Below are 136,247 nucleotides of genomic sequence, written 5' to 3' on the forward strand. Positions count from 1 at the left end.
GCAATGAAACTGAGTCAGTGATAAAAAAAACTCCCAACAAACCAACCAGGATCAGATGGCTTCATTGGTGAATTCTACCAAATCTTTTTTTTTTTAAAGGTTTATTTTAGAGAGAGAGGGAGAGAATATGCGCAGGTGAGGTGGGGCAGAGGGAGAGAGAGAGAGAAAGAATCTCAAGCAGATTCTGGGCTGAGCTCAGGATCCTGCCTTGGGGCTCCATCCCAGGACCCTCAGATCATGACCTGAGCTGAAATCAAGAGTCAGACACTTAACCCACTGAGCTACCCAGGCTCCCCTACCAAACATTTAGAGAAAATTTAACACCTATTCTTCTCAAACGCCCCACCCCCCCAAAAAAAAGAAGAGGAAGGAAGGCTTCCAAAATCATTCTATGGAGTCAGCATTACCCTGAGACCAAAACCAGATAAAGACCCCACAAAAAAAAAGAAGTACCGGCCAATATCCCTAATGAACATAGATGCAAAAATCCTTAACAAAGTATTAGCAAACTGAATCCAAGAATATATATTAAAAAGCAGGCATCATAATCAAGTGGGATTTATCCCTCAGATGCAAGTGTGGTTTGATATTTGCAAATCAGTCAAGGTGATACCTCACATCAACAAGACAAAGGGAAACAACTGTATCATTTCAATACAAGCAGAAAAAGTACTTGACAAAGTACAACATCCATTCATGATACAAACCCTGGACAAAGAAGGTTTAGAGGGAAATACTTCAACATAATGAAGGCCATATATGAAAAAGCCAAAGCAAACATCACACTCAATGGTGAAAAAAATGAGAGCTTTTCTCCTCTGGTCAGGAACAAGACAAGGATGTCCATTTTCACCACCTTTACTCAACGTAGGAAATCCTAGCCCCAGCAATCAGAACAGAAAAAGAAATAAAGGCATCTAAATTGGTAAGGAAGAAGGAAACTCACTATTTGCAGGTATGACACTACATAGAGAAAACTCTATAAAGACACCACCAGAAAACCATGAGAACTGATAAATGAATTCAGTAAAGTCACAGAAAACAATCAATACACAGAAACCATTCCATTTCTATACACTTATAATGAAGTAGCAAGGAGAAATTAAGAAAACAGTCCCATTTACACTTGCACCAAAAATAATGAAATACCTGGGAACAAACTTAATCAAGGAGGTGAAAGACCTGTACTGTGAAAACTATAAAATGCTGCCAAAAGAAACTGATGACACAAACACATTCCATGCTCATGGAGTAGGAGAATTATTCTTTTTTTTTTTTTTTAGATTTTATTTATTCATTCGAGACACAGAGATAGAGCATGAGCAGGGGGAGAGGCAGAGGGAGAGGGAGAAACAGACTCCCCGCTGAGCCAGGAGCCAGACGTGGGGCTCGATCCCAGGACCCTGGAATCATGACCTGAGCTGAAGACAGACGCTTAACCATTTGAGCCACCCAGGCGCCCTTGGGAGAATTATTCTTAAAATGTCCACACTACCCAACGCAACCTATCCATCTCATGCAACCCCTATGGGGCGCTTGGGTGGCTCAGTCGGTTAAGTGGTTAAGCCTCTGCCTTAGGCTCAGGTCATGATCTCAGGGTCCTGGGATAGGGCCCCCTGTCCGGCTCAGCGGGGAGTCTGCTTTTCTCTTTCCCTCTGCTGCTCCCACCCCACCCTGCTGTGCATGCATGTGTGTGCGCACTCTCTCTCTCAAAATCATTTTTAAAGATTTTATTTATTTGAGAGAGATTGAGAGGACGAGTGGGAGGAGGGGCAGAGGGAGAAGCAGACTCCTCCCTGAGCAGGGAGCCCGACGTGGAACTCGATCCCAGGATCCTGGGATCATGACCTGAGCCAAGGGCAGACACTCAACCGACTGAACCACCCAGGCGCCCTAACAAAATCTTAAAAAAAAAAAAATCTAAAATTTGTATGGAAGCACGTAAGTTTGTGAATAGCCAAAGCAACCCTGAAAAAGAACAAACTTGGAGGTGTTGAGATTTCAAGCTATACTCCATAACTGTAGTAATTAAAACAATATGGTAGTAGCAGAAAAATACACACGTGAGTCACCAGAACAGATTCCAGAAATAAACCCGTCATGTTATAGTCAATTAATCTTCTTTCAACAAAGGAAGCAAGACTATCCAGTGGGGAAAAGTCTCTTCACAAATGTTGGGAAAACCGGACCACTTTGTTCACCGTAGATGAAAATAAACCCAAAATAAATTAAGGACTTAAGTGTGAGACAGGAATCCATCAAAATCCTACAGAACACAGGCGGCAACCTTTGTGACCTGGGCTGCAGCAACCTCTTGCCAGACACGTCCTTCAAAGGCAAGGAAACCAAAGCAAGAATCTACGTGGAGATAACAGGCTTCTGCACAGCGCAGGACACAATGTGAGACAAACGGCAGAGGCCGCCTGCACGATGAGCGCACGCTCCGGGCGGCGCGGGACCGCTCCGCACAGCACGGCTCTGCCGGGCTTTGCTGCGGAGCATGGAGCGGGGAGAGCGCGCCTGCGCCTGCGCCTGCGCCTGCGCCTGCGCCTGCGCCTGCGCCTGCGCCTGCGCCTGCGCCTGCGCCTGCGCCTGCGCCTGCGCCTGCGCGCTGACGAATACGCGCTGGCGGCCGCACGCGCGCTGCGCTAACCCAGGCCGGTGCCAGTCCCGCCGGCGAGCACACCCCCCCTCACGGAGGCCGACCTCGGGGCACGTGGGCTTACACTGTGCATCAGCGGCCCGCAGGGCGCCAGACCCCGGCGGCAGCCCCGTCGTGGCCATGGCCGAGATGCGGGCGCTCTCCTTCCCGGGGTCCCCCGCGCTCCGCGCCGTCGCCCCAGAACCGAGACCCGCATTCACCCCGGCCGGAGGGGGCTCCCGCTGAGCGCACCGTGGGAGCGGTAGGCAGCCGGCCGGCGAGGCGGCACAGACCTTCTGCCCGCGCACGCCCGTCCGCTTCCGCTGCCTCTCTGGGGGCTCGGAGGCTGCTTCGGCGCCCTGGCCTCCTCGCTAGCGGCCCCCCGCCCCCGAGGGCTAGAGAGTACCCCCTTTCCCTGCTTCCGCTCCCCCAGAGTGGGACTTCCTGTTAGAGACAAGCCTGGCCCTTGCCCCACCCCACTCCTCACCTGCCACGAGAATGGGTGTCGTTTGGAGAGTCAGGAGCCCCACACCGTTGTCCTCCGACGGTGGCACAGAGACGGCAAGGAGCGCGTCCGCGCTCGCTCCGCTGGCGGGGACACACGTCACCCGCGCCGTCCTCAGCCTGCCCCCAGGCCGCTGCGTGGTCGCCGCGGGACCTTCCCCGACGCTGCACGTCCTCCTGTGCGCCCCGCGCCGCAGGCCGCCTGCCCCGGACATCTCCGGGGCGGGAGGAAGACCCGAGCTTTCCGGGCACTGGACAGGAAACAGGCGATGGGGCCTCCGTGAGCGCCAGACACCAACCGCATCAAAGCGAGGCCGAGCTGTTCACGGTTACGAAGGCCAGCGGGAAATACGCACGCCTTCCTCTTGTAGGGCTACCCCAGCACTTTGTACAGCCGCTTCCTTAAAGAAAGTAATAAAAAGGAGCATTCTGAACACAAAGGCATCAACTCCCCTGGTTGCCATGAGTCGTGCAGCCCTGCAGATACTAGAAGAGTAACAAAAGCTCTGCAGCTTCCTGAAATGTCCTTTGTCTAATGATTTGTACTTTTTCTGTAAAAAACGAACATAGCCTTGCACCAAATACTCCCTCACCAGAGCACTGCCTTCCTTGTGCAGACTGTGTATTCTGGGCAGCAGTCCTAACTTGGGCTTGAGTAAAAAAACTCTTCCTTTTTAAAAGAAATTCTAAAAGGTTCATTTTTGCGTCAACATTTCTTGGCGCAGCTGTAGGATCTCAGAGCCACTTGCCTGCAAACACCTGGGGGGGCCTCGGGACCAGCATGGGCCCCTTACGCCCCTCTGATGCCTCAGCCCCTCACAGGTGTACCTGGTGAATTCTCCGGATATCCAGACCTGACTTTGACTTGAGCTGTTGAGGGTTACTGGTAATGTTCTCTAGGTGGGAATAACCTAGAAGGGGTTGTTTATGGGTCGTTTAATTTGGCGTTATACTAATTGATGTTATTAATATAAGGCTGGAATAAAATTTTCTGGCTGGAAAAATGAGAGACTGAATCATTCAGCTCAGAAGAGAGGGGACACTTGCTCCTTCCACGCACGTGGTGCTTTCAGATGACTGAGAGCCTAGCAGAAGTGTCTGAGGATATTCCTCCAGATGCGGAGCTCTCCCATAGGAACTTCCCACCTCATAAGGTGACTAATGATTGGCTTGTCCAGGGATGCACACATAAGGACGGGCCATCCAGTGTACTGAGCACCCTCAGTGGTCTTAAGCCTTGCTGGGAGAAACCAAGACACATAAGAGACACTCACATGCAGCACCCTCTTAATCCACATCTAATATCCTTAGATCTAACTCAAGCTGTAGTCTACAAATGAAACGGAAACTAAAAGGAACAGGGAACCGTGTTTCAAAACCCCTGGAAAACCAACAACTGCCTACAGAGAACTCTGGCAGACTTTATGAACAATGCATACAAGCTTATACGTGCAAGTACTTCCTAATGGGAAAATTTAAGGATAACCTGAGTCTCAGATGGCCCAAATGGGGTTCTTTTGTCATGTCTGAAAGCTAGCTATAAGACTAAGCAATCAGAAACGAGGAAACCATTTGGTTCAGTCAGTAAAGCCCCCAACTTTTGGGAGGAACCAACACTCACAGAGACACTCTGGGCTTCATGTGGTTTGTTTTTGCTGTAGCTTTTGGTATCTTTGCACCAAACAGGCCATGTTCTAATTGGAAAATGGAAAATAACTAATTAATAGATTCATAAATTATAATGCTATCTTAACGATTAATTTTAATAAAAGGGGGATATTTGGAAATTGGGTCTTTAATGTTTTCTTCACAAATATTAGTGAAACTGTTAGAGTAGGCAGGGAGGCTCTAACGGGATGCCCGGAGGCCAGCAAGGAGGCGGCCATGGGCAGCTGTGGGGAAGGTCAGAGGCCTGTCCTGGCAGCATCCATGAGAAGAGAAGCCGGATCCCACCAGACAGGTGCTCGATGGCTGCACCACGACAGGAAACCCCTGGTCAAATAAGAAAAAGGCACAAAATCCTGCTACCAAGAAATCCTCGCCTCCAATAATGAATATCCCACCCGCTTGTTAAGAACTGTTAATAGCTTGTTATGAACTGTTAATAAGGGGCGCCCGGGTGGCTCAGCCGTTAAGCGTCTGCCTTCGGCTCAGGTCATAATCCTGGAGTACCCGGAGTCCTGCATCAGGCTCCCTGCTCAGCAGGGAGTCTGCTTCTCCCTCTGACCCTCCCCCCTCTCATGTGCTCTCTCTCTCATTTTCTCTCTCTCAAATAAATAAAATCTTAAAAAAAAAACAAAACAAAACTGTTAGTAAAAGGTAAAACCCAAACCCCAGGAATGCAGCTCTCTCTCTCAAGCTGGCGTAGTCTGCTTTAATAAACTTTCCTGTTTGTGTCGCTCATCTGCTGTGCTGCATGTCTGTCCTTGAATTCTGTCTCATGAGGAGACCAAGAGCCTTTGGCAACATCTTTGGGATAGGCCAGTTTGAGACCCCAGGGCCCAGCGTCTCCCCAGTGCACCAGGCAACATTTGGACCAGATCATTGAAACAATCTGAAAAAAAATGTAACATTCCCAAATTCCCCCTTCAATTTTCTCCTCCTGGCAGGACTGCCCTTTCAGGCCTTTCTTCCCCTAGCCCACCCCCACCTCACTGGGCGACCTCTCCTCCCTTTGCTCTTCTCCTTTACCCTCTGGCCTCCTGTGTCTGCTCCCTCCTCTGTGAGCTGAGAAGAGAGGGGCCTGTGTGAGCACTGGGGGCGATCCCCGGAGGGACGGAGCTGGCGCTCAGTGTGGTGTGTGCTGGCACCGCAGGGAAGGACGCAGTGGAGACCTCGTGTCCTGAATGCCCACAGCCCCAGGGAGGGCCGACGGGGAGGCCCGGCAGTCTGCGGTGTGCTCAGAAGCAGGGGACAGCCCCCCACCCCCCGGAGCCCCTGCACGGAAGGAGGACGAGGAGCAGCTTCCTCTCGGCAGACACTGCTGGGCGAAGAGCTGGCTGAATCTGCCGGCGCCTCGTTTCTCAAACCCACCCGCCCCCTGCGCTCGGGGGCAGCTCACTCATCTTCCCGCGGGGAGCACGGGTTCAGGGGTTCCATGCTCCATGCTGCTGTCCGTGGAGGCTGCGGGGGGCGGGGAGGAGCGTGGGGAAGAAAGCCGCCCTGCCCGGCACCCCGCGCACAGCTGAGGGGCCGCCTCTGTATTCAGGGCTGCGGGTGAGGCTGGTGCTCTGAGCGCGCTCGGGAACCAGCAGCAGCAGCGCGGGGAGCTTGCCGAAAATGCAGATTCCTGGCCTCCATCCTGACCTTTTGAATTAGACTCTGTATTTTAAGAAGATCCCACGTGATTTGTAGATACTCTAAAATTTGATAAGCATTATTCCAGATAATCTGAATGTAGCTAATTGTTCTATTCACAAAGTAGTCAAGGAATTTTAAAGAGGTTCCTTTTTCTATGGTCCCTAAAGTCTAAGGAAAACCAAATATACACACACATACTTCTTTTTATAAACTTCAAGAATAAAGGTTTAGCACAGTATACTTCTAAGCTGCACTTTTACCTCCTCTCTTTGGAAGTTCAGCTTCCGATTTTGACCTTGGGGAAAAGGATAATGCGCATGTCAGAAGAGGCATTTAACATCCTATTGAGTTCCACCAACTCCGCCTATGCTCGTCAGATGGTATTATTTCTCTTATAAATCACAGTGCACATTTACGGAGAGCTGCTCTAAATGTTCTAAAAGTCTGCATCCATTCCGTCTCAAGCGCCCTGCGAGGAGGGCACGGTTAATCACCCCCGTTACAGATGGGGGGACTGTAGCACAGGGTCCTTGAGTAAGTTACTCGCAGTCGCAAAGCTCACACTGGAGGGGCAGGATTTGAACCCGGGCTGTCTGGTGCCAGAGCCCGTGTCACTCCGACAGTAGGTGGCCTGGGCACGCTGGTCCCCGCGGCTCCTCCTCTTCACGGAGCCTCAAGGATGCTGCTGCGAGGGCAGCGGACTAACCTCCCAAGGGCTGCGGCCGGGGGTGACGCCGACAGAAAGGCTACGAATGGGAGCATAGTGTGGGCATTCTCAAGCGTCCCCTTACTATTCATAACCAGCGGAGCCTGCAGTCCAGTAGCGACCTGCCCGTGGGGACGGCAGGGCTCAGCTCTCCAGGCCGCCACGACTGCGGGTTCACACCACCGGGAAGGCCGCGTTGCCGGACAGCACGCCGTCCCTTCTGACGGAAGCTCCGAGGAGACCACCCAGCACAGTCCTCGGGGAGACCCTGGCGATGACCCCTGTGCGAATCGAGAGGATTCCTACTCCCGAAGCTTCAGTGTTTAAGATGTTAACTTTTACCGCGGGGGGGGTGGACCTCACATCCGAATATCCTTCGAGCTTACGCCGTCTTTAAGAGCGCACACAGACACTGGTCCTGTAGGGTTGTTCCGTGCTCAGCATTACTCAAGAACAGCCCCTCCATACCAACTTATTTCCAGGTCATTTTGGGTCCCTTTTTAGGGAAATCAGCAGAAATGAAGCGAAGGCCAGGGAAGGAGGAGGCTGCGGGGAACCGCGCACACCCAGTCCTTCACCCCGGAGACGCCGCGCCCAGGCTGCAGACAAGCTGCTCATTCCAGAGCAGAGAAAACCTGGTGAAAACAAAATACGCCACGTGAAAATCTAACTTCCCAAGATGGCCCCACTGAAGGGTCCGGGGGTCCACGGAACGAGGCCACTTCGGCAACGGAACGGACTCTGAGGCGCCTGACGAGGCCGCGGCGGGGACCGCGGGCCTCACCGCACTGCTCGCACGCGCCCGCCGCGCCCTCTGGCGCTTCCGGAGGAGCGTTCGCCGCCTACTGCGCCTGCGCACTGGCCGCGCGGAGGGGGCTCCTTCCCCGTGTGGACGCGCAGGCCCTGCAACAGGCCCGCGTTCTGCCTGAGGCCTCGCCGCACGCGTGACGCCGACGGCGCCGCCCCCGCGTGGATCCTGTGACGCGGCCCGAGGTCTGAGCTCAGGCGGAAGGCGTTCCCACGCCTCGGCCCCGTGCGGCCTCTCCCGTGTCTGACGAGGCCGTTGCTAGCACGGAAGGCCTGGCCGCGCTCCTCTCACTGGCGGGGCTGCTCCCCGTGCGGCTCCGGCGCTCCGTCAGCCCCGACCTCCGGCCGAGGGCCTCCCGCGCTCCGCACCCTCGCAGGGCTGCTCCCCGTGCGGCTCCGGCGCTCCGTCAGCCCCGACCTCCGGCCGAGGCCCTCCCGCGCTCCGCACCCTCGCAGGGCTGCTCCCCCCCCCGTGCGGGTTCGCGGTGCTGAATGAGCACTGGGCTCCGAGTAGAGCCTCCCCACGCTCCCTGCTCCGCCGCCTCTCGCCAGGGCCGGTGCCCTCTGCTTTCCCACTCCGCTCCGCTGTGCACAAGGCTCTCTGTACGCACAATCTAGAGGAGCATCTCTCCGGAGTCTGCTATTTCCAGAATGTTCCATTTCCTTCAAGACTTCTTGCCTCAGTGCCAACTCCTGGCTCTCAGGCACGCTTTCACCACCTGGGAGAAGACACACACCAAACATGTCATCTCTTTCAAGCCCCGAAACACACACACACGTTCCCAGAATGCGACACCGGAGGTGAGAAGGACCGAGGGCTGAACGAGGACACAGACCAGCGCAGGACCGGCAGCACTGCTGACCCGGCTGGAGGGTCACCCGGAGAGGGCGAGGCCCCCGAAAGCATGTGTGCGAGCAGGCGCCGTTCCACCCGTTCCACCTGTGTTAACTTATTAAATGTCCACACAGCTCCGTGACCGAGGGACTGTGACTCTCCCCACCCCACGGACGTGTAAGCTGAAGGTGCAGGGAGGCTTCCTGACCTGCCCGATGTCACAGAGCCACTAAGAGGCAGTGTTTAAGTTCCAACCCAGGCCCTCTGACCCCAGAGTCCACAGCCTTAACTACTACCCTCTGCAGAGCCACCGGAGATCCCGAGTGGACCCATCCAAGTCCTTACCCTGTTCTCCAAATCTGGGGGGACCCAAAGATTCACCTTTGAGCTGTGTCACCATGGACTGAAGCTGGACAGCTATCGAGTCCTGCTTGGCCTTCAAATGCAGCACATCCTCTGAGAGCGCCTCAGAATGGCCATGCTCGTGATCTGGGGCCTGGGTAGGGATATTTGGGTTCATGAGAGGGATTCCAGGAGCCCAGGGTAATAATGAAAGACATCACATGGAACCACAGGACACATTCTGTGGAGAAATGGCATAGGGAGAAGCCCAGAGTGTGATCCCACACCCACGAGCAGATGGGGGAGAACAAGTGGCCTGGTGTGCTGGTGCTGCTTTAAAGTATTGTCCTAAGTCCTTGGACACTCCTTCCTTTAAAAGGTGGAGCCTATTCCCCCTCCCGGAGCGGGAACTGTGCTTAGCGACTCATTTCTACAGAAGAGAACGTGTGGCAGAAGTGACGGTACACGGCCAGAGAGGCCAAGTCCTACGAAGCACTGTGGCCCCCTCCTCGTTCTCCCTCTCTCTCCGTCTCTCTCGGGGAAGCCAGGAGGACACTCAGTGAGCCCTAGGCAGAAATCCACATGGCAGAGAACGAAGCCTCCTGCCAATAGCTGGTGAGGAACTGGGGCCCCCTCCCAGCAAGCATGGAGGGGAGCCATCCTGGAAGTGGATCCACCAGCCCAGCCAAGCCTTCAGATGCTCTCTGGGAGTGGGGTCCCCACTGCCTGGGGCAGACACAGGCAATCCTGAAGGAGCTCTGTGACCCCAGCACTATACCTCACCTCACCGTGCCTCGGTTCTGGGTAATGGGTCCTGACTCACTGAATGGCCCTGTTGCTCTGTGCCTCAGTTTCCCTCTCCACCTCAGGAGAGTGGATTAGATCACCCCACCCTTACAGGACTGGTAAAAAGAGACTCCGAGTTAAAAAAAAAAAAAATCTTCACTGCAACCTCATGAGAGATCCTCCTAACTTGCTTCCTAAATCCTGACTTACAGAAACCATGAGATAATGTTTGGGTTTTTTAAGCCATTAGGCTTGGGGGCAGTTTATTACACAGCAGCTGAGAACCAGCTGCAGCCAGCCCGCTGAGTCAGCAAACTTCACCCTTCGTGTAGAACTCAGTGTCTGAGAGCCCATCTTCCTCCTCTCACCTGGTTCTCAGGCTCACTAAGCTCCCTCTCCAGATCTTCAACCACAGCCACCGCCTGCTCTCTGCTCTCTGGATGCCGCTCCCGCACCCGGGCCTGCAGCTCCTCGGGCAGGATGGTCAGGAACTGCTCCAGCACCAGCAGCTCTACGATCTGCTCCTTGCTGTTCCTTGCTGTGCGTCTCGGGCCGCAGCCACTAACGGCAGAGCTCCCGGAGCCGGCTCAGCGCCTCGCGGGGCCCAGGAGTCTCTTGGTAACAAAAGTGCCTAAAAAGTTGTCGGGAGGCCTCCTGGCTAGAAAAGCTGTTCTCTCGATGGTAGGTTTCCTGGTCCCACTTGACAGAAGCCACATGATTTGAAATGAAAATGAGCCTGGATTCGGGGCGCCTGGGTGGCTCAGTTGGTTGAGCGACTGCCTTCGGCTCAGGTCATGATCCTGGAGTCCCTGGATCGAGCCCCGCATCGGGCTCCCTGCTCGGCGAGGAGCCTGCTTCTCCCTCTAACCGTCCCCCGTCTCATGTACTCTCTCTCTCTCTCTCTCTCATTCTCGCTCTCTCAAATAAATAAATAAATCTTTAAAACAAAACAAAAAAAAAAAAAGAAAATGAGCCTGGATTCAAAATCTATTGAAATAACCTTATTGTTTCCCCTACATTCTGTTAATGGGTGATTTATGTTGATTGTTGTGTATTTTTTTTATGTAAAATTAAATTTGCATTACTGGGGGAAAAAAAAAAAAGAAAATGAGCCTGGGTGGCTCAGTTGTTAAGCGTCTGCCTTCGGCTCAGGTCATGGTCCCAGGGTCCTGGGATCGAGCCCCGCATCGGGCTCCCTGCTCGGCGGGAAGCCTGCTTCTCCCTCTCCCACTCCCCCTGCTTGTGTTCCCTCTCTCGCTGTGTCTCTCTGTCAAATAAATAAATAAAATCTTAAAAAAAAAAAAGATTTCCTGATGTATTCTTCTTTAAGAGGACACACCTGATGATGAAACATCATGTATTAATGGAAATCAAAAAGTAGTAGGGGAAAAAGTGAAGGACAGGAACAAGGAATATCGTGCTATCATCTATGTTATATGTGAAGCATCTGGAGGAAAGCACATGGCAGAATACACTAGTTGCCCCGATTCTTCCCTCTTTCCTGTAGCCATGTACTTGTAGTACCCCCCACCGCACCCCACTGTGAGTCTGTGCTTAAGCACGTGACCAGATTTGGCCAGCGTCACACCAGCAACTGTCACATGAGCAAAGGCGTAGGAAGTACTTGTGCGACTCAGTGGCCGGCTTGCCCTTGCCCTCCACAACTGCAAGGAGGAGGATTTGCTTCCTGATGAAAGAGGCATGTGGGACAGAACCTGTCACCCCCAGCAGGGCAGATGGATCGTCCTGGCTCAGCTCAGCCCCAGACACGTGAGTGAGCCTGGATGAGGTCTGCAGAACTGCTTGGCATACCCACAGGTCACTGCAGATACACAAGTCAGCCCTGCCCAGGTCAGCTGAACCCCACAGATTCATGTGCTAAAGAAATGCTGATTGCTGCCGGCCACCAAAGTTTTATGGCCATTTGTTATACCACGTTATTATGGCAACGAAAAACTGACGCACAGGGGTGGCTACTGGGGAGGGAACTAGGTAAGTGCAAAAAAGAGAAAGGGAAATTTACCTTCACAGAATACTCTCTGTACTTTTTCTCATTTTGTATCATTTGAAATACTTATTGCAAGTAAACAAAGAAATAGTAGTGATTGAAAAGTCTGGCAGAAAATCAATATACAGTAGCATCAGGTAAAGAACAGGACACACAAAACTAGCGATAAAATCCAATGATGATTGCTATCATAGAGGATTCAACCAGGTATCAAGAAAGCAAAGAATAGAAAAAATAATTCTGACTGGGTACGGAGCAGAGAAAGAACGTGGCTTAGGGGCAAGTGCGTTTGAATTAGGCCTACAAGAACAAAGAGGAATTTTTCAGGCAAGGACAGGGCGCTGGGAGGGGACTCAACATGACAGGCCAAGCAAACAGCAGGACCTCAGTTATTTACCGTCACACTGCGCAGGGGTCCTGGTGGCCGAACTGCAGGCTACAGGGTGCGGGTAGAAGTGTGTGGAAAGAGGTCAGGTGGGGAAAGATGCACTGTACTAGAAAACAGCCTTGAACTCTAGGCTAAGATGTTTAGACTTTCTTATACGGAAAAGTGAGGGGCATCAAGCTCTTATTTCATTGTCCCAGCATTAGATCTGTATTTTAAAGAAATACTGAGTACGATTCAGGCAGGAAATGGTAAGAGCATGCTGCAGGGTTGCAGCACGTAAGCTGGGAGGCTACACTGGCAGTCTACTCTCATGGTAGAACTTGAGTTTTATATATGACTTCAGCTCTGTGTTAATAAATTATTAATGTCTGAGAGAATTTAAAGTTTTTCAGTTATGTTTTATTGTGGGAAAATGTATTTATTCCATTCATGCAAATGCTGTGTGTCCACCAGAAGCCTGGCACAGTGTGGGGCACCTCGGCCACAGCAGTAAGAGGAAGCAGACCTGGTCCTTGCCTTCCTGGCATTTCCAGTGGGAGAGACAGACGTTCGTGCAATGTTCACATAAAATTAGGTTACAGGGTTGAGAACACGGAGAGTTAACCAAGATTGTGGAGCTTGCTCTTTGCCAATGTCCAAGGCCAACGACTGCACTGTTTTCACTCCTTACTGCAGCATCTGGGTGTCAGGGTTTTTGAGTCTTCAGTCCAGGAAGCCTGTAAGTCTGAGAACTCCTAACTATGAACTTGCACTGGATTTCGTTATTATTAAGTGTGGCTTCCCATGGGGTTAGATTTACAGGCACAAACTGTTCTATGATTATGGCGCTGCACCTTAATGCTACTGAGAAACCATGGAACACCACAGGCCGACTCCTCACAGCCCCGCCGCCACAGGTGGGGCGGCCTCTCTACTTGCTGTGCTGCTCCCCCCACAGTTGCTGGGCTTAGGACTGACCTCCTGGTCTTGTGCCACCGTGAACCCTGTCTTTACCCCTAATGCCCAGCACGGTGCCGACCCACGGCAAGGGCTCCATGGACGTTCTCGGGATCAGTAACTGAATTCTCCCTTTTCATTTCATCAAGCTGTGGCAAAGAAAGGGAAGGGAAGAAGGATGGGCAGACAACCTCTTTCGATTCTCCACACGCCACTCCTGCTCCCAGGATCTGTATGCGTTATCCAGTGTTCCCAACCAGTCCTCCCATGTCTGTCTCCACTCCAACCACGTTCCAACCTGCTACAGGTCCCAAACACCTCTTACGACAAAACACCTAGAGGATTTACAAGTCTAGATTTGCCAGGAAATTATGGATGAATCTTTCTTCAATGTTTTATTTACATGATTTATTCAATTATGTGCAATTTGGCGTCCTCTGATGAACCAAATGGAATGAGTTCTTTAAAATCGTCTTTAGAGAAACAGGGCCGCATAGTGAGTAATGTTCAAATCATGTGGCCTCTGTCAAGTGGGACTGACCAAAGCACCCATCTCAGAAGACTGCTGTGATAATTATATAACGTAACGTATATGAAAAGCTCAGCACAGTACCAGGCCCACAGCAACTGCTAAATAAATATTAATTACCTGGTATTCTTAGCAAAGCAGTATTAATGAGTTGAATATCCTCTTTTATAGAGAAAATAAGGCAAACAAAATAAAACATTGAATTCATAGGCCAATATTCAGTAGATAGTTGAAAATCCTGGAAGAAATATTCAAGAAAGTTCAGGACAGACTATGACCTGCGGTGACCTTCCAAATGTGTGCCGAAGCCTACTTCCAGATCCCGAGAGGGGCATGACCCTGAACATCCCAATGGCAGCTCAAAAGCAACAAATCCAAGACTGGATTCAGATTTTCAGAGTAACACGGTACATGCCAGTTATGCTTCCTCACCAGCTGGCTCCAAACATTAGGAGATGATACGTAAGAAGAAAGAAAGGAAAGGACATGGCCAGCCATAAATGCAAGATAAAAATCTCAGTGGACTGAAACACACACAGAGCAGCAAGTGCAGTGAAGCCAGGGGCTAACGGGTCTCCAAGCAGCTGGGGACAGCCTAGAAGGAAACAGTGGGATCAATAAAGTCATATGCTACCCACAGACCCCTCGTAAAAGTCAAGGGTGCAGTTCAGCAAACAAAAGTGAACTCAGAGAGAAGGTGTGAAAAGAAGAAGTAACATAAGCCCAAGAACTGACAAAATATGACAATAAATTTAAATGATTATGGCAAAAAATCCCTAAAAAGTAATATATTCAATCATATGTAAAATGCTGTATGTACAAGCTTATTTACTGAAGCACTGCTTGTGACAGGAAAAGGCTGGGAACAACATGAACGTCGGCCAGCAGGGCACCGCAAAAACAGATTACAATAATCAGTATATTGGATTACGATGCAGTTTAAAAAAATGAGAAAGCTCTTTATGCACAGATATGAAAGGACTGCCAAGATAGTTAACTGAAAAGAGCAAGGTGAAGAACGAGTGTGACTAACATGCTATCAGTTGTATAAAAAATATGTGTATATATATATATATATATATATATATATATATATATATATATTTGAATTCCCAAGCAACATTATTTGTCTTTGGGATGGAAAAGGAGTGGTTGGGGGCAGGGATGACAGGCAATTTTTCAAAGGATATCCTTCATCACTTTTCTTTTTTTACAGAAGAATATTTTACTACACAAAAGGGGAAGGATACGAAATTAAAATTCTAACGTGTAATGACAAAATGCAGTACATGTTCAGTTCAGTTAAATGTTACAGTGTTAAGGCCCCTGTTGTCAGGAGAATAGAAATACTGAACAATGAAACACTTCATTTAAAAAATTCTAAAGGTAAATACACCTCTAACAATTTAAGGGTAAATCGCAAGCATATGGAATGAGGGCGTCTGGGTGGCTCAGTTGGTTGAGCGACTGCCTTCGGCTCAGATCATGATCCCGGAGTCCTGGGATCGAGTCCCACATCGGGCTCCCGGCTCAGCTGGGAGCCTGCTTCTCCCTCTGACCCTATCCCCTCTCATGCTGTTTCTCTCTGTCAAATAAATAAATAAACAAAATCTTAAAAAATAAATAAATAAAATCCAGTCAATAATAATAATTTAAAAAAAAAAGCATATGGAATGAATGGAGCACTCACATAAGAATGCTGATAGTTCAACAATATGTACAACCGCTTTGGAAAATTCTTTTTTAAAAGATTTTATTTACTTGAGAGAGAGAGAGCAAGCAAGAGAGCACAAGCTGGGGGGAGGGGCAAAGGGAGAGGGAGAGGAGGCTCCCTGCTGAGCTGAAAGCCCAACGCAGGCTTGATCCCAGGACCCTGAGATCATGACCTGAGACCAAGGCAGAGGCTTAACTGACTGAGCCACCCAGGCGCTCCTGGAAAACTCTTTAGAATTATCTACTAAAGTTTCAGAATGAAAAAAACTAGGAAAAGACTGCTTGGTCTGTACCCATGGTGTCAAGTAGCCAGATGCGGTTTGTTCAATCACTGAACAAGTCACTTCAGAGAACGTATTTTTGCAAGTCAATAAATTAGTGACAACCCATAGCTTTTGAAAATCAGCCAATTCAGAATAACTCATTCCAAGAAACACATCTGAGTCCCAAGTAATTGACAACAGTCTGTTCCATGAAACCACGTTTCCACAGATGATGTCAGCCCACTTACCCCATAAGGATCCAGCAATACTGAACTACATGCTTCTCAAAACTCCTACAGATCAGCAATCTCTTCTGTTCAGAAGGACTGTACCCAGTCAGCGTACACCTTCAGCTCTGTCTTCGAGTTTCAGATACTGAGTGATAGTGTCATCATTTTTTAACAAGTGGAACACAGGTGTACCCCATAACTAAGTAATTCCACTCCTGGATACAGATCCTAAAGAAACAAGTGCTTACTCCACTTAAAGCTAAATACATGTTCAGACCAGCTTTATTCATAATGGCTCCAAACTTGAAACAACCCAAATGTCCATCAACTGCATAATAAATAAATAGTAAGATTGTGGTAGGCAGAATTCAAAGATGGCCCCATGATGTCTGTCCTCTAGTATTTCTCTTTTGACTGTTGGTTTCCATGGCACAAGTTATAATTAAGATGTAATTTTCAGGGGTGCCTGGGTGGCTCAGTCGTTAAGCGTCTGCCTTCGGCTCAGGTCATGATCCCAAGGTCCTGGGATCGAGCCCCACATCGGGCTCCCTGCTCCGCGGGAAGCCTGCTTCTCCCTCTCCCACTCCCCCGGCTTGTGTTCCCTCTCTCACTGTGTCTCTGTCAAAGAAATAAATAAATCTTTAAAAAAAAAAAAAAAGATGTAATTTTCAGAGTAGGCAGTTAGTGAGGCTCTAACAGGATGCCTGGAGGCCAGCAAAGAGGAGGTCATGGGCAGCTGTGGGGAAGGTCAGAGGCCCGTTCTGGCAGCACTCCAAAACAAAGCCACAAGAAGCCAATCAAACCAGCACAAAACCCTGCTTCCAAGAAATCCCCGCCCCAAGAAATGAATATTCCACCCCCTTCCTGACAACTGTCAGTAAAAGAAACCCAACCCTAGTGGGCAGCAGTGCTTGGTGCTCTCACATCTCGAGAATGTATCATTACTGTGCTGTGTCTGTCCTTGAATTCTTTATGTGATGAGACCAACACCCTTTGGCGACATCTTTGGGACAGGCTGGGTCAAAGCCTCAGGGCCTGGGGTCTCCCAAGTTCACGCAGCAACATAATTAAGGTTACTAATTAGTTGGCCTTATGATAGGGAGAGCCATCTCTGGGTGGGGCTAAACTACTTGCATGATCCCTTTAACAGTAGAATATTCTCTGGTGACAGAAGAGCACGTCAGATTTGAAGCAAGAGGAGGATCCGACGCACATTTGCTGGCTTGTCCATGGAGAAGGGAACCTCAGGTAAAGGAATGCAGGCAACCTCTAGAAGCTGAGGCCAATCGCCTGCTGGCAGCCAGCAAGGTGAGGGGGACCTCAGTTCTACCAGGAACTTCAATCCTACAACCACAAGAAATTAAATTTTGACAACTGTTTAAGACTCTTGTGTTTTTTAAATATACTGAGTAGAGGGGCGCCTGGGTGGCTCAGTTGGTTAAGCGACTGCCTTCGGCTCAGGTCATGATCCTGGAGTCCCGGGATCGAGTCCCGCATCAGGCTCCCTGCTTGGCAGGGAGTCTGCTTCTCCCTCTGACCCTCCTCCCTCTCATGCTCTCTGTCTCTCATGCTCTCTCAAATAAATAAATAAAATCTTTAAAAAAAAAAATAAATATGAGTAGATTTGGTGCCGTTTCTATTACATACTCTTAAGTTTTCCTATTTGAGTTTTTCTGATGTCCTGGTTCCTGACTGTGTTCTAGGCAGATACTGTTGCCATTTATTCACTCAGTAAATGTTCTCTGAGCACCTATGACATACCCCACCACTCTGCGAGGTACTAGAGATGCAACTGTGAAGAAGACAGAACCCCTCTCTGTTTTGCTGGAGCTTACATTCCATTAGGAAAGACAAACCGAAAGACAAAAGTGGGTAAGGAGGCAGGCAAATAAGGACTAGGTGACAGAAGTACTGTGAGGAAAACCAGCCAGACCCTGAGGTATCAAATAAACGGAGGACCTATGAAGATAGAGTGGTGGGAGGTGAGGTAAACATCTAAGTGGAGTCCTTAAGAGCGAAAAGGAGTGAGCCATGTAAAGAGTAGAAGTGGGGACAGGAAGAGCACTTGACTCTGTTCAAAGGCCCTAAGGTAGGGTAAGGTGTGGTCAAACAAATGAAAGGAGCCTGGAGTGGATCCAGCCAAATGAGAGTGGTAAAAATTTAGGCTGGCAAGATAAGCCGGATCGTGCAGGCACAGGAGCTTGGATTTTAAGTGCAAAAGTCATGGAAGACTTTTAAGAAGAGAAGTGAAAAGACTGGATTTAACTGGATTTATGTGTTAAGAAGCTCTGCTCCTGGGTGGTGAATGAGCTTAGGGAATGAAGGTGGAAGCAGAAGTGGAAGCAGAAATGGAAGCAGAAAAGCCCAGTTGAAAGAAGAACGGGGGTGGAGGCTATTGCACTGGATCCAGAAAGACTTCCACCTAAGTATGTTGCTGTATTCTTCAAGTTAACTTAACTTTGAAAAATACTCCTGAAAAGCAAAACAGCTTAATCTTTATTTGTAAAAAAGTGCTTCAGTCTTTGGACAGATGTTTCTGGAGCTGTATGAAGAGCTAGGTATACACAGGAGTTTGTAGCTCACAGAGGGGGCAGGAAAGAATTAGAACTTGGTGAAATAAAAGCCATAATCTTGGAGGCATGTTAGGTATATTCCTGAAGGAAGTAGGAGAGCTCATTCTAAATCCAATATTCGGTTTCTGTGCATTACCTGTAACCCACAGAAGAATTCACTTCACAGATACTCAGTGCCTATTAGGTGTCAGCCAGCAAACACATGATAAAGGGTGATACAATCGCAGAATTTGATAGTGTGTCGTCCTGTTCCTTAACTGAACTAAAATCACGGAGGAAAAAGCACAAAAGAGCATTTTTCCTATTGGCTTCACCATATTAGCAACAAGAGAAATAACAAAAATCGTCAACCACTTGTGTTGCAAAATAAACCCCAAAGCATAACCAAATACAATGACAAATGAATGGAGGAGCCATTTAAATACCATGAGGAAACAGGCAAATCCAGAAATGGCGGTGCTCTACCGGAGGAAGGGCAAGTATTCCCCGCAACAAGGCAACCGACGGGGAAGAGACACGGGACGAGCAGGACTGTTCCAAATTTTCAAAGACAACTACATGCAATGAATGGTCTTTAACTGGATCCCAGGTGGTGCAAATCAGTTGCAAAAGACGCCGGTAAGACAACTAAGGGGATGGGAACTAGGTGTTAGGTGGTTTTACGGAATGCTCCCACATTTAGTGAGGTGTGTTAATGGTACTGCCGTCACGATTCGCGTCCATAAGATCCCAATTTTTGAAGATACACACTCGGGACTATTTAGGAATGACAAGTCCTGATGCTTGTTACCTCCTTTGAAATATTCAGAGAAAAGAACACAAGGAATAAATGCTTCATAACGCTAACACTGGCTAAACAAAGGGGTATGGGGGTGCGGCTGCCCGCGGGGAGCAGGACCCCAGTCGCGCCCCCCCCCAGCCCCGCCCTCGGGGGGAGTCTCTCCCACTCCGCCCGGGCTGCAGAAGGCAGAAGGAGGAGGACCACGGGAGGAGCGCGGGAGCATCGGAGGAGGACAAGGGAGGAGCGCGGGAGCATCGGAGGAGGACCAGGGAGGAGCGCGGGAGCATCAGAGGAGGACCAAGGGAGGAGCGCGGGAACACTGGAGGAGGACCAGGGGAGGAGCGCGGGAGCATCGGAGGAGGACGAGGGAGGAGTGCGGGAACACTGGAGGAGGACCAGGGGAGGAGCGCGCGAACACTGGAGGAGGACCAGGGGAGGAGCGCGGGAGCATCGGAGGAGGACCAGGGAGGAGCGCGGGAACACTGGAGGAGGACCACGGGAGGAGCGCAGGAGCATCGGAGGAGGACCAGGGGAGGAGCGCGGGAACACTGGAGGAGGACCAGGGGAGGAGCGCGGGAACACTGGAGGAGGACCACGGGAGGAGCGCGGGAGCATCGGAGGAGGACGAGAGAGGAGCGCGGGAGCATCGGAGGAGGACCACGGAAGGAGCGCGGGAACACTGGAGGAGGACCAGGGGAGGAGGGAGGGAGCATCGGAGGAGGACGAGGGAGGAGCACGGGAATATCAGAGGAGGACGGAGGAGGAGCGCGGGAGCATCGGAAGAGGACTAGGGGAGGAGCGCGGGAGCATTGGAGGAGGACCAGGGGAGGGAGGCGGGAACACTGGAGGAGGACCAGGGGAGGAGGGCGGGAGCATCGGAGGAGAACGAGGGAGGAGCGCGGGAGCATCGGAGGAGGACCACGGAAGGAGCGCGGGAACACTGGAGGAGGACCAGGGGAGGAGGGAGGGAGCATCGGAGGAGGACGAGGGAGGAGCACGGGAACATCAGAGGAGGACGGAGGAGGAGCGCGGGAGCATCGGAAGAGGACTAGGGGAGGAGCGCGAGAGCATTGGAGGAGGACCAGGGGAGGAAGGCGGGAACACTGGAGGAGGACCAGGGGAGGAGGGCGGGAGCATCGGAGGAGGACCAGGGGAGGAACGCGGGAACACTGGAGGAGGACCAGGGGAGGAGCGCGGGAACACTGGAGGAGGGCCAGGGGAGGAGGGCGGGAGCATCGGAGGAGGACGAGGGAGGAGTGCAGGAACACTGGAGGAGGACCAGCGGAGGAGGGCGGGAGCATCGGAGGAGGACGAAGGAGGAGCGTGGGAACATCGGAGGAGGACGAGGGGAGGAGCGCGGGAGCATCAGAGGAGGACCAGGGAGGAGCGCGGAAGCATCAGAGGAGGACTATGGGAGGAGCGCGGGAGCATCGGAGGAGGATGGGAGAGGAGACGGGAGAGGAGAACATTGGAGGGAACATTGGAGGAGGGGGGGAGCATGGGAGCATCAGAGGAGCCCCACCTGGGGCTCAATCTCACAACCTGAGATCATGACCTGAGCTGAAATCAAGAGTCAGACACATAAATGACTGAGCAACCCAGGTGCCCCTGATCAAAAACATTTTAAATTGTTGATATTTGGGTAAACCTCTGTCAAGTTTCTTTCAGGGGTGCCTGGGTGGCTCAACTGATTGAGCCTCAACTCTTGGTTTTGGCTCAGGTCATGATCTCATGGGTCATGGGATCAAGCCCTGCATGGGGCTCAGTGTTCAGTGGGGAGTCTGCTGGAGATTCTCTCCCTCTGCTCCTCCCCCCAAAAGCACTCTCTCTCTCTCTCTCTCTCTCTCAATTAAATAAATAAATCTTAAAAAAATAAAAATAAATTAAAAATGGGCATTAGACATGAATGGACATTTCTCCAAAGACATACAAATGGCCACAGACACATGAAAAGATGCTCAACATCACTCATCATCAGAGAAATGCAAACCAAAACCACAATGAGACATCATGTCATATCTGTCAGAATGGCTAAACTCAAAAACATAAGAAACAACAAATGTTGGCGAGGATGTGGAGAAAAGGAACCCTTGTGCACTGTTGGTGGGAATGTAAATTGGCACAATCACTGTGGAAAACAGTATGGAGGCACCTTGAAAAATTAAAAATAGAACTACTGGGTATTTGCCCAAAGAAAATGAAAACAGTAATTCAAAAAGATATATGCGCCTTTATGTTTATAGCAGCATTATTTACAACAGCCAATATAAGGAAGCAGCTCAAGTGTCCACTGATAGATGAATGGTTAAAGAAGAAGTGGTATATACATACACACACACACAATGGAATATTGCTCAACCATAACAAAGAATGAAATCTTGCCATTTGCAATGATAGGGATGGGTCTAGAGGGTATGATGTTAAGTGAAAAAAGTCAGAGAAACACAAATACCAAATGATTTCACACTCATATGTGGAATTTAAGAAACAAAACAAATGATCAAAGACAAAAAAAGACAAAAAAACCCACACTCTTAAATATAGAGAACAAAGGTGGGTGGGAGGATGGGTGAAGCAGGTGAAGGGGATTAAGGATACACTTATTGTGATGAGCACTGAATAACGTATAGAATTGTTGGGTCACTACATTGTACACTTGAAACTAATATAACAATGTACAGTAATCACACTCGCATTAAACAAATAAGTAAAAACCCATGGAGATCTGAAATGCGCATGGAACATTCTTCAAGACAGACTTACGGTAAGTCATAAAACAAGCAGTAAATTTCAAATGATTGAAATCATACAGAGTATGTTCTCCAACCACACTGGAATGAAATTAGAAATGAATAATGAAAGGAAATTTGGGAAATCCACATATATTTGGAAATTAGACAACACACTCCTAAGTAATCAATGAGTCAAAGAAGAAACTTCAAGGGAAATTAGAAAATACTTTGAGATGACTGATAACAAAACAACAACATACCAAAATATATGGGATGTAGCTAAAGCCGCGCTTAGTGGGAAATTTATAGCTGTAAGCACCTGTATCAAAAAAGAAAGATCTCAAATCAATAGCCTATCCTCTCAGTGTAAGAAACTAGATAAAGAAGAACAAACTGAACTCAAAGCAAGTAGAATGAAAGAAAATAGTGGGTACTCCTAAGAGGATTTGCATTTGCCTCTGTCAGGTAGGTAGGGGAATACTTTAAACTGAATTCATGATTTGAGACTTTTTGGCCCATCTTGGTTTTGTGAATTTGGAATACAAATGTGTGCAAAAGCAGGCTTGTAGTTACAATTCTCAGGCACTGTTGTGTTGTGTTGTGTTCTGTTCATACCAAGGCAACTTCCTTTACAGTCTGCTAGAGGCAGATGTAGGTAGGAGTGGGGTTACTTTTGGTTCACCGCTCCCACCGCCCTATGGAAGCTGGGTTTATCAGAGCAGGACCTCTTACCAGATGCTTACCTTAGGCAGGCCGGCTGCTTTGTCTTATACTTTCAGGACCATCAGACTGAAGATGAAATTGTTGTTTGGCAAAAGGTCTCAGGATAAAAATCAACTTAAGTATTTGATTGCCTCTCTGCATTTTCACTTCTACTTTGATTTTAAGTTGAGATTCCTTACTATCTTATCAGCTCTGCAATGCTTTTAAGAATTTACTTGTAAATAATGTATGCTGCATGGGTTGTTTTTACTAAGAGAATAGGTCTGAATAATTAAGATTCATGTTTCAGAAATGGAAAAATACCCCTTCTTTTATAAACCCACTGAAATCATGTGTTTGTCCTTGCCATTCCATTGAAACTTCTTGACCTCCACATTCCCAACTCTAGTGATAAATTGTCACCCTAGGCTCTTGGCAACATTTCACATTTTTTAATACGCCTTCTTCCTTGAAACACACTCTTCTTTGGGGCACCACTCTCATAGTTTTCCTACCTTGTTGTTTACTGCATCGTTTCCATTATGGATCCTACCTATATCATTTCACTCTCTAAATGCTGGGATGTTAGAGTTCAGTCATTGATTCTTGTAGTGAATCTATTGCTTGATGGTCAGTTCCTTCCATCACCACTGAGGCACTCATTCCCCGTGCTGCTCACAGTGACTGAGAAGCTCTTGATACACGTCCTTCACCACAATGACAACTCCATACCTCAAGATCAGGTCCCCAAACATGGCATCTCACGTTCAGTGGCCGATCATTGCTGAGGGGTATATGAAACCTTGACTCCTTGCTTTGAGGCAAGACAACTCTGAAGGACAATTGCTCTGGTTCCAGAGCCCCTTGTAGAATTAGTTGATGTCTCTGTTCAACTTCCCTCTCCACCCAATAGTGCTTCTCTACAGCACTCACTCAATAAATTTCTTACACACACATCTCAGAATCTCTTACCTAGAGAACTGAACCTACATTTAATATTGGAAGTGATCCTAGGAAGTAGTTTCAAAAATGGAATTTGGGAGTTGGAGACCTGATGTGAACTGGTGATGAGAATCCAGGGCAAGGGGATAGGGCAACACCCATAGCCCTGATAGGAGGTTGCAGTACAATTGTTAAAAACTTCAATGGCGGTGAAAGGAGAATAGGATATTCATGGGAGGTAATAAATTTTTGGGTGCATTATTTCAGGTGAGGTGAGTCTGGGATTTTATTTTATTCATCTTACAAACTAAAAACTAGCCTTTAATGTTTCATGGATGGTCTCAAAGACATAAGACTTCAGGGTCAGAAACAAAGGACTTCATTATTCATAGAGAGCAAGCAGCATGAATATTCATATATGTGCCAGTTCTACTTGCCCCCAAATCTGAAAGAAGTTACAAGATGGATCCAGATGGATGATATGCACACAATGAGTCTGTGTTGCATCTCAGGGGCGGGGGAGACCTAAGCTTAGGGAATCTGCCACCTTTTTAAATTTTTAAAAAATTTTTATTTATTTATTTGACAGAGAGACACAGCGAGAGAGGGAACAGAAACAGGGGGAGTGGGAGAGGGAGAAGCAGGCTTCCCGCTGAGCAGGGAGCCCGATGCGGGACTCGATCCCAGGACCCCGGGATCATGACCTGAGCCAAAGGCAGATGCTTAACAAGTGAGCCACCCAGGTGCCCTAGGAATCTGCCACTTTTGTAGTATGTAGTTAACTAAGTTTACACTTTGTCTAGAGGAAAATGTCACCTCATTTCTCAAAGTTACAAGCTGCATAAACAACTCTGAGAAATAGTTTGGCCAAAAGAATGGTCAGGGTTTTGCACTGGTGGCCATTGATGTATTAAAAGAAGGCAGTGAAATTCTGAGGGTGATTAAGCACTAATATAAGGTAAAGTGTGAAATCCAGAGGGCTTCTTTGGCACCATATGAAGTCTCATCTCCTTCAGCCAGAGGGCAGAAAAAGCAGAGGATCAGACCCAGGGCTTAATTGAAAGAGTAGCAGAGCTCCAAACAAGGATATTATCGAACCTGGTAGGTATGCTAAGCCACTGCCAGAGAGCTGACTGAGAAGGAATGTAACTCTGAGACTTCAGACGGGAATAGCTCAGTCAAAGCCTCAGGAGTCATGGATCCTCAGATTCCTCAATGAACCCTATGGGCCTGCAGAATTATTCCATGACCCCCAGTTAAAAGCTAGTGTTGCCACCTTGCTTGAAGATGATGTAGAGGTTCTGCTCAGCAAGACATCATATGCCTCTTCAGGATCTATCCACATCCACATCTGGCCACTAGGTCAGTTCCTAGGGTTATATGCAGCAAAAGCTGGTTGGGGTAGCACTGGGGGTCTGCTAAGGAAGGGAAGAGACTATATGTCACCACCAATTTGTGCTTTCTACCCTCTGAGTCTGGAAGTCTCAGTTCCTGGATACTTCTGCCATGAGAAAGAGGGAGACTGTAAACTTAAAGGTAGGGTTGGCACCCAGACATTTAAGCCTCCTTTTTCCAAAACTCCAGCAGACAAGGAGAGGAGTAACCACCCAGGCAGGAACTGATGGTCCCATCATCAGAAGGTAGGAGTGCTGTTACACAATGAAGACAGGGAAGAAAAAGTTTGTCACTCAGGTGATCCACTTGAGTGGATGTGTCTTGGTTCTTTGCTGAGCAATTTTTATAAAAAATGGACAAATACAACAGCTATTGCCTGAGAGGAGCGTAGTGACCAGAAGTTTAGACCTATCAGCGATGAATGTATGGGTCACCTACCAGGAATACCCCCCAGATCATCAGAGGTAGTAGTCAAGGATGAGGGGAATCTAGAATGGGTAGTAGAGGAGGGAGAAAATGAATATTCTTTATGACTTTAAGATGTGCTATGTCAGCAGGGGCTGCAAGTCTTCCTACTCATCTACCCTTGTAAGTTTCCCCAGGAAGAGAGGGAAATCCTGGTGTAGTTGTTCCTACTTCTTATTATAGCAAACAACAGACTGGAAGGGTCAAGGGTAGCCTGTGGTCTATGCCGTGCTTCAGGACCCAAAATGAGTACTGCTTTCCCAGCTGCTTGGAGAATTGGTGGACAACGGCTCCTACTTGAGTCTGTGGGAATTGCCCTCTTAAAAAGAGTTGCCTCACACAAGGGTATTCTCTACTCCCAGACACCTTGCATCAAGGCAGGGCAATTCTAAAGGTCCATCCCAGCTCATGACCTTCTGATAAGATCAGCTGGAGCCTCTCTTGTAACCATATCACAGTTCAATTGCTCTGTCTGGTCCTGTTTCCTTAATTTCCTCATGAGTCTTATTCCTGAAGATATATTTCAGTAAAATTCCTGCATACAAATCTTGGAGCCTTAGGTCAGCTTCCTGCAAACCTGATCTATAACAATTCCCTTTTCCTCTCTCTATATACTAACTTTCTATGTGATCTCTCCCACTTTCATGGATCTATATGCTATCTTTCTGCTTCTGAGTCTCAAGTTCATATCTCCAGCTGCCTTCTCAATATTTCTACTTCAGGGTACACTCAGAAATCAGTCAGAGTACACTCAGGGAAAAGAAAGTACTCTAGGCATATCACATACCAGTAATTTAATACAGGGATTGAATTACAAGGTGGTGATGGGAAGCTGAGGAGTTGGGATGCATCGCCTTCTCGATGTGGGTGTGCTCACCAGCCTGGAAGCTCCCTGAACTCTACATCTGGGGTGTTATGGAGGCTTCCTCGTGTAGCCATGATGAATTATCAACTCCATTTCCAATACTAACCCCATTTCTCCATTATTAACTCTCTGGAGAAGTGGAGATGGGTTGAAAATTCCAAGCTTCTAATCATGGCTTGGTCTGTCTGGTGAAAAGCCCCCACCCAGGAGCCCACCCAGAGTCACCTCAGTAGAATAAGAGATGCTCCTAATGTTCTTATCACTTAGGAAATTACGAGGGTTTTAGGAGCTCTCTGCCAGGAACCAGGGGCAGAGACCAACTACCTATTATCTCACAACCCCCTGGCTTCCTTGCTGTTTCCTCTACGGGGAACACTCTTATCCAGATACGCACTCCATATCCAGATATGGCTAACTCCATCTCCTTCAGATTTCAGCCAAAATATCACCTCCTCAATGTGATTTACACTGACTTTTCCACCTGATATTTCATCTAGCCCCCTCCCATGCCAGGACTTCTAATCTCTCTACCCAGATTTTATTTGGTTCTTTTTTTTTTTCTTTTATCATGGTGCTCATCAGCTTCCATTTACCATTCTACTTTATATATTATTCTGTTTAAATTTTGGGTTTTGTTTGTCTTTTTTGGGGGGGGTGTCAATCCCCACTGGAACATTAGCTCTATGAGGGCAGGGATCTTTGTCTCTTTTCTGTGTGTGGGGGGGACACTTTTGTATCCTGAGCATCAAAAGCTGTGTAGCCTAGAATAGTATTCAATGAACACTCTTGTTTAAGTTCAAAGTTCTTACAAGGTAAATACTTCAAAGCTGCTGGGCTAGTATGTATATCATTTTCAACTTTAATATATATTTCAAAATTGCTTTTTAAGTGAGTACAGTAATTCATACCCCTACCAACTGTGTATGAGCATTCCATTTTCTTCCACAAATGTTATTGTTAAGGTGTGGGTATGATATGGTTTTAAATTGGCCTTTCCTTAATTACTAATGATTCAGCGTATTTGCCTATGTTTACTGGTCATGCAAGATTCCTCCTCTGTGAATTGCCTGTGCACTTTTTTTGTCATTTTTTTTTTCTGTTTGGTTGCTGGCTTTTTTCCCCTTATTTATTTATGGACATTCATTATATATTCAGTGTACTGAACCTTTGTTGGTTATACATGTTGCAAATATCTTCTCTCAGTCATTTGCTTAACTTTTCCATTAGTTTCTGGTGTTTTTAAATATAGTTTTAATTTTTAATAAGGCCAAATTTATTTATTATTTATTACTCCTTCACAGTCTGTGCATTTTAAAGCAAATCCTGCTCTACTTGAGGTCACAAAGAAATGATCCTAAGTTTTCTTTTAAAAGTATTAAAGTTTTGGGGTGCCTGGGTGCCTCGGTTGAGCATCCAACTCTTGATTTCGGCTCAGGTCACCATCTCAGGGCTGTAGGATGGAGCCCCAAGATGGGCTCCATGTTCAGCAGAGTCTCCTTGTCCCTCTCCCTCTGCTCCTACCCTGCTTGTGTTTCCTCTCTCAAATAAATAAATAAAATCTTTTTAAAAAAAAAGTGTTAAAGTTTCACTTTTTGACTTTTAAGACTTTACTCTTGGGGCACCTGGGTGGCTCAGTCGGTTAAGTGTCTGCCTTCCACTCAGGTCATGATCTCGGGATCCTGAGATAGAGCCCCTAGTCAGTCTCCCTGCTCATCAGGAGAGTCTACTTCTCCCTTTCCCTCTGCCTCTACCCCTGCTCATGCGCACGCTCTCTCTCTGTCTCGCTTGTTTGCTCACTCTCTCTCAAATAAATAAAATCTTAAAAAAAAGAAGTAAAATTAAAAAGAACAGTTAATTTCCACAGAACACATTCTTGGGATTTTGCTTGACTTTGCATTGAATTTGTACACTAACTTAGGAATATCATAATGACATCTTTATGATATTGAGTTCTATACACAGACATGATATATAGCTCCATTACCTATACTTAATAAATACAAGTTTATAAAATGTTTCCATTAAGGTACCTTATGCATTTCTTCACTCCTATACTAGCTGTCTTTTTCCCCCCATTTTTAAATTTGAGTGTAGTTGACAGACTGTTACATTAGTTTCAGGTGTACAACATAGTACAGCTTCATACATGATGCTGTGCTCACCACAAGTGTGGCTGCCATGTGTCCCCACACATCACTACTACAATACCACTGACCATATTCTCTGCGCTGTCTTTTATTCCCTTCACTTACTGATTCCGTAACTGGAAGCCGGCACCTCCTACTGCCCTTCACGCAACTGCTGTCTTTTACAATTATGTTTCCTACCTTGTGCTGGGGATAGGAAATGCAGTTGTGATTACACATTTTTAAAAATTACACCACCTTGGAGCGCCTGGGTGGCTCGGTCATTAAGCGTCTGCCTTGGGCTCAGGCTGACCCAGCGTCCTGGGATCCAGCTCCACATCGGGCTCCCTGCTCGGCGGGGAGTCTGATTCGCCCTCTGCCTGCCGCTCCCCCTGCTTGTGCTCAGTCTCTTTCTCGCTAACAAATAAATAAATAAAATATTTTAAAAAGTCAAAAAAAATTACACGACCTTGCCGCATTCTCTTATTAATCATTATAATTTGAGTATTAGATTAACTTGATTTTCTCTGCAAACAATTCAGCGTGCTGCTTAACAGTTATGTATAATTCATGCTTTCGTTACGTAACACAATCAGCTCTAAAACTTAAAATACATTAAAAACAGCAATACTGCATGTCTCGCCCCGTCCTCCTTTTCACTCCGTTTCTAACCATTCACCTCTCCCAGGGAACCAGTTATTAATCGTCTTACGTACTTCCCCAGGGTTTCTCTCTGACTGCACAAGAAAATACAAGTTCTCGCGCCTTCATTCTATTTGCCAGCGCAGCCAGCCGCAGCCGGACGGCTCTCGCGGACCGCGGGACACCTGCGTCGCGCCGGCGGCACAGCCAGGCCGCGAGGCGCGCAGGTGGCGGGGGAACCACCGAGTGCCGGCCGGGCGGCGGCTAGAGCGGCCCGGGAGTCGTCTGCGCAGCCGCAGCCCCGCCGGGCCGGCCCCGCCCCTCGCGCGGGGCGGCTGGTTTCAGAGCGCGTGGGGGTGTCCACGGAGCGTCGCTCGGGGCTCCCGTGGCCAGTGCGGCTGCCCCGCGTCCAGCTCGGGGTGCGGAGGTGCCCCCTCCTCTCGCCGGGGAGGCCGTGCCCGCCTCCGGGCTCGGGCCGCCGCCTCCCCGCGTTTGCGGACGGGATACTCGGGTCACTCGCACACACCAGCCGCCAGAATGGGGGCCGCTCAGTTTGGCTCCGTCTGTGGACAAGGTCAGTGGCGAGGTGTCTAAGTTCCCCTGTGGTACTGGACTGGAGCCCGCTCTTCGCAGTCGGCCTGCCTCGTTCCATTCCTGCCCCTGCCACGTCCTGGCTGTGTGGCTTCGGGCTGGTCCCTTCACCTCTCTGTGCCTCAGTTGGCTGCTCTGTAAAATGGGAAGAATGAGGTCACCTAACTCATGGGCTTGTGAGCATTCCGCGAGTTACTATGCGTAAGGCCCCTAAAATAGTGCCAGGCACGGAGTAAGGACGGTTTCAAGATTTGCCATGATTGGGGCGCCTGGGTGGCTCACTCGGTTAGGCGACCGCCCTCGGCTCAGGTCATGATCCCGGTCCTGGGATCGAGCCCCACATCGGGCTCCCTGCTCGGCGGGGAGCCTGCTTCTCCCTCTGCTACTCCCTCTCTCGCTGTCTCTCTGTCAATTAAATACATAAATAAATAAAATCTTTAAAAAAAGATTTGCTATGATTATTACTGTGGTTCTAATTATGACAGCACCTTTATTTTTAATGAGTGGTCTTGGCTTTTCTGACATTTCTTTAAATCTTATCTTTCGTCAGTTCTCTTTGTAATGGATGATTTCTCTATTTTAGGAGGGAAAAGAGCCCGTCCCTAAGCAAAGACCCAAACTGGTTTGTGTTGTGTGTTGTGATGCTTAAGCTCTCCAAGGCTTTACAATTTGGGGATGCCTTTTCCTTGGGGCCGCCTGGATTTAGCAGGAACAAGAATAGTGTTTTGTTTTGTTTTTAAATGTTTTATTTATTCATGAGAGTCAGAGAGACAGAGAGGCAGAGGCAGAGAGAGAAGCAGGCTTCCCGCGGAGCAGGGAGCCGGATGCGGGACTCGATCCCAGGGCCCCGGGATCATGACCTGAGCCGAAGGCAGACGCTTAACCATCTGAGCCACCCAGGCGCCCGCAAGAATGGTTTCTTTTCTTTTTTTTTTTTTTAAGATTTTATTTATTTATTTGAGACAGAATGAGAGAGAGAGCACATGAGAGGGGGGGAGGGTCAGAGGGAGAAGCAGGCTCCCTGCCGAGCAGGGAGCCCGATACTACGGGACTCGATCCAGGGACTCCAGGATCATGACCTGAGCCGAAGGCAGTCGCTTAACCATCTGAGCCACCCAGGCGCCCGCAAGAATGGTTTCTAACAGTGAAGGTCTAGGGCCCCAGGTGTTAGAAATCACGGCTCGGCCAGGTGCTGGACACGTGCCAGTGTTTGAGCCCCAGGGGAGTCCTGAGTCCCAGCCTGATGTATTTCAGTACTTAACTTGTGTGTTTCCACAAAGTGTGGGAAACTGAGTTCATACTGACACCAGTAACTCCAATCCAAATTACAGGGTTCACATCAGATTGCTTTTTTCCCTATTTGTAACTCTCTTCTCTGAAAATGAGCAACTTTGCTCTCACTAACTTCCATATGTTTCCTATTTGATCAACACTTCCTGTTTGTAAGGAGTCTCCCAATCCGGTGCCTTCTCACCCCATTCCCTTGGGCTAAAACCCCAAATAGGACAGGTGGTGACATGTGCATGGGGACATGGAATAGGTGGTGGTAGTTTTCCTGTCATTCCTGCCTCCCCACCACCATGACACCCTCCTCACACCACCCCGGCTCCAAAGTGGCTGAGCGGTGGCGCTCTCCCACCTCCCATGACCCCACCCAAATGCTTTCACACTGTGTTATTCAGGAAGGAAAGAAGGAAGGTAGGATTTTAGTGTGGTTTTTTTTTTTAGATTTTATTTATTTGACAGCGAGAGAGAGAGAGAGAGAGAGAGAGAGCACAAGCAGGGGGAGTGGCAGAGGAAGGGGGAGAAGCAGACTCCCCACTGAGCAGGGAGCCTGATGTGGGGCTCGATCCTAGGACCCTGGGATCATGACCTGAGCCAAAGGCAGACGCTTAATGACTGAGCCACCAGGCGTCCAGGATTTTAGTTTTTAAATGGGGTGGGGGGAGGGATTTCAAACATCTCAGCATGAACCCCAATATGCCTGTCCCTCAACTTCAACAAACACTGTCTTTTGGCCATTTTCTTTCTTTCTTCTAGCCCCTCTTTCTTTCCCTTTCCCTTCTACCCCTGCCTTCCATCTTTCCTTCCCTCATTCCCCTTTCTTTTAGTAAAGAAAACTCCAGCAATCATATCTGTTCACTCATAAATACAGATGCTTAAGTGTGAGTTTCTAACAAGGACCTTAATGTAATCATAGTATTATTAGACTCAACAAAATCAACAGTAATTCCTGAATATCACTGTGTTCAATTGTTTGAATTGTCTATTGTCAAATGAATTGTCCTAATTGTTTGAAATGTCTTTTTTTTTTTAAGATTTTATTTTTAAGTAATCTCTATACCCAAAGTGGGTCCCGAACCCATGACTCTGAGATCAAGAGTTGCATGTTTTATGGACTGAGCCAGCCAGGTGCCCCTGAAATATATCTTTTTACAGCTGTTTTTCCCTATCGGATCCAGATATAATTTACCATTTGCATTTGGTTGACTTGTCTACTCAGTCTTTTATTTATTTATTTTAAAGATTTTATTTATCAGAGAGAGGGCGTGTGAGCAGAGGAGGCGGGGGAGAAGAGAAGGAAGAGGGAGAAGCAGACTTCGGGCTGAGCGTGGAGCCCGTCGCAGGCCTTGATCCCAGGACCCTGAGATCGTGACCTGAGCTGAAGGCAGCCGTGCAACCGACTGAGCCACCCAGGCGCTCCAACTCAGTCCCTTTTAATCTATGACAGTTTTCCTTCCCTCCCCCTCCTTTTTTTTTTTAAACATTTATTTATGGACCAGCTTCAGTCTTCTGTCCTATAAAATGTTTCACATTCTAAACTTAGCTGATTGCTTATTTTTAGTATCTTTAACTTATTACTTTTCAAACTCAGCTGCACGTTGGAATCATCTAGAAAAATTTAAGTTATTAAACACCCAGGCATCTCCCCCACAGACTAATATAATTGATCTTGGTTCAGCCAAGGTATCAGGATATTTTAAAAGTTCCCTAATGATTCTAATGTGTAGCGAAGTTTGAAAACCTTTAATTTAATTTGCTTCTGTATTTCACCTGTTTGCTGGTATTTGGATCTAGAGACTGGATGACACTGATTCACTGACTTTGGCACTATTTGTTCACATAACAGTCCCCCAGATCTCCCTGGTAATGTCCTCGACCCGTGGGCACGAGAGGGAGGCTGCTAGCACTTGACGGGTTAATAGTGATTTCCCACTCGCAGGGGTCTTCTGCAGAGATACTGCTGCCCACTAGAGTGAGGCCCAAGTACCGCCTGGGCCCAGGATGGCTAGAGAATCCAAGGAAGGCACAGCCTTGGACGACCAATCTGCAGAGAACCAGATCGGCCTTCTGGTCGTAAAAGTGGAAGAGGAAGAGGCCTCTGCCTTTGTGGAGGGGGCCAGCCCTGTTCAGGGTTCAGAAAACTCCCGCCGGCGCTTCCGGGGCTTCCGCTACCCCGAGGCCGAGGGGCCCCGCGAGGCGCTGAGGCGGCTCCGGGAGCTCTGCCGTCAGTGGCTGCGGCCCGAGACGCACAGCAAGGAGCAGATCGTGGAGCTGCTGGTGCTGGAGCAGTTCCTGACCATCCTGCCCGACGAGCTGCAGGCCCGGGTGCGGGAGCAGCACCCGGAGAGCGGGGACGAGGTGGTGGTGCTCTTGGAGCATCTGCAGAGGCAGCTGGAGGAGCCAGGGCCGCAGGTAGAGGCAAAGGGCTTAGTATCTGAGAGCCGGGCTCTGTCTCTTCCTGAGGTCTCAAGATCGGTGTGAGGGGCGTTTCTGGAAGATCCAGAAGTTCTCAATCTCTTTTTGTATCATGAACCTCTTTGCCCCTCCGGAGAAGTCCCTGGACCCCTCCTCATACTAGTATTTTTAAGAATATGAAGGATTACAAAAGAACTCAGTTACATTGAAACACGGTTCAACAGAGCATGAAACAAATTAGTGATAAAATTATCTATATGTTCTTTAAAATTAATGCACCAAATAGTAAGACCTACTAGGGACAGGCCCGGTAACTGGTAGAGGTTCAAAGTTGTTATAAGCATGAATGACTTTGACAATGTTTGCCTGGCTGTGATGTGGTGTGAAAACATCTGTAATTTCTATTGGTGACTAAGTCCTGTGGCTTATGCCACATTGGTTTGTTGCTTCCATTTATAATGGAAGGAAAGGCCAAATTTCTCTTAGAGGCTAGTAAGCATTAAAATACTTTTATCCTGGACCACGTGGGAAGGAGTCCAAGAACCTCAGGCTCAAAAACACCCCTGCGTCTTCTTGCCTCGCCAGTCTTTTATGAGATTGTGTCCTCTGTGCACCATCTTGTGAATGTTCTTCAGAGGACATGTGGCAGAGCCTTCCAAGCACTGACCGGGAGCCCAGGGCTCTGGACTGGGATCTGCTGCCCGCCAGCCCTTGAGCAGTGAAGTCATTTCAAGGCTCTTAGCTTCAGCCTCCTCATTCTTCACAGAAGTGGTTAAGTCTGAACTCGTGTGAGAAAGTAACTTGGAAAATGTAGTTTAATATAAATGTCTAAAAGGAAGCCTGCTTTTCATGGGGATAGACCATGTACAGGGTCCAGAGTTAGGTGATTGTACATACTGTCATCTTATTGGTCCCAAAACCCTATAAGCGAGAAATGATTGCCCTCACTTTTCAGATAAGAAAAGGCACAGTATTCTGAGAACTTAACACTAGTTCCCAAAGAGTCTTCACATAGAGCACAATGTATGTAACAAGGGAGCATGTGGTAGTGGTTAAGAGCATGGGCTCCGGGGGCCCTCTCCAAGACCCCCCCTCCTAGCATCACCACTTATTAGCTGGGTGACCTTGGGCAAGTTGCTTCAACTCTGGGCCTCCGTTTCCTCATTACAAAAATACAGATAGTAATAGTCCCTAGCTCATAGAGTTGGGTTTTTTTCTCATAGAGTTGTTATCTGCATTCAGTGAATTAATATTCATAAGGCTCTTAGAAATAGCGCCTGGAAAATAGGAAGTACTAGCACATAGAAAGCAAATAGAAGTTTTGATGAATCAATACGTGAATGACTTCCAGGTCCCAGGTGGTGACCAGAGTCCGCTACTCTGTTGCAAGATGGCGGTGTTGACACCAGCTCAGAGGCCATGGAGTACCCAGTTCCAGCCAATGAAGGCTCTGCTCAAGCACGAATCTCTGGGATCCCAGGCCTCAGCAGACAGGGGTGAGTGTTATCTTCTGGGCAGTCTGAATTCTACAGACTTCATCCAGCTTCATTAAGGTCCATTGACCGCTACTTTGTTTGGCCATCACTGACCGACTCTTAAACAGTGGTGGAAAGCTTTCCTAATCAAGCCCGGACATAATAAAAAGCTAAATAAGTAAAACTTGGTTTGGAAAGAACTGGTTCTCCATTCATTTCACACATAATTGTGGAGGCCTCCTACGTGGTAGCCCAGTGTTGTTGGTGAGACAGTCCTGGCTGCCACAGAGCTTATGTTCTAGTGGGGACGACAGTAGATAAACACAACAATATAGTTTCAGACGGTGGTAAGTGCCAAGAAGAAAATGACCAGAATCTGTAAAGCCAGTCAGAATATCCCACAGATTATAGGACTATTGCAAATGAGAGTATAAATCTTCTCAACCCTGGGTCTGTTGTTAAAATAGCATGAATCACTCCACAGGACATGACCGTTATGTCCTGAACATGTGTGTGGGTTCCCAGGACACAGCCCCGAGATATGGCAGCCCCCACACAGTCTTTATTTCTCAACACAGGTTCTAGCCTAAACCAACTGTTCTGTGCCCCTTTTAAAGTCTGCCTCCTACAGGGAAACCTGAAGTTCTTGCTTTTCTCTCTTGACTCTAAGCAAGTTCTATACAACCAGATGCCTGTGCATTTCTGGTTCTAGCCTTCTTTGACTCTGGTTTTTCAAAACCAAAGAAGGCCCTTAACAACCACTAAAGGCATTTTAACCAAAATCTTATTTTTCTCCCCCTCCCAAGCAAAATTCAGAGGATCTTCAGATGAAAAGCTTGTTTTATGTTGCTTAAATTCATCATTCCTTCCAAGGATCCTGCCCTTTTTGTATAGGTTTCGTATATTGACAGCACACTACGCCTCTCTAGGCCTAGGGCTGGAGCTGGTAGGGACCAGGCACTGGGGAAAGGAGCACATTCTGTATGAACTTCCTGGCAGGAATTTACTAGCCCAGTTTTTGAACTTGGAATCCACAGGCCAGGGAGGCTGGGTGCCAGGGTCCATCTCATCCAGAGCGTCTTTCCTTCTTAGTTCTCCAGGTTCCTGGGCTTGCCCCGGGAGGGCGCTGCAGAGGAGACGCAGTGGTGGCTGCCAGGCTGCCCTCAGAGCCCCAGGTGAGCTGGAGCCCCCCTGTTGTGCATCCTGCGCAGGGCCCTCCCTCCCACCCTACATCCTACACCCACCCAAGTCCTAGATGGGATTTTAATTTTCTCATGTATGCCGGTGTCGTTTGTCATGGTCTAACTTCTTGGTGCCTAGTTAAGAGCCTTTTCCTATGTTATGACTAGCTTGGGTGCTGTACTTACCACATCCTCCCTACTCCGTCTCTCTGGTCAGCCCCTGCTTCAATGGGATTTTCTTCAATAAGTACAATTCAGCAAATGCAAGCGGAAGCTTTTGTGATGGTGCTTTTGTTTTGAAGTGGGTTTTTTTTAAGATTTTATTTATTAGAGAGAGTGCATGAGAAGGGGGGAGAGGCAGAGGGAGAGGGAGAAGCAGACTCCTCGCTGCACAAGGAGTGTGATGCGGAGATCATGACCTGAGCTAAAGTTAGAGGTGAGCCACTCAGGCGCCCCAAGTTTTGTTTTTTTAATGCTGTTACTAGAGTATAAACACACGGTCTCTGGCTCTCAAGGGAACTTAAAAGTTGAGAGGACAGATGAGCCATGTCCATTTATCTCAACTAATAGTACAATCTGAACAGTCTTTACTTAAACTGGATTTTACTTTTCTTGTCCAGTTCTTCATGTCCTTGAGATTCTGTAGTCCCACTTTCTTCCCTGACTGTTCTCACCTCAGACCTACATTTCATTGTATTTTAATAATCATTCATGTCAATGAGCCCCCATCACTACTTTGCTGAAAATCACCCCACGAATCTTCTGAGAGGTTTCGGTTTGGTTCCAGTCCTTTCACTGGGTTGGCCTTTATTTTGTCTACACACTGACGTGAAGACACTTACCCTCGTGTGTTCACTGATTGTTTACTTCCATGGTGGTTTTGTTGACCGGGTGAAATAGGTATTGAGGTGCCGCACTGGTGTTGTCTGCAGAGCCTTTAGGGGAGCCGTTCACTCTCCTGTGCCCAGCTGTGGGCATGACTTTGGGGAAGAGGAGCTAGGTGGGATCATGTACTGTTTCAGGGCTTGCTGAAAACGGAAGACGTGGCCCTGGCTTTCTCCTCTGCATGGACACAGCTGGATTCACCTCGGGGGAGCTTCCACAGAGATGAAAGGCAGGAGAACTGTGGCGGCCTGACCCCCCTGGGTAAGACGGATGGGTGCTGGTTTCTCCTAGGGTTTCGTGGCTTCCTTTATCGGTCAGAACCTACCGGGCTGTGAGAACCTGTTTGAACTGTTTGCATTCAGAGCCACCATTTCTGAACCCCAACTGCTAACCACATGTGTGACCAGCTCCTTAACCCCTGTGACCTTGCCTCCTTCCCCGTCCTGCCAGTGTTCTGGTCAGGTGAAGTGGGATGCAGCACATGCAACCCCCCGCACAGGCCTCGCTCACAGTAGGTGCGCGGTGTTGATCCCCTCCCCACTGCCAGCCTCGACAGAGGAGAGCTGGGTGCTCCTCAGGAAATGGGCCGTGGGCCCGCAGAGCATGAGAGCAAGAAGTGACCTGGAATGGATAGCAGAGCCGACCTAGAGATCAGGGCACAGGACACAGGGCAACAGCTTGACTCGTCTGAGCTCACACCGCTCCATCCGGTACAGTGGGAGCTCCAGCTCACATCTGTCAGCACTGAAGCCAGTCCTTGTCTGGGATCAGAGTGACTGCTCGTATCCCTGATCAGGGATCAGTTTCTAAGTTCCCGCTTGCCCCGTTTCTTACAGAACGTTTCGCAAGTCCTTACACTTGCCTGCTTCCTGCTGCCTTCTGCCCAGCCCCCCTAGCGTTCAGCCCCAGTGCAGGGCCCTGCCTTCGTCCTTAGGACTTAGAGCCTCTGTGTGTGTCCCCAGCACAGTCCTCACCACCTTCCTCCACTCCCAGTGTGCACCCTGCTCCCGATGGCCCCATGCCTATTCCTCCCCAGCACCCGTTGTCCCCCTTTATTCCCACCCTTATCCTTTCACGGAAATCCTCATCCCAGTGTCTGTGGAACTCTGTGGCAGGGCATAACTGACCATGTCTGGCCACTTGTTATTTCAGGTGGTAACATGCAGGCTGAGATCACTGACCTGCCCCCAGATGAGGAACATCCAGGACAAGAGCCTGGGGAAATACCGTGCCACTTGAGTGAAGACATTGCCCAGATTCCTGCCTGTGTAGAAGCTGGTGAACAGGAGGGCAGGTTACCAAGAAAGCAGAAAAATGCCACAGGAAGTAGGCGGCACTATTGTCATGAATGTGGAAAGAGTTTTGCTCAGAGTTCGGGCCTGAGCAAGCACAGGAGAATCCACACTGGTGAGAAACCCTACGAATGTGAGGAATGCGGCAAAGCCTTCATCGGGAGCTCTGCCCTCGTCATCCATCAGAGAGTCCACACTGGGGAGAAACCATATAAGTGTGAAGAATGTGGCAAGGCCTTCAGTCACAGCTCAGACCTTATCAAACACCAGAGAACCCACACTGGGGAGAAGCCCTATGAGTGTGAGGACTGTGGGAAGACCTTCAGCCAGAGCTGCAGCCTCCTAGAACATCACAAAATCCACACGGGGGAGAAGCCGTACCAGTGCACCCTGTGTGGTAAAGCTTTTAGGCGGAATTCACACCTCCTGAGACACCAGAGGATCCATGGCGATAGAAACGTGCAGGATCCTGAACGTGGAGAGACCTGGGAGAGTCAGGGGAGGGTGGAAGGCCAGTGGGAAAATGTTGAGGCTCCCGTGTCTTATAAATGTAACGAGTGTGAGAGAAGTTTCACTCGGAACAGAAGCCTTATTGAACACCAAAAAATCCACACTGGTGAGAAACCCTATCAGTGCGACACATGTGGGAAAGGCTTCACCCGAACTTCATACCTTGTTCAACATCAGAGAAGCCACGTCGGAAAAAAAGTTCTATCACAGTGACCCACATCGTACGTGGCAGAGTTGGTGCTCATTCCTCATTGAACCGAAGCCACCCGCAGCCCTTCCTGACCACAGAAACTGGGCTGGGCTTTATTGACCACTTCCCATCATCTTGTATTAGAAGACAGAGTCTGGCTGAGATGGATTCTCTTCTACATTCTAGAAGGTGGCTGAGGAACAGCTTATTTGATAGGAGGCTACAGGAGAGTTGTCTGGAAGGGGTAGGACCTGAAATGTTTATTCTCACCTACTAGACTGAAATGGGCTTCCAGACTGGCTAGCCACCTCCAGCCAGCACTTTATGATGTCTCGTGGGCAGAAGGCTGTGCCTATAAAGAATCCTCCATCAGCTGGTCCGATCCGTGACATCTTACACTCCCCACTGTGCCTTGAACGCAGGTGCTGATAAACATTCATTAAATGTAACCGTGAGATGACCCTATAGCTCTGGATATGATACCATCTAGACTTCTGAAGAACTTCTCACCATAGCCTTTTGAGCTTGTGTCTAATTCTGAGGTTCTAGATTCTGAGTTAATCTAGCACATTTTTTGCAGATCACATAAGATTGGCGGGTTGAGGGTGAGGTTACTGTGATAGAAAGAATCCAAATTTCTTGACCAGACTAGGCATTCCAATGTGAATACCTTAGGTTCTTCATCATGAAATCACTGTAAATGTATGCCAGGCATGGAATGCCATTCTTTAATATTGCTACTCTCTGCAGAGAAAATATTCCTACGCAGACAGTGTGAAAATTAATCAAATCAGAATAAAATGATAAATTCGCTAATGCTTATCTTGGTTCTCAGCTTTCAGGCCTCTTGGGCCTAACCACGTGCTTGCTAAAGCCACAGACACTATCCTGCCCACGACCCACTCCACTGGAAAGTATAGTAGATGAATCACAACTTATGCCTGCTCAGTTCAAACTTCCTTTAGGTCAGTAGAGTCAAACCAAATATTTAAAGCAAGTATCACTTATGGTTTCAAAACTCCCATTATTAGTGTGCAACCATCTTGGTTGTTTTTTTTTTTTTTTTAAGGTTTTATTTTATTTTTTAAAGATTTATTTGAGAGAGAGAAAGCAAGAGAGAGTGCACAAGCTGGGGGGAGAGGCAGAGGGAGAAGCAGACTCCCCCTGAGCTGGGAGCCCGATGCGGGACTCGATCCCAGGACCCTGAGATCATGACCTGAGCCGAAGGCAGCTGCTTAACTGACTAAGCCACCCAGGCGCCCCTATTTTGGTCTTCTTACATATTAATTTCCAGGTCACCAATGTGGTACCATCTCATTTGTTCATGATGACAGTTTTAGCCATTAAGTTAATTCCTCAGGCTATCTACTTTTCTTTCTTTCCTTTTTTTTTTTTTTTTTTTTAAAGATTTATTAGAGAGAGAATGAGCGGAAGGGGCAGAGGGAGAGAATCTCAAGCAAACTCTGTGCTGAGTGGAGCCCAATGTGGGGCTCAATCCCAGTACCCTGAGATCATGACCGAGGCCAAAATCAAAGTCAGACGCTTACCCAACTGAGCCAACTTAGCGCCCTGCTATTTACTTTTCTTAAGCACACTTTGTAGACCATCTTTTTTTTCCTTCATGATAGTCAAAGTTTCAGTTTTGTGAGAAAACTTTAAGTCACCATTACAGAAGAACAGTGACCGTTGAACAACACTGGTTTGAACTGCACAGGTCTGCTTCTATGCAGATTTTTTTCAACAAATGCAGTACTGTAAGTATATCTTATTATTAATAACATTTTTTCTCTAGTTTACTTCAAATATATAGTATGTAATACATATAACAAAAAATACATGTGTTTTTTTTTAAATATTTTATTTATTTATTTGACAGAGAGAGACAGCGAGAGAGGGAACACAAGCAGGGGGAGTGGGAGAGGGAGAAGCAGGCTTCCCGCGGAGCAGGGAGCCCGATGCGGGGCTCGATCTCAGGACTCTGGGATCATGACCTGAGCCGAAGGCAGCCGCTTAACCGACTGAGCCACCCAGGCGCCCCCAAAAAATACATGTTAATCAACTTTGTTGGTAAGGTTCCTGGTCAACAGTAGGCTATTAGTAATTGGGGTATTCACTACAGAATTAAAACTTTTAACCATGCTCCTCCCCACTCCCCCCACTTTTTGATTTCCAGTTATTACAACTGATAGTAAAAACCTAGGTATAATGTTTGTGCCTCCCACATTAGGGAAGAGATTCTGCTTTATGCATATACCAGTTCAGATGTTAGTGTCTTCCTATCCTCACAGTCACACCCAGAATAATGTGTGACCATATGTCTGGGCACCCCATGGCCTGGTCATGTTGACCCATAAAACTGATCATTACAAAACTAGTTTGGGGTATTCACTACAGAATTAAAACTTTTAACCATCCTCCTCCCCACTACCACCACCTTTTGATTTCCAGTTATTACAACCGATAGTAAGAGCCTAATAATAATGTTTGTGCCTCCGTCCCCTGCTTACGGATCAGGATAGAGAAGGGCTGGTATGAAGCTGAGACAGAGATGAATGACTGGCTCACTACTCTATGCTCAGCACCTGGCCGACCTGATGAATGAATGATTCTGAAGATGGGTTGATTCTACTTGCTCTCTCTTATTAACATAAAATCCCTACTGTTAGAGACCACAGTGTTCACATCCTTATTTCCAGAAATAAACTTTTCTTTCCTATTTCTAAACAAACTCTGTGTTTACAGCCATTCAGTCAGCAAATCTCACAGTGTTAGGTCACACACTAAGAAGTCGAAGATGAACAGTTGTCTCTTCCTTTGAAGAGGAGGAGAACTAAACTCTCTTCTACGATGTTCTATCCATGCCTGTCCTCATTTTGTGAGTCGGCCTGGCAATCCCTATGTCCACACAGGTGCTGCACAGACCAGGACTCAACAGCCGCTGCTCTCCCCTGTGCTCCACCCAGCAAGTGAGACTGGGCGAGCACGGTGCACAGCCTGTCCAAGGCCACTTGCCCCTCCCTCGCCAGCACGGAGACTGTAGGAGGGGGTTTCCTCTCCCGAGGAGTAAGGCTTGCTCAGCAGCAGTATGTTCTACCATATGCACTGCTATCACATGGCTTCTCTGGGTGCCATCCTGTGGGACACAGGGAGCGAATACATTTGCCTATTCCTGCTTTTGTTGTTTACACAGATTCAAAAATTGCTGGGGCGCCTGGGTAGCCCAGTCGGCTAAGCTGCCGACTTGATTGTGGCTCAGGTCATGATCCCAGGGTTGTGAGATTCAGCCCCACGTTGGGCTCCATGCTGAGCATGGAGTCTGCTTGAGAGTCTCTCTCCCTCTACCCCTCCCCCTGCTTACATGCTCTCGCAAATAAATCTTTAAAAATTCTTTTTTAAATATTACTTCAATCTAAAAGGGGCTATTTGTTTTCTGACCAAATCTGTTGGCCTTTCTTTAAAAAAATCTGGTGCCAAACATGGGGCCATTAAGGGCACAGTGCCCTTTTTTGAAGAAGGACGTGGCCACACACAACAGGACAGCATATGTGGTAAGAATTCCTGGGATCCGGTGCGCATGTTCTTGACTCTGTGGTGGGCGAGAGAGTACAAGTCTTCCCGCCGTCGTACCTGTACTGCCCTGGCTGAGTTACAGAACATACATACATGTGCCACCTGCTCATGAACGTTCAGAGGTTGTCACCAAGCGTAGGACTGGATCCAGGTGCCCCATGCCATAGCTGTTACTAAAAGTTTGTCTCTTGAGGCTGAGTAGATAGCCACTTAAAAATGAAAGTCAGTATAAATCTAAGCTTACTGGTGTGGAGCTGATCCTTCCGTGCCTCTGAGCCTTCCCTGCCCTACACCCCAGCCTCACTTCCGGTAAGGAAAGAAGGCTTCCTAATGCTCCAGCAACCTCTGTGAAGGACTCGTCCACACCACTCCCGTGCTCCCTGAGCTGCCAGCCAATCACACAGTGTCCTCTCCTGGCAGTTGTAACCCTTCAAGTGTCTTGGTATTTCTGTAAAAAAGAAAAAAGTGTCTAAATTCATCAGACAGAATTTGAGAAAAACTTGCAATGAAGAGAAGAAAGTTAAAGTAACCCTGTGAGTGAGGGTGCCTGAGAGGTGATGTGGAGCATGAATGGAGCCTGCCCGTTGTTGGGTGTTCTTCAGTCAAGTGCCTGTATGGGACTTTTGCCCAGAGCTAACTGAATTGTTTGTTGCTTGAGATTTGATGAGTTCTTCTATATTCTAGACACAAGTCCTCTGTTAGAGATATGGTTTGCAAATATTTTCCCCTATCTGTAGCTTGTCTTTTTTTTTTTTTTTAAAGATTTTATTTATTTATTCATGAGAGACAGAGAAAGAGGCAGAGGGAGAAGCAAGCTCCCTGCAGAGCAGGGAGCCCAATGCGGGACTTGATCCCAGGATCCTGGGATCATAACCTGAGCCGAAGGCAGACGCTTAACCAACTAAGCTACCCAGGCACCCTGTAGCTTGTCTTTTAATCCTTAGCAGTCTTTAACAGAGCAACACTTTTAAATTTTGATGAAGACCAAATTATTAATTTTTCCTTTAATCAACCATGCTTTTGATATCAATTCTAAGAATCTTTGCCTAAATCTAGGTCCTAATGATTTCCTATCTTTTCTTCTAAAAGCTTTATAGTTTTAGGTCATATATTTTAGTCCATGATTCATTTTGAGCTGATTTTTGTATAAGGTTTGAAATGTAGGCTATTTTTATTTTATTTTGCCTGTGGATGCCCAACTGTGCCAGCACCATTTTCTGAAAAGACTATCCTTCCTCCACTGAATTGTTTCTGCACCTTTGTGAAGAATCAGTTGGGCTTTTTTTTTTTTTTTAAAGATTTTATTTATTTATTTGAGAGAGAGAATGAGAGACAGAGAGCACGAGAGGGAGGAGGGTCAGAGGGAGAAGCAGACTCCCCGCTGAGCAGGGAGCCCGATGCAGGACTCAATCCTGGGACTCCAGGATCATGACCTGAGCCGAAGGCAGTCGCTTAACCAACTGAGCCACCCAGGCGCCCCTCAGTTGGGCTTTTTTGTGTGGATCTGCTTCTGGGTACTCCAATCTGTTATATTGAACTCTGTATCTCTGTATGTCCACAACACCACCCTCTCTTGATCACTGTAGATAGACGGTAAGCCCTAACATTGGGCATAGTGATTCCTCCCACTTTATTCTTGTTCAAACTTTAGTTTTTTCAAGGTCCCTTGCCTTTCCATATAAATTTTAGAGTAAGTTTATCTACAAAAAGTTCCTGGTGAGATTTTGATAGGATCTGTATTAAACCTATAAATCAGTGTAGAGAGAACTGATATCTTTACTGTGTTGTGTCTTGTAATTCATGAACACAGAGTGCCTCCACTGATTCAAATCTTTGCTTTCTTTCATCAGGATATGGGCAACTTAGTTCTGAACTGAATTCCACCAACAACCTGAATGAGTGTGGAATCAGATTCTTTCCAAGTGCCTACCAAGAAGAACCCAAACGGCTAACACCTTGATTCTGGCCTTGGGGAACCTGGAGTGGAGAAACCAGCTGAGTTAACTGGGATTTCTGACTTAAAGAAGTGTTGTTTTAAACACTGAGTTTGTGGTGATCTGTTAAGGTGGCAACAGAAAATGAATACAAGTAATATTATAGGCATCACCCGGAAAATTATTAAAAATTACGATCCAGACCCATAGAATCTGAACCTACATTTAACAAGATCCCCAGGTGATTTGCTTACACTCATTTTTGAAAATCACTGGTAATACTTTGCCTGTTGTGGAAGTGGAACAAAGAAATGGAAAAAGAACCCATGTTTGCATGTGCTTCAAAGAAAGACAAAGCCACAAATTTTAAGGACCAGAAGAAAAAAAGGAAAGAAAACACCACAGAGGGGGTGTGGGCCAAGATTCTGGGTTCAGAGAGTCCTATTTTCCCCTGAATCAGCCAGAGTTCAACCACAGAACAAATGATACCTACCTACCTACCTACCTATCATCTAGGTATCTGTCTGTCTGTCTGTCAATAGGCTTATGCATTTGGGGGCTGGCTAACCAGTCTCCATGAGGCTCCAGAGCCCACAAGCAGGTAGTCAGGAAAGGAAGATCACAAGCCATCTAGTACCTGTGTCCATTTCTGTTGCCTCTGACTTTTGTGACAAAGGTATCCTGTGAAAATGGAGCCCTTCCCTGTGGAATTAAACACACACAGCTGGATCAGGAGTCCAACAGCCACAGGAAGACCCGGGGAAGAGAGCAACTGCAAGCCCAGGTGCTGTCTCACACCAACCAGGTGAGCCGGCTGGTTAGCAGCAATGTGTGGACGCTACGTAATGGTCTAACCCCCCTTCTGCCCAGGAACTCTCAGGAGACAATCTTCCTGCAACATACTAGAATGAGAATTCTGGGGAATGTAGTTCAGCTTGGCCAAGTTGGCACATCATAAGCCATCACAATCAAGTACCAATACACATCTCCTTAACCATACTTAATCGCCTAATAAAGACAGTTACAAAACTGTACTTCCATCTAAATGATGCCAGAATCCCCATAAAACCAGGACCACACTAACTCTTTTCTCAGGAGAGGACACAACGTCCCTCTCCCTCTCATTCCCCTTCCCCCACCTTTTAAAAAATGTCTTTACTGATGTTCATTCATCGTCTACCTGATTCACACTCCTTTTGAAACCCCTTAACCTAAATACCGAAGTATAAAGTTAACTATCATTGACATATTTTATATGCTAAGAGGACAAGAGAGAAAGAAAACAAAAAATCTGGTTGATATATATAAACATTCATATCAAAACAATAAAACAATCATAACTATTGTCCTATTTTTTTTTTGCAACTAGTCACATGGTCACACCTGTTATTTATAACAACCTTCTTTCACTATCCATTCCATATTCCCATTGATCCAGCAAGCATCTCAGCTGGTTGTGGTTCTTTGCTTGGTGGAGTGACCCAAGCCTTCATTCCCAAAGCGTCTGAGCCATTAGCAGTCTGAGGCCTGCACTGGGTTGTCACAATTGTCCACCGGCATTAACCACAGGTACTGTAGTACTAGTAGCAACCCACTTTCCCCTTGGGGTGACCAGTCACCCCAGCCAGTACAGTGGTCCTTTGTTGATTCAGGGGCATTATGGAGCCCAAAGCAGTCAGCTATCAGTCTCAACTTCCAGTTCAATGGAATCCCTGTTGTGTCACGTGGTGACATCTAGGGGACTATTCCACCCTAGACCAGCAGAAACTAAGCTCAGTACTGGAAATAAAAATTTTGCTAGTGGATTTCTTGTAGCGGTAAGAGTGAGTGAAGTAACTTCTATTTCTACCCCTCGATTTCTGGACTTTTGAATCCTGGCTATGGGAGAAATGGCATGATACATTAGATGTTGATTTAGAGCATACACTGCATCCTGGAAGACAGTACCAACTCTGCAAAGTATGTCCACTTAGCTGCGCCATAACTGAGTCCTTAAAAGGTCATTTTACTATTTTATCAACCCAAGTGCTTTAGGCTGATGACGACTATGGTAAGACTAGTGAACTCCATGAATACAAGTCCAATGCCCACTTCACTTGCTCTGAAATGGGTTCCTTGGTCAGAAGTGATGCTCTGTGGAATACAGTAAGTGGTAAGTCCACAGAAGGCAGTTTTGGCAGAAGCACTCACTGTAGGCCAGGAAGGCAAACCATATCCAGAATAAGTGTGTATTCTAGTGTGAACAAAAACACTACCCCTTCCATGGTGGAAGTGGTCCACTGTACTTCAGTCAAGTAGCTGGCTGATCACACCAAGAAATGATGCATACTGAGAGTTCACTGTTGGTTTCTGCTGTTGACAGACTGGGTACTCAGCAGTGGCTCTAACTAGGTTGGCCTTGGTGAGTGGAAGTGAGACCATGCCTAAACTGGATCCCTGCATCCAAGGCCACTTTGTTCAGGATCCTGTTAAGCAAGGACAGGAGTGTCTGGGGAAACAGGCTGACTGATAGCCACAGAACAGGTCATCCTATCCACCCAATTATAAAAATCCTCCTCTGCTGAGGTCACCCTTTGGTAAACATTCAATGGCACACATGTAACTTCACATTTTTGTTTATTTGGAGAGGTCTATTCACATAGTTTTCCCCAAACCTCCTTGTTTCCAATATTCTATTGGAATTCATCAGCCTACCTTCCAATGGTACCTTGACCATTTAGCCAAACCAAGAGGCACAGCCTGTGAATTGTTAGACTCATACTTCTGGCCACCTCTCTCCTAAACAAAATGAACAACCAGGTGCAATGCTTGAAATTCTGTCTCCTAGGAGGATTTCATTTTATCACCGCCTTTCAGGACCGTCCCAGAGTAGGCCTATACTGCTGCAACAGTCTACTTTCGTAGATGTCATGCAGATTCATCTGTAAGCCAGGCCCCAGTTTTTTTCTTCCTCATTCAACTGGTCATTGAGAACTCCGCCATGAGGCCATAGGTTCAGGCAGATAGGAAGTAATGTAGTAGGAATAAAGGCCTGGAGTACTTGGATCACCTCCTCATGTAACTTAATTGTGTCTGCAAGCCTGCTCAAGCCTGACAATATATATACAACTTCCATTTATTAATGAAGCTGCTGTGCACACCCAATTTTATGGCTTGGTATATCAGACAACATCCAGTTCATGATGAGCAGATCAGGTCACATGGTAACTTAATGGTCCATGGCCAAGCATTTATTCTCTATTAAGGTCCAGTAGCAAGCCAAAAGCTGTTTCTCAAAAGGAGAGTAATTATTTGAAGAGAATGGCATTGCTCTGCTCCAAAATCCTAAGGGTCTCTTCTGTGATTAACCTACAGAGATCTGCCAATGTTTTTTGTTTTTTTTAAGTTTTTATTTAAATTCCAGTTAGTTAACACAATGTACTACTGGTTTCAGGTGTACAATGTAATGTTTCAACACTTCCATACAACACCCAGTGCTCATCACAGGTGCACTCCTTACTCCTTATCACCTATTTAACTCATTCCCCCCACCCACCCACCTCCTCTGGTAACCATCAGCTTGTTCCCTAAGTTGAGTCTGTTTCTCGGTTTGCCTCTCTTTTCCCCCTTTGCTCCTTTGTTTTGTTTCTTAAATTCCACATGTGAGTGAAATCATATGGTATTTTGTTTCTCTGACTTACTTCGCTTAGCATAATACTCTCTAGCTCCATCCATGTTGTTGCAAATGGCAAGATTTCATTTTTTTGATCGCTGAATAATATTCTGTGGTATATATACACTAGATCTTCTTTATCCATTCTTCAGTTGATGGACACTTGGGCTGTTTTCGTAGTTTGGATATTGTAGATAATGCTGCTATAAACATCAGGGTGCATGTGTCCCTTTGAATTAGTATTTTTGTATTCTTTGGGTAAATACCTAGTAGTGCAATTGCTGGATTGTAGGGTGGTTCTATTCTTAGCTTTTTGAGGAAACTCCATACTGTTCTCCAGAGTGGCTGCACCAGCTTGCATTCCCACCAGCAGTGCAAGAGGGTTCCCCTTTCTCCACGTCCTTTCCAACACCTGCTGTTTCTTGTGCTGTTGATTTTAGCCATTCTGACTGGTGTGAGGTGATACTGTAGTTTTGATTTGCATTTCCCTGATGGTGAGTGATGCTGAACACCTTTTCATGTCTGTTTGCCATCAGGATGTCTTGAGAAATGTCTGTTCATGTCTTCTGCCCATTTTTTAACTGGATTATTTAGTTTTGGGGCGTTTGGTTGTATAAGTTCTTTATATATTTTGCATACTAACCTTTTATCAGATATGTCATTTGCAAATATCCTCTCCCATTCCATAGGTTGCCTTTTACTTTTGTAGATTGTTTCCTTTGCTGTGCTTAAGCTTTTTATTTTGATGAAGTCCCAATAGTTTATTTTTGCTTTTGTTTCCCCTGCCTCAGGAGACGTATCTAGAAAGAAGTTGCTATGGCTGATGTTAAAGAAGTTACTGCCTGTGTTCTCTTCTAGGATTTTATGATTTCAGGTCTCACATTTAGAATCTTAATCCATTTTGAATTTATTTTTGTGTATGGTGTAAGAAAGTGGTCTGATTTCATTCTTTTGCAAGTTACTGTACAGTTTTCCCAACACCATTTGTTGAAGAGACTTTTACCCACTGGATATTCTTTCCTGCTTTGTCAAAGATAAATTGACCATATAGTTGTGGCTTCGTTTCTAGGTTTTCTATTCTGTTCTACTGATCTATGTGTCTATTTTTGTGCTAGCACTCTACTGTTTTGAATACTACAGCTTTGTAATAGAACTTGAAGTCCAGAATTGTGATGCCTCCAGCTTTGTGTTTTCTTTTTTTTCCCCCAAAGTTGCTATGGCTATTCAGGATCTTTTGTGACTCCATATAAATTTTAGGTTTGATCTAGCTCTGTGAAAAATGCTGTCAGTGTTTTGATAGAGATTGCATTGGGATCTTCCAATGTTTTTAGTAAACATCTCTATCTACCACTGACAGTTCTGGATATGCTCTATTATGTGGAAGGAGTTTTTAGTTCCTAAACGAGCACTAAAAGGGGCTATAACCCAACCCACTCAAAGGGTGAGTCTGGAAAGTTTGGCTTATTTTAGAGAGTAGTGAGCCAAAGCTGGATTTGACTTAGATGGCCTTTAGGTAAACATGCAAAGAAATGGCCACTGGTAAAGGTAGGGTGCTGCTAGACATCTAATGGGAAGGAAAGTAGATGAAGAGACAGGTACAAATATTTATTGAATATCCTCTGTGTGGCAGGCACTGTGCTGGGCTTATATTTATGGTGCTTATATTGATGATCTAATTCCTACAAGTGACCAATTTTGAGCTTATAATCTGTTTACAAATGAGGAAATTCAAGTTCAGAATAGTTCAGTGGCATATGCAAGAAAAAAGGAAGAAACTAAAGTTTTTTATCTTTTCTTTTTATTTTTTAAAGATTTTATTTATTTATTTGAGAGAGAGAATGAGATAGAGAGAGCATGAGAGGGGGGAAGAGTCAGAGGGAGAAGCAGACTCCCTGCTGAGCAGGGAGCCTGATGGGGGACTTGATCCCGGGACTCCAGGATCATGACCTGAGCCAAAGGCAGTCACTTAACAACTGAGCCACCCAGGCGCCCTAAAGTTTTTTATCTAAATGTAGGTCTCCAACTCCAAAATTCATATGACTTTCACTACTTCAGGCCAAATAACTGAAAGAAAGAAAGCAGTTGTGGTCTGCAGTGAGGACTATCATTTAGGAATAACTAGATGGAGGAAGGAGGAAAGAGGAAAAGGGGGTGAAAAAGGCAGATAGGTACTAAATGAGCAAGATGGCTGCCCTTCAAGGAGTAAAAGCAGGGCAAGAGTTAAAAGGTGGTCATTGTGAATGCGGGTCTCCTATACCTATATATGCGTGTATTTTGAGGGAAATAGAGTTTTTAAAGAAGATTTTATTTATTTATTTATTTATTTATTTATGTGAGAGGGGGCGGGGGAGAGCATGAGCGGAGGGGAGAGGCAGAGGAAGAGGGAGAGGGTGAAGCAGACTCCCTGCTGAGCAGGGAGCCTGACTCAGGGCTCAATCCCAGGACCCTGGGACCATGACCTGAGCCCAAGGCAGACACTTAACTGAGCCACCCAGGCGCCCCAAGGGAAATAGAATTTTTTTAAAAAGTTACGCATACAAAGTTTTATCTCCATAAAACTGAAAAGCAATAAATGAATCTAAAAAGAAAATCCATAAAAGGTGCTCCAAAGTATGAGATATATATGCATGCGGAGTCAGATTTACAGACACACTGAATAAACAAAACCACAAGGGGCACCAGCAAGGATATGTCTTATGCCCTAAAAGCCATCTTTTACAGGTTTTACCCATACAGAGATAAAAAGTAAAACACTGATATCCAGGCTCCCAAATAAATACAATTTTGGAGATAGTAAATTTTAAATGACATTAATAATTGACTGAGTCTTGGGCTAAATTATACTTCCTTATTTTAATATGTTCAATTCAGTTGGTATGTATTTTTTTAAACCCTCAAATTATTTATGGATACCTCAGAGTAACTGGATTTATTCCTATGAATAGAAAATGTTATGTCCTAGCAATAATCCTGTATAATTAATGCTTTCTTCCATCTCTAAAAGATGTGTTCTTTTAAGTGATTAAGGACTGTAAGTATGGGGAATTCTTCGGCTAATAACACTATAACAATGTGAAGAGCATGAAAATTAAGTTGCTAAAATGTCAAAAATAGAAATTATTGGGGCGCCTGGGTGGCTCAGTCGTTGAGCGTCTGCCTTCGGCTCAGGTCATGATCCCAGGGTCCTGGGATCGAGCCCCGCATCGGGCTCCCTGCTCAGCGGGAAGCCTGCTTCTCCCTCTCCCACTCCCCCCTGCTTGTGTTCCCTCTCTCGTTGTGTCTCTCTCTGTCAAATAAATAAAACCTTTAAAAAAAAAAAAGAAAAGAAAATAGAAATTATTAATCCCATTTGTCTCATTCCACGTCCAACAGCAAACATCCCATAGCTTACATCCAAGTAAGTCCCAACGACTCATACAAAAGCAGAACAACCCAAGAGCAAAAATACCCAACAAACAAAAACCACCCAAGAGTGAAGCACGTGTACCACAGCATTCTCAATGAGATCAAAACACTTCATTTTCCTTTTCATTTCACATTTTAACTTCTACCTGCGTGACCTCCAGGGAGCAGAGCGCTGTGTTTGTCAGCTCTGCATTCACTGCAAAGTCCAGTGTCATCTAAAGTCATCTGCCACTGACGTTAGCGGCGCTGAAGCTGGACGCCAGGTATCAGCCAGCGTTATAAGATAACGCGGAGCGCGGGCCGGTGGGAACCCGGTGAGGACACTAGCGCTTCTGTCGCTGCCAGCCGCGTGGTTATTTGCCATCTATAACATACTTTCAGAAAATGCCATCCTTTCTCCCCCGTCGCCCCAGGAGCCTGTTAGGAAGCCGTCTCCAGAGCCCAGCTCAGCGCCCTACTCGGAAGCGTTTACTGACACAGCTCAGCTCATGACAGAAAACGTTTCCTTCCTTCGTCATAAGGTTCTGCTAAGAACCTCATTCATTCATTCATTCATTCATTCATTCATTCAAGGAACACTGAGTTCCTACCATGTGCCAGGCCTGTTTCAGGCCCTCGGATGCCGCAGTGAACAAGATAAGAGCCAACACGCTTCGCTGTGAACTCCGCCGCAGTTCTGGGCAATCGCTACTCACGAGTTCAACAAAGCAGACACGCGTGTCTGCCCTGGAGGAGCTCCCACTGACGCCAGGGCAGCGACTGGGGGAGCGAGGCGAACAACGACGAAAACAGCGGACGTACAGCACGTGGGCGGGTGAGAGCTGGAGACGTAAACGGCGCCTCAGACAGGCCTCCCTGAGGTGACCCGAGTGCCCTCGGAGAAGCCGGTCCCGCCCCGGACCGTCGGGAAGGACGCGCGGCGGAAGCCTCCCCGGCCCGACCCCCGGCCCAACCCGCGGCCCCCGGCCCGGAGCCTCCACTGCGCGTTCTCCCGGCGCCCCCAGTCCCCCCCGCTGTCCGCGGCCGCCGTGAGGAGCTCGCAGTGCCCCGCCCCCGCCGCGGCCGCTGCCGGGACTTCCGCCGGCCGGATGCACTTCCGGCGCCGCTCTAGCATCGCGGGAAGGTCCCCGAACTCGGTGGTTGCTGAGCCGCGGGAAGGGCGCGGCCGGCTGGGCCTAGAGGGCCGCGTGGTCGCGTTCTCCGGGCCCGCCTTCCCTCTCCCTGCGGAAGCCGGTACTCCGCACCCCTTCCGCCCGCGGGTCGACCCCCAGTCCCGGTGGTGGTTATGCGCCTGGACTCACCTCCCTTTGACTGTGAGATTCAGACACTTTCCGTATAAGGTTATTTGCCGACTTGACCGGACTTGTTATGCCTGGGCCTGGCCGAGGTGCTTCTGCGAGCATTTGCTACATAGAACAGTGCCTCTCCCTGCTGGCCGGATACTCGTCCGTCCGGCCGGCCTTTGACCACGGACCGTTTCCAATCGCAGGGCCCAGGATGAAGTTGGAGGAGGAAGCTACGTGGTAGCGGGGGAGGAAGACTGGTTCCCCGTACACAGTACTGGAAGGGTGTTTGGGGTGCATAGCGTCTGACCTCAGAAAGCAGCACCAGGGCAGGAGGTGTCTGAAGAAACTAGCCGGGACCGTCAGGCATCCCGGACTCCTGAAATGATCAGTGTCCACGCTGTGCTCAGAAAAACACCAGGTCCTGCCCCGGCAAGCCAAAGGCTGTTTGAGGGGCGCCTGGTGGCTCAGTGGTTAAGCACCTGCCTTCCGCTCACGTCGTGATCTCAAGGTCCTGGAATCGAGCCCCGCATCGGGCTCCCTGCTCCGTGGGAAGCCTGCTTCTCCCTCTCCCACTCCCCCTGCTTGTGTTCCTTCTCTCGCTGTGTCTCTCCCTGCAAATAAATAAATAAAATCTTTAAAAAAACAAAACAAAGGCTGTTTGAGGATCTAAGAAATAGGCACTTCCAGATGCACCTCTTAGGGCTGACATTAAGCCGCACGGGCAGCTGTTGCAATGGGACTATCTCTGCTGCCAGTGAACATCCAAGATCCAAAGGAAGGGTCTTGCTTGTAGGAAATATGAGTGGGCAGAACTATTGATTTTTTTTCCTCCTCCTCTTCTCCTGCATCTTCTTTCTCCTCCCTCTTTCTGTTGTTAATATACCCTACTGAGAAAACAAACTTCCCACATAAAAACCTTGTGGGGTATCAAGTTCAATAATGGTGGGGACATGAGTCAGAGGATGACAGTTTCAGTCCTTTATTTCCTGGTCAAGAGAATGCAGCCTAAGGAATCAGATAGTACATTTAAAAAGCTAGAAATGTACCAGAATTTCAACCAAGAAAACTTATATTTCCTACTTCCATTTCTTGCCAGTTTCCTTCAACAGGAGTCTCTCAACTTCAGCACTATTGACACCGTGGGCTGAATAAGTTTGTTGTGAGAGGCTGTCCTGTGCACTGTAGGATTAACAGCATTCCTAACCTCCACTCACTAGATTGCAGTAGCTCCTTCCTCTCCCCTCCCAACCACTAATCTGCCCCTCCCCACTGACCCCCCACCTCCTTGCCAGCTATGAAACCACAAGTCTCGACATGGTTAAATGTTTCCTGGGGGACAAAATCACCCTGGTTGAGAAGTACTTGATTTAAACTAAGCCTATTTAAGATATTTGAAAACACTTTGAAAGACCTTGTTCATCTAGTCTTTTCCGATTTGCATCTCATGGCAACTCCTAGCCCCCGACCAGTCCAAGCAGCCCTTTTTCCCTGACCTTTCAGAATCTCATAGTCCATATGAAATCTAAGTTACAGGTTGCCTGGGTGGCTCAGTTGGTTGAGCTTCCGACTTGGTTTCAGCTGGAGTCATGATCTCGGGTCCTTGGATCAAGCGCCAACCTGCAGTGCAGAGTCAGCTTTTCCCTCTCCCTCTGCCCCTGGCCCCCATCCCGTGCATGCACACTCCTGCAATCTCTCAAATAAATAAATGAACGAATAACCTTTAAGAATTAAAAAGACTTTGGGGTGCCTGGGTGGTTCAGTCATTTAAGCATCTGCCTTGGGCCCAGGTTATGATCTCAGGGTCTTGGGATCAAGCCCTGCACTGGGCTCCCTGCTCAGCGGGGAATCTGCTTCTCCCTCTCCTTCTGAATTCTCCCTTGCTTGTGTGTATGCACGCTCTCTCTCAAATAAAATCTTTTAAAAAAGAATTTAAAAGGACTTTTTAAAAAAGAAATCCAAGTTACCTCATTTTTAGCATGAAGTCTAATGATGTATCACCACTCTACCTCTTCTGTTATGGCTGACAGCATTGCCCAAGCATTACTGTCCTTTCCTCCAAACAAGGGAAGGCTCTTATGATGAGACATCATTATTCTATTTTGTAGGGTAAAAACAGTAGAAAGACACTACTGAATAAAATGTCAGGGCTCCAGGTCATGGATTTCCTTCATACCTACAGACCAGTGAAGAAAACTATCATGAAGGGATGTATGGAGTGAGGAATAGTTGGTCATTTCTATATGATGGCAGTAGCTCCATAGGTATTCTTGAGGTTTTAAGTTCTCTCTTCCCAATTAGTAAGTGCCCTGGAGGTTAGAAGATGTTTTTCTACCTGGCTTTTGCATTTAACAAATGCCTGACCCAGCACAATGGACCTATCAAAGTTGACAAAACAGTACTTCTTTGAGATGGATATGGCAGAAGGAAGCTGAACAATAAAATGTAAAGACTGAGGGTTCAAAACTATTGACGTATAAGTTTGGAGGGGGTTAGGAGATTATCTGGTACAACATTCTCTAAATGATTTTGAATGTGACCTATAAAAATGATAACTTTACAAATGACAGTTACACATACAAATACAGAATACTGGAACAAAAGTATTGTGAAACAGTACTGTCATTATGAGTGAATTCTGGTATTTTCTGTTCTAAATGCTTCCATTTCATTTTTTGGAAAACCTCCTGATGGAGTATAATGACAGCTGCTTCAATCTGTGTCACCAAACATCCTCCAAAAACAATGTAGAACAAGAAAAACAAAACTAAACAAAAACTATGCCTTCAAAATACCAGAAGACAGAAAATGCCTAAACTTTAAATTACCTGGAATACAAAGTGAGAAAACACCAGAATCCCCCTATAGCAAGTCTTTGTGGTGGGAAACAAACAGTCTGAGAAAGTCCTAGAAGAGAGAAGAGGGGAGCTAGTAGTGGCCCTAAAAATTGCTCTAAAATCACCACCAGAAGGAGGGAGTCTATCCTAAGTGTGAAAATTGGGAAAAATATACTAGGAGATGAGAACACTAAGAAAGGGACTTAAAAGGGTATGTAATTCACGGTGGCAGTCTTCAAAAGACATACTTTGGCAGGGAGAGGAGTAAAGAAAAAAAGAAGAAGTACTTTTTGGGAAACGTGTAGTGAAAGGGATACAGAGTGAAAGAGGAAAATTTTTAGATTCCTGCAAGATATATACACATAAAGAATCTCAAAACCAGTAATCACAGAGTCCACATAAAATAATCCACTAAAGAAACCGGATTTTGTTACACAGACAGAAGGGACCATTGAATAAGGAATCCAGCACACACCCTAAGTTTATAAATAGGAAAAAACATGGAAAAGTCTAGGAAAAGGTACTACATGGAAATAGAAAATCAGAACCAACGCACCTCAACTAGTAAGAATCACCTAGACCACTCCCCCAAAAATCCTTGAAGAAAAAGAAAAATGAAACAGCACTGCAAAGTAAACTGAACATCTCAAACAAGAACTGGAGATAAGAAAAACACCTTGCATCAGAAACTCAAAAATTAGGGGGCGTCTGTGTGGCTCAGACAGTTGAGCGTCTGCCTTCGGCTCAGGTCATGATCCCAGGGTCCTGGTATTGAGCCCCACATCGGGCTCCCTGCTGAGTGGGGAGCCTGCTTCTCCCTCTGCCTCTGCTGCTCCCCCTGCTTGTACTCTCTCTGTCAAATAAATAAAATCTTAAAAAAAAAACAAACCCTCAAATTAAAAAAAAAAGATGGATCAAAAAACTAGGAGGAAATGAAGAGGGCTGATTGAACTCAGGAAAGAAATGGAAGAAAGAGTCACCTCAGAAACAAACACTATATTAAAATATGCCTAGGGAAGGAAACTCTAAACAGAAACCATAAACTGTAAAAGGTGCACTGAGGCAGGAAAGGCAGGAAAACAAAGAGAATGAAAGTGAAAGGAAAGAAGAAAGTGGAAAGTATTTGAGAAGGAGTGTTTGAAATGGAAGCTGGGCCAATGAAGTCCCTGAAAAATAAAACAATGAAACAAAATTAATATTAAAGCCCATAATCCAAGAAAACTTCACATTGTTAAAACACTGAAAATAAGACGGGCACCTGGGTGGCTCAGTGGTTAAGCAACTGACTCTATCTCAGTTCAGGTCTTGATCTCAGGGTCATGAGTTCAATCCCTGAGGTTGGCTTCACGCTCAGCGTTAAGCTTACTTAAAAAAAAAATTTTTTTAAGTGTGACTCAGGAATTTAATATTCAGCTCAATTGTCCTTCAAGCATCAAGATTAGAAAAATAGTTTGAAATCTAGAAGAACTTAGGGATTTCTGTGTCCATGAGTCTTTCTGGAGGAGTCACCTGGAAACAAGCTTTATTCAACCATATGACTTGGAATACTCCAAAATTATCAAGAATATTTTAATATATATCTAAAATTAAAACAAAAGTGGTATCAAGGGTAGAAGGTAAATATGTAAACACTATATTGTGACAAAGTAGAAATAATACATCTTAAAAATGGGAGAAAGGAGGGGTGCCTGGCTGGCTCAGTCAGAAGAGCATGAGATTCTTGATCTTGGTGTAGTGAGTTTGAGCCCCACACTGGGCACAGAGATTACTAGTAAAAAATAAGTAAACTTTAAAAAAAAAATGGGATAAAGGAGAAAGGAGAATAAGCTGACTGTTGTACAGGCAATGGACTGGACATGAAGGAAACAAAAACTGACAAAGTCAATAGTAAAAAGCTAGATAAGAGTGACTAAGGGCGTTCAAAATGTTATAAATACAAATGTTACCACTGTAATAAAACTACCTATTTTTCTAAATACTAAGAATATTTCTAAAGTAAAGAGCAAAATATACAGAAGAAATAAATATAGCAAACATGACATAATAAACATTAAAAAGTTAAAAAAAATAAGTTGACAGTTGGGATAAAATATGTCCAATCATATCAATAAATGTGAATTAACCTAACACCTAATAAAAGATTTTTCAGGTAAGCTACAAATTAAGACCTAATTATATGTGTACCCTATACACTGAATGCTGCTGAGATAAATTCAAAAAGATCTAAATAAATGGAGAAATATACCATGTTCATGTGTTAGAATATTTAGTCTTCTTAGGATGTCAATTCTCCCCAAATTGATTTATAGATTCAATGCAACCCAAAGTAAAATCCCAGACTTTTTGGTAGAAATTGATACGCTGTTTCCAAAATTCATATGGAAATGGAAATGACCTACAATAGCCGAAACAACTTTGAAAGGTTGAAGGGCTAATGCACCCTATTTCAAGAATTACTGTAAAGATATTAGTAATCAAAAGAGAAAGGTACTAGTGTAAAGGTAGACAAATAGATCATTTGAACAGAATACAAAGTCCAGAAATAGACTCACACGAATATGAACGACATTTCAGCAAACATTTGAAGGCAATTCAGTTGAAAAAAAACTAAATATTACACAGCATCTAAAAGCAATTATAGGTGCGCCTGGGTGGCTCAGTCGTTAAGCATCTGCCTTCGCTCAGGTCATGATCCCAGGGTCCTGGGATCGAGCCCCGCATCGGGCTCCCTGCTCAGCGGGAAGCCTGCTTCTCCCTCTCCCACTCCCCCTGCTTGTGTTCCTGCTCTCGCTATCTCTCTCTCTGTCAAATAAATAAAATCTTTAAAAAACAAAATAAATAAAAGCAATTATAAAACATTTTTTGTGACCTTGGGTTAGGCAAAGATTTCTCAGCCGTATCACCGACATGACCATTAAAAAAAAAAAACAGCATAAAATTGTACTTCATGAACATTTAAAATTCTGCTCTTCAAAGCACACTATTAAGCCCACAGACTGCAAGAAATATTCATACATCCTTGCACTGAGAATAGACTGGTATCCAGAATATATAAGTGTAGAAAACAAACAGCCCAAGGAAAAAATGGGCAGAGTCTTGAACAGATACTTCAGCAAAAGGCTTTATAGGAATGACAAATAATCCCAAGAAAAGATGCTCAATGTCATTAGTCATTAGGAAATGCAAATTAAAATTACAATAAGATACACACCTATTAGGTTGTCTAAAATGAAAGACTGACTTTACCAAGTGCTGGCAACAATGTGTAGTGAAGGAAAGCTCATACACTGCTGGTAGGGATGTGAAAGGGAACAAATATTAGAAAACAGGGCGCCTGGGTGGCTCAGATTGTTAAGTGTCTGCCTTCAGCTCAGGTCATGATCCCAGGGTCCTGGGATCAAGTCCCGCATCAGGCTCCCTGCTCCTTGGGAGCCTGCTTCTCTCTCTCTCTCTCTCATGAATAAATAAAATCTGTAAAAAATATATATATGTATATATTAGAAAACAATTTGAGTTTCTTTAAAAAAAAATATTCTTAGCAGGTAGATCTAACCATCCCACTCTTAGGTATTTACTGAAGAGAAATGAAAGCATATGTCTATACGAAGACTTGTACACAAATGTCTGTACCAACTTCATTTTTAAGAGCCCCCAGATGAAAATAACCCAAACGTCTATCAATAGGTAAATGTACAAACAAACTGTGGTGTATCCCTACAATGGAATACTCAACAAGAAAAAGAATGGATTATTGATACATGCAACAACAGGGATGAATCTCCAAATAATTATGGTGAATGAAAGAAGGTGGACCAAAAAAAAAGGGTACATACTGTATTCCATTCCTATCCAATTCTAAAAAATGCAAACTAAATCTATAGCAACAGAAAGCAGAGCAGAGGTTGCCTGGAGATGAGGTGGGGTGCAGGGAAGTGTGGGAGAGAGGAATTATCAAGGCACACACGTTAACATTTTTGGGCGATCGATATGTTCATTATATTGATTGTGGTGATTATTTCACAGGTGTGCACGTGTTAAAACATGTACAACTGTACACTTCTGCAGTTTACTGTGTATCAATTTCCCTCCATAAAGCTGTTTAAAAAATTGTAACTGATTATATTGCAGATTCAAGGCAAACAAATTTAAAAATCTAGAGGAAATGGAGAATTTTCTAAGCAAATAATATATTACTAAAATTGACCCTCATTATAAATAGAAAGCCTAAACAGACCGGTTTTGTACAAGAAACAGAAAAAGTTACCAAGGAACTATCCCACAGGAAAGCACCCAGTCCAGATGGCTTTACATCAGAATTCAACCTTCAAAGACCAGCTAATTCTAGTGCTCTATAAATTGTTCTACAGTATTAAAAATGAACAAAAATATAATTACTTTTATGATGCAATTAAAATGGTGAAACCTAAACCTGGAAAATATAGTACAAAAAAAAAAAAGAAAGTTACAGACCAATTTCATATAAACATTGAAGAAAAATGTACTAAATAAAATATGAACAGTCAAACTCATTAACATATTAAGAAAAGAATACACCATGACTAAGTAGGACTTACTGCAGGAATGCAAGGTTGGTTCAATATTAGAAAATCCTTTCACATAATACAAGATAATAATAAAATTAAGAAAAAATACCCCATGATTTCTATAGATGCTATAAAGGCCTTTTACAGAATGCAGTCATTCTTCTTTTTTTTTAAGATTTTATTTGAGAGAGTGAGCGAGACAGCACGAGTTGGGGGGGCAGAGGGAGAGGGAGCAGACTCCTCGATGAGCACGGAGCCCGATGTAGGGCTCGATCCCAGGACCCTGGGATCATGACCTGAGCAGACGGCAGATGCTGAACTGACTGAGCTACCCAAGTACCCCAAATGCAGTCCATCTTCTAAAATGACTTTTTTTTTTTTTCCCTTTGAGAAAGAAAGAGAGCACATATGGTGGGGAGGGGCAGAGGGAGAAGGACAGAGAGAATCTTAAGTTGGCTCCATGTCCAGCACTGAGCTCGACATGGGACTCCATCTCACCACGCTGAGATCATGATCTGAGCCGGAATCAAGAGTCGGATGCTTAATTGGCTGAGCCACCCAGGCGCCCCCTGTGATATCTATTCAAAAAAATTTAGGAATATACAACAAATACACTCAGAGTTCTGAAATAATCACTGCAGAGTTTTAAAATCTATGTTTCCTATATTTAGTGACCTCCTACAAATTACATAAGCCTCATTATCTCTCATAGAGATTGGGCTATATTAACAACTTGCTGAAGAGCTTCTAAAGATTCTTTTTGCCTGTTTTAGAACTAAAAAGGATAATAAGCAAGTTACTTAAAGTATTAGCCTTCACAACATTATATTATGTGTTATCTGTAAGGGAAATTATCTCCATCATTATCTGTCAATGGGCTGTATGTTAATTATCTTTCACTATCTTAAAAAAAACAATCAAACCAAAGCTGGAAAATATATTTCTCTGAAGGACATTTACATGACCTTATGCTGGAGAACACAGAAGCAGTCTCAAATTTAGGAAAGTGTCCAACAAATTAATGATGTGGTTACTTTCATTGCATGTACTGAAACTTTATAAATGTGATTTTTGTGTCCTGGGGTACAGACACAAACCTATTTAGCCCGTAAAGAAAATAAAAGTAACAGTAGACAATAATCTACTCTTGTTGAATGAATTAAAGCTGTAAGATTAGAGCAGGCCTGGGGAAAACATGTATGCACAGTCATCCAGGAGACAGTATCACAAGTCCTGGGATGCAAGGAAGCAACTTATTTCAAAAGTCTTGGTTGCTTACATCTATAGACTCTAGAAAGCAAAAAAGAACTGCTGGACTTTCCTTTTCTTGACCTGAGGCATTCACTGAATGTTTTTACTCGCTAAATTGGGCAACTAAGAATACCCATTCCCCATATAACTCACCCATTTACATTAATTAAATTAATTTTCCAATACTGTGGAGATTCTGTTGTGGAGACTTGGTCTCTGTCCATTCAACTTCCCACGATCCTCTCATTTATAAGAACTTTTCTGATATGGATTCACTGATGTTTACCATGGTCCAACCACTGTCTGAAGACTTCCATACTCATCACACTGTCTGGATTTCCCTGTAGCATGAATTCTTCAATGCTGAATAAAGCTGGTGACTCCATGCAAAGCATTTCCACATTCATCATTTATAAGATTTCTCTCCTGTGTAGATTCTCTGGTGCACTGTCAATCCTGACTTGTGGGTGAAGGCATTCCTCTTTCCTCCACATAAGGTTTTCTAAGGTTTCTGCGCTGAATGAAGTCCTCCTCATAGTCATCACATCTCTGCAGTCTCTCGTTTATGTGATTCTCTGATGTAAAATGAGGCCACCATAACTGAAAGCTTTTCCACATTCCTTACACTGAGCATTTTCCCATGTGGTGGATCTCCTGGTGGGAAAGGAGGGACCCACTCTAAACAAAAGCCTTTCCAAACCTGTTCTCAAAGAGATTCTCTTTGGCATCTGGACTCCCTAATGCTGAGTAAGGACTCACCAGTGACTAAAACTTTTCCTACACTTACTGCGTAGGTGTTGAAGTTCTACAGAGATCCCACCACATGATTTGTAATCTTCAGAATTTTTTTGTGTTGGAGACAAGTCCTTATTTTCATTCTCAGTAACACCACCTTAAAAAAAAAATGCACAGACATTTCAGGGGCACCTGGGTGGCTCAGTCAGTTAAGCGCCTACCTTCGGCTCAGGTCATGATCCCAGGGTCCTGGGATCGAGCCCCACATCGGGCTCCCTGCTCAGCAGGAAGCCTGCTTCTCCCTCTCCCACTCCCCCTGCTTGTGTTCCCTCTCTTGCTGTGTCTTTCTCTGTCAAATAAATAAAATCTTTAAAAAAAAAAAATGCACAGACATTTCAAATGTCGGTTGTCTCTTCTGCTGAGACTTAAGATGAAGAACAGTGATAAAAATAAAACCCAGCTTTACCTAAAGTGCATGCCTGTTCTATGTATCTAAACTGTCATCTCAATTTGGCAAAGTGCCCAAAAAGGCATGCAAGGTTTGAGTGAGAAGACACAGCTGGGCAGAAAGTTTGGAAGAACATGGAGGATTTTCTCACAAAATGTGACAAAGAATCAGGAAGGTATAATCAAAAAAGTTAAGAGGAGATAAGTTTGAATCCAGAGATGAAAAATGGGAGTATCATGAAATCAAGAGAAATTTTAATTTGTTAGTGCAAGTTAAACGGACCATTTATGCCAACTGAAATGTACCCAGGCCACTACTATAGACAAGCAAAATGTTCCACAAATATTTATTGAGTCAATCAATGAAGAGTGGTATATGATAAAAGTTAACTTGAAGCAACAGCTAGAACAGTTCAAAATATATACTGTTTTGATATGTAAAAACTAAATTGGGGAAAATAACTTTTCCAGTAACGTTCAGGACTAAAACACAGGAAGAAAGCTGCACTTTGAAGTTAAAGGAGTTGAACAGGTCAAAACAATTCAAACAAAACCACTCACAAATATGGCTGAGAGTTTCTACCTCAAGAATCAGGCAGATAATGAGAAGGAGATGGGTAGGGGCAAGTTTTCAAGGGAAAGGACATTACTGAGAGTTCTAAAAAGCTTCCTTTCAAGGATCTCATCTTTCTCTGCAGACACCCTTTCTCATCCGCTTTCCATTTCAAAAGGCAATAATGCTCAAAGTCAAACTATGACCAGGCTCTTAACAGGCTGCACTTGAAACCCTGGATTCCAAAGTACTCTCTCTGCCATAAGCATTTCTTGTTCTATTCTTTAGCCTGTACCCTAAAGGCAATGGGATGAAGCTGGTCTTGGAAAACTGAATTTGAAGTCGCCGAAACAACAACAACCCAATAACGAAAAACTTTCCAGTGGTGCACACGAATGCCAAGGGGAATTAAAGCCCATGAGGGAGGTGCTGGGTTTTGGCTGCAGGGACATGTAGCGGATCCTAACGTTCAGTTTTACTGCTTTCTCTGCTATTCCAGAAGACTTTCACTACTCAAGCCGAAACATACGCGATTATCCCAACCCTTCCCACCTGATGGCTTTCCCTCCCAGCTGTCTCCAACTTGTCCAGCATAAGTGATGCCTCTTCTCCACATTCCGGATATTATCCCTGCCTGAGTCTGCAGCTTCCCAGCGAGGTGTCAGGACCTGCCTCAGCACCCGCTCCCTGGTCTGTTTCTGGTCTCAGCAACTACGGGCAAAGCTCTCAGTCTTCGGACAGCCCTGGGAGGCCCCGGCAGCCATCTCCTGCGCGTAGCAGCTTGAAGTCTGAAGGACTACCCATGACTTCCTTGGCGGCGCGGTCCCAGGCACGGCCCTCGCCCTCTGCCGTCAGTCACTGTTAGGGACCTTTCCGCAGGAGGACCGCCATTCCGGAATGAGAGCACTCAGGAGGAGATTCACGCCAGCCTGGGGTTCACGACGGTTCTTCAGAAGTATTTCCTTGTAGCTAGTCTTCTTCCTGGGGCACAAAATAACACTGTTAACAGAAGCTCTAATTTTTGTTCAGCTGTTTTACTCAAGAATTCACTACCCGGACAATTGTCGGCACTGAAAGAAAAAGGAACTCTGCCAGGAAGCTAAATAAAGTGAGTGGGCGGGACTTTGCAAATTATTGGCTCGCACCACGTGCTAAAATCCTTTACTTCCTAAATGTGTGTTAATAAAACCTGAAAGACCACGACCTCTTCCCTTGGGTTCTCCCCTTCAGAGAATCCCGAAGAAGCAGTAGAGAAAATAACATCAGAGATGAGAAAATACTAACAGCTGATGTTTATTTAGAAGTAACCGCAAACTTACTTAAGTAGGTAGTTACAATCCCGCCGACAACTGAATGACACCGCGGTACGGAGACCGAGTCCTCTGCTCGATCCCACCACCGGTGAGGGGCTTCCGAGCCCTTTCTCGCACTCCAGCGCCGCCGCACCTACTGCGGGGAGGGTCAGCAGTCAGGTCACCTCCCCGACCGACCCCAGACCTCCTCCTTCTCAGCAGTCAGGCGTCCCAGACAACTCAAACCTCCGAAGCCGTCCTTGACCCCCGGCGACTCTCTCTCGTCGGACCCCTCCCCCCCGGCCCCCCCGGAGTCCCAGGCCGCCGGCGGAGAACCCGCGCCCCGCCCCCGCACCGTGCGCGCCGAGTCCCCGGCGCCCGCGCTTCCGGCCCGGCTGCAGCCCCCCGCCCCCCCCGCCCCCGCCCGGTCTCCTCTAGGAACCTGGAGGCTTTCTCCTCTCGGTGGTTGCCTAGCGGCGTCCCAGCCCCGCAGAGCCTCCGGGCGGCGCCCGCAGCTGAGTGGGGCCCGCGCCCGCGTGACGAAGAGCGCGAGCCTGGCTGTGCGAGAAAAGGCTCCGGGGGTGGGGGCTGTCCCCGAGGAAGGAGGGTGCCCGCGGACCCGGGCCGCACCACGCGGCGGTCCTGCCAGCACTGCCCGCGCACGGTGTCTGTAAGCCGCCTACCCCCGCGTGACGCCCAGTCGGTGACGCCCCGCGGGGCAAGTGGGACGCACGATAGGAAATCACTCGCCCGAATTCAGTCTGACTACAGAAAACCGTCGCCTTTTTTAGCGGGTATGAAATGAGATCATCACTTAGGTAGGCCAACCGAGGTACTAGATCAACGAGTCAGATGCGCAGATCACGCCTGAAGAGGAGTCAGTAAGAGCTAACCGTAAATCACAGGTGACAAGTAACATCCACTTAGGGGCCCTTCCTGGGATGCCCAGGACCAGGCCATTTGGGCGGAGATGATCCGTGAAACAAACATGTACCCCTTCAGCTGTGCTGGCTGAAAGCTCTGCGAGCCTTGACCGATGGGGTCAGACCTCGGAGTGTGGGTGAAGTCAGTGGTTTCCGTGAAACCAAGGGAAAACCGCTGGCTCTCAATGATGGTCTTAAAATGTGAGCCAAGGAGCTACTCAACTGAGTTTACTTCCATGGCTGGATCAAAATCAAATCATATGTATAAAATAAAACCTACGTACAACACATATTTTTATAAAATATATTCATACATATATACTTTATATATATGTGTAAAATGTGTATAAAGAATGTGCAAGGACTCCTTACCAATTACACCCAAAAACATTAGGTTATGAGAGAGGACCCAAAGAAATTCCAATAAAATGAACTGCTAGAGGGACTGTGATATGAGAACTTTTCAGTGTGAAAGGATGAAAGTTGAGAATATTTAATTAAAGGTTGTCAAATGATTATCCCTAAACTGAATAGGGCAACTTGTTGCTCAAATAAATTGTGGGCTTGTGGAGTTAGGAGAGGCACCTGAAAGAACTATTTTATAGAATTCTGTTTCCGTTAATCCTAGAAGTGGTGTTAGCTACAAATATAAAACCCTCATCAAGAATAGATCCATATGGGTTATTGGATAGATCCATAACCGGACATCAGCTTTATGATGTGTATTAATGAGGACTGCCAAAAATCCCGTATTCTGTCAGAATAGAGGGTGATCCTTTCCTATAAAGGGTCCATTTTTAGTGGAATGTCTCCTGTGGACACCCTCCTTGTGTAGGCAGCAAGCATTAGGGTTCACATTACATTGACCAAACCTCATCCAAGATTTGGTGTGCAGAGAGGGTGGTGATACTAGATACTACCTTGGCTGCTTGGACCTAGGGCTCTGGGGTTTCTGAAGTCTCTTTTAGAAATGACAGTAGAAAAGTTTCCACAGATGATTACTCAGGACATTGATTACCACTGCAACACAGGGTTCCTTCAACTGAAATAGGAAGTGTGGGCTCTAGAATTGGGCTGCTTGGGTTCAAAGCTTGGCCACACTATATACTAACTTTGTGACCTCAGGCAGCTTCAATTCACTGATTTCAGTTTCCCCAGCTAAAAAGAAAATAAAGCACTTGGTAATGCCCGGCCCTTAGTAAGCCGTATATGTTACATATTATTAACAAATCCTATTCTCGACTCCCAAAGACGCCAATAAGGGCTTTGTTTTGACTGTAAGAACTCTATAATGAATAATCTATGGCAAGTAACAAGAGGCTATTTCTGTTCAGAGCACAGGGGTGCAGACCTGCTCTCCACTGCTAGCCTCACCCCACAACTGACATTTCTCAATTCAGAGCCCTGCTCAATCCCATTCTGTTTCCTCAGCAGCTTTACCTCACACCTAAAATTCCAGCAACCTCTTCTTACAACTGGGTCCCTTTCTATTACACCCCCTAAGCCCCTGTTTGTCAGGTTACTCTTCATTCAAAGCCCCCTTCACTTTTTTTGTCTTAAACACTCAGTATCTTGTTTACCTTCAATCAATTAGAAAAGAGAAGCCAGTCAATCTCACTCTCATCCTTATTGTTATTTCTAAGCCACTGCTTTGTGATTCAGGTGTTACACCAGTTCCTCAACCTGGCTGTTACTACTCTTGACTGACATTATTTCTACCTTGGACTTGCTTCAATTTCACATTTTTCCTTTCCATCCTGCTGCCTGTTATTGCTGATGGTTTCAAAATCCACAAAGGTAAGCTGCTTCAAAGGACCCTGATTTCCTAGATCCTGTTTTATCCATAAAGATGCACTCTGGACTTCGTCATTCTCTGTTGCCACACTCCCCAGTTTCCTATCGAACCTGTCATGTCCTCTGTTTGCCCCTCAGGGCCTTCTACTTCTGTGCTGCCAATTTAGCTCCAGTCACTATACTCTATTTTCTCCTTATCCTGGATAGTTTGACCCCTTCGATGCCTACCTGGAAATTCCACCCCACCCCACCCTTTCTTGGTACTGCAACTATATTTAAGTACAAGAAACAACCAGAACAAAACTCCCACCTTTATTTTTAAACAAGTTATGAACTGTATGCTATATCACAGGCATATCCCGATGTCCCGGGTCTCTATCTACGGCTCCTTTATATTAGGCAGGTAAAGGCGTTAGACTAAGGCCAATGGCGGCACGCGTCTGCGTTGAGAACGTGTTAAGCAGAGATGAACTGCATAACCTGTAACAGCGCTGTGAACAGAAAGCAAGTTTAAAGTAAGAATCGTGTTCCAGTGAGCAGTAGGATTCGAGAGAGTTAAAGAGTAACTTCAGTTTGGATACCGTGTGTGACATCAGATCAGGTGACGAGCACGAATAGCATCAGTTGGTGAAGAGGACATGCTCATACGGGTTCTCATCACTAAGCAGCGAGGAGCTTGCCAGAGTGAGAAATGCAAGGCAGGGTGAGCTGGGGAAGGGAGCAGAACACACACAGCTCCAAGCTCTCAGGCTCACTCGGGGCAACAAACTGTTTTCTGGATGTAAAAAATTAGTTCCCCAGCCCTGCCTGCCTCAGTGTCTCATGTGGCAGCTCCCATGTTGGTCTTAGGATAAACACCTAAATAGAGAGTCCTCAACTTGTGACTGAGTTGTTTTTTCAAATGTTCATTTGCTTTCTTCTATTGTGAACTCAGGATGTTTTCCCACGGTCATGTAAATTCCAATCCCAAAAGCAAATGCTGCATGTGTCATTATATGCCTAAATTATAGTACTAATACCATTATTATTCTTATGGGAAAATGTGCTCACACGTAGAGCTTAAAAGCTACATAGCTATTTCTCCAGGAACCCTTCTGGTTCCAAGCCAGTGCTGATACTCTTATGTTCTGGATAGGGCTACAGATAGAGGCATGGGAGACAAGGGCCGAAGGGAAAGGGGGCAGAGTACATTATAGGAGCAGGAGGAGATGGGATAGAGACACAGGGCTGGATACAATGGCAGTTAAGAGTAGTTAAAGGAGGGCAATTACCCATTTCTCCCCTCCCCCTTGGGTCTCACCACTTCAAACCCACTAACCAGCTAGAGGTGAGGGGTGGAGAGGATCCTGGAGTCCTGTGGGATGAGGCAGGGTGGGGAGGTAGTCCCAGAAATTGCAGAGTCTACTGTGGCAAGGAAGCAAGGGAGGGAAATCGGAGGACAGCTGAGTGAAGATTAAAAATAGTCTCTGTAAATAAAAAGATCAACAGACCAGGAGCCCTGTGTGCCTCTCTGACTGCCCACAATCATCATCACAGGCCCTCATCGAGGACCGAACTGTTTACTCAGTAAAACAGGAGTGAAGTCAACCAGCTATCGGTTCATGTTTTCACAAGTCCCAAGGGACAGAGTCACTAATCTTTGGCTCTTTTATGTGCTCAAGAAGGTATACAAACCAAAAAAACTGTAAACCAGTTCTGAAGAGCAGTTATCAGGGAATTCAGAACATGAGAAATATGTAATTGGGGGAAAAGAGAGGTCAGGAGCCAAAGAGAGAACACTAGCACCCTCCCCTGACTAAACACACACGGCCTTGTGCTCCTGCAGCCTTCGAATGTAGGTCAGGAGACTATTTTGACACCCTTAAATGTGAAGACGTGGGAAGGCCAGCCTGAAGCCCTTGTGGCTGGCCGGTGGTCAGGCTCTCTCTAAAGTACCGGTGGCACCTGTCCTCCGTCGGGCTTCCCTTCCGCTCTAAACCAGCAGCGGTCCCTGTTTACAGGACTGTGCTCACCGTCCGCACTCCACAGACAACCATGAAGGCAGCTGGGATTCAATGCGGTGTTTCTCGAATTGCAGCATCAGGTGACCGGCTACAAACATGAAGATTCTCGGCCCCCATCCCAGACTTAATGAGGCAGAAGGTCTGTGAGTGGGACGTGGGCATTTTAAACGAGCTCCACATGCAATTCTGATGCTCAGTGAAGTGGAGGGATCCCTAGAGCAACGGACAGGACTTGAAGTCGGAGACCTACTCTTCAGGGGCTGGTCTTTCCCTTGTGTGACATGGTAGCTATGTCACCATCTCCACACGCAAGAGTCCTCACCTTTCCAATGGACAGTGATTTTAATTTACAGAGATATTTTAGGAATGAAGTCAGAAAAGTGCTAAGAGGCACGCTCACCCTCCCGCAGTCTGTCCCCAAGCTCTGCAGCCAGCCTACCGCCATCAACTGCCCAACCGGACGGACCCTCGACCTCAGGTCGGCTCGGACGCCGCCAAACCACGAGCACTCTGCCTGCATTTCCTTTACCCTAAATGCTTTCCATTCTGCCTTCCAATTCTGCCCATCCAACCCTTTTCGTAAGATCTTTCCTGACCCCGAGGCGTCAGTGGTCCGTCCTCCCGGACGGACAGCACTTACTGTGTGCCACAAGCCACTTCCAAGACACGGGACTCGCACCATCAATTCTCCTGTCCCACTGCAGTCTTACCTAACCTCACACGTGGTATTTAGCTATCCCCAAGTAAACTGTAAACTTCGGAGAAGAGGAATTTGGTGTTATGCTTCTTGATCTCCACAGCACCTGACAGAACGGGCAGCACACAGGGAATTCTTTATAAAATAGCTGAGGTTTCCTTATAGCAACAGTGACTGGCATTTTCCCTAAATGACTTCAAAGCCAGGATTTCTCTCCAGCCCGCACTCTGTGACACAGCTTCCCTGTAGCCATTACAGAGAAACAGGCTTTTCTCCTCTGTGGATAGTCTGATGTTGAATGAGAGCTGAGGTCTGCCTGAACGATTCCCCACACTCTTTACATTTACAGGGACCACCTCTAGTATGGATTCTCTGGTGTTTACTAAGATCTGACCTCTGTCTGAAGGCTTTGCCACATTCATCACATTGGTAGGGTTTCTCCCCAGTGTGGATTCTCTGATGCTGAATGAGGCTGGTGATTCCACGGAAGGCATTCCCACACTCATCGCACTTGTAGGGCCTCTCTCCAGTATGGATTCTCTGATGTTCCGTGAGGACGGATCTTTGAGTGAAAGCCTTCCTGCACTTATCACATTTATAGGGTCTCTCCCCAGTGTGAATTCGCTGATGTTCTGTAAGACTCGTCCTCTGAATAAAGGCTTTTCCACATATGTCACACTTGTAAGGTTTCTCCCCAGTGTGGATCCTCTGATGCTGAACAAGGCCACTCTGACTGAAGGATTTCCCACATTCCTTACACTGATGGCACTTTTCTTTGTGGTGGATCTCCTGGTGGGAAACAAGGGATGAGTTATAAACAAAGGCTTTTCCACACTCGCTGCACTCATAGGGCTTTGCCCCAGTGTGAACTCCTTGATGCTGAGTAAGTATTGAGCGCCGACTGAAACTTTTATTACACTGAGTACAATGGTACGGTTTGTCTCTTGTGTGGATCTTGAGATGGTGGAAGAGGCCTGCTTTCTGGCTAAAGGCTTTGCCGCACTCATTACAGTGGTAGTGCTTCTCTCCTGTGTGAAGTCTCTGATGTTGGTTAAGAGCTGACCACCGGCCAAAGGCTTTGCCACACTCATTACATTTATATGGTTTCTCTCCGGTGTGTATTACTTTGTGCCGAATAAGCACAGTTCTCCCACGGAAAGTTTTTCCACATTCCTCGCATTTGTAGGGCCTGTCTCCAGTATGGACCCTCTGATGTTCTATAAGACGCGAGTGCTGACTAAAGGCTTTCCCACACTCCTGGCACTCGTGAGGTTTTTCTCCCAGACAGACCGTCTGCTGTTCAGTCAGACTGACTCTGTTTTCATCACCTGTAGATTGTTCACCTTTCCTGGAGTGTCCAGAAGATTCTTCTGTTTTTGCTTCAGATTCATCAGCTTTTCTGCACCGAGGGGGCTGGGACACTTCACTTTCAAATCTAGACATATTCTCATATGGTTCCATTTCTTCAGAAACTTCTTGCTTTAAATTCCTGTACTCGTTTCCAGTCTCAACACCTGAAACTACAATGGATTGCCAAGTCAACTAGTTTCCAACATAAGATTCGTCAGTGAAAAATACGTAAGAACCTAGAGTACATAAAAACCCTAGAGTTTCTGCAGGACTATGAAATGGCATTAGAACACAGGACAGACACAATACGTAAAGCACTCCAAAAATTGTTATGGAAAAGACCAATAACCCAATAGAAACTGGGCAAAGGAAAATTTGACTGTAATAAGGGAAAAGCAAATTTAAACAATACTGAGACACAATAAAGGAGTGTGGGAAAGCCTTTTCACCCATCATCCTGCCCATCAGTACGATGTAACACTGTGTTCATGAAATGGGTGTCACATGTTGCCAATGGGAGGGTAAACTGACCCAGGCTTTATAGAAGGCAATTTGACAACATCTATCAAAATTACAAATGTATTTAACCTTTAACCTAGTAATTTCACATACAGGAATTTATACTGCAGAATTACGCACATTCACCACAGCACCACCTGTTACAGTACAACACTGGGGACAACTTGGGGGATGGATAAGTTAACTGTGTGGTTCATCCATACATTTTACTATTAAGCTGCTAAGAAATAAAAAATGCAAGCTTTTGGGGCGCCTGGGTGGCTCAGTCGTTAAGCGTCTGCCTTCGGCTCAGGTCATGATCTCAGGGTCCTGGGATTGAGCCCCGCATCGGGCTCCCTGCTTCTCCCTCTCCCCTCCTGCCTGTTTCTCCCTCTCCCGCTCCCCCTGCTTGTGTTCCCTATCTCGCTGTGTCTCTGTCAAATAAATAAATAAAATCTTTAAAAAAAAAATTGCAAGCTTTTACCATCTTTATGATAAAGAGAAGAAAAAGTATTTGCTGGAATATGAAAAACGTATATATCTCTAGAGAAGGACACACAAGAACTTAAAACAGTGACAACCTATTTCAGGGCTGGGAGACCAGATAGCTGAGGGAACAGAGTGAAATGAAAACTTTTCACTGGATAATTTTAAGTTTTTGTTTTTGAACTGTATGAATTTTTATCTATTTTAAAAAATTGAATGGGAAAGAATAAATATAGACAAAATAGAGACAAGGAAGATAAGGGGTCTTTCATCCATTCACCAACTTTTAACATTCTGCCACATTTGCTTTGTTGTTTCCTCTCTTTGTAAGCGTACACATACATACATTTTTTCCTGAACCATCTGAAAACTGCAGACATCGTGGGGCAGAGGCTTGTTTACTGAAGGAGGAAGGATACAGCCAAAGTGAAGACCGTAGTACCGTCTGACAGGATAAAGGCTGGGAAAAGCAGGGGTATCAGTACAATGGAAAATAACTACCAGAATAACTAAGTTAAGCGATCTCAAGTAAAATAGTGCAAGAATTAAAAAAAAATATTTTACTTGAGATCGCTTAACTTAGTTATTCTGATAGTTATTTTCCATTGTACTGATAAACCAAAGAGTGACAAACCAAAGTGGCTGAGAGTCTGTGCACGAGAGACTTCCTGACTCTGATGATAAGAAACAGTACAGAGTACTACAGAGGCTTGGTGTCCCGTGCTAGCCCATCCTCCCCTTCCTCCCAAGACGGGTCTGTCTACCTTGCTCCTCCAGTTGGGCTTCAGGTTCTGGAGACTCACACTTGAGCTGTGCCATCAGGGGTGGGAAGGACATGCTGGGCTCCTGTTCTGTTCTCAGAGGGGCCATCTCCTGCAAGGGCTGGTCCTGTTCCTCAGTGTGGACTGAGACCTGCGGCAAACGAGACACAGCTCACACACTCAGTCTGTGAACAGAAAATAAGAGTATACGAATCATGGCAGTGACACCCAGCTCTTTGACACCTCAACTTCCTTCCAGACACCAGCCTGCCATAACCCTCCTCATGGCACCTCCTCTAAGAAACCTTCCTTTCTCCTGTTCTTCACAGCTAAACGATGCTGGTTGTACCACATCACTTCATCTATGCTTGGAGAAAGGCAGAAGGAAACAAAGGAGCGACAGGGGGAGGAGGAGGGAGGGGAAATCTCTTCCATGTAGGCTCCAGAAGCTGTTCCCTACACACTGCCCTTCCCAGGCCCCCACCCCACTTCCTTCCAGGAGATGACCTTATTTTCTCCTTGTCCAAGGTCATGGTCACATGAGAGACCACCCACCCTTCATTTCATCACTCCCCCCCCCATATACACTTTTTCCCTTCCACTTAGAGGAAGAGGCCTTTTCTCATTCAAGGTGCGTATCTCCACTCTCGCCTTCAACCCCATCCCTTCCCTCACTGCACCCCTGACCCCGCTCCTGCAACAAACTCATTTATTTAGCAGTTTAAGCCACTCTGTAGCTTCCATGCCTGCACAGAATCATTCCCCTTGTATTTAAAAATAACAGGTTTCTCCAGCAGGGTGTGAAACGCAGGAATCTGGGACCACTCTCATTCCTTAGTCTGTGTCTTAGTTCAGGAGCTCTGTGAGCAGGGGCTGGTTACTTGGACTACACGGCACCGTGCACACAAAGCACCTCACAGAGGGCAGGGCTACACCAGGCCCTCAAACTGCTCCCCAATCCCCTTCAGTGGCTACATTCTGTAAATAAGAAATCACCGCACACTGCCTCTATTCTGACACAGTTTCATTGTGTAACCTCTGCCCCCAGAATAAGAGCCGAAATCAGCAGGACGCTGAGATGCCCAGAAAAAGATGTTTCAACTTCAAATGTGGAGGGAGAAAAAGGCCGGTTCATTGGGTTGTGTCTTCTATCCAGAGATCGCTGGCAAGACCTCAGAAATCAAGTTTAAATTCCGTTAGCTGCCCCCGGCATGCTTCGAGGGAAGGGGCTGGTTGGCCAAACAAACTCAACATGTTTAAAACCACATTACTTCTGCCTGCACTTGAGAATCCCCTTCTTTCTTCTGGTTCTCTTCCTGTCTCCCTGGCTGCTTCTCCGTTTCCACAGCCCTGATGACCTCCCTTCATTTCATAACCTTAAATATCATCCATATTCTGACAAGTTCCAATTTTGCATTTCTAGCACAGATCCCTCCACCGAATCCCAGCTTGTTACACCCAGTTGCCTGCTCAACTTTTCCAGATGGATTCTAATAGGAATCTCAAAATCAACACATGCAAATACCTAGTAACCCTTGATCCCTGTCCTGACTCCAAACCTTCCTCTCTCCCAGCCTTTACCATCTCCATGGATGACGAATCCACAAGTCATGACGTTCAGAACAAAAACCTTAGCCGAATCCTGAGCTCACTTTCTCTCCTATCCCATATCCTACAGAAAAACAAATCCCGTCAAGTGCTACCTCCAAAACAGGCAGGATCCAATCGCATCTCACCACTTCCACGGCTACTGCCCTAGTCCAAGCCGCCAGCACCTGTTGCCTGGATTGGTGCTGAACCTGTCTCCCTGCTTCTATTTTTGACCCCCCGGCCTCCCGCACCCTCACCACCAGCCCCCGTGCACAACTCTTCCAACAGAGCGGCTGGAGTGATTATTTTTAAAATTTAGGTCAGGTCAAACCTCTTCTCTGTTCAAAACTCTCCGGTGACTCGGCACCCCCAGTTTACTGTCTGCCTCCTCTCAGACTAGAATCTATCTATGAGATAGCAACAACGTCTGCGCTTTGTTCACGGCTCCGTTTCCAGCGCCTAGAATGGTGCCTGGTACAAAACTCCATTCAGTAAATGTCTCCTGAACAAATGAACTTTTCCCCAATCCACCTTCCCCTTCACCCTTGAACTCTGTTAGGAGCACCTGAATCACGCTAGTCTCTCAAGCTGGAAGTCCCCAGTGCTCAGCCCAGAAGTGACTGCTCTGTACAGAGATTTCCCTTCATCCTTCCTTTTTCATCCACTGATCTGTCATCGTCTCCAATTAATACTTACCTACGACATGCTTCATCCTCTGTAGTCTCACCGTCACAACTCTCTCAAACTCACATCTTTCTGCCACAGGCTCCTCCCTTCCAGTGTTGGCGCCCAGTGCTGAGCTGCACTTCTTGTTTTATTATTTCCCTGTTCTATATTCTTCCTAGCAAGACCTCCCAGCCTTGACTCTACTGACAAGTCGGGTCAGATAATCCTTTGTTGTACGCGGCTGCCCTATACACTGTAGGATACTGGGTACCGTCCCTGCCCGTTAGCCACTAGATGCCAGGAGCACCTCCCCCAAGCGACAACCAAAAATGTCCCAAGACATTGCCAGATGCCTCTAGGGCACAAAATTGCCACTGGTTGAGAACCACTGTCTTTTATCAGTGTTGAAACAAAACAGAACAAGATCCTACATACTTTGGTTACATCCTGGGTTTAGAGAAGCTCATTTAGACTCAAAGAGAAAACATTAGACGCTTGTGTCCTACAGAATAAAATGTAAATTCCAGAGGTGTTATTCAAGGTCCTGGACTCTGTTTTCAACCCCTCTACTCACACCTCACCTGTCCAACCTAACGGCTTTCTACTACTCCCAGTAACTCCCATCCCTGCCCGGCCCCTCCCTCCTAACCTTCCACTCTGCTCCTACCTCCCACTCCTCCAAGGTGGTGACTTTGATTTCTCCTTCGTTTAATCCTTTAATGGAGGCAGGGCAGTGGATGGGATACACTGTTGTGCAACAGAAGCAATGTCCCCTTCAAGAGACTGCTGACCACCCCGTTACCATGACCTCTCAAACATTTGCTCTTAGAAATCTCTTTCTAATGTTTTTGAGCATTTCATCAAATAGAACTCTGTAAGCCTAGTACAAAAATACATGATCCTTCCGCAGAGGAGCCATAAATAAGTTAGGACTACATTAACCAACTTTCCACGAGGCTCGGGCCTGATGCACCAAAGGTCAAGAACACACTTTGAAACAAAGTTGTACTTCGCTCTGGCCTAGAAATCCATAATTCACCTTTTCTCAATCATTAAGCAGATCTCTTTTTCTCACCTGTTCTCCAGGCTCATCCAGCTCCCTCTCCAGATCCTCCAGCACAGTCACCACCTCGTCCCCGCTCTCCGGGTGCTGCTCCCGCACCCAGGCCTGCAGCTCCTCGGGCAGGATGGTCAGGAACTGCTCCAGCACCAGCAGCTCCACGATCTGCTCCTTGCTGTGCGTCTCGGGCCGCAGCCACTGACGGCAGAGCTCCCGGAGCCGGCTCAGCGCCTCGCGGGGCCCAGATGTCTCCTGGTAGCAGAACTGCCGGAAGTACTGTCGGAAGACCTCCCTGCTGTGGGTGTTGTTCTTTTGCAGGTTCCGATCCTGTCTGGTGGTGTCCTTATCCTCCTCCCTCTCCTCCTCCTCGATCTTTACTTCCAAAAGCTCATCCTGGTCCTCGTGGGCCGGGAGAGCCCAGGCAGATGCCATCATAGCCGTGCAAAAGCTTTATCGGTGCTGCAAGCAAGATTCCCTGTTAAGTCCTCCCTGGGTGGACCTGAGGGAGAAGCCGTCACTTTTAACACAAGCTACACCATAGGCAAAATTTGCAAATTCTAATAATTTACTTCTGTGCTTTGCAAGCCACCTCCAGGTTCATTTACGGTACTCAGGGAAATACTCCGATTACAAAAGACTTAAGAACAGACTAATCTAAAGAGAAAGATGAAGTAAAAGCTGCGAAGCGGTCTGAGGGTTTTACAAACGAACAGTACGGCCTGGTAGGAAACACCTGCACTGAGTCCTAGAACGAAGGGCAATCAAAGGGAATACAACCAACATCTAGAGCAAATAAATAGTAATAAAACGTCGAGACACCCTCGCTGTCGCCTTTCTCCTGTGACGGCCGGACGTCCGGCGGAAACCCTGCCGTCAGGAACGCAGGACTCCAGCCCCTCGGGCCTGTCTCCGCTCCTTCCCCCGCGCAGACCACACCGCGTTTCACGGCTCTCCGAGGGCGGGACAGGGCCGCACGCTCGCTCACCCGCGGCCCGCGGCGGCCACCACATGGGTCACTCCCGGGGTACGAAACGCCGAACCGCCCACAGCGCCCCACCAAGGCCGGAAGCGAGCGGCGTCGGCGCGCGCGCACTTCCTCCGCAGCCGCAGGGAGGGGGCGGGCGCTCTCCGGGCAGTTCCCGCGCGGCCCCGCGAGGTCGCGAGAGTTAGACGGTGGGCGCGCGCGCACTTCCTCCGCAGCCGCAGGGAGGGGCGGGCGCTCTCCGGGCAGTTCCCGCGCGGCCCCGCGAGGTCGCGAGAGTTAGACGACGCGCGCGCGCGCGCACTTCCGCCGCAGCTGCAGGGAGGGGGCGGGCGCTCGCCGGGCAGTTCCCGCGCGGCCCCGCGAGTCGCGAGAGTTAGACGGTGGGCGCGCGCGCACTTCCTCCGCCGCTGCAGGGAGGGGCGGGCGCTCGCCGGGCAGTTCCCGCGCGGCCCCGCGAGGTCGCGAGAGTTAGACGACGCGCGCGCGCACTTCCGCCGCAGCCGCAGGGAGGGGGCGGGCGCTCGCCGGGCAGTTCCCGCGCGGCCCCGCGAGGTCGCGAGAGTTAGACGACGCGCGCGCGCACTTCCGCCGCAGCCGCAGGGAGGGGACGGGCGCGGCCCCGCGAGGTCGAGGAAGTTAGACGGGCGAGCTGCAGGTGTCGTTAACTCTCGTTCCCCAGCTCCTGCCCCTGGCGCTGCCCCCGCGACCTCGGCCCCACGGTGGGCGAGGCCTGGCACACATGCAGTAGGTGCCACTTCGTCCTGTCATTCTCTTTATAAATTACTAGAGTCAACTTGCCAGGGTTTTGCTGGGGGTTTCGCATCTCTGCTCGCGGGAAGTACTGGCCTGTAGTTTTCCTTTCTGTAACGTCTTCGGGTAATGTCGGCCCTGGGACGCGCGGCTTCCTGCACAAGGCTGACGCTGAAGGAGTCGGCCAGCACCGCAATACGGGGCCCAGGCGAAGCAGTCCGCCTCGGTCACAGGTGCGGTGCAGCCACAGAAAAGAGCATCCGCGCACGGAGCGCGCAAGACACAGGGCAGGCCCAGGAACAGCACTGCGCATGGTCTACACGGGGGAAACTCAGGGATGTAGGGATGCGGAACAGACACCCAAGGTAAAAATGCATCTCCAGAAAACACATTTCTCATACTTTCGTCCAAGCTCATTGATAACATTTGGCCATTTTATAAGCCAGGTAATTCCAACATTTAAAAACGAGATGTTTCTTGTGGTATTTTGATAATCCTTCTAAGTACTTCTAAAATCAAAAGAGGAAAAAAAACAGACTTTGAGATCCAGGACTCAAGAAGGACATGGTGAAACTGTAATTCAGAAGATCACTGTTACTTTGTGTATAAAAAATAAACCTATATATACACTTGATTAGCTCATAATCATGTTGGGTGTATTTAGGTAAGTTGTAAAGGAGGCAAGAAAGGAGAAAAAAGTTGAACAATAATTTAGGAAAAGAGAATCCAAAAAACTTTATTATTATTTATCCCCCAGGCTTTAAATGTGGGTGGACAAGGGTGTTTTGGAAAATTAAAGATGGCTATAAATTCTTCAGCATTTTTCCCTTAGGAGGTGGAGGTCTAGGTCATTTCCCTTTGAGTCTAAGTGGGTTTGATAACTGCTCTGATAAAATACAGCAAAAGTGATGCTATTTGAGTTTCCCAGCCTGAGCCTTTAGAAAGCAGCAGCTTTCACTTTTTGTTTTTTTGAACAATTGCTCTTGGAGTCCTGAGCCATCACAGGAACAGGCTGACTGCCCTGCTGGAAAGATCACATAAGGAGGCCCTGAGCCCACCCTTCTAGCTGTCCTTGCCCCAAGGCACTGGGCATGGCAGTGCAGCTGTCTTGGATTTTCCAGGCAAACCCAGCTGCCAGATGAATACCACCAAGTGTCACTAGAAGATGCCACATGAAATGGAAAAACCTTCCAGCTGAGCCTTCCCCAAATTCCTGGCCCAAAACATCATGGGATGGATGTTTATTCTAAGCCATTGTTTTCGGGTAACTTTTTATGCATCAATATATGGTACTATAACAGCTTGGTTACACTATTCCCTGAAGATATTAAATTTCCTTAGATTAGATGGTATAGTCTACAAGGAATTTTAAATTTGTAATTGATTTCTTGACTTCCAACCAGAAAAAGGTATTGAGGACATGCTACATCTTTTTTTTAAGTTGAGGAGTTTATTAGGGAACTATGAGAGGCAGCGACCACCCAGTGACAGGAAGAAAATTCTGAAAATGTCCCTTCAAGCCAAGTGGGGGCCTGGCCTTGACCTCCCCAAAAGGACAAGAAACTGGCGGGTTAGCAACGAAATTCTGTGGTGGCCACCTTGCCAGGGCATGAGTGTCTCAGCCAGACTGCCCCTCAGCCCCCCACCAAAGATGGAGAGGAGACAAAGGCTGTTTATAGAACCAATTCCAAGGCAATGAGAGCTTTAAGGAAAGTTGGGGGGGGACCTCAACAAAGAGTCCCAGGGGTTTGGCTCTGAGCAACTCAAATACTTTGACAAATAGTTCTACAAAATGTTATTTAAAAGGTAAAATGCCTTGGGGCGCGTGGGTGGCTCAGCTGGTTAAGCGACTGCCTTCGGCTCAAGTCATGATCCTGGAGTCCCTGGATCGAGTCCCGCATCGGGCTCCCTGCTCGGCAGGGAGTCTGCTTCTCCCTCTGACCCTCCCCGCTCTCATGTGCTCTCTCTCATTCTCTCTCTCTCAAATAAATAAATAAAAAATCTTAAAAATAAATAAATAAATAAATAAAAAATAAAAGGTAAAATGCCTAATGTTTCTGAGTTCCCCAGGTCCACAACCAGTTTTTTTTTTTTTTTTTAAACAATCAATTTGTATCTAACTGATGAACTACTGAATACACTGGCTTCTTGAACAACAAAGGGCTTGAATTATGCAAGTCACTTATACATGGACTTTTTCCCATACAGTACAGTACCATAAATGTATTTCCCTTTTTTTTTTTTAAGATTTTATTTATTTACTTGACAGAGAGAGACACAGCGAGAGAGGGAACACAAACGGGGTGTGGGAGAGGGAGAAGCAGGCTTCCTGCGGAGCAGGGAGCCCGATGCGGGGCTCGATCCCAGGACCCTGGGATCATGGCCTGAGCTGAAGGCAGATGCTTAACTGACTGAGCCACCTAGGTGCCCCTCCCTTTTTTTTTTTTTAAAGATTTTATTTACTTGAGAGAGAGGGAGGGAGTGAGCGAGTGGGGGAGGAGCAGAGAGAGAGGGACAAGCGGACTCCACACTGAGCGCAGCCCTTCCCAGGGCTCAATCCCATGACCCTGAGATCATGACCTGGGCTGAAATCAAGAGTCTGACGCTTAACCAAATGAGCCATCCAGGGGCCCCCTGTAAATGTACTTTCTTATGATTTTCTTTACATTTTCTTGGGGCCCCTGGCTGGCTCATTCAGTGGAGCATGTGACTCTTGATCTTGGGGTCGTTGAGTTCCAGCCCAACATTAGGGGTAGATATTACTTAAAAAAAAAAAAAATCATTAAAAAATTTTTTCTTTATATACAGTATATGATGCATATAACATACAGAATATGTGTTAATCAACTTTATATTATCAGTAAGTCTCTGGTCAACAGCAGGCTATCAGTGTTAAGTCAAGTTATACTCAGATTTTTTACTGTGAAGGGGGTCAGTGCCCCAGCCCCCATGTTGTTCAGGGTCAACTGTACTATACTTAAAAGTATGAAAAGATCATTATGTTTACGGTGGTTGCAATGAACAATAACCTGATCACCTTTCTCCTGCAGAACTCAAAATCAATAAAGAGAATCTTGTCAATTTCCCTGAACTTAATGCAATGTAAATAAAATAATGGTTTTAGTTTTAACTTGTTTTTGACTCTAGGATGGCTTTATTTATTTATATTACCTGCCTATCCCCTGGGCATTTGAGTTTGCTTATTCTCCCCTGAAGACTAACTTGGATCTGTTTTCCTAATGCAAATTAATACACCTCTATTAAAAAAAAAAAGATGCATCTTTCTTGTTTGGGGTCTTGGCTGGGGGCTATGTGTCACACATCATAACTTAGATAGGAACGGAAGGCCCAAGGATCCACCATGTTGTCACTAAAAAGATGCTGAACAAGTTTTTTTTGACTTGACAAATCACTGCAGCAACATTTAAAATACATTAACCATCTAGTAATATTCCTATTTGTATTTTATACACAACTTAAGTTTTCACTAAAAAAAAAATTAAACAACAGTCCAAGCTTTTGTAAGAACTGTATTTAGGAACAACTAATAAAACATCTGGAAATCTGAAGTGGTGGACCATAGGCAGCCCTTTGAATCACTAAAATAATGTAGCTTGTTTGATGAGGCTGTTAAGGAAAAAGTAACTGGCTTGCTCTGTTGAATCTGACCAGGTTTTGAGGGACATTCTGAAGGGCCAGTTCCCATCAAAGACCACCTACAGGTCTGGTATGAAGAGAGATTCTGCCTTGCCAGTCTCAGATGCTGGACACTTAAAAGATTTTAGTGTTAGATGAGATGCTACTGTTCACAGCCTTTCCATCCATATTTATCAACTTCCCACATTCTCTCTTGAGTGACTTTTCTGATACTGAGTAAGGAATGAAATGTCCAGGAAAATTTTTACTACAATTACACTAAAAGAGTTTTTCTTCAACACAGATTCTGACACAGTGGAAAAGCTCTGTGTTCCGACTATTAGCTCTTCCACACTTGTTCAGATGGTAACACTTCTCGCTGGCGTGAAGTCTTTGGTGCTGGTTAAGAGCTGACTGCTCTCCAAGGCTTTACCATACTTGTCACTTCTATTACAGGGTCTCTCTCCAAGATGGCCTCCCTGTGATGTACTAATCCAGTGTTTGCATATTGTCCCATATCCTCCACATCTGTGAGTCAAATTCAGTGTGAACTGTCTTATCTTCAGTGAAGCCTGCACTCTTGACAAAAGCTCTTCCACACTCATCACATTCATAGCGTTTCTCCTCAGTGTGTAGCTCGGATGCTGAATAAGGATGGAGCTCTGAGTGAAATTCATTCCACATTCATCACACTTATGCCATCATGGGTATCTTTCTAGTCTTCCCTGATATTTCTGGACTTATGTAATGAAAGCACTGAGGAATACGTCCATCTAATCTGACAATGTGTCCCTGTTGGCATGTTATTTCTTCAGACTTCTACTTTGGAAGCATCTTCTCCATTTCAACCAAATCATCTGAAAGAGGAGACTGAACATTTCAGCATGATTCACCCACTCACACACACCTTACTCAATTACTTGCTCATTGAACAAGCACTCATTAAAAGTACATGGTAGGGGCGCCTGGGTAGCTCAATTGGTTCAGCGTCTGCCTTCAGCTCAGGTCAAGATTTCAGGGTCCCGGGATCGAGCCCCATGTCGTCGGGGAGCCTGCTTCTGCCTCTCCCTCTACCGCTCCCTCTTCCCCTCCCCCTGCTTGTGCTCTCTCAATCTTGCTCTCTCTCAAATAAATAAATAAAATCTTAAAAAAAAAAAAGTATATGCTAAAGGAAAGAAAACAAAATGTCTTACGTAACATAGGTGTGTATTGAGTTTATGACTTAAATTATACTGTGTTATTTTTAAAAGGGGTATGTATGTATACATGTGCTTATGATAAATAAATAATAAAAGGATAAACCACAAAAGTAAAGAGCAAGAAAGGATTATCTATGGGGAAGAGAGGGAACAGAAGGATGGAACAGGAAGAGAACTTCCTTGAAATATTTTACAGATTTCATATGTAAAACTTTATACTTTATATAATTAAAAAAAAATAAACATTTTAAATATAAAATAAAATAAAAAATCACTCCCTAAACTTGAACAAGTAATGAAACAAACTGAATTTAAATGTGTACCTGTTGGGGCGCCTGGGTGGCTCAGTCGTTAAGCGTCTCCCTTCGGCTCAGGTCATGGTCCCAGGGTCCTGGGATTGAGTCCCACATCGGGCTCCCTGCTCAGCGGGAAGCCTGCTTCTCCCTCTCCCACTCCCCCTGCTTGTGTTCCCTCTCTCGCTGTGTCTCTGTCAAATAAATAAATAAATCTTAAAAGAAAAAAAAAAAGAACTATACATGTGTACCTGTTGGCGGCATAAGCACAAAAGAGGAATGATTTCTAATCCCAAAGATCTGTAACTTAAGGACAAAAAGAATGGGAAAACACAGGCACAACCATGAAGCTGTTTATACTAATCATACTTGTTGATGGTGGTGCTAATATTTTTATTGAGGCTATTGTGCATATATTGTGGGATAAAGCAAATGAGTATTTGGTACTCTATTATTCCTGGTGTCTTTGAGAATCTCCAAAAGGAGATACAGATGAAAGACAGATCAAGACCCTGGAATACTGAATGTGAACTGGAACTATCAGTATGAACTCCCAATACAGAGCTGATCTTAAATTTTTCCTGCTTTGAGCACCAACAAGGCCTAGGAACGATGTCCAGTAGAGCCGTGAACACTCCTAGTACCTTATTTTTGGTCTTCAAATACCGTTTCCCACTAAACAGAATCAAGGGGCCTTGGAAAAATGACTGATCCCAGGAGTGGGAAGGAGTTAGAAGAAGTCTGTACCTCTCGTTACACCAGACAGCAAGAAAGCTCTTAAAATGCCTAGACTCAGGTCATAAATAGAGGAGTCAAACTCAACAGGCTCCTACTGCCCAAAGATGAGACAAATGAGCTTCAGTAAGGGATAGCTAAGCACAATGGATTGAAAATATGAAATAGGTTTAAATCCACGAGTTCTAAATGATACTATTATTAATAATAACAACTGGCCACCGTTTTAGAGAATGACAGCAAAATGAATTCATCATTTTGAAACCGATTTTTAAAAATAGGTAGTGGGAGGGCAACCTGGGTGGCTCAGTCAGTTAAGCCTCTGCCTTCAGCTCAGGTCATGATCCCAGGGTCCTGGGATCGAGTCCCACATGGGGCTCTCTGCTCAGTGGGGAGTCTGCTCCTCCCTCTCCCTCAGCCCCTCCACCCCGCTTGTGTGCTCTGTCAAATAAATAAAATCTTTAAAAAAAAATAGGTAGTGGGGAGGGAGTTAATCAATTACCTTGCTTCTTCTATAGGAAGCACTGGGTAACCAAGTAGGAAGACAGGGAAGTATCTCTTTATATAAATATTCCAGCTTTGTTAAATGAAGGACGACAGAATAAGAATACCGACATTCTGGAACCGCTAATGGATTCATGGATGTAGGTACTGAGGATCGAGAGCTGCTAACATCACAAAAAAAGAGACAACCAGATGTTGTAAACTCCTGATAGAACACACCACCTTGCCAAGTTAAACTTACCTTGTTCCCAAACCGTAAACTCGATTTTGATCCAGCCCCCAGTTTACTGCAAATTATAGAAAATGGAGAGGACAACAGAAGACATTATACTACAGAACCAGATGCAGATGGCAAAGTCCTCACTATGGGACTCTCTCTGAGAAACAGCCTGGTGTGTTTAGTTTTTTTTTTTTTAATTATTTATTTTAAGTAATCTCTACCCAAAAGGTGTGGCTCGAACTCATGACCCTGAGATCGAGTCGCAGGCTCCTCTGACTGAGCCAGCTGGGTGCCCCCAACCTGATGTTTTGTTTTGTTTTATTTTTTTAAAGATTTTATTTATTTATTTGGCAGAGAGAGATACAGCAAGAGAGGGAACACAACAAACAGGGGGAGAGGGAGAGGGAGAAGCAGGCTTCCCGCCGAGCAGGGAGCCTGATGCGGGGCTTGATCCCAGGACCCCGGGATCATGACCTGAGCCGAAGGCAGACGCTTAACGATTGAGCCATCCAGGCGCCCCTTGTTTTGTTTTGAAGATTTTTAATTTATTCACTTGAGAGAGAGAGAGACAGAAAGAGCACAAGCAGGGGGAGCAGCAGAGGGAGAGGGAGAAGCAGACTCCTTGCCAAGCTGGGAGCCCAACGGGGCTCTATCCCAGGACCTAGAGATCACGACCTGAGCCAAAGGCAGATGCTCAACCATCTGAGCCACCCAGGCGCCCCCCCAACCTGATGTTTTTAGTTAATTGCAAGTGGGAAGATAAAAAGGAAGAGGGATCTATATATTAAGAGAAACTTAAGAGATATATCAATGGATCAAAATGTGTTTTCTTCTTGGGATCCCAATTCAAACAAACAAGCTAAAACAAAAGAAATTTAAAAATTCATAACATCTTTGAGACAACTGGAAATTTGGTACAATTTTTTTAGATGTGATAATACTATTATGGTTACATTAAAGAAATTCCTGTCTTTTAGTCATGCCTCTAAGAATTCATCTTTTGAGCTACATATTGAAATATTTACATTTGAAAGATTATATCTGAGATATACTTCAAAATTATATGGAAAAAAATAACATGGAAATGAGTAGAGTTATAAATGAGACAAGATAGTCATGATTTGATAATGTTGAAACTGGGTGGCAGGTTCATGGAGATTCATTATACAGTTCTTTTATATAGATTTGTACTTTTTCAGAATAAAAAGTAAAAAAAGATAAGTTTGTGGCTTTCAGTTGGTAGTATGTAAAAAAAAGAAAAAAGCAGCAACTTACAAACCCTCCTAGTTAAAAGATAATTAGCTTTTTCTGTAGGAACTGCCAGGTTGAGAGAAGCATGGCCCTCTCCTCTCCACCCCCATGGTGTGTGCTCGTCCACTGATATCCATGTACTCTGAAAAGGGGGAGTCATCTGGCAAAAATGTGACTTTGCTTATTGTGTTCAAGGCTCCCATTCGACCTGATATTGTGAACTCTGTTCACACCAACTTGTGCAAAAACAACAGATGACTCTATGCTGTCAGTGAATTAGCAGGTCATCAAACCAGTGCTGAGTCTTGGGGTACTGGCCAAGCCGTGGCTCGAATTCCCAGAGTACAAGATGATGGGACTTGCCGTTGTGGCCAGGGTGCTTTTGCAAATATGTGTCATGGGGACTGCACATTTGCACCAACCAAAACAACACAGAAGCGATATTCCCTCTGCTCTGCCCTGGCTGCATGAGCCTTTCCAATGCTGGCCCTGTCTATAGATCATCGCACTAAGGGAGTTCCTGAACTTCCTTTGTTGACTGAAGATAAAGTTAGCTGAGGTCTTAAGAAATTTAAAGCCTGGGGCGCCTGGGTGGCTCAGTCGGTTAAGCAGCCGACTCTTGATCTGGGCTCAGGGCATGATCTCAGGGTCCTGGGATGAAGCCCTGTGTTGGGCTCTGCGCTCGGCGGGGAGTCTGCTTGAAGATTCTCTCCCTCTGCCCATCCACCCCCCACCCCCACTCTCCGTCTGTCTCTCAAACAACTCTTAAAAAAAAGAAAGAAAGAAAGAAAGAAACTTAAAGTCTGGAATCCACTGAAAAACCTGAGAATCACGTTGAAGCTAAACCTGTATGCAAAGATCATGTGCTAGAACACCATTCTTCACCAGGCCAAGAATCACAAGCTCCGGATGGATAAGGCGGCAGCAGCCTTAGAAGCCAAATCAGATGAGAAGCTGGTTCCAGGCAAGAAGCCCATGGTATGGAAGAAAGGAAAGAAGGCTACTCGTGTTCAGAAGCAGAAGAAACCTTTGGTGGGAAAAAAGGCCACAGATACCAAGAAACCAGCAGCTGAGAAGAAGCCTGTAGGAAAGAAACCCACCACGGAAGACAAGAAGCCTGCTGCATAAGCTTGAAATTTGTTTGTTCCATTAAGGTTGAATCATTTTGGACAGCTGATTTTGAATAAAGACCTGAATAAAGGTAAAAAAAAATAATAATTTGATAGCCATACAATGAAACCTATGTCAGCTATATGTATGCATTACATGTAACTCTTGGAAATGTGTCCAGAACGTAATATGAAATTTAAGAGTAGTGGCAGTTGATATGTTCAGTATGATTATATTTGGGCATATATGTGTGCTTCTCCAACAAGCACATAAAAATTGTAAATTTTGTTTCCTATACTAATTTTTTAAAAATGCACGTTTAAAATTTTCTCTATTGCACGTGGCTTTTGAATCATTTTCCATTGGCTTCAATGTAGAAGAATGTTTTCCCGCCTTTGGGTAAGAGGTCAGGGTCACGGAAGTTGGTAGTATTGAGTTAGAATGGAGAAACTGAACCATTCAATAGGAGCAGGATTTTCAACAGTTTTAGTGCAAAGAAGTGAAGGAAGAATCACAAGGTTAAAATGATGTGCTTAGAGGAACAGGTTAAAGGTGGAACAAAAGATCAAGGAAAGGTAGGCAAAAATTTTAGTGATGAGGTTCATTTGGAAAAACACAAGAAGACATTTCCTATCTTTTCCCCCAGTGGAATCTCCTCACCTTTCTCCTGAACGGAGGCAGCTCCCAAGGTTCAGAATTGAGCTAACCCGTTCTGGCTGGAGCTGGACCCCCAGTGAGTCCTCTGCTGCTGCCATGTAAAGCTGTCTGCCCCTGGGACCCTTCCTGTCCCTGTAGGAGGACGAGGATCCAGGGACAATGAGATACATTTGACCAGGGTGATATATGCGGAGAGTTCTAGAGCTTCGATCCCAATATTAATGGGGAACATAGAAAAGCTGGACAGAAAGCAGAGTTTCCCTTGACCTGCAAGGACAGGGAATAAAAGGATAGGGAGGGGAATGCAACTCTGGCCAGTACATCTTGGCCATTTCCCTCACTACATGTGAGAGGAGATCTCAACTCTCTTATCTCTCTCTGGAGAGAATACCTGCCTTCTGATGATGGATCATTTCTTCCTTATCTCACCTGTCCTCGGGTTTATCTAGCTTCCTCGACAAGCCCTCCCAGTCCAGGAACCGCGTCCTCCCTATACTCTGGGCTGGTCCCGCACCCAGGCCTGCAGCTTCTCGGGCAGGATGGTCAGGAACTGCTCCGGCACCAGCAGCTCCACGATCTGCTCCTTGCTGTGCGTCTCCGGCCGCAGCCAGCGTCGGCAGAGCTCCCGGAGCTGGACTTCTGAGGCCCAAGGGAGTCCTCCCAGCAGAACTGCCTTAAGTTTTGTCTGAAGAACTCCTGTCAGAAGCACCATTTCTGTGCAGGCTAGATTCTGTAACTAGTTGACATTCCTTCTGTTCTGCAGCCCAAAAGGGCTGGACTGAATCCATTCCTGGGCAAAACAGCTCAGAAGACTGGCTCACTACAACAGTAGGGGGAGCTTAAGGCTCATGATAATACCTAACACATCACTGTTAACAGACATCAACTCCAAACTAGAAACATATTTAGTCAGAGTGAATCGCTGTCATCAGGCCAATGATTTGAAGGTAAAGATGCTCTGGAAAAGATAAAACAAGCACAAAATGTCATTAGACTAATGTCAGAAAATTAAAAGACAATTCAGTTACTTTAGGATTAAAGAACAATACTAGTGGCTTTTAGATCTAGAAACTTCAGTGACATATTCAGATAATGTGAAATATTCAGATAATGAAGAAAATGCAAACAACTTTGCCTGCTTAAATTGCATGTCACAGATTTAGTCAGTTATATTTACAAATCAACTGCTAGATACTTTCAAAGGCATCTTTAGTTTCAGGAAAGAAGAGCGTGCATGTCAGTCCAATGTGTCCCACATTTGAGTCAGGGGCCCAAGTCCGTTAACCAAGGCCTGCTTTGGACACAGACCCAGCGAGTATTTTTCAGTCCTTGGCTTACCAGATGCCCCTGCAGCACCTAACACTGCTAGCCACTCCCAGTCTTATAAGAACTACAACCCTCGGGCTGTTTCCATGAGTTGGTTTCTGTAAAGTGCTTAGACCAATGCCTGGCACTCAGGAAGTATTATACAAGGGCTTGTCAAATAGCTCATTCTTAAGTCTACATTATGGCTTCTTCAGCTTGCCATAAATGTCTGGTTACCCTCAGTTGAGAGCCAGCCTTCCTCTCATTCCACATTCATTCGGGGCAACCTTGTCCATTCAGTAGCACGAGACCTGAGACGCTGTCACCTAAGAACTCCTGAATCTGATTCTCTTACCCCAGTCTTGCTTTGGAGCTCCAGACCATTATAGCCCAATAGTGTATCTCAACACCACCAAAAATTAACTCATTTTCCCCTCATAATCAATGCCTCCTCCAGAATTACCCACTTCTTATTTTTAACTCATTTCTTTTAAAATGGCACATTTGTGGGGCACCTGGGTGGCTCAGTCAGTTAAGCATCCAACTCTTGATCTCAGGTCAGGTCTTTTTTTTTTTTTTTTTAAAGATTTTATTTATTTACTTAACAGAGACACAGCGAGAGCAGGAACACAAGCACGGGGAGAGGGAGAGGGAGGAGGCTTCCCACGGAGCAGGGGCCTGATGCGGGGCTCGATCCCAGGACCCTGGGACCATGACCTGAGCCAAAATCAAGAGTCAGACCCTCAAAGTCTCAACCACCTGAGCCACGCAGGCCCCCCCCCCGCCCTGACTGTATTTTTTAAAAAAGTCTGTAGTACTTAGTATATGCCACGCGGTGTGCTCAGCACTTTTTAATCTTTAGTCCTCAAGTCTAGTTAAATCCACCTTTTCCACATAATTCCATTCCTCACTCTTCGTTTCCATCGCCACCACTTTACTTTCACCAACTTACATACTGGTTCTCTCTGTGACACCTGCACGTCTCCTCCCTTGCTCCCTCGCTCGCCCCCTTCCAGTTCATCTACCACACCGCTTCTGGAGTACTTCCGGAAGCCCAGCAGGGTGACAGACAGCCCCTCTGTAGAGCAGCCCTTCCCACCTACTGTGCGGTGCCACAGTTCACTGGTGCCGGCATCTGACGAGCTCCTGCGGCGGCCGAGCAGGGCGGGAGAGCTCAAGCCCCGGCCCGGCCTCTCCGCGAGGCAGTGCGCGTACGTTCTGTATGGAGACGCACACTGCCCTTTGATACTCCAGACACTGCGTGCTCTCCCGTGCCCCAGCCGCACCACACCCACGCTCCCGAGGTGCGGGGCTCTGCGCTGTCACCCCACCCACCCCGGGGCCCCCGCCTCGCTGCCATCGGCTTCCAATCGTTCCGTCTACTGCGCCGGCCCAGCGACGTGACCCGACTCGCCACCCCGCACCCCAAAGGCCCTCGAACGTACGAAGACTACTTCCTCCGGGGGCTTGGGCTCTACTGCAGTAGTTTTCTGTCGGCCTCACCACACTGTCAAGAGCGCCTCTTTTATCGGCTCATTCCCGTTTTTGCGCCGTAGAGACCGGCACATATATGCACCCAACAGATGTGTACTTGATGGACGTGCTAACTCGCTTCCTTCGCCACTTTAACTCACACGGTCCTCCCCCTGCCCCGCGACAGCCTGTGCGGACCACCTTACCCCATTTTAAAGGGATAAGCCTTTCACGGCACCAGATGCAAGGCCGTGGCCGTCACCACAGACCCGCGCAGGGAACAGAAAACCACCCGCCGGCCTCAAGGCCGCGTCCAGGCGGCGGGCCTCCCCGCGGCTACACCGCGTCCGCTCACCCCCGCGAGCGCCGACACAGGGGCGCCGGCTCCCGGGGACCCACGTGCGGGACAGCAGCCGAGCGCACCGGCGGAGCCCGCCCGCGGAGCGAGCGCCAGTCTCCCGTCCAACCCCGCGACGGCAGCCCGGAAGTACGTCACGACGCCCGGGCGCGCCGCCTCTCTAGGAAGCCGAGAGGACCCGTCCTCTCAGTGGTGGGTCGGCTCCCACCCCCAGCCGGCCCTCGCGAGCTCGGCGGCCTGTGACCGCCTCCGGCAGGCGGTCCGCCGGGTGGGGCGCCACTCTGCCGGGCCCCAGCGCTCTACCCCACCGAGCACACCTGTCCGCTCTCACGCAATCATGCGATGCCCTCCGTTCCCCAGGTCCCAGCCCGCAGGGTCCCACCGCCCCCCGGGTCAGCAGCAGTCAGCAGCACCGCCCTGAGCAAAGCGGCACGTCGGCTTGCTCTCCGCTGTCTCAAGTCTTGTCCTTTCGAGTGACGGAACCACTCTCAGACCCCCGACTGCGCCGGACCGGCAGAACGCCGAGGGCAGGCCGTGCTGGTGACACGGGGCAGGGCCCGCTGCGGCGGGAACGGGGCTCGGGTGCCACAGCCAGGGAAGTGCCCGGATCAGTTACGGTAACTTACGAAGGTACCGGGCGCGGGACCTGGTCCGCATCCATCCCAGCTACGGAAGACGGCTCACCCCGGCCTACTCCGGCGGGTTCTCTCCTGCTGCCCTGTGCTCCCACTTCTCCTCCACGGCTTACAAGTGAGCATCCCACTAGTCCAGCAGCTCCCATACACGGAGTGCTCCGTATGCTTCTGGGAGGCCTCCGTCTTGTCTGGTAAACCATGATCTCAACAGCTCCACATTCGGTGACCAGCTATCTCAACAGTGTTTGTGTTGTTTGGGGGGGATCCTCTTAAGGGGAGTGTGGTTTTTGTAGGCATACCCACCCTTTCTTACCTAATCCAATAGATGTGTTAACGAGAATTATTTCAAATCGGGAGGTGGTGGCTACACCTACATCTCCCATAGCCTCCTTCACAGATGTTCTACCTTAGCTTTCATGAGCACACTGTATTCTTTCTGATGCCATCTCATCTTCTATCTCCTCAGCTGGAAATGTCCCAAGTGGGAAAACCACCCATCCTGTTACGCCTCTTGTCTGAGTGTAATCATTAATACCAAGCCCTTTCATTCTCAAGTGTCCCAGATTGGGCAATAAATTATATATAGTTACCTTATGTCTGAGAACCACTGATAAGCTAGCTAAAATGCAGATTCCCAGGTCCTGCCCTCAGAAACATTCAGCCAGTCTGGGGTAGTGCCCAGGAAACTGGAGTTCAAACAGCGCAGGTGATTCTAACACAGGTATATATTCAGAGATAGTGGCTTCATCATAGAGCAGAGACATTCGCATGGAAAGCTGGGTGTGGCTCCACAGAGACCTGAAAACAAAAATCAGTGATTTATACACTGTGCTCTTCTCCTTTTTATGTAAAGCACTGAAATTGGTGAGGAGTGAAGAGCAGTGGGACTGTTTTCACTGCTAAGACACACGGACCAACTGAGAGACAGAGAGATCTCTAGTAATAGCTATTATAAAGATAAAGCACATTTCTTGGTAACACTGTCTGCATCTTTTTATTTTTCCTTCTCTTTGGTCACCATTTGTTGGTCTAATCCAGTTTTAACGTGTAATTTTGCCTGTCTGAGTCCTTTTTATGTTCTCACATTTTGTTCTTCCCTTTTCTCTTTCCCTCCTATTTTGTCGTTGCTGTTGCTGCTTGGAGATGCCTAAAATGTGTCCCAGGCTCCAAGTCTAAGTGTCTGTGAAACTACATATAATTCACAATGATCTCTGTTCATAGTTTTGTTCTTAAAATTTTTAATGCAATTAAAAATAGATCACTACAAGTGTTTAACCACTTGGGCTTCACTTTTCTCACATAGGTATGAAATGGGTAAATTCAAAATTTCTCCCTAAAGCTAACATTCTCTGATTCTGTGTTAAAAAGCCCCTACAGCACAACAAAATACTTTCAATGATCCCATTATGCTTACCAAACAAAGACCAAATGCACAGGAAAGTGTTCAAGGACCTCTCAATCTGGCCCCCACTCCTGCGCTTCCTTATAAGAGCTCCATGACCTGCCAAACTGGAAAACGCAGGGCTCTTGAGCCTATCTTTGTTGGGCCTTCCTCACCCTGTTCCCTCTGCCTAAAATACTTTACTCTATCCTCCATCTCCTTCTACAAATAATCTACTTTTCTCTCAACTTCTAACCCAACATTTAACCAATGATACACATGTATACTGGTATAGATTTTATATTTCAAAATTGCTCCTGAGAAAGTACTTCATATTTTATAATTTTGACTTTACTTCATATTTTATAATTTTGACTTTATTTTTTTTTTTTTTAATTTTGACTTTAGATATACCTTTTTAAAGATTTTTTTTTTAGAAAGTGAGCAAGCACGAGTGGGGGTAGGGGCTGAGGAAGAGGAAGGGCAGGAAGTTGAGCAAGGAGCCCAAATGGGGCTCGATCCCGGGACCCTGGGATCATGACCTGAGCTGAAGGCAGATGCTTAATCAACTGTGCCATCCAGGTGCCTGGACTTTAGATATACTTTTATTTTAAAATATCCTCAGAGATAACTTTTGTCTCACATAGGAAAAATAAAAACAATCTGCCACTATAAATTATGTTTTTTAAAGGAAAAGTATTGTCAGATATAGAAAATAGGAGTCATTTCCAAATACAAAATGTGGACAGAGACTGGGTTCTCCTTTAGTCCTGACTTCAAATAAAAATTACAGTGAAAGACAGTCTTCAGGGCTCTTATCTACAGCTCCAGACAGGTTTTGGTTGCAAAACTGTCAGCCATTTCTTGACATACACTGTCCAATCTCCTAACAGTGCTCAGAGGGGTGCTGGACTATCCCTCAAGAACCAATTAGGCATTTTAATTGGATTTGAATTAATATTTCTTACACTTTGCTCAGCCGTAAAACTGACTACTCTTTCAGATTGGACTTTCGAAGGCACAGGGAGGGATGGTTACTGGTTTACCTGGCACCTGAAAGGAGATCAATGCCAGAGACTTCATGGGTTGAATGAGAACAGCCAGGGTAGAAACAGAAAAGAGAGAAGTGAGGGTAATGCAGGAATGTAAAAGGGAAACAACTGAGACAGAAACAGTGTGAGGCCCTTAGAGGCCACTGTCCACAGGCTACAGCAAACATCAGTGTATCACTAATGACAAATGTGCACCCCAGATAAGAGAATTAGCGTAAGCAAATGAGAACAATTAGTATCAGAGAACAAGCAGTTAGTTTGGTGAACTCTAAGTCATTTAATCATGTTAACCATGACTGCATTCTAAGTGGTGTATGTCTCTACAGCATATATAACATCTTTTGTTTCTTGGTATTTCATCAGTTGTTAAGAAAATTTAGAATTTTTGAGAAGCTGTGAACAAAACAAAACAAAAAGACAAGCACAAAACAAACCAAACATCCAATATTCAACTGCAGGTGTAAAAACAGTCCATTAGAAATACATCCTTTAAAATCCTGATCTGTTCATATTTTAAATCTTTTAAGAGCTGATATAATAGAATTATCCAAACATGCTGCTTCAGCATATGCAGAGGCATTTGAGATACTTACAAACTCAGGTTATAATAGTATATGTATTATATTATTATATGGAATATATATTTACCAGAGAAGTTGATTTTATTTCAAACTTAAGTCTACTATATTTTCCTTAACCTCACTTTAAAATCCATATGTATTTCTTTTGGAAATAATTTAACCTCAAGACACACTAAAATACACTCTTGAGAAAATTTAAGATTTTTGATAAGACCTATAATTAGCCACAAATGGCAACAGCAATGGTTTGATATGTTATGACTAAGGATATATAATAGAGCCAAATACACGAGACTGAAAACCACCCCCATCATTTCTGCATTTCTCTGTAGAAGCATTAGGTGCAACGGTAGTGGCCCAAGCGCTGTTTCCTAGCTCATGGGGAAGTTGTCATTTTAAACAGAGTTTGGCTTGAACCACATTTGGGAAGAATGAAACAATCTGTGACCTTTTAAAGTAGTGACTGTGCATCTATGGGAGTGTGTTAAAAACCGTGGGGCACCAACAAATGAAATACCGTCCACTTGTAAACAGAACGAGGCGGCTCTGTTACTCCGAGGACTGCACTGTTTCACGAGCACAGCAAGGTGTGGAAAAGTGCCAACAGTATCCCACCTGTCTGTGTAATAGAGGAGATAAGGGGATATACACTCACGTCTTCTTGTATTTACATAAAGAAATATTGAAGATACATAAGATACTAGAAAAATGGCTACATATAAGGGAAAAGATAGGCTCCCTTTTAATGTTGTTCTGATTCTTGAATTGGATGAAGAATGAGTTACCTTTCTTGAAAAGTCCCTCTAAGTAAATTAAAATTTAAAGGTTAAAAATACTCGGGTTGCCTGGCTGGCTCTGTCAATGGAGCGTGCAGCTCTTGATCTTGGGGTTGTGAGTTTGGAGCCCCACGTGGGGTGTAGAGATTACTGAAAAATAAAATAAAATAAAGTGCCCCAAATGAGGGATAAGTGGTCTTTCCTGAAACTCCACTGTAAATTGAACAGAGGAGCTGTGCATTTATTGAAACACATGGATGGGAGGCTTTGTTGAGCTAAAAAGCAAAACCTCAGTGCCCTCTAAATCTTTTAAGTTCCATATGCTAGTAATTTCTATCTGGAGATAAAATCCTTCCAGTGGCTTAGTAGAAAGAACACTAGGAGTTAGAAGACAGGGTTCTAGCTCCAGCTGCATTAACTAGCTGTCCACATAATCTTACAGCTACGTCCCAGAGCCTCCGTTTCTGTATCAATCATGTAAGGGGACAGAGAAGTGATCTCTAAGGTCCCTTACAGTGTTTCTATTAGTGTTAAGTGACCTGCTGTGTATTTGGTACTCCAATCCAGATTGTCGTCACCAGAGATTTTCCATTCTTTGTGTCCTGGGCTTAGTATAAAGTAAACACTCAATTACTGTTAAGGGAAAGAAGTTTTTTTTTTATGCATAATCTTGGTGGTAATCAATAGGTAATGCTGAGAAGCATGGAGCTTATAAAAAGCAATCAACATGGAAGACTGATCATACTTTTCTACTTTTGTATGTGTTTGAAATTTTCCATAACTAAGAGTTAAAGAAAGCAAAAACTGAAAATGCTTGTAAGTCACAGGAAAAAATGCAGAGGCCTATATTTTCGTAATGAAGATCAGAAGTGAGATATCAGATTTTTAGCTAAGTTTCTTGATCTGCACAAATTTAAAATCTTGAGCAGTATCTGCTACATCTAGCCACTGAGGTACTAGTAACACATGGTTGCTTCAATTTCTTGGATCCTAACTGCAGACTGAGTTACTGGAACTCTACGGAGTTCTCCTGTAGGGAAAAGCCTTTTGTGTATTTAAGGGAGGATTCATCTGCCCCCTGTTGTAGGTCAAAAAGAAACTATCACATCTTATGAAAACAGACAATAGTCAAATCGTTTACAGGTTTTACTGCAATTATTTTTAAATTAATTTTTAAATACTATTTAACATAATTTTGTGTTCAGGCAGCATATAATTTTTAGAAACTTTTTAAAAAAGTTTCTTAAAACTAGGATGAAGAAGTTTTCCTGAAGTACACCTAGAAAACTTCTTGCACAGACGTGTGTCAGCCTGGAGACTACGTTGATAAAGTCAACACAACAAGATTCAGTATTGCAAAGTGTGGATGTTGTTGACCCCAGAGAACCTGGCAGATGTACTTAAGATATAATGCTTCTCTCAGCATAAAAAATATGGACAATGTCACTGGCTCTTCTTGGAGCCTCCTCAAGAGGACTGAACGATTTTTTACCATTACCTTACTGCAGGGACAAAGTAGGAACCCACCCTGCGACCGTGCTAGTGGTCTGCCGTCGGGAAAGGCTGCCCTACCTGCTCCGAGGGGCCGGCTGGACCCAGCACGGGGTGGACCTTCCGATGCTGAACGAGGTTGCAGTGGTAAATGAAGTTCTTGCCGCATTCCTCACATTCGTAAGGCCTCTCCCCGGTGTGAATTCTCTGGTGCTTGAGGAGCACAGAGCGCCGACTGAAGCTCTTACTGCACTGAGCGCACTGGAAGGGCCTCTCCCCCGTGTGGACCCTGAGGTGATGGAAGAGGCCGGCATTCTGACTGAAGGCCTTGCCGCACATGGGGCACTGGTAGCGCTTCTCCCCGGTGTGGAGCCTCTGGTGCTGGAACAGGCCCGACCGCTGGCCGAAGGCCCGCCCACACTCATCGCACTCGTAGGGCTTCTCCCCTGTGTGGGTTCGCTGGTGCTCGATCAGGATGGAGTTCTGGGTGAAGCTCTTGCCACATTCACCACAGACATATGGCCTCTCCACAGAAGAGCTTGCCCGCTGCCTTTCCAGTCTGCCCTCATGGTCACAGGTGTCCGCACACTCAGGCATCCGAGTAGTACCACCATTCAGTTTTTGAGGTACTTCCACAAGAGATCTCATTTCTTTAGAAAGCTCCCTCTTTGGAGCTAACTCCACATTCCAAGTCCCAGCCTCATCACCTGAAATAGTAAGTGGATCACGTGAATGTTAGGTTTCCAAAGGAAAAAGGGAAAAACCAGCCGGGAGAGTGGGTGGCAGGGGACGAATAAGCACGGTTTCTGTTTACTTTCACTTTGCCCTCAGGAAGAAGACAGGCTGAACTGAACTGCTCGTGTGCTGTCTGCCTCTTCCGTCAGACCACAGACCTCCTGAGGGCAGGGAGCACGTCCGCCTGGCTTGTCACGGTCTCCCCAGGACCAAGCACACCGCCTGGCGCACAGCAGACACTGAACACATGTGCTGAACTGATGGACACTCAGGGAGTGAGGGAGGCCTCCTGAGGAAATTCTGATCCTCACCGATCTCCTGAACCGGGCACAGCTCTCGCGAATTGCACGGACGCAGCTCTTCCAAGGGCTGGAGCCGGCCACCTGACAACTCCTGGGCTGCTCCCCGAGTTGCCTTCTCCTTCGCAAACTCTCCCTGTTCACAAGCATAGGTTGGGACCTGGTGGAAATTAAGGACAGTTAGGAATCAAACATCAGAGACACTTTGTAAGGCGGCCTTCCCAGGTCCACTATATAGGAAAAGAAGAACCGAGAAACCAGCAACAAGAAAGAGGCAGAGAGATGGAGAGCCCACAACAGACCGCATCAGGCGCAAAGAAATCCTCCTCCTCTTCCTGCACTGAAACCCCACACTTGCTCCTGCAGGTACAAACCTCTGTTCTCCCATCTTCCACCTGCTCTCCCGGCTCATCCAGCTCCCTCTCCAGGTCCTCCAGTGCAGTCACCGCGTCCTCCCCACTCGCTGGGCAGTGCTCCCGCATCCAGGCCTGCAGCTCCTCGGGCAGGATGGTCAGGAACTGCTCCAGCACCAGCAGCTCCACGATCTGCTCCTTGCTGTGCGTCTCGGGCCGCAGCCACTGACGGCAGAGCTCCTGGAGTCTTCGAAGAGCCTCTCGGGGCCCAGGTGTCTCCTGATAGCAGAACTGCCGGAAGCGTCTACGGAAGAGCTCTCTGGTATGAGGGTTATCTCTTGGCAGGCCAGATTCCTGCCCAGAGGCATAATCCCCCTCTTCCTCTTCTACCTTTACTGCCAGAAGTCCTTCCTGCATCTCTGAAGTCTGAAGGGCCAATGCTGTGGCCATCTTAGGCTTAACACTTCAGAAAAAGAGTCTATTCTCGATGATTCCTCTTTGATCTTTTCTTCTGGAAATCCCAAAATCTAAAAAATAATTGCAGAGAAAAAAATATTAAAATGTTGAAAATCTTTTCTGCTGGCAGGCACAGGGAGTATCTGTAACAAAAGCAGTCACTGTCTAGTGAAGAACACTGAATGCACGAGTAATGGTAAGGACTACGCAAATTTTTTTTTTATTATTATGTTACTGACAGAATGGGAGAAGATATTTGCAAATGACATCAGATAAAGGGCTAGTGTCCAAAATCTATAACGAACTCATCAAACTCAACACCCCAGGACTAGCGAATTCTGATGCAGGTGATACTGGAAGGCAAACAGAGACAGAACACCTCCCCTCCCCCAACCGGGTCCCCACACACACACACACACACACACACACAGAGGTGATACTGGAAGGCAAACAGAGACAGAATACCTCCCCTCCCCCAACCGGGCCCCAACACACACACACACACACACACACACACACACACACACACACACACAGTTTTATCAAAGGAAGGGACCATTCTGATCATCCTGAATGAATTGTCTCAAATAAGTCAGCTGGGACATAGAGGGTTTCCATTTGAATGGCAAGATAGGAGACCCAGAGTAAGTTTTCAGTTGAATGGAGGTAAACCAGCATTTTGGTGCCAAGTGGTCACAGAGGACACTAAGAATGGGAGAAAAGAGAAACAAAATGGAGAAGGGAGAGAAAGGAAAGAAGATAAAAGGACAGAATGAGGAGCAAAGGAAATGCTCTTGGGGAGGAGAGGCCCAGTCCCCCCAGTCAAGTGAGGCATGGAGGAGAGAGGGCTGTTTGGGGTGGGAGAGATCTGGGATAGAGACCTGGTCCTCCAGGCACAGCCTCTGCAGGCCTATCTTTCTAGGTGGAGATAAAAGATAAAGATAAAATAAGATCATGGATAAAGAGCACAAGAGGCTGGGGCGCCTGGGTGGCTCAGTCGTTAAGGTCTGCCTTCGGCTCAGGTCATGATCCCAGGATCCTGGGATCGAGCCCCACATGGGGCTCCCTGCTCAGCGGGAAGCCTGCTTCTCCCTCTCCCACTCCCCCTGCTTGTGTTCCCTCTCTCGCTGTGTCTCTCTCTGTCAAATAAATAAAATCTTAAAAAAAAAAAAAAAAAAGAGCACAAGAGGCTGGGAGCTTGGTAAATTCTCAAATCTTGTAAATTACCACTATTGTTATTTTCCTTACAAATTTTATTGAAAGATTAAATGAATCCTAGTGATCAAAACACTATGGCAAAAGAATCAGAAAGTAGTCAACTGAATTGGTCTTGAATCAGAGATGTTAAAATGAAAGAAATATTGATTCTGGTATTTTAAAACAGAGGTAGACTTTGAGCTGTTTCCTGTCCTTTAATTTCTTGGAAATTGTTTATTTTTGAATCTCCTTGAGGATGGAGAGTGGGCAACTGTGTGTAAAATAAAATTAATGCTCATAAAGAGACAAGTGTCTATAACCACTTAAAGCTTACGATAAAATCTTAACCAGAATAGTAATTAATGAAAGCAATTTTCTTTATAAGATTTATTTATTTATTTGTTTGTTTGTTTATTTATTTATGAGAGAGAGCACACAGAAGGAGAGGGAGAAGCCCAACTCGGGACTCGATCCCCAGGACTCCAGGATCATGACCTGAGCCGAAGGCAGACGCTTAACTGAGTGAGCCATCCAGGTGCCCCATGAAAGCAATTTTCTGAAAGAATATTACGTAGCCTAGTGATTTTGACCAGGACCCTCAGTAAAAAATATTTTATAATGGAAAAAAAAAAAAAAAAAGAAACATTTTATATTGAGACCCAGAACACCCATATACATGTGCACATGAATGTATGTTTGTGCATGAGATACACACACACACAAGAAACTGAAATAATAATTTCACAAAAGACTATGTATCCTGAATTATGTGACACATACTCCTATTTCTTAAATCTTGCTTTTTTTTTTTTAAACCCCAAAACAAAACACCCCTGGTCATAGCCTACCACATAGATTTCGTGATCCCCATGAGTCATGACCTAGAGCTTTAAAAAGTTTCCAAATTTAAGTAAAATGATTATAATTCACTGTAAATCTAACCCAACACTATTCTTAGGTACTGGCATGCATGGCAAAATAAAAAAAAAACCTAAGGACAGTGTATTTATTATTGAACACAGCTCACACTACAACTACAAGAAAAGTTAAATCCATATTCCCACTATTAGTTATAAAGGAGGGAAAAACCACTAGGGTGGGGAAGCATCCTTCTGAGTAATCTTTAAACATAATCCCCTCCACAAATTTCTAACACTTCTGACTTCACTGATGTCTACAGTCACCACCCCAGGAAGAGTCAAGAGGGTTTTTCCCTCCAAAGACAGGATTCCTGAGCTCTTATTTTTTCCCCCAACTTTTCTTGGTGCTGACTCACTATCACTTTGAGTTCCACATTATCTTTTTCTTTCAAAACTTCTCACACCGCTCATTCATTTAGCAAATATTTATTCAGAGCCCATTATATTCCAGGTATTGTTCTAGGCACTAGAAATGGCCAACAAAACAAAGTCCCTACTTTGATGGAATTTACACTCTAATCACAATATTAGTAACAGCTGACATTTATATTGCTTTTAAGGTACCAGGCATTGTACTAGATGTTTTACATATATTAACTCACTGACTCCTTGAAACAACCGTAAGGTTTTGTTATTACCCACATATTGACAGATGAGAAAACCGAGACCCAAACAGTTTGAGTCGCTTGCCCAAGGTCTCACATGCAGATAGTGGTGAAGCTGCATTTCCAACCCAGCAAATCTACTTCAGAATTCACAGTCTCAACCACTACCCCACTATCTCTCCTGTATGTGGGCAGGAAGAAGGGAACAGGATGAAGGAAGGAGCCGACGGGCACAGACAGTAATGAAATAGATGTCAAACAGTGATAAATGCTATAGAGAAAAATATAGGTAAAGGAGATGGGGAGCAGGGGGAAGAAAGGTCTCTGTATGGAGGAGTCAGGACACTTTACCTTGCTGATAAGGTAAAGTTTGAGCAGAAACCCAAGGGACGTGAGCAGCAGTCACGTGACTATCTGGAGAAGGCCTGTTCCATGCAAAGGGAAGGTTGAGTCCTTGGAGGTAGGAGCATGCCTGGATTCTTCCAGGAACGGCCAGTTGGACCACCAACGTGGCTACACAGAAAAACAAAAGGTACAGTCATGAGAGATAAAAGCAGGCTTTGGGAACAGACTGAGATGCTACCGTAAGGACTCTGCTCTAGTCTAAGACATGTGGAAAGCCATCAGAGGTTTTCAGCACAGGGATGACCAAATTTTACTTACATTTACTATAAAAGTATAACTGGCTGCTGTGACAACAGACTTTGGGAAAAGTGGAAGCAGGGAGAGAAGCTATCTAATAATCTAGGGAGCAATGAGGGGGCTTAAAGCATGGTCTGCAGAGTTTGTTCTAGGGTGTGGAAGTTCTGGGGTGCAAATATCAAATAGGTCAATGAAGAATATGTGCTCTCAATTAACCGAGCATGCCTTCAAAGGATTAAACACCTACTTCTGCCCTCTTGCTCTGTCAACTTTCTAGGCCCTGAAAAATGTCTTTTTCTTATTTGCTGCCCATCCACTTTGGTTTTAAGTCAAAGATTTTCTATTCACGGAAAATGCAGCTGAAGCTTTGAGCTCTGCTCATAGAAAATCATTTCTGCTACATGGTGTTTCAAATTTTTACTCAGTTTCACTATGATCAATCCTCTCTATTCTCTGTATAGTCTAGGCTCCCTTTTGCTTTCCTTTCTTGATTTTGCTTCTGTGGGGTGGCCTAAAATCCCACGGCCTCACACAGCACATCGTAGCTCCTCTTTCAACCCAGTGCCTCTCAAAGGCTTCCCAATTGTTTTATAACCCTGCCCTCCTGGTCACAAACAGTTTCTAATCTCTTTTAGGTTCACCACCCCATTGTACAGGTCTTCCTCGACTTAAATTGGGGTTATGTCCTCATGAACCCATCAAAAGTTGAAAATACCACACGCTGAAAGTGTACCGAATACACCTAATCTACCAAACATCATAGCTTAGCCTCACCTACCTTAAATGTGCTCAGAACATTTATGTTAGCCTACATCAGGCAAAATCGTCTAACACAAATCCTATTTCGTAATTAAGTGTTGAAAATCTCATGTACTTTATTGAATATTGTACTGAAAGTGAGAAACAGAATGGCTGTATGGGTACAGAATGGTTGTATGTATATATCAGTTGTTTCTCATAATTTTTTCTCAAGAAAAGATCAAAACTCAAAATTCGTAGTAGTGAACGTGAATCACTTTCCATCATTGTTAAGTTGAAAAATCATTCTTCATCGCTGGGGACCATCTGTACATGCCAGGTATATAATTAGTGTAATAATCTCTTGCACTTAAAAAAACACATCTGCATTTTAAAGCTGGTTTCTCCTAGAGCCCCAGCAAGCTCAATACTCCCAAATCTACGATGACTCTCAGGGCGAAATGCTCTTTACCAAGGACAGGCATGCAGGTGAAGACCACGCAGCATGCAATACAAATGTGTCTTTATCATAATGTATCCCCACGCTCTCCCCTCTGATGTCACCATCTAAGGCCCCCCCACTACTTACTGGATGCATCCCCACATTCCCAAGCCTGGCTCAAGACTAGTCACATCTCTAGCCCCACTTGTGGGGCCCCACTCTTGTTTTCCTCTATTCCACATGCAAAAACTGCCAGCTCCACTTAGGCTTTTCTTCTCACTATTCTTTCATCAGGCTTTCCTCATCCCTGGTCTATGCCCATGGTCTTCCCTTCTGCACTTATCCAAACCCTACCCAATTTCTGCACCTTGATTTGAATCTCACATCCTCTGAGGTCTTCCTCACCCATTCCATCCACCCTCTTCCTCCTTCCGGCTCTTAGATCATGAGCCCCACCTTTTACCCTCAGTCACAATCTATCCTGCAGTTACTTCTCATATTAAAAAAAAAAAAAATCCAAAACATACAGAATAAAGAATTCCTTCATCGGAAGTAGACACAAAGATTAGAATGGATCCTTTCAGACTTTCTCTGTCCATCTTTGAGTGCACACACACACACACACACAACATAGCTCTTATTTTTCTTATTTATCTGCAATAAGTAGAAGGTAGTATGAGGTAGCAGATCTAGTTGTGACTCCTGACTTACCAACAATGTGATCTTGGGCAAGTTACCTGAGTGATTTTTCTGACCCTCAATCTCATGTACAAAATGAGGACAACTACTCTGTAACGCTGTCAAGGGTAGTAAAGGAGATAATACATATAAACTGGTTTTGCACAAAGGCTGGCACATAATAAGCTTGCAAATCAACCACCTCCTAAAGAAATAATGTGCAATTTTTGGTTTAAGGTGGCTTAATCAATCGCAGCTACCTACCCTTGGGGCCAAGGTCATGTTTTCCGCGGCCCAAAGCACAGCGTGGTAAGTGGGTGGGGAAACGTGCACGATACAGGTGAACACACAAATAAAATAGCTGTTTCATCAAGTTTGCAGACATACTCGTGAAGACATATTCGTCTTCAGATTCTTCTTCTCCAATCTTTTTTTTTTATTTTTTTATTGTTATGTTAATCCCCATACATTACATCATTAGTTTTAGATGCAGTGTTCCATGATTCATTGTTTGTGCATAACACCCAGTGCTCCATGCAGAACGTGCCCTCCTCAATACCCATCACCAGGCTAACCCATCCTCCCACCCCCCTCCCCTCTAGAACCCTGTTTGTTTTTCAGAGTCTCTTCTTCTCCAATCTTAAATCCTAACTGGAAGCTCAGGACTACTGAGGTCCGAAAGGTGCAGGATCAGATTCAAGTGAGAGAAGTGACCTCCTGGGTGGCGGCTGTAACGCTAATGCAGAGTCAGCGCAGCAGACTCTGGAGCCAGACAGCCCGGACGTGCACCCCACGTGCACCCCGACGACAGCAGCTGCATGACCCCGGGGGAGTTACTTGACCTCATTTTCTTCCTCGACGTTAAAAAAGGGGGCAGATGGGGGAGCTGACATAATAGCAGCGCCTACCACCTACAGTTATGAGAAGTGACTAAGTTAATACTTGTGAAGTGCTTTCAACAATGCCTGCCTGGAACGTAACAACTGCTATTTAAACATTCGCTACAAAAAAGGAAAATCAACACAGGAGCCTCTGCCGTAGGTGGACCAGACTACAGAGGCTGCGGCGGAATATAAAACGATCCCTGCTCATAGCTTAAAGTCGGCCCCCAGCAGAGACCCCCGGACGCGGGAAAATATCCGAGGCGGCCGACAGGGTGAGCACCGAGCCGCCGGGACCCCCGGACAGGCGGTGGACGGGCGGGGAAGAGACCCCGGGGCGGGGGCGGGGGCGGGTCCAGGCCGCCGCCCCGCCTCCCACACTGAGCCCGGCGGCGCAGCGCACACGCCGGCCCCTTCGAAGGCCCTCGGCGGAGCCCGACTCCGAAGCTCACCGGGCATCCGTGGGAGGAGAGGCCACCAGGCCAGACGGCACCACCTCCGAGTCCTTGACAACCGCAGCCCGAGGAGAGCCAGGCTACAAAGGCCGGAAGTGCGTCACGCGGGCCGCCTCCCGGGGACGGCGCTTCCGGCCGCGTTCCTTCTAGCAAGCCCGGAGGTCTCACGCCTCTGTGATCGCCTCGCGGAATCTCCTCTCCAGGTGGAGTGAGGCGCGGGGAGGCCCCAGCGGGGCAATTGTAATAAGGCCAACTTGGAGTTTTGCACATATTACCTCATTCATTCTAAATAGCAACTCTGTAAGTTAGGTGCGATTATCCCCATTTAACAAATGAGGAAACTGACGTGCATTCCTTCCGCACTTGTTGTCATTCCTGAAAAGAAATAGTTTTTTGTGCACTTTACTTAATTGCACAAGATATTCCAGGCTCCTTTTATACTTTTCCTGCTCTAGACCTAGAATCCACCATTGTTCCATGAAGCTCTGATTCCTTTCAGTGGAGAATGGTATACAGAAACCAATAGGTAAGCTCATTGGCACTGGGATGTATCATTGCTTCTAGGCCCTATCAATGATTATATTTTCTTCAGGATTTTATAGAATGTCTCCAATTCAAATACAACTCCACAGTCTGTCTGGTTTTTTTTTCATTTACACCATTGCACGTTTGTTTTTCCTTTTCCTTTCTGTTTTTCCCCACGGAAAACCTGGTTCCCAACAGCATCCATATATATTCATCCAATTTGCTCTATCTTAAAATATAAACAAAATAGTTTCACATTTACAGTGCCGGTATCACTAGCAACAATATACCTGATGTGTGGAGTTCAAAATTCCTTTGCTTGCTTTGCTTGTTTATTGGTTCTTGAACTATATCCCATTAGGGGGAGTATAGTCAGAGTACTGTATACATATATTAATTTGAATTCTTTTCTCTTTATAGTTGTTATAAACTTGATATACAGTTAGGATCATTTGTTTCTGTTTGTTTTTCTATTTCAGGGTTTGTTTTCCTTTCATCCCTTTTCATTTCTTTTCTGAACATGCAGAACACTTAGTTCAAAATCTAAATGATATAAAAGGATATATCCAGAGTTTTGCTTCCATCCCTAACTCCTTTACTCCATATACAGTTGACCCTTGAACAACATGGGTTTGAACTGTGTGGGTTCACTTATACACAGATTTTTTTCAATAAATACAGTACAGTTCTATAAATGTGTTTTCCTTATAATTTCCTTAACATTTATTTTCTCTAGCTTACTGTATTATAAGAATACAGTATATTATACATATAACATACAAAGTATGTGTAAATCTACTAATTATGTTACTGGTAAGACTTCTGGTCAAGAGTAGGCTGTTAGTAGTTAACTTTGGGGGAGTCAATAGTTATACATGGATTTTTGACCGCATAGGGGTCAGTACTTCCAACCCCTGCATTGTTCAAGAGTCAACTGTATACTCATGCCCCATTTTCATTAGTTTTAATTTATCCTGTCTTTCCTTCCTCTTTCCCTTCTTCTTTCCTCTCTTCTCTACTCTCCTTTCTCTTACAAAAATAATCACTTACCTTCTTTACCACTATGAATTATCATATTAAATACATTCTTTTGCATCTTGCTTTATCGCCTACTAAAATAACCTGGAAATTATTTGTTCACTGAAATATCCCTCTTTTTATTTATTTATTTATTTTTTGCAGTGGCATAATACTCCATCATGCGGCCGTACCATAATTTTTCCAACCAGTCTGTAAGGGATGGGTATTTGGATTGTTTCCAATATTTTGTTTTAACAAATAATGCTACAATGAAAAATGAAGAAAGAGGAGGGAGGAGAGAGAAAGGGGAGTGTCTTTGCAAGCATTGTATTATTTTGCACTCAACAGCAAAGTGTGAGAGTGCCTGTTTTCACATAGCCTCCCCAACTGTATGTTTTTAGGTTTTTGAATTTTGTCAATATGACAGGTCATTGGGTATTTCTTAAGCAACCACAACCCCAATGCTGAAAACCCTGTTAAAAATGGATTCATAGTATACTCCAAAAACTATAAAACATTGAGGGAAGAAATTGAATATGACACAAACAAATGCAAAGAGATTCCATGCTCGTGAATTGGAAGAACAAATATTGTTAAAATGTCCATGTGATCTACTGATTTAATGCAGTCTCTATCAAAATACCAACATTTTTCACAGAACTAGAACAAATAATATTTGTATGGGACCACAAAAGACCTTGAATAGCCAAAGCAATCTTGAAAAAGAAAGCTGGAGGTATCACAATCCCAGATTTCAAGGTATACTACAAACTTCTAGTAATCAAAACAGTATGGTACTGGCACAAAAATAAACACATAGATCAATTGACAGAATACACAACCCAGAAATAAACCCACACATATGTGGTCAATTAACCTTTGACAAAGGAGACAAGAATATCCAATGGGGGAAAAGACAGTCTCTTCAATGAATGGTGCTGGGAAAATTGAACAGCTACATGCAAAAGAATGAAACTGGACCACTTTCTTACACCATACACAAAAATAAACTAATGGATTAAAGACCTAAATGTGAGACCCAGTACCATAAAACTCCTAGGAGAAAACATAGACAGTAATTTCTTGACATTGGACCGAGCAACATTTTTCTAGATATATCTCCTCAGGCAAGGGAAACAAAAGCAAAATTAAACTATCAAGACTACACCAAAATAATCAGCTTTTGCACAGCAAAGGAAAACATCAACAAAATAGCAAGGCAAAATACAGAATGGGAGAAGATATTTGCAAGTGACATATCCAATAAGGGGTTAATATCCAAAATATATAAAGAATTTATGCAACTCAGCACCAGAGCCCCCAAATAATCCAATTAAAAAATGGGCAGAAGACATGAATAGACATTTTTCCACAGAAGACATACAGATGGCCAACAGACACATGAAAAGATGCTCAACATCATTAATCATCAGGAAAATGCATATCAAAACCACACTATCACTTCACATCTGTCAGAATGGCCAAGACCAAAAAGACAAGAAATAACAAGTGTTGGTGAGGATGTGGAGGAAGAGGAACTCTCCATGCATTGTTGGTGGGAATGTAATTTGGTGCCACCACTGTGGAAAACACTATGGAAGTTCCTCAAAAAATTAATAGAATTACCTTATGATCCAATACTTCCACATTTGGGTATCTGCCCAAAGAAAACAAAAACAGTAATTCAAAAAGATATATGCACCATTATGTTTATTGTGACATTATTTACAATAGCCAAGATATGGAAGCAGCCCAAGTGTTTATTCATAGATATAAAAAAAAAATGGATTCACAGTGCCACATGTTAGCAAAGATTATGGAGCAATGAGAACTTTCATACGCTATTGATGAGAGTGTAAATTGTAATACTATTTTGGGGAAACTCTTTGGCATATCTCTTAAGCTGAACACATGCATATTCTATGACCCAGGAGTTTTACTTTTAGAGATAGCTACCAGAAATGAATATATATTTGCATCTAGACATGTCTGAGCAGCATTTTCATAGCTCTAAAGTGGAAACAACCCAAATGTCCATTAACAGTAGGATAGATACAAAAAGTAAAGTTTATTCATACAATAGAATACTATGCAACAATAAAAATGAACTACAGCTATAAGCCACAGTGATAAATTTCACAAACATAATAGTGAAAGAAGGCAGACACAAAAAGATACATACTTCATGACTCCATTTACATAAACTTCAAACTGGGAAAACTAATATCTGGTGTTAGAAGTCACAACAGGAAGGAGGATGGAGCACAAGTGGGTCTTCCTGGGAATGGGTAATGTATTTCTTGACTTTGGTGGTGGTTATGTGGGTGGTTTCACTTTATGAATTTCATTTACCTGTACACTATAACTTGTGTATTTTCAAGTATAGATATATTTCAATAAAAAATTTTTTGTGAATGTTTTTTTAAAATCAAACCATTTTACAGTTGAAGAAACCAAGGTTCAGAGAAATGAAGTATGTTGCTGAGGTCAGCGGAGCTGGGACTTAAATCCAGGTTTCCTGATCAGGTAGCTTCCTTAGCCCTGAAGGATCCTTTAGCTAGGAATCTTTGCATATGGGTCTTAAAGGGGCCATTTCTTTTGTTGCAAGTTTAACACAGTGTTCATTAGACAAAAATATAGTTATTAGTAATACTTAGATACATATGTATGATAATCTTCTTACTTGGCTATCCCACAAATGCTTCTCAAATAGATAGAAGTGGAGATATATATATATATATATATGTATGTATTTTTTTTTTAAGATTTTATTTATTTGTCAGAGAGAGAGCGCACAAGCAGGGGGAGCAGCAGGCGGAGGGGGAAGCAGGCTCCCCACTGAGTAAGGAGCCTGATGTGGGACTCAATCCCAGGAACCTGGGAACATGACCTGAGCTAAAGGCAGACGCTTCACCAACTCAGTCACCCAGGCATCCCGGAGATATATATATTTTAAAGTCGAAAGAGACCTAAAATTATTATACAAGCTCTAAGGTCATTATATAGAAATATGGAGTGTTTTATTTAAATAAGGTGATTGATAAAATAGAACAGATCAGAAAAATTTGAAACACATCTAAAATTATGTTCTCTCTCTCCCTCTCTATATATGTTTTATGTGTGTGTGTATATATATACATTAATCTCTCCAAATAGACAATATAAGTAAGTGAAAATAATTCTCAAATTAGGGAGGTAGGAATCTAGAGGAATTTTTTTCTTTAAAAAATATCCTTTAGGGGCGCTTGATTGGGTCAGTGTGTTAAGTGTCTGCCTTAGGCTCAGGTCATGATCTCAGAAGCCTGGAATCAAGCCCCACATAGGGCTTCCAACTCAGTGGCGAGTCTGCTTCTCCCTCTCGCTCCGCCTCTCTGCCTGCTTGTGCTCTCTCTCTCAAATAAATAAAATCTTTAAAAATATCCCTTATTACCAAATTAAAATGGATTTAAACTGTATTTTTTTCACAAGTCTTTTTAATATCATTAAAAGAAGCCTGTTAAGTTTAAGGGATCTCCAACTCAGGAGTTTTACATATTCTCATTCCCCACTTCCCGCTTTTTCTTCTTGCTCTATTCTCCTAATCTCTTAATATCCATACACCACTGTACCTCCTAGTTCTAATTTTGTTTCTTGCAGCCTTTACCATTCATTCATTCTTATGTAGATCAGTCTTCTAGCAGACATTTAACAATTCAGAACTCAAAATATTTAGGACTGTTGGCACAGATTGTTTGCCTACCAAATAAGTATTCTTTTTTATTAGATGACAGGACTCCAATTTTTATGTGTACACTGGCACCTGGAATTACATTTCCTAGCTACTTTTTTATTTTATTTATTTATTTGAGAGATTGAGAAAGAAAAGGAGCAGGGGGAAGGAGAGGGAGAAGCAGATTCCCCACTAGCAGCGAGCCCAATGTGGGGGCTTGATCCCAGGACTCAGGGATCATGACCTGAGCTGAAGGCAGATGCTTCACGGACTGAGCCACCCACACGCCCCTTTTTCCTAGCTACTCTTGCAGCTAAGTGTGGTCATGTGACTCAATTCTGGCTAATTAAATGTAAGAGGAAATGTGTGCATTCTGAGCAGGCTCCATGAAAGACCCCGAATTAGCTGAGAGAATCCCTTTTATGCCCTTCCTGCTGACTGGAATGCAGAGTTGATGGCTGGTGCTTCAGCAGCCACGGGAAGAGAAGAAGCTGCATGCAGAAGATGATGACAACATGAGAGGAACCTGGATCCCCGATGACCCCACAAATAAACCACCAACCATAAATGATCTGCTTTTAGACTTCTTTTACATGAGAGAAATACACCGTGTGAATTTTTCAGATTTTTGTTACTAGTAGCTGATCATAAATTCTGACATATGGGGTCTGCTCCTTGACTTAGTTTTAGATACATACGTATGATAATCTTACTCAGCTATTCCACCTCTTATGTGAGATGCTTCTCAAATATAGAGGTGGAGATATATTTTAAAGTCTAAAGTGGCCTAAAATTATTATACAAGCCAAAAGGTGATTATATAGAAATACGGAGTGTTATTTTCAAATAAGGGTGACAGATCAGAAAAATTTGGAACGTATTATCTAAAATTATGTTCTCTAACCTTAAAAAACTAGGGTTTTCTTTTCCTTTTTGTGTTAAATGTGATCCTATCATCTCTGACTGAACTATCTCTGCTTCCTCCCCCCAAACACAGATATTTAGGAAACACAATTTGGAGAAAGGGTAGAGAATTAGTCAGCAATGATGCGTATGGTGCCAGAATGAATGTATATGGTCAGGAAAAAAGGGGAAGAGAGAACAGGTGAAAAGTGGCATTGTATTCAGTAATTCATCACCCACTCGGTAAATTATGTCAAAAATGTGTCAACCCAGGCTCAAGTGTCCATAGCTTGAGTTACCCTCCAAGGTTGTTACACTTGGAAGTTTGAGCTCTCCCTTGAAACCTGGGGGAAGTTAGGGTCTGTCCACTTATAAGTACACTGGCTAATCAATATAAAAAGGATAGCTCTACCATTAACAGTAATATCAGACTTAATAGAAATGACAGATAATACCCTCAGGGTCACTTGGTCCCTGAAATAAGTCACCTCCCATGTGGGAGCCATGCTAAAGGGGAGTATTCTCTAGTTTATCCAGTTTAACCTCCCAGTGGTATACTCTTTTTGATTCCTGCTACCCATCTTCTAATCCAGGGAAGTATCTATATTTTCTTTTGACTTGAATCATCCACTGCTCTGTTTGGGGAAGACCTCACAACTCCTCTCCAGAACCAACCTATTTTATTTTTCTCTGCATTAACATAATGGTGCCTGAACAAGGAGCACGTCTTGGGACCATCCCAGGTGGATGTGCAGTGCACGGGGGCACCACTGGACAGGAGGTCGCTCCATCTGCCATTGCAGTATGGCTTCCATCTGGGTCAGCACTGCAGCCTGTCCTCTGGAAGGGTGAGCAGTGCCTCCGTGGACACTCGCTGTTCTCCAGTGCTCCAGAAAGGGGCCGTCCTCCTCTTCCTGAAGGAGCAAGATCGTACTTTTAGAAGGTAATCCTGATGGTCACCAAGTTAACTGAAAGCACACAAACCTTCGGTGCTCTTAAGTGTAGGTACTCAACAGGGTCATCAGTCTTTAAGCCATGCCATTTTTAGTGGAACATTAGGAACACTGTTATACCACCTCTTGGAGGCTCAGCACCCAGAAAACGTCTTTATTCTAAATGGGGTTAGTCAGACATATGTAAAACTTTTCCAACAAAGGAAAAGAGGGCATTCAGGGCATGAGCAGGGAAGACAAAGACATGGAAGCCTGAGTGTACTTGGGGTGGCCGGGCAAAATGAGACCAATACAACAGAGCTGCTGGACAGTGAAGGAAAATAACATTGGAAATCCTGGGACAAATTTATGGAAGACACTCCTGAATGTTTACTTTCATTGTGAATAGGATGAAACTGGCCATTCTGAAGCTTTGCACTTTTAATTAACTAGCCTTCAGGCCTTGAAACAGATAATGGGGTTGGCTCATTCGAAAGAGGGAGGATCTACTCTGTGGGTACTTTGATGTCAGAGGAGATTGGGACATATTGAGAGTGCTCACACGGCTCATCTAAATTCTGCCAGGAACAAATGCTGCTCAACATTTTTACTACAATAATTTAAGCAACGTGGTTTTGATTAGTTGTGGTTGTTTTTCTTTCTTTTTTTTTTTTAATGTTGAAATGAGACCTGACCTCTGTTTGAAGGACTTTCCATACTTATTACACACATAGTTTTTGTTGTGGATTCTCTGGTGCTCAGTGAGATGTGAGCTCAGACAGAGGGCCTTCCCACACTTGTCACATTCATAGGGTTTCTCCCCAGTGTGAATTCTGTGATATCTGTTAAGGTCAGAACTTCCACTGAAGGCTTTTCCACATTCATCACATTCGTAGGATTCTTCTCCTGTATGAATTCACTGATGTTTAGTGAGGTCTGAACTTTCCCTGAAGGCCTTCCCACAGTCAGTGCACTGGTAACATTTTATTAAGCTATGGTCTCTCCGACGCTGAGCAAGTCCTGTGCTGTTACTGAAGTTTTACCACAATCACCGCCCTCATACGGCTCCTCCCCATTGTGATTTCTCTGATGTTTAATAAGAACTGAGCCTTGACTAAAACTTTTACCACACTTCTTACACTGACACAGTTTTTCATCCGTGTGAATTATGAGGTGCTTAAAAAGAGTTGTGCTTTGACTAAAGGTTCTCCCTCACTCTTGACACTGAAAGAGCTTTTCCCTTGTGTGGATTTTCTGATGTCCAAGAAGACTGATGCTATGCATGAAGCTTTTCCCACACTGATCGCATCTGTGTTGTTGTCATTCCTCTGAATTTCCTCGATGCCTGCCAACCTGTGCTTGCATTCATGAAGGTCTCCAAAATGGGTCCCCCGGAAAATGTTCCTGCCTCTGCGGATTCTACGGAGTATCATCTTCTGTGATTCCATTCCTTTGGATGCTCCCTGCTTTCCAGCCAATTTCCAAGTCTCAGGCTTGGTCTCACTATCTAAAATAGGAAATGGATCATTCAAACATCACTTTCTTTTATTTAAGCTTTTTATTATGGCAAATTTTAGACATATATAGAAGTAAACAAAATGGAAATGTCATCTGTTCGAACTGACAGAATATTACATCCCAAGGGACCATTTTTCTCTTTTTTAGTCATGTTGCCCCAACAATCGATCAATATCTCTTCAGCTCAATTAAGGAAGGAAAGCGCTAGAGAGGAAAGGTGAAACAGACATATTCTGGAATAAATAACCTATGTCCTAGTCACTAAGGTAGGATCAGGAACAATCTTTACCATGAAAAAGGCACAAATTATTAAAGAGTTTGTTAAAAGTCTAAGTGTATAAAGAGTACTTCAAACTGCATTCAAATACAATTATAGAGGAAAGGCAAAAGTGTATTTATTCTATTGGTTGGAAAGAAAATTCTTTGTCTTAATCTTCCCCCAAAGAGAACATTGCTTACAGATTCAGTGTAAACCAATAATTACCTTATATTAACTAAGATCAGTATTCCTTTATGAACACAATTGAAAAATACAGTTTTAGTGAAATTTGGCCTAAGGGAGATAAATGTCCCACTGAACTCATTAAAACGAAGATTCCACCTGAACTCAAACGAAATACTGGAAAAGGACTGATTTCTTGGCTGTTCTGGTCACTTTATTGCTATTTTCTGGACAGACTGTGAAGGGGATCAGGATGTAAGGAGGGGGGTAGCTTTGTAAATGGGAAGCACATCTGACATGTAGAGAATGTGGAAAGGAAAAGGTACCAAATGTACAGTGGAGTGACATGTAGGGGAAGGGACCAGCGTGAAAAGAGGAGGGAATTTAATGTGGAAGAAGACAGGAGAAATGCAGTCAACGTGAAAGGTTTTAAAGGTGGCTTCATCCCAGATGGGTCGATAAAACTTAGAGGGTAGGGCAAGACACTGAGACGGCCACTGTAAAGGAGATCGTAAAGGAGAAGCAACAGGATGATGTGATCATTCAGTGCTTTAATAAAAAGCAAAGATGGGTATGTGAAAAGCAAATAAAATAAAAACCTTTTTAAAAGGCCAAGAATAAAGGTTGTACTTTGTAAAAAGAGAGGTAGATAAGCCAGCAAGGATTTTGGGTGAGGGTTAGACACACTCATGATTAAGCTGCAAAGGATGGTTTTGATTAGCCAAGCAGGAGCCCGCTACCCTAACCCACCTTCCCAGATCGGTTCCTCCTCTTCCTCTTCACCTCTCTCTTGTAGGGAAGGGGCTCCAGAGAGGCATCCTTAAGCAGAGTCTCCATGTGCTGGAGCTGATAACTTGGTGACTGGGGTGCGGCTCCCAGGGACATCACCTCCTCCCAGAGCACTTCCTGTCCATCTGCTTGGAATGTGCCTTGGAGACAAGGAGGAAGCACTGGGCTTGGGAAGAAGCTGCTGTTGAGAACTAGAACTAAAACCTTAGGAAACATTTCCCAGGGAGAAACAGGACAGGGAAAAAGGACTCAACAGGCTTAGGAGAGATGAGACAGAAAAAGGAACCAACAGAAACAATGAAGCATCGATGGGGACAAAAGCTCACAGCTGCCCTCACTGCTTTCTTATGAACCTAACCAGTAGATGCTGCTTGTTGCCACCACAGAACACCTCTTCCCACCTGAAATCCCGGATCATCAGACTCTCCTCCAACATAGCCTCATCTCCATTCAGTGGATGCTGCTCCCGCACCCGGGCCTGCAGCTCCTCGGGCAGGATGGTCAGGAACTGCTCCAGCACCAGCAGCTCCACGATCTGCTCCTTGCTGTGCGTCTCGGGCCGCAGCCACTGACGGCAGAGCTCCCGGAGCCGCCTCAGCGCCTCCGGGGTCCAGATGTCTCCTGGTAGCAGAACTGCCTGAAGCGCTGGCGGGAGACCTCCTGACAGGACTGGCTGTTCTTCTGCAAGTCAATTTCTTGTACAAAAAAGTTATCCTCCTCCACCTTTACTGTCACAGGTTCTTGTTCTCCATCCTGGATGATGAGACCTGCAGCCATTTTCTCTCAGGGGAGGGGTGCCTGCAGATGGCTTTATACTGAGGAGAGTCCCCTTCACAAAACAGAGACCAGTATTAAGACGAAAAATTGCACCAGTTAAAAAGAAAATCTATTATGTACTATTAAAGGCTGCCCAGGACACTTTAAGAAAAACACAACAGAAGAGGTTTTTGAAATTTTGCTAACAGTGACGTAGATGACTTGAGGATCTGCCATTCTTGGTAATGAAAATTTATAGGACTATTTTAGAAATTAAGAGTAACCTTTTCCCTACGAATCCTTGCTGTGCTCGCTCTACTCCAGTGAAACCCTCTTCCGTTTAGACTTGTCAATGCACTCCAGCTGCTTGGGATGCTCTTACCCAGGTATCAGCATGGGACGTTCCCTCACTTCATTACAGCATGCCCAAAACCACTGCCTCGAGAAGACACTTCCAGACCGTCCTGTACAAAGTGGCTCTCCAACCACGACCACCCGCGGACCCTTACGACCTTGTTCCACCGGCTGACGCCATATGCTCGCTCGCTCCGTGCTGCCCCCACGATAACATAAGCAGGGCTTCATCTGCTCGGTACACCGCACTCAGTGGTGCCAAAACCCCGCCCGATACGCAGTAAGTCATCAGGAACTACGCCGAAGAGAGACCAACGAAACGCATCAACTCTAACACCTCCTCAGAACTCGCTCGGGAACTGTTTATACTGTGTGATACACAAACACGATCAAATACAGCAGCGAAAACATTACCTACAATGGGTCCACAACCCCTCCTCCACAACTGTGAACTCCCCCAATGCTCTGAAAACCGAAAGTATTTCCCCAAAGTCACCTGAAGGCAATATTCGAAGTAACAACTGTATTAGTAACAAAACGCGTCCTGGAATGACATGAACCTTAGTCTTGGCGGGAACAGTCCTGTTTCGCGACAGAACTACGAACACGTCTGTCTGTGGGCCGCCCCAGACGCCTGGGGCGCTAGGCATTCGAAACACCATACAAGCACCGTGCTTTAAACAAAAATCCCCAAACTCGGGTTCCGAAAACACTTCCGACCCCAGGGACTGGAGAAAAGTTCCGTTTTCTGTACGTCAGGGACCCACCAGATTGCAGGAAAATCGCCCGTCTCACACTCCGAAGTCCTCCGCTTCGCGACGGCGCTGGAGGCCGGAGCCGCCGAGGCGGGCCGGGGGCGGGGGAGGTGTTCACCAGAGACCCGCCTCCGGCCGCCCAGACGGCCCGCGGGGCCTCACTCCCGCGGCGCCGGGCACAGGAGCGGGCCCCGCGCGCGAGAGCTGGCCCCTCAGCCTCGGCGACCGCGGCCACAGCCCGGGCCCACCCTCCCGGAAGCCGCAAACCCCGCTCCCGGAAGTGCGCCGTGCCCCTCTAGGAGTTCCCGTCTCTATGGTTCGTGGCCGCCCGCCAGGCCGCTGCAAGGGCCTCGGGTGCGCACGCGTCGCCCGGGAATCCGGCAGCGAGCCAACCCTCTCCCTCGTGAACGCCCGGGTTTGTCTTCCTCGCTCCACCTGCCGCCATCCCGACGTCAGCCCCGCCCCTTCCCCCGCGTGTGTGGTTCTCCCAGCGTGCGTGCTTCCGCATCTCCTCCCCGCTCACGTAAGCACGCGGACGTGCGCGTTTCTGTGCAAGTGTAGCAAGTGTGTGCGTCAGAGCGTGACGCGGGCCTCCTGTTCGTGTTGTGCTGCGGGTTGTCGGGGAGCGGGGATACCCCGTGCCCTTCGAGGTCCTTGTAGGCGGACGAAGAACCAAACTGACATTGTTAGGGTGGCTGGTGACGCGGGTGGCGGGGATTTGCAGCAAGAGCAGAGCGACTAGCAGGACAGTTTGTTCACTCTCCGTGGGAGGAGGGGCCGGACAGCTGGCGAAACGTCCGGCTGGGCCTTTGAAGGATGTGCGGTGGGGGGAGGCGCTCGATTCTTGGCCAGGCAGGGCGGCGGGTGGCAGGTTTCTCTAGGGCCTGTGTCCGGGGCTCCTCCGGGATGTGGGTTGTGGTCAGGCTAGAGAAGAATATGTTTTGTAGTTGAGGTCTATTTTCCCAGAATGTAGGGCACCGTGACCTAGAAAAACAGAGGTAGGGCCAAGTGCGGACACCTGTGAGTTTTGTCTGTAAGGTGGCTGGGGAAGGGGGGGCTTTGAATAGATTTTTTTCAGAGATTAACCAGAGAAAATAAAATTTGATACCATACAAGCGGGAAAGCCAGACAGACATGAAACTCCAGAGACAGTCAAGCAAAATGAGGTATAAATGTCATCCTCAATTAAGGAGAACCTAGTAGGGGTCTGGGACTTCAAAGGGAAGGAATGCAATCCTCAGGAAGATGAAAAAGAGTAAATGATAAATGTTTTCATGGCCACTCAGAAACAATGGGACATAGAGGATTTTGATCAAACAGGCCTTGCTAGGTTCCTCCCTGTCCAGCGTCCCTAGTTCATACCATAATGTAGTTATCCATGGTGACAGCTCTCTTCCTGGAGCAGGACCTCTATCTAAATTCTTTTTAGCCAGTTATGAGGGAGGTAAAGAACTTTTCCAGAATCTGCTGGGTTTCAATTGCTTTTTAAAAAAAATTTTATTTACATTAAATTACATTAAATATTTAAATTCAGTTAGTTAACATATACTGTATTATTAATTCCAGGAGTGGAATCTAGTGATTCATCAGTTGCATATAACACCGTGTGCTCATTAAATCCACTGTCCTCCTTAATGCCAATCACCCAGTTACCCCATCGCCCTACCCACCTCCCCTCCAGCAACCTTAACTCAAAATAATCTTCATGCCTAGAAGGCCCATCTTGGGGCAGCCCCTACATGATCCAGTTACTTAATGTCTCTGTGCCTCATTTTCATTTTCTGTAAAATAAGAATAATAGTACAGACAGTTATGAGTATTGAATGATTAACATGTAAAGAGCCCCTGTGGCCAGGTAGATCCTTCCAAGTCATCTGGAATAATTCTTAAGCATTATTTTTAATGGTCTTAAGGCACTTATTTTAATAGTTAATTTACTATCAGTAGGCATACTAAAATATATTTCTATTTTTTTGTTATGAACAAGTCTGCAATATTTATCCTTTTTTTGCAATATTTATTCTTATGCATGATCTCTTCTGCACGCACAGATGATTTTATTTCTAGGGGATAGGTTCTCACAAGATTGCTGGATGGACGAATATATGTATTTTCGTCCAAGGCGGAGGCTGTTTTTGTGGGACTGAGCCCTTAAATTGTGGAGTCTATGCTAACTCTACGTAGTTAGTGTCAGAATTGAATTGAATTGTAGGCCACCCAGTTGGGGTCAGAGAATTGGCTGGTGTGGAAAAAACCCCAACATACTTGGTGTCCGAAGTGGTGTAGGTAAACACAGCACATGAAGGCTTTCTTGACTTTCGGGTATGATTTTGGTGAAACATATATTTAAAGGAGGATATATTTTAGATTATTGTTGGGCTTTTCCATTCAGAATAAAGCATCATTTTCTCATATTCTTTTGGACAAAATGGCCCCCCTGAGAAGTCTCCTCAAAGCTCCTTTAACATCCTTGTTCCTCGGGGTGTAGATGGATGGGTTGGCCATCGGAGTAATAACACAGTAAAACAGCATCAGAGCTTTGGTAAGGTCTTGAGGGCTATCCCCCGAGGGCTGCATATAGATGTAGATGCCTGGGCCATAAAATAAAGACACCACCAGTAGGTGTGAAGAACAAGTGTTGAAGGCCTTAAGTCTCTTATCAGTGGAGGGGATTCGAAATACGGCTTGGGCAATACAACTGTAAGAGACAAGAATCATGGAGAGGGGACCCATTATCAGAAAGGTGGCCACCACAGCTAAAGTGACCTCGTTGATCATGGTGTCCACGCAAGCCATCTTAATAAGCCCTGGCAGCTCACAAAAGAAGTGGTCTAGCTCCTGGTTCCCACACAGGGGCAGCTGGACCGTGAGTGTGGACTGCAGCAGGGAATTTGCCAGACCAATGAGCCACGCAGTGCTGGGCAGCTGCAGGCAGTGCTTGGGTCCACGATTACGGAGCACCTCAGGGTCTTCCACACAGCCATGTAGCGGTCTAGGCCATGGTGCCAAGCAGGACGCATTCAGTACAGCCTAGCCAGTGGAATATATAGGCCTGGGCCATACAGCCTGGGTAAGTGATGTTCTTGTTGGGGCCCCCCAGTTGAATAGCACTTGGGGTACAGTTATGGTGGTGAAACAGAGGTCCAAAAAGGAGAGGTTTGTGAGGAAGAAATACACAGGACTTTGGAGTTGGGAATCTAGTTGGGAAACCAGAGTAATAGCAATATTTCCCAACAGTGTGAACGTGTAGGAGATCAGAAGGGCAGAGAAGAGAGGAAGATCCAACCAAGGGTATTTGGTAAAGCCCATAAGAATGAAATCCTCTGGAAAACTTTCATTCATGTGCTTCATTGAATTTTGATGGGAGACACTTGCTAAAATCAAAGAAGATAAGAGTGATTTAAAAACCGCAAGTTAGCAGAAGTTTTGACGACATGAGGAAGAAAATATATACTTTCTTGGGAGAGAGATGGGTTACACCCTCAATAGAAATCATAAGGTTAATGAATATAATAATTACAATTAACATTATAAAGTAACATTTGAAAAGTCCTTTCAGGGCACCTGGTGGCTCAGTTGGTTAAGCATCTGCCTTCAGCTCAGGTCATGGTCCTGTAGTCCTGGGATCGAGCCCCACATCGGGCTCCCTGCTCAGTGGGGAGTCTGCTTCTCCCTCTCCCTCTGCCGCTCCCCTTGCTTGTGCTCTCTCTGTATGTCGAATAAATAAAATCTTTAAAAAAAAAAAAAGTCCTTTCAGTAGACAAGTTTCAAATATATATATTTTTCCCTAAATCAAAGCACTGTGTGATAGGTTAGTGGACATTATTGGTTATGGCGCTTTTGTATGATTAAAGAAGCCATCGGGAGGTGGGCAGTGTATTCTCCCAGCAACTTTGCAGCTAGGGGTGCATGTGATCTAGATTTGGTCAATCAGATGTTTCTACAAAGGATTTAAATCTTAGTAAAATGAGGCAAAAGAATGAGGAGGGGGGAAGGGACTGTTGGAGCAGATGCCTTCCTGATTATTGTCCCAGGTGACAGCACTAAAGGATATGTCCTACATGGTCTCTTTCTGGAGTGGGATCTTGGCTATATCTTGCTTCCCTTCATGTCTGCTTGTTTGTCAAGTTTGGTTCTTCACCTTTCACTTTGATTCTGTGAACTACCACTCTTCTAATATCTTCTTTCTGCTTAAATTCTCAGAATTATTTTTTTTTGAAGATTTTATTTGAGAGACAGAGTGAGGGAGAGCATAAGCGGGGTGAGGGGCAGAGGGAGAGGGAGACTCCCCGCTGAGCAGGGAGCCTGATGTGGGACTCAATCCCAGGACCCCGGGATCCCGGGATCATGACCTGAGCCAAAAGCAGACGCTTAACAGACTGAGCCACCCAGGCACCCCCAGAATTATTTTCTTTGTTTACAACCAAGGACCCTGACTAATACAGAAAATAGTACCAGAAAGTGGGTTGAAATTTTCTGAAGATCTCTTGTTAGTCAGGGCACTGATGAGGGAAGAGTGGGACTCCAAGAATTGGAATGTGGGTATATGTGGCCTCAGGGTATTCGGTTCCCCACACCCCCCCTCCCGTTCTAGCCAAGGCACATTTCTTTTGTCTAATAAAGCTGCCTTGCTTGACAATGCTGTTGAGAAGCCTGCTCCTCCCTCTCCCACTCCCCCTGCTTGTGTTCCCTCTCTCACTCTCTCTCTCTCTCTGTCAAATAAATAAAATCTTGGGGGCACCTGGGTGGCTCAGTCGTTGAGCGGCTGCCTTCGGCTCAGGTCATGATCCCCGAGTCCTGGGATCAAGTCCCACATCGGGCTCCCTGCTCGGTGGGAAGCCTGCTTCTCCCTCTCCCACTCCCCCTGCTTGTGTTCCTGCTCTTGCTGTCTCTGTCTCTGTCAAATAAATAAATAAAATCTTTAAAAATAAATAAATAAATAAATAAATAAATAAATAAATAAAATCTTAAAAAAAAAAAACTTTAGGGGCGCCTGGGTGGCTCAGTTGGTTAAGCGACTGCCTTCGGCTCAGGTCATGATCCTGGAGTCCCGGGATCGAGTCCCGCATCGGGCTCCCTGCTCAGCAGGGAGTCTGCTTCTCCCTCTGACCCTCCCCCCTCTCATGTGCTCTCTCTCTCTCCTCTCATCCTCTCTCAAATAAATAAAATCTTTAAAAAAAAAAAAAAAAAAACTTTATAAACTATTCATGGAAGCAAGATATTTCATAAGAGGAAATGTATATAACAGAAAATTAACATACCCACAATTCTCAAGACATAGCATATGGCCTTAAATTTAAAATCAGAATATTTTGGCTGATTCATGTACAGTCATTTATCCATTCACTCATTAAATTAACATAACTTTTATGCCTACTAAGCACAGGGCACAATATTGGGCACTGCAGGGCAGGAAAACTGACCAGATCTATCCTCCACTCCAAGAAGATTATACACCAGTATCTCTTTACATATGCATAAATAGCTAAGAATAACTAAAAATGTGCTAAGTGCTGTCCTAGATGTGCTATCCTAGGTAAAGGGTGAAGAGAATTTGGAGGTGGCAGGAATCAGGATGGTGGTGGTATCATGAAGATGAGTGCTATTGAACAAAACCGCAAATATTAGGTATGGATTCAGGTTAAACATGACACATATAACAAAGGCATTTGTCTACCACAATGGCATTACAAGAATTTTGAAAAGGTATAAACTCACAAAGGAGAAGAGGTTGGGAAAGGAGATGACAACAGAGAAGCAATGTCAACAGTATTTTGGAAGCTGGAAAGCAGGTGTTTGGGTGGTGGTTGTCTTAGAAGATCTGAGAAAGCAGAGGCCTTGAGAGGCTTTCATAGTTTTGAGAAAGAAAAAAGAATTTATCAGATTGGTAAGCTTAATTTTTTAATTAAAAAAATTGAAGTATAACTTAAAATATATTTAAATTTTTTTTAATATATTTTTTAAAAGATTTATTTATTTATTTAAGAGAGAGAGCAGGAGGAGGGGCAGAGGGAGAAGGAGACAAGCAGACTCACTGCTGAGTGAGGAGCCCCGTGCAGGGCTGCATCCCAGGACCCTGAGATCATAACCTGAGCTGAAATCAAGAGTCAGCTGCTTAACTGTCTGAGCCATCCAGGCACCCCTATTTTATTTTTCTAAATTGAAATGCAATTAATATATGGTGTTAGGGGCAGCTTTGTCTCTAAAAAATAAATCTTTTTTAAAAAACATACAGTGTTAAATTAAGATTGGTGAGCTTGCAAATGGACCTGAGTATGCTTGACTCAACCACTTTCTCTCTGGTTGAATCTAACCTGTCTTCAGGATTCATCCTGCTCTGCTTTGCCATATACCAGACCTATAGGCACAGATTCATCATATAGTTGTGTGTGTGTGTGTGTGTGTGTGTGTGTGTGTGTGTGTGTTGGGGACAGAGGAGGGGGGGTTGTCCATTTGTGCCAGTAACTGATGGGGTAAGTGCTTTCAGGGGTGGAGAAAAAGCAAGATGATTTGATTGCATGACATAAACCATGATCTTCAAACAGTTCTAACAACAATAATGCAAACACATTTTGATCATCTCTCTGGCATCTATGTCCATTTTTCATTTTGTTTTGAATTCAAGAAGAGAAGACAGAAGTATTATTAATAAACTCCTCTAAAACCTGACAGGAGAGAGTTGAGATAAATTGGAAACATTCCCCCATACATTTCCTGCCTGGTGAATGTACCAGAACTTATTCCACTGTATTAAAAGCGGGGATTAGAAAATAAGTGTTCTTCTTCCCTTATCAACATTCAAATGTGAATGGTAGAGTTCTACCTAGAAAGAATATAGAAAATATAGAGGAAGAAATCAGCAGTGAATTTATCTTTAAAAATTCCCAAACTAAAAGACATGAGTGTCCAGGTATCCAAGCATAGTGAAAGAAAAAAGGCCCACATCTGGTGGCATTATTCATGAAATTCAGGCAAGTCAGGATGAGATGATCCCAAAGACTTAAAGAAGGGGGAAATACACATATGAAGTACAATAAATAAAAAATGGCCCTGAACTTACTAACAGCAGCTGTGGAAGTGAGAAGGTAAGGAGTAATGGAAGGGGATCTTAATATCCCTAAGTGATGACAAAGGGCATTAGGGAGGTATGTATACATTTTTTGATGGATGGAGGCACACATTATCAATTATTGCAGCATAGGGTACATAAAGTGGTGTAGTAAAACCAGGTTGTAAAAATAACCTGGGTAATACGGACAATCTTGAATACTAGGTTAAGGAGTCTGATCAAATGAAAATATTTTCGGAAGGGCTGTGAAATGGTGGGCGCAGCACTCAGAACATTTACTACGGCCACTGGATGAGGGATCAAAGAGGAGGAGACTGGAAGCTGGGGGGTTGGCTGGAAATCTGCAGGAGTCCAGGGAAAGAGGCTGAGATTGTCAGCTGGGTAATCAAGAGCCAGCTGTGCATGAGGTGCTGAGAGAATGTAAAAACAGTGAACAGAAAGGAGCATGTATGTGAGAATTGATAGGAATACATGATTCAACCAAAAAAGGCCTCCTAAAAAAGATGGCCTGAGGGTCCATTCACCAGAGGATGGATTCCTGCTTCCCTAAGACACCTCTAGGTCGACTTGACCAACTTCCCCTTCACAAAATGTCATGCAACTACCTGAATCCATTGCTAGGATGGTTTGTTGCTGGTGTTTAACCGCCAAGGACAGGGACAGAGGCAGATACTGAGGCAGAGGTGTGGCAAAGGAACACGTCTCCAAAAACAGAGAACATACTAAACTACATTTGCCAGCAAGTTCCTGCATCTGCATATAAGATGGAAAAGAGTAAAACAAGATCCCACAGCACCCCGCCCAAAAAAATCCTCAATACTTGGGCTTATTGGTCATTGTTCATAATGTTTGATCTTCAAATTTATCTTCAGAGCATTGCCCTCTAGAGAATTGATCTTTAGTGATTTGACCTGCTCTCTTTCCTCTGTCTCCTAGATAACAGGAATTCTTGGACATAATTCTGAGATTGAAGTCAACAAATGATAGCCATTGGTCTGGTTTAATGAGAAATCATTTAGCTCATGGAGTCATCTCACCCTGCCTGATCTCATTCAAAATTCGGAACCTTCATTTTCTGTCTCAAGACAAAATAAAACTGAACAAAACCCAGTGCCATCTAGGCTGGTGTGCATAGAAAGAGACATCACCAGAACATACCTCTTCTCACTTGAACTTATATTAACAGGTGTCTTTCGCTATAGAAATGTAGTCAAGAGAAAGGTGGCGAAAGGGTTGGATTCCAAAAGTCCTGAGAGAGGGAAGCAGGTACAATTTGGCTAGGGCTTCCATAAGAGCCACTAAAGGTCTTGATATGGCAGGTAGGGTGAATGTACTTCTGGAGAAATAGGTTCCAAGTCTGATTCAAAGGCAGATAAAACCAGTTCTCACCCATTATGCCAGTGGTCCCGGCGGGGCTGTCATTGGCAAATGAATCTCCCTGGAGAAACAGTATCCATCTTTTATTTACAGTTCTGGTTATGATTATAGATTACATCAGTTCTTCCACTCATTGATCCCATCTTAATAGCAAGGGAGAGTAGGATTTACCCCAACAATTTTCAGTAAACAAACAAATACTGCATTAATAATGATGATGATGATGACATTAGCTTAATATATGTAGATACTTTACATGAATGGTCTCATATAACGTTCCTAACAATTCCTTGAGGTGGGTACTATTATTGTCCTCATTTTGTAGTTGAGGAGCTTGAAGCTTAAACAGGTGTCATTTGTCCACCATATGCAAGGCTCACACATTTTCAGAATTCAAAGACAAAGTGAATGCTTTGCAAATGTTATGAGTGAACATGGGTTTTCTTACGTCTGTAGTGTTTGGGGTATGTGTTTACTTGGCCTGTTCAACCATATTGAAGTCTCCTTAGAGACAAGGTTCATGTCCTCTTTATCTACTGGCTTCAGCACAGTGTTAGTTAAATTAAGTCCTCCTTTTATTTCTTACAAAGGCAGGTACAATTTCCAGCCATCTCTGTCATATGAATAATATCACAGAGCAGGTCACATCTCAGGACAAAATAGAACAGAAGAAGTATTTTAAAAAGTGTTTTAAAAGTAGAATGCCCGGGTGGCTCAGCTGGTTGGGCATCTGCCTTTGTCTTGGGTCATGATCCCTGGGATCGAGTGAGTCCCGCATCAGGTTCCTTGCTAGGCAGGAGCTTGCTTCTCCCTCTGCCTCCAGCTCCCCCTGCTTGTGTGCATTCTCTCTCTCTCTCTCTGGCAAAGAAATAAAATCTTAAAAAAAAAAAAAGTGCTTTAAAGGCCAAATCCTTGCTAACTCAGTGACAATACTTTTATCTCCACACTTTCATCACATCCACAAAGCTCCCTCTTCAGGTGGCACTTCAGCTAATTAGATGCTGTCCTGATGAAGCTGTCACTCAGAGCTAAGTCATACAATTCTCCCTCTCCTACTTGTTATGGATTGAACTGTGTTCCCCCCTTCCAAAGCATATGTTGAAGCCCTTTACCGCTAACGTGACTATATTTTGGGATAGGATCTTTAAGGAATTAATCAAGATTAAATGAGGTCATAAGGGCGGTGCCCTTACTTAATAAGACTGGTGTCCTTATAAGAAGGGAAAGACATACCAGAGCTGTCTCACTGTCTCTCTCTCCCCTTGAAAGGCCATGTGAGGATACAGCAGGAAGGTGGAGGTCTACAAGACAGAGGAAAGGCCTCACCAGGAAACCAGCTCTGATGGCACCTTCATCTTGGACTTCTGGCATCCAGAACTATGAGAAGATAAACTTCTGTCGTTTAAGCGACCCGGTCTGTGATATTTTGTTATGGCGGCCCTTGCTGACCAATACACTATGTTTATATTGAAAGAATCAGGATGAAGAGAGGATGTCCAAGGCAAAAGCAGATAGAACCTAGGAGATAGAGAAGATCAATTCAGTTTGGATTAGAATAATTCTAATTTGATGATAGGAGGGTGAGTAGATGTTCTTGAATCAGTACAAAGTGCTAAGGGCATTTGTTGACCTCACTTTTTGTTCAGCTATGTCTGTAATGTGGGGTTTTGCAAATGTAATTCACTTGCTTCAAAATCACTTGGAGTACTTGCTAAAAGTGTGCATTTCTGGGTCCTTTACCAAGCCAGAATTAAAACTTCTGGGGATGAGTCCCAAGACACTGTATTTTAACAAGCTCCCTAGGTGATTTAAATGCACACCCAGCTTGGGAATCACTGCATTATAGGATCATTCTGTGTTTCTAATTGCAGAACTAAAATTCAGTTTCCAGTGGGGTTAATTTATTTATTTCCTTGGGGGCTAATACCCTTCCTTGAAGACTGAAGACATATAAGAAAATATACATTACTATTTTATAATTTAGTAGTATTTGGAAAATCATACGTAAAACATAGCATGCTAGGTTCTCTCAAATCACTAATTAATTATATGGGAATTCAGAAAAAGGCTTAAGAGTAGGGAACATTTTTGTTGTTCTTCCCCCATCCGTCCCCAAAAAAGAGAGGACAGGGAGGAGCTTCAGCAAAGATATCACAAAGGAAGTTACTGATTTCTGGCTTTCTCAGCTCTCAGAGCCACAGAAGTCCATTTTCATTCAGTTTCACTCTGATCATAAAGAAACACATCCCTTTTCCTTGAAAGTGAGAATTTTGCAGTCACAACTGCTTAGGCGTGATTGGATCAGAATTTAGAGCAACACTGGATACAGTGGAGAATAAAGAGCAGAGGGGGTTAATGGAGAAACCAGCTTTCCCAGAAGAGGAAAAGCCAAGGCCCCACTGGGAGTCGAACCCAGGATCTCCTGTTTACAAGACAGGCGCTTTAACCAGCTAAGCCATGGAGCCCGCGCGCAGGCCCGGCATGATGCTAGGTCTGTCCTTGCTCTTAGACTAAATACTGTTGCCAGAGCCCGTGGATGCGGAGCGGCGGCTCGGGAGAAGGTGCACGACCCGAGCAGCCGTCCTGCCGCCCAGGACGCCGCAGAGCTAAGGAGGGCGGGAGCCGCTCGCACAGCTTGGTGTTAGGGCCCCGAAGGCTTCCCTCGGCCCAGGGAGAACCTCAGCGACGGCCAGGGCACCGCCTTCCCGCCGCAGCGGGGATGAAGCCCCGCGGGGTGCACCCCGTCCTCTGTGACCTAGACGCTACCTTCGATGCACGGAGTCAGGATCTCTGAAGAGGAGCTTCGGGCGAGACCGGGAGCGCGGGACCGGGGCGGCCGGCACTTCGCTCTCGGGCCGGGGGTCGGGGCGGGAAGAGGGTGCGGGGCTGCGGACCCCCGCTGAGTCAGTCACGTGGCCGTCTCAGGCCCGTCACGCAGGTGCAGGTGCAGGGCTGGGGGGGGAGGGGGCCCCGCCCGCCCCAAGGTGTTTCGTGGGTCCGGGTACGACCCTGCTAAGTGCGGGGCTTTATGGTTCCTGCGGACCACTGTCCCGCATAACCAGGGCCTCATATCCAGGGCGACGCGTCATCAGCTCGCGGATCTCCCCTCTAACACCGTCCTCCGAGGTCGCACCCCCGCGGTGACCTGCCCCCACCCCCGAGGTCGCACGCGGGGCGCGGAGAGCTGGGCTGGCGGGTGGCACCTGGCGGCCCTGTGCGCGGGTGGCAGGGGCCTGGGACTCCGGGGGTCTGCGGGCGGGGCTGGACCGCCGAAGATGAGGGGCGGAGGGGCTGTGGCTGGAGGCTCGACTGGGCGAGGGAGGGGAACCCGGGACCCACCCAGGCCGCTCTGTGGGCTCGGGGCCGCCGGGACCTCTACTCTCCCGGCGGGAGGGCCTGGAGACCCTCACTAATTCAAATGGATCCCCGCCCTAAACTTTGGGTCTTTGTTTCTGTCTCTGTCTCTCTCTCACACACGCGTCCCGCACGCACAACCGGGACTTGAGCTCCACTCCAGCTCAGGTGGGGAGGATGCAGGGATGCGGTGGGAGCCCTTCTGACTTCCACCTGCAGAGTTCGAAAACACCTCCCTGCTGTCTCCCACGCCCCCAGACGCAGCCCACCGCACACCTGAGACTCAACTCAGCGGGGTCTGTAGATTCAGTGCAATCCCAATCAGAATTGCAGCAAGTTATTTCATGAATATTGACAAACTGATTCTAAAGTTTATATGTAGACACAAATGACTCAGAACAAGCAACGCAAAATTGAACAAAGTTGGAGGACTGTCACTGCTTGACCTCAGATTTACCATAAAGTGACAGTAATAAAGAGTGTGGTGTTGGTGAAAAAAATAGACAAACCGATCAATGGAGCAGAAGAGAGAGCCCAGAAATAGACCCGCACAGTCACCTGATCACCGAGGAAAGGCAGTACATGGGGCAAAGATAGTCTCTCCACAAATGGTGCTGGAAAAACTGGATGTCCACATGCAGAAAAAAAAAAAAAAAAATGAATCTAGTACAGAACTAGACACAGACCTTATGCCTTTTACAAAACTTAACTCAAAATGGATCCTAGACCTAAATCTAAAATGTAAGACCATGAAATTCCTAGAAAGTAACACAGAGGAAAACAGGTGACTTTGGGTTTAGTGATAACTTCTTAGGTACAACACCAAAAACATGATTCATGAGAGGAAAACGTGATAAGTTGGACTTCATGAGAATTTAGAATTTCTGTTCTGCAAGACACTGAGAAGAAAATGAGAAGACACGCCACAGACTGGGAGAAAATATTTGCAAAAGCCATATCTGAGAAAGGACTGTCACCCAACATATGCAAAGAACTCTTAAAACACAACAATAAGAAAAGAAACAACTGAATTTCTACTATTTTTCCCATGTACTCTTTAATCCCTATGCCCTCTTTACCCCACTCACCCACCTCCCCTCTGGCAACCATCAGTTTGTTCTCTATAGTTAATAGTCTGTTTCTTGCTCTCTCTCTTGTTTTCTCTTTGTTTTTTTTTCCCCCTTTGCTCATTTGTTTTGATTCCTAAATTCCACATATGAGGGAGATCATATGGTATTTGTCTTTCTCTGACTGACTTATTTTGCTTGGCATAATACTCTCTAGCTCCATCCATGTCGTTGCAAATGGCAAGGTTTCGTTTTTTCAAGGCTGAGTAATATTCCATCGTATGTACAAGCCACATCTTCCCTATCCATTCATCTATCAGTAGACACTTGGCTGCCTCCATAATTTGGCTATTGTTGATAATACTGCAATAAACATAGGGGTGCATGTATCCTTTTGAATTCGTGTTTTTATATTTTTTTAGGTAAATACCCAGTAGTGTGATTCTTGGATCAGAGGGTAGTTTTATTTCTAGATTTTTGAGGAACCTCCATACTGTTTTCCACAGTGGCTGCGTCACTTCCCATTCCCACCGACAGTGCAACAGGTGTTCCTTTTTCTGCACATCCTCGCAAACACTTACTCTTTCTTGAGCTGTTGAGCTGTTGAGCTGATTCTGACAGGTGTGAGGTGATATCACATGGTAGTTTTGATTTGCATTTCCCTGATGATCAGTGATGTTGAGCATCCTTTCATGTGTCTGTCAGCCACCTGTAAGTCTTCTTGGGAGAAATGTCTGTTCGTGTCTTCTGCCCATTTTTTAACTGGGTTATTTGTTTGTGGGTGTCGAGTTTTGTCAGTTCTTTATATATCTTGGATACTAACCCTTTATCAGATATGTCATTTGCAAATATCTTCTCCCATTCACTTGGTTGACTTTTAGTTTTCTTGATTGTTTCCCTTGCTGTGCAGAAGCTTTTTTTTTTTTTTTTAATTTTGATGTAGTCCCAAACAACTCAATTTTTTAAATGTGCAAAGATCTGAACAGACAACTCAACCAAGAAGATATAGAGATGACAAATAAGCATATGGAAAGATGCTCAACACCATATGTCATCAGGGGATTGCAGACTAAAACAGCAGTAAGATACCACTAGATAGCTCTAAGTATGGCCCAAATCCAATACCCTGACAACACCAGTTGTTGGTGAGGATGTGGAGTCATAGGAACTCTAATTCATAGCTGGTGGGAATGCAAAATGGTGCAGCCACTGTGGAAGACAGCCTGGCAGTTTCTTACAAAACTAAACATAGTCTTGCCATATGACCCAGCGGTAACGCCTCTCCGCACTCACCCAAGTGAACTAAAAACTTACAACCACACAAAAGTCTGTACACGAATCTTTATAGTAGCTTTATTTATAATTGCCAAAACTTGGAAGGAACCGAGTTGTCCTTCATTAGGTGAATGGATAAACAAACAGTGGTACATCCCTACAGTGCCATATTATTCAATGATAGAAAGAAATGAGCTACCAAATCAAAAAAGACATGGAAGAATCACAAGTACATATTACGAAGTAAAAGAAGCTAATCTGAAAAGCCAATCGTCTTGTATGATTCCAACATTATGACATTATGAAAATGCAAAGCTATGGAGACAGTTAAGAGGTCAGTGTTGCAAGGGGTTCTGGAGGAGGGAGGGAAGGATGAATATGGGGAACACGGGAGGTGTTTAGGGCCAGGAAAATATTATTTTGTATGATACTGTATCAGTAGATACATGTCATTACATATTTGCCAAAACCCATAGAAAGTTCAATGCAAAAGTTGAATCTTACTAGAAACTGTGGATTTTAGTTAATAATAATGTATCAATATTGGCTCACCAATTATAATAACAAAGGCACCAGCCTAACGCAAGATAATAATAGAGGAAATTGGTGGGGGACACAAACTTTTGTGTAATATGGAAACTGTACTTTTTGCTCAATTTTTTCTATAAACCTAAAACTGCTCAAAAAACGTAAGGTTTTAAAAATGTCAAAAAGATAATGAACTGTTTAAAGCAAATAAAAAAATGTTTTTTTCTTGAAAGACTAAAAATACAACTATCACATGACCCAGCCATTACACTGGTGGTTACTTATCTCAGAGAAATGAAACTTACATCACATGAAGCCTGGATACGAATGTTCATAGAAGTTCTATTTCTAATAGCATAAAACTGGGAGTCCAAAGGTCCTTCAATGGGTGGGTAGTTAAACCGTGGTCTATCCATACCATGAAATACCACTCAGCTGTAAGAAGGAATGAGCTAGTGGTAATATGAGACATACATTAATCTCAAAATAATTATGATGAGGGAAAGAAGCTAATCTACAAGGATATATACTATGTTATTCCATTTAATAAAAATTACAGAAAATACAAACTAATCTATGGTGACCAACAGAAAAATGGTTTGCAGGGGACAGGGTGGGGACAAGAGAAGGATTGATTACTGGGCAGCCTAAAGTAGTTTGGGAAGTAATGGATACACTAGAACCTGGATTTCAGTGATGGTCTTATGTGTGTAATCATACCACAAAACTAAAAAATTTGCTCGTTTGAATACATTCAGTGCAGTGCATATGAACTGAGCCTCAGTAAATGCTGTCGCCCACCCTTTTTTTTTTTGACAGATAGAGAGTGCATGCACACCCAAGCAGGGGAGGAGGGGCAGAGGGAGAGGAAGAGAGAGGATCTTAAGCACACTCCCCACTGAACGCAGACCCCGTGCAAGGCTTGATTTTACAACCCTGAGATCATGACGCTGAGATCATGACCTGAGCCCAAATCAAGAGTCAGGTGCTTAAAGGACTGAGCCACCCAGAGGCCCCTGCACCTCCCTTTTAAAAAAAGGAATGAAGGGACACCTGGGTGGCTCAGCCGGTTAAGCATCTGCCTTTGGTTCAGGTCAGGATCCCGGGGTCCTGGGATGGAGTCCCGCATCAGGCTCCTTGCTCAGTGGGGGGCCTGCTTCTCCCTCTGCCTGCCACTCCCCCTGCTTGTGCTCTCTCTCTGACAAATAAGTAAATGAATAAAATATTTTTTAAAAATTAAAAATACATAAAAAAGGAATGAGAAGGAATTGATAAGGATGCGGAAATTTTGAATGAATTTTGCTATGTTAAACAAGCGTGATAATATCTAACAGGGTTTCCAAAAGAAGCTATGTTTAAAATATACACATCAATTTTACACAGGTCAGGAGAAATGGTTAATGAATTTAAATGCACTAGGGTCCTTTTGTTATCCAGAGAAAAGAAAAAGGGACTGATTAAAGTTCAACAAAGTAAACTTTGTTTTAATGTGTACTTACTTGTTTTGGGGTGCAGGGTAACCACTAACACAGAGATACAATGTATAACTTTAAAACCGACAAAAGGAAAAATGCCATTTTTGTGATAACACACCAAAGGAAAACCGTTAGTCCAGAATTTTTAAAAATGTGCGCAGAAACCTGTGGTTCATGTTAAAAGGAAACCAGTCAGGTGGTTCCTGTTAAGGGATGGTGCAGAAGAGGAATATGGCACCCACGGATTCCAGGCAACTAACTGCCTGCCCGGAAGGTCTTGGGCTCTGTGATCAGAAAAGCTCAGAGAACCCAGAGGTGCTGAGAGGCTTCAGCTGGTGCCATCGAATGTGCTGTTCGGAAAGTTTCCTGATAGCCACGGCCATGAGATCCCAGAGATCCCCCATGAGATCCCAGAGGTCCTGGCTCAGCTTCTCCCCTGGGACGAGTCTCCTCTGCTGCGCCACAGTCGCTCGAGACGGTGCTAGGGCGGCAGGCTTCCAGGCCGAGCTGTCTGACTTGGCGTAGCATGAGTTTCAGAAAAGGGGAACTGGAAGAGAGCCAGGTTTCAGTTGGAGGAAGGGAAGACATTTCCCTAAACTACGGGATTTCCCCAGGCCTGGAAGAGTGGTTGTGGCGAGAAAGAAACAGGGTAGAGGCAGAGGCCGTGGCGATATGGGTCTCCACCACTCCTCGTCCCTGCCGAATGGACTCTGAGAAGAAGTACATGAGTAGACGCGGGATCTCAATGATGACTTACCGTTGCCACCTCAAGCCACCTTCCAGGAGGTGTAGCGAGGGGACACCAGCTCAAGTCTTTCAGGGAACAGGGCAGTCTGGGAGCCTGGTGTCTTCAGGACAGAGCTGCTCCCCCTCCCTATGCTTGTGTACCCCACAGACTCTTCATGGCACACACAGGAGCCCCACGAAGGTCTTGAGAGTGTTCCACGGGCAGACACCCTGCCAGCTCGCACAGAGAGAGGACAAAAGGAAAGAAGGATACTGAATTCCCCACACTTTATAGTGAGGAAACCGGCTGATGATCCTGTGATCAGCTGCGGACATGGACCGGCCACCCCAGACATGGAAGCCTGCCTCCCAGGGCAGAGACTCTAGCCTGAGGGGGTGCTTCCCAGGCCTGGAAATTCAGCTCAAGTGTTGTTCGCCTGGCTGAATTTTGAACATCCAAAAGGGATTTGGAAAATTCACTGTGCAACTACTTAGGACTGGTGACTCCTTCTTCCCTTCAAGTGTATCCCTCTTAAGTGGGAAAGTCTACAATGGTCATCCTGTTCCTGCCCCACCATCGCGTTTTGGGGAGCAGAGAACTTGTGGCTTGCACAGATTTGTAAGCGGAGAGGAACTGTGCCCAGAATGGCTTCTACATAGGGCCTCACTCATGCCCACTTGGGGGCATGTACGTGAGTTGAGGCTGAACTGAGTTGAGATCTGGGGGAGATTGGGATGGGTGAGCATTGTTTCACGTGGAGAGGTGGAGGTCTTTGGCAACCAGGGGGCAGATGATGTTAGGTGTAATAGTGTCTCCCACCCACCCCTCCCTGAGAGCTCCATTTCCTAATCACCAAAACCTGTGAGCAGGTTGTCTTGCGTGGCAAAGGGGACCTTGAGGATGTGACTGAGGTAAGGATCTTGAGATGGGAAGAGTGTCCTGGCTTCCCCAGGTGGGCTCCATGTAATCACAAGGTGCCTGGAAGAGGGTGGGAGGCGGGTCGAGGCAGAGAAGCTGTGACGACAGAAGCAGAGGTCAGAGCGACAGGGTCCTGTCGGGAGCTGAGGAATGTGGGCAGCCTCTAGAAGCTGGAAAAGGCAGGAAGGAATTCTCCCCTGGGGCCTCTAGAAGGCAGGCAGCTCTGTCACCGCTTGGTCTGAGCCCCAGAGGACCCATGTCACACTTCTGACCTCCAGGACTGTAAGATCAGACATGGATGCTGTTTTAAGGGACTAAGATTCCGGTAAATCTCTAGGGCAGCAGACAGGCAATTAAAAGAGACTTCCGATACTAGTGCGCTCTGTCGTCAGTACTGAAAAATCCTGTCGCTCCCTGCTCCCCAACGAAACCCTCCCCCACCCCCCCACCCCAATTTGTAATCACAGCCCTGGGACTCGGAGTCCGCCGCTGCTGCCCAGCTGTCACTTGGGGAACTTGGTCAGTGGGTCACTGTCTCCACTGACACACTTGTTTCCCAAACGCTGTGTCTGTGTCCAAGTGACAAAACTCTCGTGCCCTCTCTGAGGCTCGAACTCAGGACCTTCAGATTATGAGACTGACGCGCTGCCCACTGCGCTAAGAAGGCACCTGCCGGGCCCCGCGTGAGCGGCGTCAGTCACTCTAAGCCTCTCCAGTCCCTGTGCCATTTCGGAAGGGCTCGCCTTCCGTCCGCGGTCGTGCACCCGAAAGAAGAGTGTGCGCCGGGCCGCACCCGCGTGCTGTCACCGAGCCCCGAGCCCCGAGGGGTCAGAACCGTTCCCGGGGTTCATCCTCCGTCACTCCAACAGGGCACGTTCCCACGTCGCCGGGAACGCCGCTCACCCCCGGGACCCCCCGGCCTTGGCTCGGGCGCGTTGCACACGGCTCCGCGTCACGCGCGCACGACGGGAAGGGCCCGAGCCGGGCGTGCACGGACCCCCAGGCCGCGACGAGGACAGGCGCCGCCCGGCGTGGCCCCGACCCGCCGCGGTCCCCTCGCCGGGCCCCGCAGCTCCCTCACCCGCGACCCGCGTCCCCGGCCGCAGCACCCCAAGTCCCGCATCGCGCGCCGCGGCGGGAACGGGGGCCCGGGGGCGGTGCGACCCCTGAGCAGCGGGAAGGATACACCGGGTGTCAAGGTGAGACCACCCGGTGAGGCGGAGAATGTCCTAACCCCCTGGGGTCCGAGCGCCAATCTTCCACATGCCCTTCATGAAGCTGGAAAACAGTTCACTCGGCTTTCTTGCCAATGCAAGTTACTTAATCGGAAAAGCTCCGTTACCTGAAAAATGGGATGACATCGCACGCTATTACCTCAAAGACGGAACACTTGACGCAAACCGTACTACTACTGGGTATTTACCCCAAAGATACAAACGTAGGGATCCGAAGGGGCATGTGCACCCCAATGTTTATAGCAGCAATGTCCACAAGAGCCAAACTATGGAAAGAGCCAAGATGTCCATTAACCAATGAATGGATAAAGAAGATGTGGTGTATAATATATATATATATATATATATATATATATATATA

The 136,247-nt window shown here is 45.8% G+C and overlaps 3 protein-coding genes, 2 non-coding genes and 3 pseudogenes across 16 annotated transcripts; 1 reads left to right on the forward strand and 7 right to left on the reverse strand.

Annotated features, from left to right (window-relative positions):
• Positions 1 to 7,931: 7,931 nt before the first annotated feature.
• On the reverse strand, positions 7,932 to 13,353 carry LOC116628577 (annotated as a pseudogene).
• A 19,522-nt stretch (positions 13,354 to 32,875) lies between these two features.
• LOC116628564 (zinc finger protein with KRAB and SCAN domains 4-like) lies at positions 32,876 to 39,158 on the forward strand. The gene is made up of 5 exons (XM_032398962.1): positions 32,876 to 33,498; positions 34,853 to 34,997; positions 36,069 to 36,151; positions 37,180 to 37,303; positions 38,195 to 39,158. Exons 1-5 carry the CDS (start codon positions 33,088 to 33,090, stop codon positions 39,055 to 39,057), a joined length of 1,626 nt encoding a protein of 541 aa, XP_032254853.1. The 5' UTR covers positions 32,876 to 33,087; the 3' UTR covers positions 39,058 to 39,158.
• A 23,408-nt stretch (positions 39,159 to 62,566) lies between these two features.
• ZSCAN12 (zinc finger and SCAN domain containing 12) lies at positions 62,567 to 77,584 on the reverse strand. 6 transcript variants are annotated; one of them, XM_032398955.1, is made up of 4 exons: positions 76,381 to 77,584; positions 73,053 to 73,200; positions 70,349 to 71,474; positions 62,567 to 64,226 (listed from the first exon to the last, which is right to left on the reverse strand). In XM_032398955.1, the coding sequence occupies exons 1-4, from the start codon at positions 76,798 to 76,800 to the stop codon at positions 64,097 to 64,099; spliced, it is 1,824 nt and encodes a 607-aa protein (XP_032254846.1). In that variant the 5' UTR covers positions 76,801 to 77,584; the 3' UTR covers positions 62,567 to 64,096. The 6 variants fall into 6 exon arrangements, with proteins under 6 accessions (XP_032254846.1, XP_032254849.1, XP_032254850.1 ...); XM_032398958.1 differs by lacking the exon at positions 70,349 to 71,474 and adding an exon at positions 64,565 to 64,694 and having other exon boundaries at positions 76,381 to 77,581; XM_032398954.1 differs by lacking the exon at positions 62,567 to 64,226 and having other exon boundaries at positions 67,564 to 71,474; positions 76,381 to 76,824; positions 77,351 to 77,584.
• A 4,028-nt stretch (positions 77,585 to 81,612) lies between these two features.
• ZSCAN23 (zinc finger and SCAN domain containing 23) lies at positions 81,613 to 106,334 on the reverse strand. Of its 5 annotated transcripts, none has more exons than XR_004298644.1 (7): positions 105,156 to 106,334; positions 98,166 to 98,671; positions 97,804 to 97,951; positions 96,839 to 97,464; positions 90,465 to 92,274; positions 88,135 to 88,663; positions 81,613 to 82,593 (listed from the first exon to the last, which is right to left on the reverse strand). XR_004298644.1 is itself a non-coding variant. In XM_032398940.1 (6 exons), the coding sequence occupies exons 3-6, from the start codon at positions 98,592 to 98,594 to the stop codon at positions 92,224 to 92,226; spliced, it is 1,254 nt and encodes a 417-aa protein (XP_032254831.1). In that variant the 5' UTR covers positions 98,595 to 98,671; positions 101,674 to 101,835; positions 105,156 to 106,334; the 3' UTR covers positions 91,576 to 92,223. The 5 variants fall into 5 exon arrangements, 2 of the variants coding, with proteins under 2 accessions (XP_032254832.1, XP_032254831.1); XR_004298642.1 differs by having other exon boundaries at positions 87,709 to 88,663; XR_004298643.1 differs by lacking the exon at positions 81,613 to 82,593 and having other exon boundaries at positions 86,684 to 88,663; positions 92,067 to 92,274.
• A 4,294-nt stretch (positions 106,335 to 110,628) lies between these two features.
• Positions 110,629 to 117,356, reverse strand: LOC116628557 (annotated as a pseudogene). Its single transcript, XR_004298646.1, has 3 exons — positions 116,874 to 117,356; positions 115,398 to 115,825; positions 110,629 to 112,229 (listed from the first exon to the last, which is right to left on the reverse strand). The product of XR_004298646.1 is annotated as a zinc finger and SCAN domain-containing protein 31-like (transcript).
• LOC116628553 lies at positions 112,226 to 113,753 on the reverse strand (annotated as a pseudogene). Its single transcript, XR_004298645.1, has one exon. The product of XR_004298645.1 is annotated as a zinc finger protein 135-like (transcript).
• Positions 117,357 to 127,698: 10,342 nt separating the features above from the next.
• TRNAT-UGU lies at positions 127,699 to 127,772 on the reverse strand. Its single transcript has one exon. It is a non-coding gene; the product is annotated as a tRNA-Thr (tRNA).
• A 7,473-nt stretch (positions 127,773 to 135,245) lies between these two features.
• TRNAM-CAU lies at positions 135,246 to 135,318 on the reverse strand. The gene has a single exon. It is a non-coding gene; the product is annotated as a tRNA-Met (tRNA).
• Positions 135,319 to 136,247: the final 929 nt, after the last annotated feature.

Source organism: Phoca vitulina, unplaced genomic scaffold (genome assembly GCF_004348235.1).
Source record: "Phoca vitulina isolate PV1807 unplaced genomic scaffold, GSC_HSeal_1.0 scaffold123, whole genome shotgun sequence".
In the NCBI taxonomy this organism is placed as follows: domain Eukaryota; kingdom Metazoa; phylum Chordata; class Mammalia; order Carnivora; family Phocidae; genus Phoca; species Phoca vitulina.

Excerpts from the sequence above, each read along its gene's own strand:
- LOC116628564 (XM_032398962.1), top strand. The coding sequence starts at position 33,088 with ATGGCTAGAGAATCCAAGGAAGGCACAGCCTTGGACGACCAATCTGCA. Across the intron at positions 36,152-37,179 it reads GGCTGCCCTCAGAGCCCCAG|GGCTTGCTGAAAACGGAAGA; the intron begins GTGAGCTGGAGC and ends GTACTGTTTCAG. Across the intron at positions 37,304-38,194 it reads TGGCGGCCTGACCCCCCTGG|GTGGTAACATGCAGGCTGAG; the intron begins GTAAGACGGATG and ends TTGTTATTTCAG.
- ZSCAN12 (XM_032398954.1), bottom strand. The coding sequence starts at position 76,800 with ATGATGGCATCTGCCTGGGCTCTCCCGGCCCACGAGGACCAGGATGAG. Across the intron at positions 73,201-76,380 it reads TGGATGAGCCTGGAGAACAG|GTCTCAGTCCACACTGAGGA; the intron begins GTGAGAAAAAGA and ends CGTTTGCCGCAG. Across the intron at positions 71,475-73,052 it reads AGCCCAACTGGAGGAGCAAG|TTTCAGGTGTTGAGACTGGA; the intron begins GTAGACAGACCC and ends AATCCATTGTAG.
- ZSCAN23 (XM_032398940.1), bottom strand. The coding sequence starts at position 98,594 with ATGGCCACAGCATTGGCCCTTCAGACTTCAGAGATGCAGGAAGGACTT. Across the intron at positions 97,952-98,165 it reads TGGAAGATGGGAGAACAGAG|GTCCCAACCTATGCTTGTGA; the intron begins GTTTGTACCTGC and ends AATTTCCACCAG. Across the intron at positions 92,275-96,838 it reads CAGCCGGCCCCTCGGAGCAG|GTCTCTGTGGAGCCACACCC; the intron begins GTAGGGCAGCCT and ends TTTTGTTTTCAG.